Raw genomic sequence first — 139,938 nt, forward strand, 5'->3', positions numbered from 1 at the left:
AACTCCAGTTTTCAATGAGCTGGAGCGATTTTTCTGCAAGTTCAAGACCCCTCCCTTCGGGTTTCCAGTAGTTTCTCAGGTTGTGTGGCACCCCGCGGCGCCGTGGCCAACTACCCGGTAACTGTCAACGGGCCACCAACGAGCCGCTGGCGTGGAGGCGGCCGCCCACCCGCCAGCGACATGCGCAGTCATAGACAACACCAAAACCGCAGCCCGTTCAGGCCCCGCCCCCACACACCCCTCACCCCAGCCTCCCAATGGCTGTCGCTGTCACGCGTCACAGCTGACCAATGAGGGCGCCGGTGGGCGTGGCTGCAGGATGGGAGGGCAGGCGCGCCGGCGCGCGTCCATTGGTCGGCTCGGCGAGGGGAGGAGCTGCTGCCTCCGGGGTGCCCCCGCCGCCGCAGAGATGAGCTTCAGCCGCCTGTGCCGCCTGCTGAAGCCAGCACTTCTGTGTGGTGCTCTTGCCGTGCCCGGCGTGGCCAGCACCATGGTGAGTGCGGTGCCGGCGGCCGGGCCGGCGGGCCGTTAGGGCGGGCGCGCGGCCTCCACCGTGGCGCGCAGGGCCACGGCGACCTTGGGTGGGAGCTCGCTGGCGGGGCGCAGGCGGGCGGCCGTGGGGACCGTGGGTAGCGCGCGGGCTAGGGTACAGGCAGGGTCATGGCTGGGGGTCTTGGCCAGATGTGAAGGGCTGAGCGGTCGGGGCCTTCGGGCCGCTGCGTCGAGACAGCGGGGGGCCTCTAGGCCACTGGCCCCAGGCTGGGGCCCGGAGAGTGGGGGAGCCCCCTTGGCTGGTTAATCCGGGGTCACGCGCCTCGGGGCGACACCGCCCCTCCCCCTCCCTGTACGCCCCGGGACACTGCGCGGTGGCGTCACAGAGGGGCGGCCGGAGTCCTAGCTACCGGCCCTTTGTCCCCGGATGCCGCACTTGGTGGGCACAGGAGCGTCCGAAGGGCTGGCATGGGCCGCGCAGCCGCCGGCTCCCGGGGTCGCTGCAGGCAGCGGCGCCGGTTGCCGAGCAGGCGGCGGCAAAGACGGCGGCGGCGGCGGCGCGCCCTCGGGCGTCGGAAGGCTCCAGCTTGCGATCGCAGGAGGACGCGCCCCCGGCAGAAGGAGCCCCGTTCCTGGAAGAGTAGCAGTTGTGACCTGTATCCAGATCCGGTGCGCGCGGGGGGCCCCCCCACACAAGGTGGTGGTGTCCCCTGCCCGCTGGGGCACTTGGTGCGATCCCCAACCCTCCCTGCGCCCTGGAGTCTGCAGTTAAATGTGCCCTGCGCGCGCAGGTTGCCTGCACCTTTGAGGAGGAGGAGCTCTTGCCTTTTTCTTGCCCCAGGGTCCAGTGTCAGCAGGGATCCACCTGGGATCTCCTGCGGTGGGGACCTGGTGGGGACCTGGTTGGACGAGTTGGCCGGGGCCTTCGGGCCTCGAGGTGCCCCAGCCGCTCAGCTGCTCCCGGGTCTGTGTCTTGCAGTGCGCCTCCCGTGATGACTGGCGCTGTGCTCAGTCAATGCACGATTTCTCAGCCAAGGACATCGACGGGCGCACGGTTAACCTGGACAAGTACCGGTGGGTACCTACCTGCCTGGTGGGGGAGGCAGAGGGAAGGTCACCAACTCTGACCACCCCATCCCACCTCCAGGGGCTTCGTGTGCATCGTCACCAACGTGGCCTCACAATGAGGCAAAACAGACGTAAACTACACTCAGCTTGTCGACCTGCACGCCCGATATGCTGAGTGCGGTTTACGGATCCTGGCTTTCCCTTGCAACCAGTTCGGGAGGCAGGTGCGTGGGGAGAAGGTCTGCCCGTGGAAGGGAGGACTAAAATGGGATACACGCTCCCCCTCTCCCCTTCCCCGCCCCCCCCCCCCCCCCCCACACACACACACTGACCCGGGTACCTTTCTTTACTTGCCACAGGAGCCAGGGACTAATGCAGAGATCAAAGAGTTCGCTGCTGGCTATAATGTCAAATTCGATATGTATAGCAAGATCTGTGTGAACGGAGATGATGCCCACCCTCTGTGGAAGTGGATGAAAGCCCAGCCCAAGGGGAGGGGCATCCTGGGAAAGTAAGTGGGGGGAGGAGAGGGCAGGGCAGGATGGTTCCCCAGGGGCTGAGGAGGGGAGGCTGCAGTTTCCATGGGGTTTCCTCATGACTTCTTGCTTTTTTTTAGTGCCATCAAATGGAACTTCACCAAGGTAAGGAAGGGTTTTGGGGGACAGAATAGGCCAGGACTATCCCTATCCCAAGAGGCCTTAAGCCTGACCCTAATGGGGCAGCAGGTGGGGGCTGCTGGCTTGCCCCCAGCCCTCTGGCAGGGGCCCCACGGGGGCCTCCTCTGCTAAAACCCCGTGTCTCGGCAGTTCCTCATTGACAAGAACGGTTGTGTGGTGAAGCGGTATGGTCCCATGGAAGAGCCCCAGGTAGGTGCCTTTCCAGGGAGCCTGCTGGGAGTGGTGCCTTGGGAAGAGATGTTCTGACCCTGCCTCTCCCACAGGTCATAGAGAAGGACCTGCCCTGCTACCTTTAGCTCCACAAGTGTGCACCCCCACATCTGAGCCCACCGCCTGCGCCCCGAGCCTTCCACCCGGCACTCATGACAGTCTGTCTAAAAACCAGCCTGCTGGTGGGGCAGACCCGAGAACCCGGCGTGCACCTCTGCCGGAGGAAGGCCCCTGGGCCCGGCCTGGCTCGCAGCTCCGCACTCCACCCCTGGCTGCCTTGTGGGAATAAAACATACAAATTGGCTGGCTTGGTGCTTCTGTCTCCCTGGGAGGTCATGGGGTGGAGTTCCCTTGAGGTTCGGATGACTGCATTCACCCTGCAGCCCTGCTTCTAATCTTGACAGCCCCACCCTTAGGCACTGGCAGAGCTGATAATTCTTAACTGGTGCTAGTCCTGGCCCAGAGCCATGTCTGAGGTCTCTCTTAAGGCCTGCCCAGGGCAGTGGTCTTCTCAAGTGGGCCAAGGTGGGGGGGTGCGGGAGGCAGGCACCTGGAGCACAACATCCGCCAAGTTACTCCTGGCTCAGAGTCACGCTGGGCAGGGCCTGCTCAACAGTCTGGCCTCGTTGTATGGACCCTGAACCAGGGCACCCAAGTCTGCTCATGGTCCTCATTTGGTGTAATCTGGGAGTAGTCCACAGTCGTCCTCGCTAAAATGGGGAATAATTTGAGGCCAGCTGGTGTGGAGTAGTATTGCTGGACAGTGACTGGGCCCCCATCTTCCGATAGCTTCGGAAGGCCTGCAGTAGGTGGGGACCTGCAGAAGGAGGTGCTTTCTGCCCCTTGTCAGCTTCTTGGCTGGGGGCAGTCCCCTGCCCCTGGACCAGAAGCTTGATGTGCTCCCCACAGCTCCAAGGAGGGGCCTGGCATCCATTCCTGCCTTCAAGACCAGTCCCAGCTCCTGAGGCCTCGTGTCTCTGGGCTGCCCTGCCTGCTGGAAGGAAACCCTGGGGGAAAGGGCCAAAGCCTTGGGAACTGGTATCGCCACTATGAGGGTCCCAGTGGGCTTCATCTCTAGTGGGCAGGAGGCAGTGTCTGGTCCGAGACATCACGAGCCTGGCTCAGCTGGTCCAAAGGCAGCTGACTTGCGCTGGCGCCGGACCACAGTGGGCAGCGGCCCTGGTGCGTGGGTGTATTTCTCCTGCCTGGCTTGTCATCCACAAGGCCAGTGAGTGGGATGAGCCCTTGTGACTGAAAGCAATGACCCAGTGGGGAGTGTCTGGGCAAAGAACAGTCCAGTTCCACACAAACTCTGCCTCGCAGATGGTAGCCATCCCTGAACTCATTGCCCAAAGTGGGACCAGGCACCCCCCCCCCCCCGACCCCCACCTTCCCTCCTTACCACCCTGTGGGCCAGAGGAGCAGACAGCCTAGGAAGTAGTGAAAAGGCACATATATTTTAAAAAAGATATTTTTACATATATACACTGAATTATAAATACACATAGAAACGAGGGGCTGCCCACCCCTCCAGCTCCCAGAAAGATTCTGAGGTCTGGCAGAGGCACTGGGCAATAATTTAGGGAGCAGAGAGCAGGTAGGGGGGGAATTGCATATATTAATGGGGGGTCTGCCTCCCACAACCTCCCAGAGACAAGGCCCTGAGAACTGGGGGTTTCCTGAGTTTCCAGCTCTTAGGGGCCACCCAGTTTTGTGTATTTCAGGGGTTCCGGCGTTACTAGGCCTGAAAAGGGGGGCTGGGGAGGGGAGCCCCACCCAGGCCTGGAGGGCAGGATGGGAGAGGCACATAGAGGGCAGCTCCACCCCCAGGCCCTGCCCGAGCCCTGAGTGGGACATACACACCTGCTGCCGCATTGGGCAGGGTGGCAGCATCTCGGATCTGCCCAGGCACCGACCAGGAAGGCACTGCAGTGGAGGCCTTGTTTAGCTGGATGAGGGGCACCCGAGCCCCCCTTCCTTTCAGTAGTTGGCAGGACCGGAGCCCTGCTCACCACCCACTTTGGTACTAGACCGTATCTGTGTAGATGTGGTGTATTACAGAGAAGTTTCATCCAGGAAGAACACCTGGCTGGGGCACAGCTCAGGCCTAGGAATTGGGAAAGGGGGGGCTGAACTGGATGACGCTTTGCCGCTCGGGCCCCCCCACACCCCCTGGCACCCCTGCACCGCCTCCCAGGGGGCCAGGGGGCTCTGGGGGCGGCACAGCATTGAGAGAACGCAGCATGTCCTCTAGCACCTCCTTGAAGTTGATGTCGCAGCCCTCGTGCACGAGGGTAGCAGGGTCAGCTGGAGCATCCGGGGTACCCAGGAGCAGAGTGGGCGCAGGGTCCTGGGGCAGTGGAAAGGCGAAGGGCGAGGGTGGTGGGAAGACCTGGGCTGGTGGGCTGTACGTGAGGTCCAGGACCTCTCCAGGACCACAGGGCAGTGCCAGTGGGCACAGGGCGGGTGACGGCACAGGGAAGCCCTGGCCATGCGCTTTCTTGCGCTTCACGTCTGCGTCCATGTGTTGCAGCTCCTGAAGCACACGGGGCACACAGCCCTCTGGGATCTTGATGCCTGCAGGGCGTATGGGGACGGCAGGTCAGGCCTCTGGTGCAGAGACCACCAATCCCCATAATCCCCTTTTCCACTGGCTCGCCCACTCACTCACCAACTTGCTTCTTCTTGTCCTTGGTCTTGAGGCGAACAATCTGCAGGTAGCTGCTGCTGGTGACATCAGCCATGACAGCAGCGATGCGGCCCCACACGCGCAACAGTGCCCCGCACAGCATGTAGTGGTGCCGCAGCCTCAGGCCCTGCACACAGTCCCTGCCTTCCTGCACCAGCCGGCATTGCCGGTTCCTGTGTGGCAGGCAGGCAGGGCAGCTCAGACACTCAGTGCCCTCCACACCTACCCATGATAACCTGCAGGCTCCTCCCCCATTCTAGCTCAGCTCGTTTCTGTAAATGCCAACTCTTGGGGGTCCTTGGATGCCCCACATGCCCAAAGGGCCCCTTCCCCTGTGTGGTGTGTGGGACCATCCCTAGCAGAGCTGCCCCGAGAAAATGGGGCAGGACTGTCTAATGCAGTGTGCCCCCTCCCACTCAGTCCAACCCGGGTCCTCACCACGAAGTGTGGCTGCAGTGCTTCAGTGACAGGGTGTAGTTACTCTCCCAGAGCTCCCTGGCCTCCTCCGCCGTCACCTAGGGGGACAGTCGTGAGAGACCCGTCCACACTTCTAGTTCACAATAATGCTGGGGAAAATGAAGCTTGGAGCACCCCAGGCTGGCCCATCTCAAGTCTGGCAGCCCCCTCCTGTGGCCAGCTGGGCTGCGCACAGAGGGCAGGCCTGGGGCTGCAGAAGCCCCAGCAGGGAAGGGTCACAGCGGGACACAATAGGGACACATAAGCCCAGGGACATGCGCATCCTGGGGCCTTCCTGCCTGCCTCCTCCCCCGTCCCCATCCCTACCCGGTGGAACTTCCGGCACAGGCTGTCGAAGGACTCCAGCTGACTCTGCCGGCCGATGTTGGGCTTATACAAGGTGAAGAGATTGCTGTGGTTGTGCTCAGCCAGGAGGCAGCTGGGTTTGTTGCCACGAGCCTGGGCGGGGGGGTCTTGTGAGGTTGGGGGCAAACAGGCACACGGCCCAGGTGGGGGTTCCCATGGTGGGTGTGCTGGGGAGGGGATGAGGCTGGAAGCTGCCCCCCCCAACCCCCGCCGTACCCTGCTTCTAGCACTGTCCCCCTTTCCCCAAGCCTGGGGTGCTGCCCCCAGGTCTGCCCACCTTGTAGGAGAGATAGAAGCCATCATGGGGGCCTGTCAGCTCCAGTGACCTGGTGTATGCCTCCTCCCACTTCAGGCCACGGTCCACAGTGATCTGCCAGGCACGTGGGTGTTAAGGATGGGGGCAGGGGCGCGGGCCGGGGGCAGGGGCGGCGGTGTCTGCTCACCTTGTAGAAGATGACCTGCCCGTCCTGCGGGTGTCCGGGGGCCAGGAACACCTGCTGGCTCTCCTCGTAGATCTCCTCGATGCCTGGGGCCAGGTCTGGGGGGAGGACACCAGGTGAGACGGCGCCCCCGGGAGGGCGGGGCCTCGTGCTGCTCAGCTGGCTCTGGCTCTGGGCTTTGGGGGGCACCAACCCCAAGTTCTCAGGTGCCCCGCAGAGGGAGAGGTTCCCCAGCAGAGTCAGCCTGGCCCAATGAACCCCTCAGGACCCCTCCCTGCACAGCTGTTCTGGGGGCAGTTAAGGAAAGCAGGGGTCTGTGCTCTCTGTAAATGTTATGAATAGAAGCATTATTGGTACGAGGCTCCCTTGGCCCTTGGTGTTCTTGGCGAGGGCCTGGTGCGTGGGGTGCTGGCTGTCGGTTCCTTTAGGCCCTTCCCTCTCCCCTGGTGACACTCACCCAGGATGCCCATGTCGTATTTTCCCTCCTTCTTGTCCACCTCAATGAGGTGGTCGAAGGTGTCGGAGAAGTACTGGAACAGCGCGTTCTGCTTGTGCACCTCCAGCCCCAGGATGCGGTTGAGGAACTTGGTGATGGAGCAGTCTGCGGGGGCAGGAGGACCTCAGGCCGCCGCGTCAACGCCACCCACTCGCTGCCCAGCCCCTGGAAGTGCGGGGCACTCACCCTTCTCCACATCCAGGCAGCCGGACCTGGACTCCCGCCCACCGATGCCAACCGACAGCAGGCCTTGCTTCATGTCTGCAGAAAGGGAGGGCTTTCACACGTGCCTCTTGCCCTAGCCCGCCCCAGGTCCCTCTGCCACTAGTGTCCCTTTGGTGTGTGTCAAAGGGATATTTGGACACACATTCAGTCTACCAATCCCGGTGCCCCCCGCCTCTGTGCCACACCCCAGCTCACCCCGGAAGAAGGCAGTGTCCCCTCCTGGGTAGCTCTGGGGCAGGGGCACCTTGTTCTCCATCTGGCTCAGGATGGTGCTGAGGACGCAGCTGAGAGCCCGGGCGCCGTACTGAGCAGAGAGGCCAGGTCAGAGTGGTGCTTAGGTCCCAGGAACCCCTCCTCTCCAAGCACCAACCTCCCGGGTACCTTGTTCTCAAAGTTGTACTTGCTCAGGTCTCGGGACTCAGTGGCGCGGCGGTCCCCATGCGTCAGAGCCCCCTGCCAGGGAGGGGGAGCTGTCACACCCTTCCTCACTCCCCTCCTGGGGGAGCTCCCCCAACAGCCCCCCCACCAGCTCTCGCCCAGCTCACTCTGGTCCAGCCTACCACTCACCAGGCTCTCTAGGCGCTTGGCAACGATGGAGGCGAACCTGCGCTCCCCAGCCAGCTCTGAGATGAGGAAGATGTATTCTGGTGCAGAGACCTGGTTGGATCGATGGGTCCGGCCTGGAGACAGACAGAGGGGCTCTCAGGGGCTGCCCCAGCGGGGCAGGACCAAGGCGAGGGCTGGCCTGGGGCAGGGAAAAGGAAGAGGCTGGGCATCCTGGGCAGGGGCAGGGCTCACCAAACTGCTGGATGGCACGGTCTGCACTCCAGGGCAGCTCCAGTGTCATGTGGACCCGGCGCCGCTGGTTCTGGACCCGACGGTCAGCTTGGAGGGAGACTCCAGAACTGGAGGCCTCTGAGATGATGGCCACAAGCTGGGGGGGTCGCAGACGGGTCAGGTTGGCGTGATGGGTGGCAGTCTTCCCTTAACTCTCCCACGCACCTATGCCCTGGGTCACCCTGATGTACTGAGGGTGACCCACACAGCAAGTTGAGGTACCTTCCATCTGGGGGCTGGGGAGGTGGCCACATGGGCTTAGAATGGAGTGTGGACCATCCCTGGGTCACTCCTGGAGGAAATGGCTGCCCACCGATGCCCACTTTCCCTGTTTCCTCAGGCGGCTTCCACCAGGACCGAAGGCAGGACGGGGTGAGAGGCAGCTTCTATGCACCCCCCACACACACTCAGGCACACATGCACACTCACATGCGCACAACCATAACAGGGACAGGGTGGTTAGTGGTCCAGAGGTAGCCCCTTAGGACTCAAAACTGTGCCTCCCCTGCCCGGGGCCTCTCTTAAGCTTTTCCTCCCTGCCCATGGGCACTGGCACACGGGTACCCTGCCCCCAAGCCCCCATGCCCCCTCACCTTTTCCCCTTTCATGAAGCGCTCCTTTTCCCTGAGGTTCACGTGGTCGATGGAGAGGCCCTGCTCTGCCCGAGACTCGAAGGCAATAGTCCCGTCAGGCCTGGACACCACACGGCCCTTCCTACCCGTCATCTGTGCAGGGCAGGGGCAAGGAACGGTGTGAGTGAGGGGAGGGGCCAGCACACCGTCTCTGCCGAGACCAACCACCTGGGGCTACAGGATGTGAGGAGGCACCAGAGGCACAGCCCAGGAAAGAGCACAGTTAGTGTGGGTGGGGAGGGAGGACATGCAGGGAAAACTGGAGGTGGGGGTCCAGCCTGGGGCCCGAGGACTGCGCCCAGAACTCACAGGCCTAGGGGCACACAAGGTGTCGTGGGAGATGGGCACTTTCTGCCCCCCACCCCATGCTGGACCCTGTAGTTGCCCCCAACCTCAGTGTTGGCAGGGACTTGGAGTGGCCACCAGGGGGCACCAAAACCTCAGTCAGGGTGGGGGGCCCAGAGCTCACCTCCGCCACGTGCTCAGGGCCCCCCAGTTGGTCTATGATCTTATCCAGGGTGTTGACTGGCAGCTCCCGGCCCAGCACATGCACCTTGGCTAGCAGGTCCTGTTTCAGCCGCTCCACCTGCTCTTGGATGCCGGGGCCGTGGGGGTCCCGCTGTGAGGGGCACAGAGGGCCTGTGGGGCCACAGAGTCAGGAGGGACTGGCTAGGTGACCTGCCCACAACCCCACTCACAGGGCTCAGCCTACTCAAAGGGGGGGTCCCCGCCAGCCTTGGGGATAGCCAGGTGCAGGGTCGTGTGGGGGCCCAGACATTCTCCCTAACCCCAGACTGTCTGTATGAACCCAGCTTTGCTGCTGACCAGTTGGGGTGCTGACTTCCCCTCTCTGCACTATTCCCCGCATATAAAGAAGGGAAATGTGGGTCACAGGTCTCACCGCGGTCGTCAGCAGGAAGCCCAATGGTATCCACGATGACCACGTCATCGTCCACCAGGGATTCGGGGGAGGAGTGGAAGTCACTGTCCAGGCCAGCATCCGACTCGGTACTGCTGTCATCGCTGATTCGGATCACACCGGCTGCCTCGTATGCTGGCCTGCACGCCTTGGCCCCGCGGCCCCTCCGCCGCCCTGCAGGGGAGGAGCCAGGGTCACCTCGGCCCAGCCCTGCTTCTCCATCCTGTGGGGTTCTGGCTGGGGCCCAGGACGTGACAACTCATGAGCAGGCAGTGTGGCTAGAGGCTGCCCCCACCTGGGAACCTGCGGTCGGGGCACTCTGCTCACTGCCCGCCCTGCGGTTTGCCTGTGATCTCACTCTTCCTAGTCCACCTTTGCAGGCGGATGTGGGGAGGGCACCCTGTGCAGCGGAGGGAGCAGTAGGAGTGGCCAGCTGACCTGGGATGATGCTCAGAAAGGAAGGGCTGGAGAGAGGCAGCAGGAGGGCCACAAGCCAAAGCTGCAGGCAGGGTGGGTGCTTACGTTTCCTCTTGGCCCCTCTGTCTCGCTTTCTTTTGGTTGAAGGAAAGTGCTTCTGAATTAGTGACAGAAAGACGCCCCTGAAAGGAGAAGCCGTTTATTCTCACTATGAAGATGAACATGCTGTCCCGTCTGCCGAGTGCGATTGGGTCCAGAGGACAGCGGGGCGCCTCAAGGGGCAGTTTTGCCACGACTGGGAGGGGGGCTGGTGGTCTGGGTGGAGCTGACTACCTCTGAGGGACGAGGGGGTGCACACATCTGATAACCCCCAAGATGAGGGTAGGTGGGCTGGGTCTGTGGGGCTGGGAGCTCCTGGAGAAAGGAGGGAATGCTGGGCCAGGGGATAAGCCAGAATGAGGGGGGCGCACACTGGAACCCATGCTTACTAAGGGCTGGGAAGAGAGGCTTGGGGGACCCTGAAGGCCAGTCCCTAAATTTTGAGGAGTGGGGGGACTGGCTCCTGGAAGCTTCATTCTGAAATCTTGGGACCCTCCACCAGACCCTCTGACCCCCAAGTCACCACAGCTAACCTTTGTGGCTTTAAAACTAAGCTGCGCCTGAGGCCCGAGGACAGGGATCAGCACGTGGAGTCCTGGGGCAGGGCCAGGCCACAGGTCACTGCTGGGGAGGCCCAGCGCGCCCGGGAGGGGTTCCCTGGGTGTGGCCACCCTGCCCGCCCCGCTTGCATCACTCACTCGGCGGCTGAGACGAAGCAGTCAAGCTGCCCATCCCTTTCATCCAGCACCTCCCGCGTCCGGGCCTCGCCTGTGGACTGCAGCCCAATGACCACGCACTGTGGGGGATGAGGTGGGGGTGAGCCCGCTTGGAACCCCCTGAAGTCAGACACCCAGCCTGCCTCAGTTTCTTCTTCCTGCCTCCCTTTGGGTCCCGTTGGCTGCCAGGGCCTCACACACTCAGACCCATGAAGGAACTCTGCACCGCAGCTAACATCTGACCTCAGCTCTCCAGACCTCCTCATTACTCTGTGTCTTATTTCTTCCGGGGACCCACCAGTTCTGGACACGGAGAGTCCAGGGCAAGGCCACTCCGGCCCCCTGCTGCAGGGAGCTGGGGTCAGGCAAGACCAGAACCTCTTGGACCTCAGCTCACCCTTGTCTTCCTGGACTCAGTCCAGCTACATTTGAGCGTGTCTGTGACTGTGAGATGGATATTGGTGCCTGTTCCACCACCTCACTCCCTCAGGCACCAGTGTAAGCATCTGGGGTGCAGCCATGAGGCCCAGCTACCACTGCCACCAACTCACCTTGTCCCGGGCCAGTTCCTCCCGGGCCAGTTCCACCAGCCGGTGCACCTTGGCTGCGACGCACAGATACTTGAAGAAGCGCTGGTGAGCCGACCAGAACTGGCCCCACAGGGACTTGCGGGACTCCAGGCCGATCCAGTCGGCTGCCCGCTGGAACACGCTCAGGGCCTCGGCCCACTGCAACGACAGCACACGCGGCCCAACTCACTACTGTCCGATTCCCCCGGCCCCGCCCTCTGGAATGTGGGGCCAGGGTGGGGAGGCTTGTACACAGAGCAACACAAAGGCTCTGCCAATACCTGAACAGGCAGAAACGTTAAAAAAACAAACACGTGGTGCCATCGGTGATTTCAGGAAGGGGAGGGACACTCCTTCGGCAATTACCATACTCTGGATACTTTAGACCAGGGGCCCTCACCCTGGGCGATCCTGCTCCCAGGGGGCACTGGGCATCTGTAGTTGTCATGACTGGGAGCGGGGGGCAGGGGGGGTCTCCTGGCATCGGGTGGGTGGGAGCCAGTAATGCTGCTCAGCACCCAGGATGGACCCCACATAGGATGACCTGGTGCTGTCAGCAGTGCTGAGCGGGAGACCCTGTCTTGGTTTGAGGCAAGGATACAGCACGGGCAGAGCCAATGCTCAGGGCTTGTCTCATGGAGGTGTGACAGTGAGGACACAGGAGCCCACCGCACATGGAGAAGGTGGTGAAGATGAGGGCCAGGCCACAGTGTACAGAGATGTGGACACTGGAAACAGCTTAGAGACAAAGTACTCATGACATCATGGGGAGGTTGGTGGGGCCCAGCCCTGTGCCCACATCACTACAGTCACATAAGAATCCCGCCTTGGCCGAAACCAGTTTGGCTCAGTGGATAGAGCATTGGCCTGCGGACTGAGGGTCCCGGGTTCGATTCCAGTCAAGGGCATGTACCTTGATTGCTGGCAAATCCCCAGTAGGGGGTGTGCAAGAGACAGCTGATGATGTTTCTCTCTCATTAATGTTTCTAACTCTCTATCCCTCTCTCTTCCTCTATGTAAAAAATCAAGAAAACATATATTTAAAAAAAAAAAAAAAAAAACCCGCCTTGAACAGAACTGAGTTGCTAGGCTCCAGCCAAAGACCTTGGCAGGTGGGCTGGCTGCTTCCGCCTTTCTGTAACCTGACAAATCCCTGTAGTGTTTTTAAAGACAGACGCTGAAGGTGACAGGGATGTAATTCCAAGAGGAAAGGCATGATGTGTCCTTGCAGTTAGAGAGCCCGGGCACCTGCTCACCAGTAGGGCTGCACGGTTATAGACCCGCTCGAAGGTCGGGTCCAGCGGGATCTCCTCAATTCGAAAAGTCACACCACTGAAGCTGAGCTGGCGCGCAATGTACATGCCGCTGACCTTCATGTCCATGGCCACGATCTCCATGGCACCCACGCCCCTGTGGACGGAGACAAAGTTGCCTGACCACATGCTGAGTCCCATCAAGTGATGGAGCTGTGGAAGGGCTAAGCCCTGGAGCTGAGCCCTGGAGGACAAGGAAGGGACAGGCGCACAGGGACTTTGCTCCCATCTGCCTGACCCCCCAGGGCTGAGGTGGGTGGTGGTGCGGGAAAGGCAGGGAGGGGCTCTTCCTCCTAGAACGATGGAAAGTGCAGACAGAGAAAGGGCAGGATCTGTGTGTTAAGTTCACTTTGGCTGCTGGAGGTGTGGGCCCGGATGTGGACTGGGCACACTGATGCCAGGCCTCTGCATGTGATGAGCCCCCTTGTGGACCTCTCAGCGGCCCCTGTCACAGGCAGGGAGGGCACTCACCTCTTCTCGATGGCATGCAGAAAGTCATCAAAGGTCCGGAAGGGTGTGCCCTCACCCCAGATGCCCAGGCGGCTCATGTAGATCATGTTTCGGGGCTCAGAGGCGCCTGGGGAGTTGGAGGTGGTAGTTACCATCAGCTTGTCCAATCCAGCAAGGTTTGCGGGGGAGAAGGGGATGAGGGACATGACACTGGAAATGCCCCAAGGACCAGGTCCAGGGACCTGAAGGTCCCAAGAAAGCACCCACAGCCAAGGAACTGGAGCCAGTTGGCAGAGGGGAGTCCCTGATAGGGGTTGGCATCCACAAAGATATGGAAGTTACCTTTGGCCCAGGGAGAGTGAGTGCCACCTTTGGGCCAGGTTTCGAGGTCAATGAATGGATGGCACCTGTGATACCCCACTCTGGCTACACCAGGCCAGACAGCACGGAGTGTGTACGTGATCAGGCTTCCTCCTTGCCCCTGGCAGCTGCCCCCTCACCTGTGGCACTGGCATAGACCACCCTGGCCAGGGGCAGCTTGTTCTGCAGGTCCAGCACGGCCTTGCCCATCTTGGTGGAGCTGGCATTCTTGGCTTTGTGGCACTCATCAAACACGATCGTTGGTAGGTGTGAGTTAAGGGCTGTTCTGGAAGGTGACCGCCCCAGCCTGCCCCTTCCTGGTTCAGGGAGCTCAGCGAGGTGCCCAGGGTATGTGTGTGTCTGACCACAGGTGGGGCCTTGGGGGGTGTGAAGCCGTCAGAATGAGTGAGAAACAGCCTGTGGGCCCCACACAGCTGCGGGTGGGAATGAGTGTGACAGCCTTTTGAAGAGCTTACAGGCGACACTGACACATATGGGCACCGATGTGGGGACAGGAGCTTCTGGAAGAGAGAGGTGGGCCGTGACTTCCCACCGGGAGCTGGGGTCTCTCTCTGTGACTCCTCACAAATCTACACTGATCACATTTAAAAAATATACTGAAGAAACTGCCGAAACCGGTTTGGCTCAGGGGTAGAACGTCGGTCTGCAGACTGAAGGGTCCTGGGTTCGATTCCGGTCGGGGGCATGTGCCTTGGTTGTGGGCACGTCCCCAGTGGGGGGTGTGCAAGAGGCAGCCGGTCGATGATTCTCTCTCATTGATGTTTCTGGCTCTCTATCCCTCTCCCTTCCTCTCTGCAAAAAAATCAATAAAATATACAAAAAATATACTGAAGAAACAGACTGTCATACGATGTAGCAGGTTCTCAATAGTTTAAGGGGGAAGAGTTACAGGCAGGCCCTCTCCCTCTCAGGAGCATGCCCTCACCTCCCTTCCCGCCGCCCTCTTCTCCCCCCGGGCACATCACCTTCGCCTCTCCCTCTCCTGAGTGCTAAGGGCCCTTCTTTTGCTTCTGTCACCTCTTCCTTGAGCCTATGCATTCCAGCTGGCTCACTTCTATTACCTCTGTAACTTTCTACACTTTCACTTATAATATAAGAACCAAAGTTACAGACACGTATGCCTATACTGAGCCTATTTTAAAAACAAGGTCTACATGCGTGCACATGTACAATGATGTGCATGTAAAGGGTGGACAGAGGATTTGTGAAATCCAAATGGAAAGGTGAGTCTGGGGCAGAGCATGCAGCCCCTGGGGTTGAACATCTTTTTACGCCATCCTTCTCCTCAGCTGTGCAAGGTGTCATCGGGTGCCCAGGATGCACCAATAACCTTGTTGCTTCTTTGGGCACCCAGCTGTTGTGCATTACTTAACCAGTAAAGCCATACACTTGCCCACGTGACCAGAAAGGACACACAGGGCCCACATCCCTCTTCTCATATCTGACTGGGACCAGGAGCACCAGAGCTGGTCACCCCACTCTGGAATGACCCAAGGCACAATGAGAAGGGGGATGGGGCTCACACAGGGCTGTATATAACACAGAAGCTGGAAACCCCCAAAACGCCCCTGTGATAGCGAAATGGCTGAGCAAGGACAGACAGAGCAGCATGCTGCACAGTGACAAGCAAACCGGCTCAGGTGGGGAGGTCAGCGACAGGAGATGGCATACGGAGGACAACCGGGGGAGGTGGCACACAGGAGGATGAGCACCCACAGGCTGCCCATAGCATCGAGCCAGCCCAGGGCTGCACAGAGGGGACATAGGAAGCGGCCTCCATGCCAGGGCCAGATCCTGTGTACAGGGTAGTCGGGGGAGGGGGTTTGCACAATTCTCCAGAAGCTGAGGGCCTCCCACCTGGTGCCCCACTTACGGGGTGAGCCTGGGGGATTGGTGTTTGCAGAAGTTAACAAAGACATGTTAAGCTGATTGTGCTCTTGTGGCCACTCTCTGATTCTTTGCTCTTCTAGTTGGGTAGGAGTGGAAGACAAAGTTAACCGAGTATCCAAGTTTTGAGAGCGAAGGAGGGAAAGTTAGAGACCCCCAAATCTTGGGGTGGGGACAGGAGGAGGAAGAGGCCCGCACTCCACACCTCTGCCCAGGTGGCACCTTTCCACTACCGACCGCCACCCAGAGCCTGCGGTGACAGTCCTGCGGGCTGGAACCAGGAGGCCTCGCCAGACTGTGAGGGGCAGACAGCAGTGGTCACAGCGGGAGCCTCCCCTGGGGCGAGCCTCCTAAGCACAGGGTCCTCTCACAGGCATTCCAGTCCCACCCTCTGTACCCATTCCCCCCCCACTCCTTTGACCACTCCAGTTCCCCCCTCCTCCCACCCTCCGGTGCCCACTCCGCCCCTCCTTCCTCCCACCCCTCAGTGAGCTAGGATACCACGCCATCGAAGGCTGCCCCACACCATTCCAGGATCTGCCTGATTCGAGTGCGATGTTGCCCTCCAGCCTGGCTCTCGCCAATCAGGGCGGAGTAGGTAGCGAACAGGACACCCTCTGAGGTAGTGTTGTCACCATACTTGATCTGGGGAGAGGAGTGGGTATAGGCACGTCTGCAGGGTCACCAGGATCCACCCCTCACCAGGAGACGGGGGAGAGGGCCGCCCACCCACCTTGCTCAGCGCGTGCACCGCAATGTCAGGGGCATTGATGTCACGCAGGTCACGTTCGGCATCGTACTTGAGGTCGTTGGAGACGCTGAACCTGGAGGGTGCAGGCTGGTGGGTGTCAGCTATCCCCCACGTCCCCCGGCCCCTCCCACCCCATGTGCAGGGGGACACTCACCACAGGGACTTCTTGCGGCCCCGCAGGTAGTTCTCGAGGATGATGCCGGCCACAGTGCGCCCTTTGCCCACGCCAGCACCGTCGCCAATGAGGAAGCCCGCACGCTGCCCACTGGGGAGCAGGACCTCGTGTTGCTGTGGGTGTGTGGTGCAATGATCAGGACCCCCATGCAGGATGGGGTCAGGTGGGCCCCGAGACACCCTGCCATATGGGATGGGTTGGGTGGGCACCAAAAAACCCCCATGGGGTACAGAGTCAGCTGGGGCATTGAGACCCTCCAACTAGGGATGGGGTTGGTGGGAGACTCCGGGTCACCTGGCAGGCGTAGGTGATGGCCTCCAGCTGCAAGGCAGACAGGACCCCGCTGTCCGAGGAAGGCAAGGCAAGGGTGTAGGTGATGTCCGGTGGTGGGACGCTGGATAGGGTGCTGGTCTCCACAACACGGTCTGGATGCTGCTTCCCGACCTTGGCTGGAGGGGTGTGGTCAGGGTCTTACTGGGCTGGACCAGTATGTGGGAGGGACCAGGATGGGGGCCAGCAGAGCAGGGTTAGGGGAAGGGACCCATCAGAGTTTTGCACTGAGGAGAGGGGGCAGACCCATAACACCCTGGCTGGGCAGGGAGGATGCTGGGCTGGGAGGAGATGGGCTTATGTTCCATTGCAACCTCTGAGCCACCTCAGGTTTGGGCAAGGTTCAGATTACAATTATAGAGCCACCCCTCCTTAACAGGCCCACCTTCGCTGCTTGAGGGACCCTGGAACCGGGCACCTCCCTGCAGGACCCCTGTGGTGCCTGCTGGGGTGTCCGCCAGGGGTCTCCTCCCACATCTCAGGGGCTAGGGGAGGCTGTGCACTCACACTTAGATGGCACATAGTCTGCATAGATCTCCGTGTGGCCCAGCTCCTCTGCATCCTCCTCCTCCGGCTCCTCCTCCTCTTCTGGCTGACTCTGAGACTGAAGGCCGGTGTCGTCATAGTGGGGACAGTCCTGTCGCCCAGCACGGCCAGTCTCCCCAAGGGGCTGGGGCCTGGTCCATCAGCCAGACCAGGGACAGGGGTGGTGGGGAGCGAGCCCACCTGTCCCCTGCCCCAACACGGCACCTCCCAGGACCTCCCACCTGTAAAATGGGCAGACCGTGCTTCTAAGCCAGCCCAGGGTCTGACACATAGAAGGTGCCTGAGTGTGAATGGCCCTCCCTAGTCCCAGGAGGGGTGGGCAGGGTTGGGGAAGGGCCCAGCTCACCTGGTAGCTGACGAGAAGTGGGGTGCTGGAGAGGGAGGACACAGGGTCCTCAAGGCCGGTAAATGGCCCAGTGGGCAGAAACTGGAGGCGGGATGAAGAGGAGAGTGACCATGAAATTGTAGGCTGGATGTGCCAAGGAAGCACCTCGATAGGACCCCTGGCCTAGACTCAGGTTTCCCATGCCCTCCTCATGGCCTCTGCCTAGGACCTGCTGTCTGCCTCCTTCCTGCTGCCTGCCAGCTAGTTCTGGTGGCCAAGACCTACTATGTGGCTACAAAACAAGCTTCATGGAAGTAATTTGTGGCCATTCTCCTCAGCCCCACACAGACCCCCACTATCTCAAGACCAATGACTGTGAGTGCTGGATGTCCTGGACCACGAGTGACAAGGATCACCAGGGGATTCAGTAATGTGATAAATGAATTTATGACTCCAGTTTTTTTCAAAGCTAAGACCATGGCCAATGTTTTCTCATATATATATCACAAACACACACACACACACCAAATAACATAGAAACATCAATGAGAGAGAATCATTGATTGGCTGCCTCCTGCAAGCACCCTACTGAGAATTGAGCCCACAACCCAGGCATGTGCCCTTGAGCAGAAACGAACCCGGGACCCTTCTGTTCTCAGGCCAATGCTCTATCCACTGAGCCAAACCAGCTAGGGCCAAAGTTTTCATTTTAAGAAACTAAAATGCCCTGGCTCAATTGGTGGGAGTGTGGTCCTGTGCACTGAAAGGCTTTGGTTGCAGGTTTGATTCCTGGCCCTGGTTGGGGGACATTTAGGAGACAGCCGGCCCATGTTTCTCCCTCGCATTAATGTTTATCTCTCTCTCTTCCTCCCACTCCCTTTCCCTTCATTTGTCTAAAGATCAGTGAAAGTGCCTTCAGGGAAGTCAGAAACCTATACTCAAGTCCCTCTCCATTTTTTTTTTAAACTAACAAAAACAAATAGCCTCAGCCAGGTTCCCAGAAGGCTGAGTCAGGGTTCCGGGAGGGTGGGCTGGCTCGCTGCATGCTGTGCGTGTTGGGTTTCGGCTGCCCTCACACCCTCTTCCCGGGAGCTGGAAGCCACCCAGGGGCCCTGGAAGGCATGAGTAATGCCCCTGTCCTGCTGGGCCCTTTCACCCAGACACTGAGATGGACCTGGATTGTCTACCAAAGCTGCCAAAGACAGGGACCTCCTTGGGCTGCCCTGGGCACTCCCTGTCCCCCCGCAGGCTCCATGCTTGGTGCCCCTACTGCCTGGTCCTGGGCATATGGTGGAGCCTGGGCCTGGCATACTTGGGGACCTTGCTCACCTGTGAAAGCTCTGGGTTGGCCTCATCTCCCGGTTCCCACCTGGCCAGGCACAGGGCCCACTACTGACCTTGGGGTCCATCAAGCTAGTTCCTATCACAGGGTCTGTTTTTAAAAAATATAAATCTAGCCAGGACCGGTTTGGCTCAGTGGATAGAGCGTTGGCCTGCGGACTGAAGGGTCCCGGGTTCGATTCCGGGCAAGAGCATGTACCTGGTTGTGGGCACATCCCCAGTGGGGGCAGCTGATCGATGATTCTCTCTCATCGATGTTTCTAACTCTCTATCCCTCTCTCTTCCTCTCTGTAAAAAATCAATAAAATATGTTTAAAAATATATATATATAAATCTAGCCGAAACCGGTTTGGCTCAGTGGATAGAGCGTCGGCCTATGGACTGAAAGTCCCGGATTCGATTCCGGCCAAGGGCATGTATCTTGGTTGCAGGCACATCCCCAGTAGGGGGTGTGCAAGAGGCAGCTGATCAATGATTCTCTCTCATTGATGTTTTTAACTCTCCCTCACTCTTCCTCTGTAAAAAATCAATAAAATATACTAAAAAAAATATAAATATAAATATAAATCTATAACAATATAAGTATAATATGCAAATCGACTGAACAGCCGAACAGCAGAATGACTGTCCAGACTATCATGCTATGACACACATTGGCACCAGGCCAGCAGGGCAATCAACTGGGGGGCTCCACGATTGACCCAAAGAGGGAGGCCCATGCCACTGGCCAGGGGGTGATCAATTGGGGCAGAGTGGGGGGGCTCTGCAGAACCAGGGAACTAGGGACGTGTGGTGCCGCATACGGGTAGCACCAGGCCAAGGCGGGTGCAGGCAGGGGATGGAGCCGTGGGGCCATGAGGCAGCCAGGGCTGCAAAGGCCTATCCTTGCACGAATTTTGTACACTGGGCCTTTAGTGTGTATGTGTGTATATAAATATATATATATAGATAGATAGATAGATAGATAGATATCTACCCTGTTTCTCCGAAAATAAGACAGTGTCTTATATTAATTTTTTCTCACAAAATTGCGCTTATTTTCAGGGGATGTCTTATCTTTCCATGTGCTAGGTCTTATTTTTGGAGGATGCCTTATTTTCGGGGAAACACGGTATCTATCTATCTATAGATATAGATATATATTTCACTGAGAAGGGGAGAGGGGGAGAGAGGTAGAAACATCAATGATGAGAATCACTGATTGACTGGCTGCCTCCTGCACACCCCCTAATGGGGACCTAGCCAGAAAACTGGGCATGTGCCCTGCCCGGGAATTAAACCATGACCTCCTGGTTCATAGGTCGACACTCAACCACTGAGCAACACTGGCTGGGCATCACAGGGTCCTTGCACGAGCTGCTCCTGCCACCTCTCCTGGCCAATGATTGCTCCAGCCCTCAGCCCTAAATGGCCTCTCCAGAGGGATTCCCGCCACCTTTCCATCCCGTCACGTGACTTGATGTTTAGCAAGCCCAGGATCTTTCCCCCTCAGCACAGCTGAGGTTGGGGCTGAGTCATTTTCTGTAGGGGGCTGCCCCAAGTACTGTGGAGGAGAGAGCAGCATCCCTGGCCCCCACCCTCTCGGTGCCAGGAGCACCCCCAGTTGTGACAACAACAGATGTCCGCAGACATGGCCCAGTATTCCCTGGGGTCAGGACCATCCTGGGTAAGAACCAGGAGAAATGACATTTTGCTCATATCCTGGGGACCCCTATCTCCCCAGCAGGCCCAACACAGAGCAGAGCATAGAGACTGGGCACTGGAGGCACAGGAGGGGTGGTGCCTGGCTATGACAGCACTTACACAGGAGGGGCAAGGCCCCCAACATAGTAGCTTCCTCCGCAAACCCTTGCATTGTCTGGGCTGTACAGGAAACGTGAGGACCCTGGACCAGCAGGCTTGTCAGTGTCTGAACAGCCCTGACCCACCTGCTGGCATGGAGGCCTCAGGGTGAACTGACCTTGTCTTGGGCGGAGGAGCCGGTGCTCACGTCCCAGATGGTGGGCACCTGGCTGAGGCTGTCGGCGGGCAGGAAGTCAGGGGTATCCGCGATGTCCGAGAGGGAGTCCACAGATGAGGAGAAGATGGAGGCGTTGGAGAGTTCATCGAGGTACGAGGATTCCTGGAAGACAGGCTGGGTGAGGGCACAGCCAGGGCGGCACCATGACAGGTGCAGGAGGGTTAGCCAAGGTGCAGATGCTGTTCAGCCATGAGAGGAACAAGGCTCTGACACTGGCTACAGCATGGATGACTGCTGAAAACAAGACACTTATGAGAGAAGCCAGACCCCATGAGCTGTGCACTGACCCCACTGGGTGACACTAGAAGGTGACACCTGCTTCATGCCTTCCCTGGCCCATTCTTTTTTTCTCTTTTTTTTTTCTTTTTTTTCTTCTTAAATATATTTTGATATTTCACAGAGAGGAGGAAGGGAGAGAGACAGAGAGTTAGAAACGTTGATGAGAGAGAAACATCGACCAGCTGCCCCTTGCACACCCCCTACTGGGGATGTGCCCGCAACCAATGTACATGCCCTTGACCAGAATCGAACCTGGGACTTTTCAGTCCACAGACCAATGCTCTACCACTGAGCCAAACCGGCTTCGGCTTAAATATATGTTTTATTGATTTTTTTACAGAGAGGAAGAGAGAGGGATAGGGAGTTAGAAACATCGATGAGAGAGAATCATCGACCATCTGCCTCTTGCACGCCCCCTACCGGGGATGTGTCCCTGGCCCATACTTGTGTGGGTGACACTATTTTTTTTATTTAAATATATTTTATTGATTTTATACAGAGAGGAAGGGAGAGAGACAGAGAGTTAGAAACATCGATCAGAGAGAGTCATCGATCAGCTGCCTCTTGCACACTCCCTACTGGGGATATGCCCACAACCAATGTACATGCCCTTGACCAGAATCGAACCCGGGACCTTTCAGTCCCCAAGCCGATGCTCTATCCACTGAGCCAAACCGGTTTCGGCAGGGGCCCCACATCTTTGGGAGAAGCCTGCTGCATGGAGTTTACACACAGTTCATAAATCTAAATTTAAAGAAAATCAGAGCCAAAACCAGTTTGGCTCAGTGGTAGAGCGTTGGTCTGTGGACTGAAAGGTCCCAGGTTCGATTCCGGTCAAGGGCATGTACATTGTTTGCGGGCACATCCCCAGTAGGGGGTGTGCAAGAGGCAGCTGGTCGATGTTTCTCTCTCATTGATGTTTCTAGCTCTCTATCCCTCTCTCCTCCTCTCTGTAAAAAAATCAATAAAATATATATATTTTTAAAATCAGAAACATCAGGTATTCGTGCCACCACCACCCCTCCCTCAGTCAGAGGCACCGAGTGCCTGGCTTGCACTGGACATCGGGACACGTGGAGACCAGCCCCTGGTCTCCTGGACAGGCGGGAGCAAGCTCCCAGTCAGAGTTCCCTGCAGTGAGTGTCCGTTTTGCAGATGGACCTGGAAGTCCGGGAGCTGGGGGGGCTGCAGGCGAGCAGTCCTCAGCCAACACTACCAAGAGAAAGCCCCACAAGAACCTCCCAGATGAGCACCTCCCCCAGCCTGCTCAGCCGAAGCCACAGAGGGCCAGTCACACTGACTCCAGGCCCTAAGCATTCCCAAGCAGGCAGGGCTGCCCTCCTGGAGCCCCACGCCCTGTGCACCACTCACACCCCGGAGGCACTGAAGAGCCAGGCCAGGTGTGCTGGGATACACGAGTGTCCTGCCAACCAGTGGGTGAAGACAAGAAGAATGGCTGATGAGAGGGGGCCTCTGGCTCAGTGTGATGGACTCCAGGGAGGAAGGGGACCTCGGAACCTCCCCTGATGCACCTGTAATGCCACCATTAACTGGCCTGGGTCTCAGCCAGGCCCAGGCCTAACCCATGCCCCTCTGAGGCCCTTCCCTGGCTCCCCTCCCAGCAATCTGAATCAGATTCCTATTCCGGGGGGGTGGGAGGGATCGGGGGTTGGGAGGATATGCAGGCAACCTCATCAGCTTCCCAGAAGTTCTGACTCTGATACTGGTGCATATACAGCCCCAGAAAGAGGCAGCTCCAAGGGAATGGGTGGGAGGAGATGGAACTGGGTTCCACCCAGCGGCCTCCCCTGAGATGGCTGGATGCAAGAGCCTCAGTCTTGCCCATCTGCTGGACACGACCAGTCCTGGTGCCAACGAGGAGTCAGGGGGCCTGGAATGAGCCTCCTGCTACCCTCCAGAGCCCTGGCCAGCTGTGCACACAGGGAGCCACAGGGGCCAGCCACACACTCCCGTGTGTGCAAGGAGAGCTCAGACCACCAACCAGGCCTTTCCTCACCCCTGCCTGCCCCCCAGCTGCAAGCAGCCTGGATCCACGTGGGGGTGGGAGCAGGAGGCAGTGCAGACCCAGGCCCCCCCCCTCCAGCTGGCAGGACTATGACCTGGACAGTCAGGGGAAGAGGCGGGGCCTTCGGCTGCCCCATAGAAGGCAGGACCTGCTCAGACACCAGACACAGATGGTGGTGTAGATAGGTTATTAAAGCTCCATGTTCCAGGACAGAGGCAGGAACCGAAGGGGGCGCACTTTGAGACTCCTGGGGTGCCTAGCACACACATGCCAAGAGCCCAGCAACTACAGAGCAGCGCAGCTGTCTCAGGGGAAACTGAGACAACTATGGGGGAGCCTGGCCCTGCCACCCCCAGGCTGGAGCTCCCTTCGGCTCTGCCCTCCCAGGTCAGAGGCAGTCAGAGGTGGACGATGCCAAGGAAAGCCAGGCTGTAAGTGACTCCCTGGTCCCTATAAGTGACAGGGCCAGAGACCCCAGCAGGCTGGGCAGGATGGGGTCTGGGTGCAGGTGGAGGTGGTCAGATATCTTGGCTGAAATCCCTCTGGGGCCACATCTGAGCAGGTCCGTGATGGGTACTGCCTGAGTCTGGTCGGAGTGATGCTGGCTCCTGAGACCCTGAGAGGTGGCCCTGCCTTCTGGAGGCAAATGGCCCCTGAGCGGTGGGCAAGGCTGGGGGTCAGAGAAAGAAGACTGGTCCGGCAAAAGGTGGGTGTGCAGAGATACCCCTCCTGAGGACAGTGGAAGGGGAGAGGTCTTCCCAGTGGAGAAGGCTGATTAGCGCCCCCGCCAGGAGATGAGGATCAATGTTAGCCATGAGGAGCCATGGGGACACGGGAACCCTGATGTGACAAATGAGTAGGGATGTCCCTCAGTGCAAACATGAGAAAGATGCCAGAAAACCCTGACGGGGGACATCCTGTAGGACACACAGCCCAGGGCACCCACATAGGAAAGAGGAGAAACCGACTCAGTTAGGTGGGGGTGGGGGGCAGGGGCTGAGGGGAAGTGATGATTGAGTATCACAGGGGATCCTGATGGGGTCCTGGGGCAGGGAGAGGCCATCAGGGGAAACTAAGAAAATCTAGTAAATACAGACTTTGGTTATTAATGATGACTCAGTCCTGGCTCATTAGCTGTGACAAAGGTACTGCAGTGACATCAGGTGTAGGCAGGGGGACTGGGCAGGGCACACTGGAATATATACCATCCGTCATAATGCTGTAAATCTAAAATTGTTTTTAAAATATCATGTTAAGTGGGTACTTTTGCCCCACTCTGTGGTCACTACCTCCAGATGCCCAGATGAACAGCTAGCAATGTGGGGGTTTGTGGATTCTCGGGCAAGTGAAGAGGGGCCTCATGTGGATCACCACAGGTCAGGGGGAGGTAAGGCCTCCAGGGTCCCCCCAGCTCCACTCCCTGTGCAGGGTGGGCAGCTGAATGGGGGTGAGAAAGGACCTCTCCCTGGTTGGCTGCCTGCCCACCAGCTTGTGCGGGAACCTGATTCCCAGCAGCCACCAGCAGAACCCCAAGACCACTCACACCCAGAGCCGCCCTCCCTGGGTCCCCACCTGGAACACCTGCTTCCCAGACCCCAGACTGCTCTTCCTGCTGCAGCCCCTGAATGCGGAGGGAACGGCTGGTTACCCAAGAGAGTATGGGATCATTTGCTGTGGTAACCATATCTGCAGCATTTTGGGGATCCCCTGGATCAGATGAAGAGCTGCCCAGACAGTTACCCTCCTCTCAGTCCAGCTGGATGGGACAGGATGGACGTCCTCCAGGAGGGCTACGACTGCTCAGACCCCAGAAATTATCTTCAAATGGGTTCTTTCACTGCCTCCCCCTGCCCCCACCCCACCAGGGGCTAACCACTTGCCTGGGTCTCGGGGAGAGGAGGAGTTAGACGCATTCCCACCTGTCCAGTCACACCCAATCCTGGCAGAGGCTCTGATGACTGCCCCAGGACATCCCAGAGCCCAGGAAACTCTCCAGGTCCAGCGCCAGGGACACCCAGATCAGAGCAGGCACACAGACACAGCCCCTCCCACCTCCCCCGCTGGCCGCAAGCACTTTCATTTTGCAGCGCCTCCCCGGCCCCTCCCCTCACCCCGGCCCCAGGTTCTCAGAAAACTCCTGCAGATTCACTGTCCCTGCCAAAAAAAAGCCAGCGTGAGCCAGGAGGACCAGGAGGAAGGGGACACCCCGGGCCTGGTGGGTCCAGTCAGTCCTCTCAGTGGCCTGACCTGCCTGCCAGGTGGGAGGGGGACGATTGAACCCCGAGGCAAAGCGGGAGGGTTACCTTGTTGAGTGCTGCCAACTGCAGCCAGAACTGCAGCTGGGACATGGCTTGGCCACCGGTGGGTCCCCTGGAAGGAGCACTCCCTCATGACCTTGGTGCTGGGCTGGGCCGGCGGACGGCTCCGCTCTCAGCCCTCAGCCCAGCTGCATTTGCATGTGGGTTTAGTCACCACCAGCGCCTACTTCCCCTAAGGCCCGCTGACTTTCAGGAAATGATGCCTGCCTGGTAAGTCAGGGCGATTACTGGCAGTGCAGGGACAATTACTGTACAGGGCGGAATCTAGCCACAGACGCTGACAACAATGCACCAGCCCGCCAGGTTGCACCCTGCTGGTCCCGGGTGCCCCGTCCACGGTGGCCAGGCTCCTCTGCAGGCACTCAGGGTTCAGATGAGATGTTGAGGGGGGCGGGGGGGATGGCGCACAGCTGAGATGCCCAGGCAGACCCTCCCCATTCTGCCTCAGTTTTCACAGACTGGTGGTGTACTGGGTTCTGTTCTACCTGGCCTCCTCCCCTTGACAGTTGGGCCTGGTAGGGACCCTCTGCTGCCCCTGAGATGCCCACAGCAGTGATCCTAAGGGGCATAAGCCCCCAGAACACGGGGAGGAGACAGGTCCGTCCCACTCTTACATATCCTCCCACACCCTCCCAGGCCCAGCACACCAGCTCCTCAGCCAGGCCCACCCTGCTCCTTACCCTCCAGCCTTGCCTAGGGCTCTGCCTGCCCCTGAAGCTCCATTCCTCCCCATGCCCCCTGCCTCCCTCAGTGCAGCACAGGAGTAGGACCAGGAAGGGCTGGTGGGCAGGGTATGCAAAACCATCATACCCTGTGGGCCGAGAGCCTAGGCACAGATACCCACCCAGTGGGAATGACTGTTCAGATCACTCCTCACGGCTGAGAAGAGGGACCCTGGGCCTCCCACCGAGTCGGGGAGAATGAACAGTCACGGAGTCCAACCCTGCAGTCCAATGAGGCCCCATAGCAGCCCCTATCCTGTCTCCCCATACAGCCAGAGGGCAACACAGACCCCAACAACAGAGCAAGTTGTGGGATACCCACCAGGCCCTGGCTGCCATGGGTGGGAGGAAAGTGTACATATGGCAATAAGTTCATGAAAAGATACTCAACACCACAGGCAACAGGGGGTCACAAGTGAGACGAGATACACGGCACATCCAAGGGACTGTGAAGCTCAAACAACAGAGATAAGTGCTGGTGAGACGCAGAAGAGTCGGAACTTCCGACAAACTGGTGAGAACGTGCAATAAGCGTCTCTCTGTAAAACAGTGCCCAGTTCCTCCAAAGATCACAGTCACATGACCCTGCAATGCCACTGCTAGGTGTCCATCCAAAAAAGCATGCCAACAGAAACCTGTACACACATCCACTGAGGCCAGAGTCACAACAGCCACAAGCTGGAAACAACCCAAATGTCTAGCCACAGATGAATGTGATCCAATCACACACTGCGATATTACTCAGCCGTGAAAAGGAGTAAAGTGCCTGGTTGGTGTGTCTTAGCTGGCTGTTGTCCCACACACCAAAAGGTGGCAAGTTTGATTCCCGGTTTAAGGCACATACTCATGTTGTGGGTTCAATTCCCGGTTGGGTTGTATGCAGAAGGCAACCAATCCGTGTTTCTCTCTCAAATGGACATTCCTCTCTCCCTCTTACCTTTCCTTTCTCTTTAAAATCAATTGAAAGAACAAAAGAGGAAAGCACTGACACTTGCTACAACTTCGACTGGACCTTGAAAAAACGGTGCTCAGTGAGAGAAGCCAGACAAAGTGTGACTCCATTTATGTGAAATGCCCAGGACAGGCACATCCGCGGGAACAGAAAGTGGATTAGTGGTTGTTTGGAGCTGAGGGAGGTGATGGGGGTGACTGCTAAGGGGGTGAGGCTTCTTTTTCAGGTGAAGAAATGTTCTAGAACAAGAGCGGTGATGGGCCTGCCATTGTGGCTCAGTGGTTGAGTGTCAACCTATGAACCAGGAAGTCACAGTTTGATTACTGGTCAGGGTATATGCCTGGGTGTACAAGAGGCAGCTAAGCAATAATTCTCTCTCATTATTGATGTTCTATCTCTCTCTCTCCCTCTCCCTTCCTCTCTGAAATCAATAAAAATATATTTACATTAAAAAAGAGAGGTGATAGTTGCACAAACTTTGTAAATATACTTTAAAAGGATAAGTTTGTGTGTTTTTTTTAAAAGGTAAGTTTTAAGGTATGTGAATTCTGGCTCAATTTTAAACAGAATTTCTTCTAATCTGTAATGAAAGGAAAACATAATAGTAAAAAATAGAAAAAATTAAAAAACACCGAACTTTTTATTACTAGGTTTAATAGGCATAAAATTTGTCAAGTTGCTAGCAGAGTTTTTTTGTTTTTTAAAAACACATTTTATTGATTTTTCACAGAGAGGAAGGGAGAGGGATAGACAGCTAGAAACATCGATGAGAGAGAATCACCTACCAGCTGCCTCCTACACCCCCCCCCACACACACACAGGGGATGCGCCCGCAACCAATGTACATACCCTTGACCGGAATCGAACCTGGGACCTTTCAGTCCACAGACCGACACTCGTCCACTGAACCAAACCCGTTTCAGCGCTAGCGAAGTTTATAACCTCTGTCTCTCATTATCTCATCACCAGATGGCTTACTACCTGGCAGAGGTGACCTGAAGGAGACAGGGAAGCCCAACGTGTGGCTGGGTCCCAGGACAAGGAAGGGCCCTTGTCTAGGGAAATGATCATCCACTGGGCTCCTGCCCACCTCACACACCCCAAGTCTGGCCTGCCAATGGCCCTGCCACCCTGGCCACCACGGGCTGTGGGTCTTGGATGGGACTGGAAAGGGGCATGAGGAGGGGGGGGGGACTGAGTCAGGTCAGAGCAGAGGTCCTGGTGAAGGTGAAACGTGTGACCTGGGTGCCAGCCATGCTCAAGGACATGGATGGCCATGGATCCAGCCCCATGAGTGTGGCTGGTTCCTGTCTGGTGTCTCTCTGAGCTGTGGGGTTGCCCAGCTAGTGGTCCCTAGGTTGACCCTCCATCATGTGGCTGAGTACAGAAGGGTAGGCGTGGCCCAACTGCCCCAGGTTTCCTGAGAATCCCCCAGCCCCCATCTGTTTTTTCTGGTCTCACTCCTTACCTTCTCCACCTATCCCACCAGTTTCTTTACACACACTCAAGTGCTCGGGCAACCACATAACTGGGGCGACCATATAACTGGGCCACAGATGGCCTGTCTGTCCCCGAGTTACAGTGAGTTCAGTTGAGGCTGGCGAGTGAGCAGCACAGCTCAATGCCAGAATATTCCAGTTGAGGGCTCAATTGTGTCCCCCCAAATGACAGGTTTGAGTCCTAACCTAAGAACTGGTCCTTACTGGAAACAGGGTCTTTGCAGATGTCATTAGGTAAATGGGGTCACACTGGATTAAGGTGACCCTAATGCAAAGACTTACAAGAATAGGGAAATCTGGACACAGACACACAGGGAGAGGCAACATGAAGACAGAAGAGACACTACCATGATGCAACCGCAAGCCCAGGATGCCTGCAGCCCCCAGAAGCTGGGAGAGGCGGAAGGACCCTTTTCTGAAGCCTCAGCGGGGAAGGTAGCCCTGCAACACCTTGATCTCAGACATCTGGCCCCAGAAATGGGAAGGTGTAAGTCTCTATGGTTTTAAGCTGCCAGGTTTGTGGTACTTTGGTGGGGTAGCCCAGGAAACTCACTCCTACAGCCCTCAAGAAAGCTCTGCTCTGTCAGCCCATCAAAGGGATGGCTGCCTGATGTGGGTCCAATCGCCTCACCAGCACACCACCCCTGACCTCTTTCCACAGTGCAGCCAAGAGGAGCTGGACCCGCTAAGGACCTGTGGGACAGCCCCTGAACTCCCAAACCTCCCTCACTTCCTTTTCCCTGGTGTCTGGGAGCCCGGACTTCCACAGAGACCCTCTGGAGATACCACGCTCCGGCTCCCACAGGTCCTGGTCCTCAGCACGGACCTTGGAGGGGTAAACCCACAGGCTCCGATGGGAAGAAACCCACACTCTCTTTCTGCCAATGCTGGTAACTGCTAAGAACACGCTATAAGCCAGGACCTCTGATCCCATGAAATCCATTTGCCAATCAGTTGAGGCCACTCGCCCCTCCCCAAATAGGGAGCTGCCGAGAGTTTTCGAAGTACTTTTCTGAGCCGTGACCTCATCTTGGCTTCCCAGAAGCCCTGAAATGCAATGCTTCCTGTGTGTGTGTGTGTGTGTGTGTGTGTGTGTGTGTGTTCAGCATGTGGGAAAGAGCCGTCTCTAGAGCCTGGCCAAGGTCCAGGTGGTCTTGGGAGGAGATGCCTGGGCAGCACCGACTCCAGAAAATGAGCATGTGGGACGGCAGGGGGATGGAACTCCATCCAAGTCTCTCACCCCCAACCCATTTCTGACATGTCCCCAGATATCACCCCCAATTAGATTCAGCTACATCTGGAACACATGTCCACACAAAGGCCTGTACACGACGTTCACAGCAGCAGGATTCACAACAGCCAAAAGGTAGACACAGCTCAAATGGTCACCAATGGATGAACAGATAAACACAACGTGGTCCATTCACAAGTAAAATATTAGCCAGCCATGCAAAGGAGTGAAGTGCTGACACTGCCTACATGGAAGAACACTGAAAACATGAAGCTCAGTGAGAGAAGCCAGACACAAAGGCTACGCAGTGTGATTCCATTTGTGTGACATGTCCAGAACAGGCACATCCAGGAAGTGGATTTGAGGCTGTCAGGGGCTAGGGGATGGGAATGGGGAGATGACTGCTGATGGGGACGGGGTCTCTTTTTGTGGTGATGGAGTGTTCTGATAGAAGTCAGAGGTAATGGGTGCACAACACAATGAGTGTACTAAAAGCCACTGAATCGTATGATATGCAAATTGTATCTCAATTTAAAAATAGCCTGGCTGGCGTGGCTCAGTGATTAAGCTTCAAACCTATGAACAAGGAGGTCAAGGTTCGATTCTGGTCAGGGCACATGCCCAGCTTTCAGGCTGGATCCCCAGTGGGGGGTGGGCAAGAGGCAGCCAACCAATGATTCTCTTTCATCATTGATGTTTCTATTTTTCTCTCCCTCTTCCTCCCTCTCTGAAATCAATAAAAATAAATAAATAAGTAAGTAAGTAAATAAATAAGACGAAAGAAAAGCTGCATGTTCACATCCCAGAGTCCTCAGCACACCCCGATGTGAGACCTTATGTGGGGCCCCTTGAGCTGTTCAGGTCACCCACCAGGGACGTGGGGCCTGTGTGGCTTCATTCCAACAGGAGCTGGAAGGACAGGAGGCCCTTCCTCTGGGAGGGGGGTGATACAAGGGCCAAGGCAGGGAAGACCCAGCATGAGCCTGGGCCAGCCTGAGTGGCTACAAGGGAGGAAGTGCTCCAATGGGGACACAGAGGGATACAGGAAATCCTGAGCAGACACTCCTGATCAGAGCCCACAATGATATAAGTGAATGAATAAATGAATGAATAGCTAAGGGGAGGGGGCGGCTGTCCCTACAGAAGCCAGCTATCATAGCAGGGAAGAAAACAATCTGTTAGATCGACACCACGGTTACAATTGCTGTAGCCAACAACTCCCGACAGATCACAAGGTCATTCCCACCCCCACCACAAGGGACCAGGATACTGGCACGGCCTTGTGTGTCTCTCACAGGATGAGGGACAAGTAGCAGCCTGACAGAGGGCAGCGGAGGGACCTGGTAGAGGCTGCCCCAACAGGGGTCAAGGTCAATACCACTGGCAATGAGATGCATCAGTACCAGGGTCTCAGAGACGAAGCATTGAGGAGGACACAGCGTCTCATCTGTGGGACCCCTGCCATAAGCACAGAGCCCCCGTCTCAGCAAGAGGCCCCCAGGCAAACTCTTCAGAGGCCTGTGTCCACCTGGCACTCGAGTCTGTCACCAGCACTGAATCAAGCTCATTTCTGCTCTGTGACACATGGGCCAAGGTTATACAGGATGATGACATACATGCACAGAAGCTAGGTGAATAAGGGTGGCCAGGAATTTTCAGTACTGTTCTTGCAACTTTTCTGTAAATATAAAATACTTTTAAGATTTGTTTTGTCGTGCCAGCACCGGTTTGGCTCAGTGGATAGAGCGTCAGCCTGCGGACTGAAAGGTCCCGGGTTCGATTCCGGTGAAGGGCATGTACCTTGGTTGCGGGCATATCCCCGGTAGAGGATGTTCAGGAGGCAGCTGGTCGATGATTCTCTCTCGTCGATGTTTCTAACTCTCTATCCCTCTCTCTTCCTCTCTGTGAAAAATCAATAAAATATATTAAAAAAATAAATTAAAAAAAAGATTTGTTTTGTCGTGAAAACATTAAAAAAAAAAAAAAAAGGTGTCAGAGCTTACACCTTGTGGGCAGGACAAGGAAGGGTGATGGGGGACCACACCCACCACAGCTACCTCCGAGAGGCTTGTGAACTGCAGAATCCCCCGGGCTGGAGGACCCTGGCATCTGTGAAGTGGAGGCCCACAGAGGCATGACCGACCTGCCCCCAGTGTTCCTGGGCCTGGATTGGCTCCTGTTCAGAATCAAGGGAGGGACCCAATACCCCTGGGATTCCATGCCAGGAGACAAGAGAAGAGCAAAGACCTCAGACAGCAAAGCCAGGCCGAGGCCAACCACAGGCTGCAGAACCACAGGCTGGAGAACCACAGGCTGCACGCATTCCCTGTGGAGGTGCGGGCAGAGTGCTGGCCCCGGGGGAATTGCTCTGTGCCCAAAGGGAAAGTGGAAGAAGCTTTCTCCTTGGAGGTAACAGGAGTCACACAGTTCACCTTGCTCTTTTTGCTTTGGCTGCCAGGAAACTTGGGAATTAAGTTTAGTTACTAGGAAGGCACATGGGTTTATATTCACTCTTCACCCCCAATTCCCCCTCTAGGTCTCCCATTCCAATTCCTCTGACTTATACAACAGTGGGGAACATTTCTCGAGTGTGCCATGGGCCACAGGAGAGCTTTGCATGGTGTATCAGTTTCCTTTCACTGCTGTAATACATTACCACAAACTTCCTAGCTTAAAACAACACAAGTTTATTACCTTATGGTTCTAGAGATCGAGAGTTCGACATGGATATAAAAACATGCTCAAAGTCACTAATTATCCAAGAGATGCAAATCAAAACAACAATGCAGTGCCACCTCACATCTGTCAGAATGGCAATCATCAACAAATCAAGCACTGTCATATGTGCTGGCGAGGATGTGGAGAAAAAGGAACCCTCGTGCACTGCTGGTGGGAATGTAGACTGGTGCAGCCACTGTGGACAACAGTATGGAGTGTCCTCAAAAAACTAAAAATGGAACTCCTATTTGACCCAGTAATCCCACTTCTAGGAATATATCCCAAGAAATCAGAAACTCCAATCAGAAAGGATATACGCACCCCTGTGTTCATAGCAGCACAATTTACAATAGCTGAGATTTGGAAACAGCCTAAATGCCCATCCGCAGATGAGTGGATTAGAAAACCGTGGTACATCTACACAATGGAATACTATAAAAAAGGAGGAATTCTTACCATTTGCAGCATGGATGGACCTGGAGAGCATTGTTAAGTGAAATAAGCCAGGCAATGAAATAAAAATACCACAAGATCTCACTTATTTATGGAAAATAAAGAACATTATAACCTGATGAACAAAAAGATAGATACAAAGGCAGTAAAGCACCGAACAGACTGTCAAATTACAGCAGGAAGGCTGGGGAGTGTTGGGGAAGGGGGAAAGAGATCAACCAAAGGACTTGTATGCATGCATATAAGCACAACCAATGGACACAAGACACTGGGGGTGGGGGTGGGATGAGGGCTAGTGACAGGGGATAGGGGAGATTGGGGGAAGGTAAATGGTACTACTATATGTAATACTTTAAACAAAACAAAAATTTTAAAAAAGATTACCTGAAAAAAAAGAAAAAAAAAAAGAGTACGACATGTAACTCATGAATCTAAACACAAGTGTGGGCAGAGCTGGTCCTTCTGGAAGCTCAGGAGAGAATTCTTTCTAGCCCCTTCCTCCATCTTCACAGCCAGCAGCCCAGCCTCTTCCATCTCTGACTCTGACCCTCTTATGAGGACCCTATAAGGACACTGGGTCCTATGGGGAATTCAGGGTTGTCTCCATCTCAGGGTCCTAGACTTAATCCCAGCTGTAAAGTAATATCCACAGGTGCAGGGACCAGGATGGGGACATCTTTGGGGCTGTATTCTAATACACCCACTCAGTGAAATGCATTCTTTCTTTCAGGCTCCCCCCCAGATCCCTTAAACAAACTGTATAAAAGGGTTTTAGAGGCCAGGTGTCTGCCCTGCCATTGTTGCTCAGTTGGTTGGGGGTCATCCCATGCACCAAAAGACTGCCAGTTCAATTTCCTGTCAGGGCTCAATCCTTAGTATGGGCACACAGGAGGCATCGGATCGATGTTTTGCTTTCATATTGATGTTTCTCTTTCTCTCTCCCTAAAAACCAATTCAATTTCAAAATATTAAAAAAAAAAAAAAGAGAGAGAGAGAGAGAGAGAGCGCGAGCGTGCGCGCATGAGAGCTGAGTGTCAGAGGGTCCGAAGGGTCTAAGGAGCCCTTGGCTTGGCCAGGGGACAAACACAGAGAAGCTTTCCAGCACTAAGCTTCCTCCAGGGGCCCAGACAGAGGTCCAGGTACCTCAGAAGGGAGGGTCCTGGGCCCCTTGGGTAACCCAGGCTCAATCCTATGTCAGGATCCTTGACTTAATCTCATCTGCAAAGTCCCTCTGCCATATGAGGAGACATGTCCACAGTCCCAGGACCAGGATTGGGACATCTTTGGAGCTGTCTCCAAGCCAGCCACTACTCTGATGTCACAGTCTGGATCAGGAGCAGAGGTGCTTTGGTGGGCTATAAAGGGCTTTGAATACTAGGCTCCGTCTGGACTTCTTCCTGGCCCGGATCACAGGCCTGGGGATCATGGGGGTCATGTGGGAGGTACAGGAGGCTGACCAACAGGGCTCAGGACCCCTTACCCCGAGCAAACTCTGATTTCATGTTTGTATGATCCAACACTCGGCACTGGGGTAAGATTTTGTTGGAGGAAGGGTCTGCTTTCCTTATTTATTCATTTAAATCCTCACCCAAGGATCTGGTGTTTGTTATTTTTTAAAATACATATATATTTAATATTTTTTTACTGATTTCAGAGAAGAAGGGAGAGGGAGAGAGAAAGAAACAACAATGATGAGAGAGAAACATGGATCAGCTGCTTCCTGCAAGCCCCCTGCCGGGGATTGAGCCCGAAACCCTCCTGGTTCATAGGTCAACGCTCAACCACTAAGCCACCATGCTGGCTGGGTGATATGGTGTTTTTTGTTAGTTTGTTTTGGTGTTGGTGTTTTTTTTTGATTTTAGAGACAGGAAGGGAGAGAAATAGAGAGAGACAGAAACATTGATGTGAGAAACACTGATTGGTTTCCTCCCATGATCAGTTGCCTCCTGTACCCACTCCAATCGGGGAATCTGCAACCCGGGTATGTGCCCTGACCAGGAATCAAACACGCAATCTTTTGGTGCACTGGACGATGCTCCAAGCAACTGCCAGGGCAGTTCTGCTGCTTTAAAATGGAGAACTGGGTCCAAGGTGCCCTAACAAGGAGACTGGAGGGGGGACAGGGTGCCATGTGTTCAGCAGGCGCTCAATAAACATGTGTGGGATGGCTACATGACCTCTGAGTGCTAGGAAAGGCGGCTGTGGTGTCCCGAGGGGTTCTAGGCTGAGAATCCGCGCTGTTTCTTGGCAGAGCAGGGGAGGTGGTGGGAGCTGAGTGCATTAGAGAGATGGGGGAGTAAGGCCCGGTGGGTGGCCACAAGGGTTGGGAGGCTTCCAAGGGCCGTGGACTCTGCACACCCCATGCCTCAGTTTCCTCCTTCACATGTCAGGTGATGCCCCAAATGGGGAAACAGCATCAGGAAATAACTAGTCTGGATATGGAGTCATGTCCGAGACAAATGGAGAGGAACTTAATCAGAGTTCTGAGAAGGTCACCAGCTCTGGAGGACAAGCCAACATGCAGAGATGCAGAAAATGGGGGAGGGTCTTGAGCTGACAGCCAGAGCACCCTGAGAGGTTGAACCCACTGGACAATGGCACCTCCCAAGGTTGTGCAATGGCACCTGCTAAACTGGAGGCCCAGGGTGTCCTCATGCTCCAGAGTTGAAGGAAGAAACTTCGAACCCACCTGGAAAGATTGGAGGGCCATGTCCAGAGGGCCTCTCATCTCTGTCATCACGGCCTCTATCCTGGGACACTTGGGGGCTCAAATTTCCTCCGCAGGCCCCGAGGGGCAGGTAAGCCCTGTGCTCCCATCTCCATGAGGCCCAGCCTCATCTTTTCCTGGGTGGCTACAAGGATCACCAAAAAGAACAGACACTTTCTCTAGCTGGTTTGGCTGTGGACAGAGCGTCAGCCTGCGGACTAAAGGGTCCCAGATTCAGTTCCAATCAAGGGCACATGCCTGGGTTGTGGGCTCGGTCCCCAGTAGTGGGCCTGCAGGAGGCAGCCAATCAATGATTCTCTCATCATTGATGTTTCTATTTCTCCTACTCCCTTCCTCTCTGAAATCAATAAAAATATATATTTAAAGAATAAAAAAAGAAGAAAAAAAAAGAGCAGACACTTGCTCCTACAGCCGTGGAGGAGGGTCCCTCCCGCCTCTCCTACTCCCGGTGTCCTTGGCTCTGGCCACATGGTCCAGTCTCTGCCTCTGTGGTCACATGCTTTTGTCCTCTGTGTCTCCTCTTCTAAGGACTAGCTGGGTTTAGGGCCGGCTGAGATAGCTAGCATCCTCTCAGTTCCACTTTCAGCTAATTACTCCTACAAAGACCTAGTTCCAAAGAAGGACCCATTTTGAGGATCCAGGTGGATGTGGATTTGAGGGGGGGACACTGGTTATCACAGTACAGACCACCACCCTCCTCCCCTGGTCCAGCTCTCTGCCCCGTCCTGCTGAAGCCTTGGCGCCAGTGGGTGCAAGCCGGATAAATGGCCTGCCTGGATCCAAGCAAGTCCAGTGGGTTTTAACTGACTGATTTATGCTACATCCCTCCACAGCCTGTCCTCGCATCCCCCACTTCACAGGGGGAGACTGAGGCTGGGAGCTGAGCGGCTGCTGCCCCCTCCCTCCCTGATTGGCCTCAGCACCCTCACACCTGTGGTTCCCAAACCATATGCCACAAAGAACAGGTTCAGGGAGCATTTGAAGTTTCCCAGGGAAATGCAGTGCCAAGGCCTCGGTGGTCCCAGGTAATCAGGTTCGAGCAAAGGTGCCAGCATTAGACCGAGGGTGGGCTTCTTCCCGAGAATCATCTCCATGGAGCTGTTTTCCAGAGCTGCCATGAAGAGATGGGACGCTATGCAAAAATCCTGATGGTGAGGGCAGGGAGGCAGGATTCCTTGGGAGCTGAGCTGCCCCATGTCCCCCAAGAGAATAAATCAAACGTTATCTTCCTTCGACTGGTGTGTCATGTTCTCAAAAGGCCGCTAGGTTTGAGGACACAGACACTCACTGTGGTGTTTGCACCTGATGGGCACCGCTCTTGCCTGGGGGCAGAGGGATGGAGGATCCTCCCCAGACACTCAGGTGAACACAGGGCCTACGCCAGGAGAAGGAAGAAGGCTCCGAGGTTTGGGGAAAGCAAATCAGGAGCTCTAAAAGGCGGCCCCATCACCCATACACGGGAGGTGAGCAAAGGAGAGATGGGGACAGCCCCATCCTCCGTTACATGACCTCTGACCCAGCTCTCTACTGTGATGAAACTGCTCTGCCAGACAGAACAGTGGGGCTGGCAGGGCTAAGGCGCATTGTTATTCCCCCAAATAAGCTATATTTCCACATGGCGCGTGGCTCAGGAGCGGTGGTTGGCGCCGACCTGAGATGGAGCAGGGATCCCGTGGGTAGGCACTGGGCCACTGAGGGCTTCAGGGGCTGCTTGAACTTGAGTCTCCTACCTGAGGAAAGTCACTCTTTGGCAGGAAGCTGGGGGTGGCGGCCATGGGGCTGTAGCTGGTGTCTGTGCAGGATTGGCCCACAACGTTCATATAAGGGCTGGAGAGAGACAGGAAAGAAGGTGAGCTGTCAGGTGTGGTAGGGGCACTGTCCTCCCCACTTTGAGTGCAGAACCCGAGTGGGGCCACCCACCAACAGGAAGAACTCTGGTCTCTCAGAAACTCAGCTCAGAGGAGGGGTCCAAGCATCCATGTCCCAGAAAAAGAGGGTCCAGCTACATATGCCTCGAGGCTTTGGCATCCCGCCATTCCTTGGCCTGCTTCCAGGCATGCTCCCCTGCAAACCCCTATTTGTCCTACAAAACCCAGCTCCTGTTGCCCTCTGGAAGAAGATGCATGCCTGGTTCTTTTTGCTCCCAAAGTTTCTCACCCTCCCCACCTGTTGTCCTTCCCTGGCTTATCCCCACTACCTCTGCCCTTTTCCCTGGTGGGTTCTCACTAAGACAAAGCATAGCTGGTTGATCTCAACTGCTTCTAAGCAGCCAAGACCAGATCCATAGCCCACTTGGCAGGAGGTTGAAGTCCTCCAGCTACGAGTTCTAGTTTTGTTTAATTCTTGACTATGGAACAGGAAGGCAGAGGGAAGCCCCTGACGGAGATGTGGTTATGGAATGAGACCCGGGCTGTGGCACTTACTGGCTTTCACTGGAGAAGACTGGATATTGGGTGTTCCACCACGGGTAGTGTAGCATGGTGCTCTGCAAAAGAACAAATGCATCATAAGGGGATCAGAAGGGATGGGAGAAGAGGAACCTGCCTCACTCACTGGGTAGGGTTCCAGTGGTCCAAAGGCAGGGGCTTCAAGGTCAGGGTACGAGCCAACCCTTGGCCCCTAGCTGGGTCACCCGGGACTCACTTAACCGCTGTGTGTCTCAGTTTCCCCACATGCATGGGAGAACCCATTGAGATGATTGCAGCAAAGATGAAGGTATTGATCAATACACATACAGGACCAGGTGGGGATGGGTGGGTGTGGTCCCAGAATCCCAGAAGCCTGAGGAGCCAAGACTGCCAGCTGCCCAAGATCTGACACCCAGGCCTGGGCTTAGGAAACTGTATTTAACAACTTGTGAGTTGGTGATCCAACACCCTGCTTGGAGGCTCCCTATCCCCATTCTACAAAGTGAAGGATAAGGCCAGATGCAAAGCGAGATAGATCAAGTCCCTGCAGGGCCAGGCCCCACGGGGAAGATGTGTGGCCTACCCAGCGAGATAGGACTTCTCAGAGGGGTGGGGGCCGAGGCCAGGGCAAGGGGCTCCCACCAGCACCATGAACTGGCCCCTGCCATAGCAAGACCCTCATGGTCAAACCTCTCTTAGTCAAGTTGAGGGGGTCACACTTCTCAGAACTCCTCAGAGCTCCCATGGGCCAAGGGAGCTACCAGCATCAGCCAACTCTGCCTGTTCCAAGAGCGTATGAGTAGGGGTTCCAAGGAACCTGCTTTGGGAACCAGCAGTGAGGAAGCGCGAGCCTGAGGTCGTCAATGGGTATATAAGAGGCCTTGCAACTGGGACTTGAAAGGACTAGCTTGAAAGCGTGGGACCGTGAAAACGCCAGCCCCTCTGTACAATGGAAGTGGCATGTCCTACGCTGACACACAGGTCAACTGGGCAGGAGTCCCCTCCCCTAAAGCAAGTCACAGCTTCACCAGCAATGAAGCCCAATAGGACCCCATCAGGAAGGCTGTCCCCTGGGGAGAGGCACATGGCTGCAGTCAGGGTCTCCAGTGGTCCCAGGTGGCCCAGCCGAATGGAAAGTCCAAGGCAGGAGCCCAGCAGACGGCAGCCTCCCACCACCTGGCCCACACAGGTCCTGGTCCTTGGTAAAGTGACTGAATGCAACTCCCTAGGCCACTGTGCCCTCCCTCTCTGAGACCTTGACCCAAATCTTGCCCAGAACCAGCCCAGAAGTCTGAAACCACCACAGCGCTATTCTCCTGTGCCTCCTTCATGCCAAGGCGGGAGCCAGCCATGAATTCCCATCACTATGCCCCACCCCTGATCCCTGAAGGGGCCTTCCAGTGTCCAGTCCCAGAAAATCAATGCAAGGAAGAAGGGAGAGAGGCACGTTGAGACATTACTGATTGGCAGAGGCCCTGGTTGGCCTGCCCGATCTCAGTTTTTGCACAGGCTGCAAAATAAAAATAAATGAAAAATTTGGGGAAAAAGAAACACAAGGCCTGTCCCCAGCATGAATACCAGCAGTACAAACACTCTTACAGTGAATCCGCTATGGAAGGAAGCCATGTTGTGGCCTGGAGAGGACGGGGTCCCCCAGGAACCCCACTTCTCCCTAGGGCCTTGGTCCAGAGTCACTTAACCCCTGTGGTCCTATTGGAAGAGAAATCCAGCTCCAGGGGGACATGAACTTCCCAAGGTCACAGGCACTTCTTGAACATTCTACTCCAGACCAGGCTCAGCCTCCTTAGATGAACCAGCCTAAACAGTCTCGGGCGTGTGCACAGACAGCACCTCAGCCAGGCCAGGCCAGGGGGCGGGTGCCTATACTATGGGCTCACAAGGGGCACAGCTGGCCGGGGGCTGTGGGTGTCTGGGGTGGGGGGGGGCCGAGGGGGTTGTTCATTCCTCAATCTGCTCTGCCTACAGCTAGATCAGGCCTGGGGAGCCTGGTAGAGGGGGCCCCTAGGTTCCTGGACCAGGGGCCCCTAGGTTCTCGAGGTACTCAAGGCCTCAGCAGGGAAGGCAGGATGATGGGGGTCATTCCTGGTTTTGTCTACCCAGCAACCCCCATCTCTTCCCCGGTACTCAGCTCTAGTAAGGCTTCCAATCAAGAGCAACCCAGTTTGGCCCAGGTCGGGTGGCTCAGTTGATTGGAATGTCGTCCCACACACCAAAAGGTTGGGGACTCGATTCCCCATCAGGGCACATACCTAGGTTGCAGGTTCAATCCCCCCAATCAGGACACATATGGGAGGCAACCAATTGATGTTTCTGTCTCATGTGGATGTTTCTCTCCTTCTCTAAAAAAAACAATTAAAGAACATGCAAAACTGCCCTGGCTGGTTTGCTCAGTGGTTGGAGCGGTGGCCCTTGGACCAAAGGGTCTCTGGTTCCATTCCTAGTCAGGGGCATGCACCTTGGCTGCAAGTTCCCCAGTCCAGGTAGGGACCCATGTAAGAGGCAACCAATCGATGTGTCTCTCTCTCACAATTTCTCTCCTCTCCTCTCCTCTCCTCTCCTCTCCTCTCCTCTCCTCTCCTCTCCTCTCTCCTCTCTCTCTCCTCCCTCACCCCTTCCTTCCACTCTCTCTACAAATAAATGGAAAAAATATCCTCAGGTGAGGATTAAGAATAAACAAACAAACAAACAAATAAATAAAAGGGGGGACCACCCAGTTTCAAACCCTTACCCCAGAGGTGGCACCACAAATCAACCAATCAGAGTCTTCCTTGGGATTTCCCAGTGCAGCCAGAAATGGTGGCTCTGCCTCCTAGGGCAGACTTGGGATGTGACTGGTCCAGAGTCAGGCACCTGACTCAGCCATTCAGAGCCTGCCCGGGGATTCTCCATCTGTGGACAGGCCAGCCCTCTCCTGGGGAGGGGCAGGCCCTGGGTCATTAGCCCTAGCTGCCCAGGCCATCTGTAAGGACTAGGAAGATACAACTCCTGCCAGGAAGGCAGATAAAATACAGGACATCTAGTAAAACTGGAATTTCTGACAAGCAACAAGGAAGTGATTTTGAGTGTGAAGTATTACATGAGACACACACAATAAAAATTATGTGTTTATGTGAAACATAAATTTCACTGGACAGATGTGTTTGTTTTTGTTTGTTTGTTTTGTTTGTTTTAAATATGTTTTAATGATTTTTTACAGAGAGGAAGAGAGAGGGATAGAGAGTTAGAAACATCGATGAGAGAGATGTTTCCTGCACACCCCCTTCTGGGGATGTGCCCACAACCAAGGTACATGCCCCTGACCGGAATCGAACCTGGGACCCCTCAGTCCACAAGCCGACGCTCTATCCACTGAGCCAAAACTGTTTCGGCTGTGTTTTTATTTGCTAAATCTGGCTACTTTAGTGACACTGAATATCCTGGGGCCAGCTCCACCTCTCACCTGGTCCACTCTGCTTCCTCTTCCTGAGCTTGGTTCCTCCCAGCTAGGAGGCAGAAGTAAGAAGCATGTCGCCCGCTCTGACTCTCGCAAACTCGAAGGCTGCACAGGCTACAGGGGGTGCCAGTAGCTCCCTGGCCAGACCAGATGTGGCCCGAGGGGCGACCCCCACAACTGGTGGCCCCAGAGAAACAGGCTGAGTGCACAGCCTGGGGAGGAGTGGTCCAGCCTTGGTCAGACACATCTGACTGCCCAGAGGGGAGCCCAGACCCAAAGCCAGGGTTCAACTGGTACCTTCCATGCAGCACGGTCCTTATAGCTGCCCTACATGCCAGTGTCTGAACCCCTCAGGTCCTCACAGGCTGTTCAGGCAAAGCTCACATCCTGGCCTTCTGCTGGCTTCCTGAGTCACCATAAAGGGAACGTGGCAAGAACCCACATTTCTGTCCTCAGCTACCCAGTCAGTACACATTCTGACCCAGAAATTGTATTCCAGAAACAGCGGTGGGACAAGTTGAAGAGGGGAAGGAAAACACAGGGCGCTACATATACTAACAGAAAATTGGAACCGCTTCAAAGGCCCAACGGAAATAATTAAGCAAATTATGAGGCACTGAGAAGGAAGAATCCTGTGTTGGAAGAACAGCAATCTGTGCTCTGAGCCTAAGAAACAGGCACCATGGAACCCCAGAAACAGACACAATGCCACTCATGGGGCGGCACGAAGGGACAGTGAAGGGGATCAAAGGAGGAATGGGCCCGAGACCTGTTTGGCTCAGTGGATAGAGCGTCAGCCTGCGGACTGAAAGGTCCCAGGTTTGATTCCGGTCAAGGGCATGTACCTTGGTTGCGGGCACATCCCCAATAGGAGGTGTGCAAGAGGCAGCTGATCAATGTTTCTCTCTCATCAATGTTTCTAACTCTTATCTCTCTCCCTTCCTCTCTGTAAAACAATCAATAAAATTATTTAAAAAAAAAAAAAAAAAAAAAAAGGAGGAACGGGAAGTTATCAGCTATGACAACATGAGCAGAGGCTCAGGAGGGTCAGGAGACATGTGGACACAGCTTCAGTAGGAAGGAGAGAGGAGGCTAAACCAGCTCATGGCGCGACCTGGACCCTAGAGAGCCCCTGCTGGACCTCAGCTAGGCTTTGAGCTGCAAGTGGCAACTCGCTGCCTGCCCAAGGTTCAAGGCCAAGTCTGAGTAAGTTCAGATTCCATGCCCTGTCATGTTAAGACATCATGTGAGCACAGCTGAGCTTGGAGGAAATTCAGGGTCCGAGTCCTCCCAGCCCTTCCGATGCTCAGGATATGGGCCTGATGCCTCCCAGTGGTTTCAGCACTGGAACCTGAGCTCCATCTGATCTGTGGCCCATTTCCTGGCTCCTCTTAATCTTAAGGTTGAATCTTACTCCCTCTGCCCACCTAGCCTTCTGCCCATCCCTGCTGCTTCTCAGGCTGTTCTCTGCCACTCAACACCACACCTGTTCTCCTCACCAGTCTCCCCACTGAGAAATGCAGCTTTGTTATTGATGATGTTTTTAAAATTCATTTTTATTGATTTCAGAGAGGAAGGGGAGGGAGAGATAGGAAAATCTATGAGAAAGAACCATTGATCAGCTGCCTCCTGCACACCCCCCATTGGGGATCATGCCCTTGACCGGAATCGCACCTGGGATCCTTCAGTCTACAGGCTGACACTCTATCCACTGAGCCAAACCAGCGAGGGCGAAGAATGCAGTTCTTCTTTCTACAGTGGAAGAGGAGCTCTGCTTCCACCCAGGAAAGGAGATGCCGGGCCTGACTTGCTGGAGAATTCTAGACCCTTCTCCTGGGGCCACTTGTGCCTCTGTGACATGAGAGCCCAACACCTGTGATGGTTTTGTTACTTAGACTGGCACCTGTAGTGGTTTTGTTGCTTAAGTTACTTACTAGAGGCCTGGTGCATGAATTCATGCATGGGTGGGATCTCCCTTGGGGTGGCCCACGGAAATTGTACCCCAGCTTGTGCCTTCAGCCTCCCAGCCCCGCCTGGCACCAGCTGTGGCCTGGTGCCGCCCGCTCAACTGCTCCATCATCCCACCTGCAGGGCAGTTGATCTGGGTCCAAGCCCGGCCCCCCACCCCCACACATGGCTCCTTCAGCACCTAGGAGCTGGGCCCGCCTGCTGCTGGTGGTTGCCATTTGTGCGGCAATCGGCAAGGCAATCGAGCCCCTGTTTGCACCCGCCTTGCCTGGCACTGCCCACTCACCTGCTCTACCATCCCACCGCAGTCCCGCTCTTGTCAGGGCCCATTGGGACTGGCAGCACCTCCACTGGGGCCCACCGCCAGCACCACATCACCTGTCAGGTTTCACGCCACCCCATGGTGGTCAGCGCACGTCATAGCGGGAGGTAGAATTCCCATTAAACTCCCGGTCAAACAATTTGCCTATTAGGCTTTTATATATATAGATTGCAGTTGTTAAAAGCTTTCTGTGCAATTTTCCTATAAATCTAAAACCACTTAAAAAATAAAGTCTAGCCCTGACTGGTTTGGCTCAGTGGATAGAGCCTGAAGGGACCCAGGTTCGATTCTGTTCAAGGGCACATGCCCAGGTCTCAGGCTCAATCCCCAGCAGGGGGCATGCAGGAGGCAGCGGATCAATGATTCTCTCTTATCACTGATATTTCTCTCTCTCCCCCTCTCTTTCTCTCTGAAATCAATAAAAATATTTCTTTAAAAATAAGGTCTATTGAATTACAAAGAATAAATATTGAAGAAAAATAAACAACCATGAGCCACTGCAGTGGTCCCAGTCCCACAAGTGCAGGTGGCTCCCAGAGGGGTGTCATGATTTTTGCAGAAGAAACCTAGTGGCTCACAGTGAGGAACTTGGTGGCAGGCAGGATTCCCCCTGAAGGCAGTGTCCCACGCCAGGGCCAGTCCTGGGGGTACGGGCTCACCTGGACGCTGGGTCCACACCGTGGGCTGTGCAGAGCTGACAGGCTGCATATCATGTTGCCAGCTGGCTGGGCTTCATGCTGTGGGAACTCCCTGTCCATGGTGGACCCCACTGCCAGCATCAGGCAGCTCCTCGACCTGGGCCACGGGGGCGTCTATCTGGGCTTCTTGATCCAAGGTGGAGGCATCATTACCTGGGGAGAGACACGACATGTCCTGAGATCAGCCTCTAACCTCAGTGGGCAAAGACACCTTCCCTAGGGACAAGGGACAGTGGGAGAGGGACAGCTGGGCAGGGCTTACACAGAGGGATCAGCGCCTTCCCCAGGCTCGGCCTCAGCTGCAGAGCCCCATGGGCCAGGCACCACACCCTTTCCCAACCTGACCACCTCACCTCAATGGGAGGGCGTGAGCGGAGGCTCCCCAAACATAACAGCGCTGCCGGGGATGCCCCTCAGTTCCTGCCTCTCCCCGGCAGCTATCTGGGGAGGGGGTCCCTTAGAAGTCAGGGCAGAACCCCCCACTGGGCCTCCACGCTCAAAACCCAGAGGGAGCCCCACCCTGGGCCCCCTCCTGGGGTCCCTGGGTCTGGACCTCTGGGATGAGGGCAGCCTCTTCAGCATGGCCAGCTGACCTCGCTTCATTCCCTCCCTGCCGGTCACACCACCATCTCAGGCAGCCTGGCCCACAGAATAACAAACATGTGGGCCCTAAAGAGCTCTATCGATACCCACATGCAGAGCCATGAGCTCTGAGACCCCTGATATGAGGGGTGACCCCTGAGCACTTGGCTTTGTGACCGGCATGTCTGTCTGGGAGGCAGAGTCCAACCAGCTGGCACCCATGGGCCCCCTGCCCCCCTGGAGCCGGGAGCGGCTTCCCAGAGGATCTCTGGGGAGTCCGGGCCGAGCTGAGCCAGGAAGAGTTCCCCAGACTGGTTCGGGATGAGGACACACAGTGTTCCCACTAAGAATGTCCCCATTCTTTAGGGCAGGCATACCGGCCAGGAAAAGACATAGAGGTGACCCTAGAGCCCCATGACTTCCCCGCCCTGTGACTGAGCACCCCCACCCTGGGCCCCACCCCTCACTATGAGCAGGGGGCCTCAGCGGGCCAGCATGCTCCTCAGGAAAGAGGCCACCTCAGGACATTAATCACCCAGGGAGGCAGGCAGGAAGGGGAGGCAGCCACCACTCCCAGCCAAGCCCTGAGTGAAGAAATCCTAAGGACTTCCAGTAATCACAGTCGAAAGAGCAGCTTGTGCAATCCTAGTGAGGGGGGGCAGTTGTTCTGCACCCTGCTGGCCGTGCACCCCTCATCCTTCGGCCCTGCTCCAGCCTCCGCCCTCAGGCTCAGGCTCATGTCTGCTGGCAGGATAACCTTTCCCATGCCCCCCCGAGGCCTGGACCCTGGGAGATGCCAGTCACCTCCTGAACCCACCCTCCAGGCTCCCGCACACCAGATCTGGTGGGACACAGCCTTGGACGCTGCCAGTGGGAAGCCCTGGGATTGCCTGTGATGAACACACACCGACTCTGACTGTGGCCTTGGCTGGTATTTATAAAAGTTCTGGGGTCAGGCAGACAAGTTGAAGACTTGAATGGTTGGATAATTGGGCACCTCAGGGCACCCCGGCTCTTGAAGCCTCCACTTGCTTGTCTGGAGAATGGGTTGGTTGGCCAGGGCTCTGTGGACAAGGCTCATCATGCCCTTAGCAGAGCCAGAGGCTTCTGAAACCAGTGGCCCCAGGAATTGCTTCGGGAGACATATCTTAAGGAAAGTGTGCTCCCAGCACCTGGGACAGCAGGCGGATAGAAACCGCCTCTACCCAACATAGAAAGCTCACAAAGCTGGCCTCAGGCACTGGCTGGCTCACTCTTGTCCCTTCTCTGCAGCCAAGACTCAGTACAGGACATGTCCCTCGACCAAGACCCTCCCCACCACGGCTCCCCCTTACACATCCCCGAACAAAGCAGGCCCTAACCAGGGGTCCTCAAACTTTTTAAAGTGGGGGCCAGATTACGGTCCCTCAGAGAGCTGGAGGGCCGGACTATATGAACTACTAATTCCTACTGTAACACCTCGGCTGTGCTCACTGCCCAAAAAACCTGGCGGGCCGGATCAGACTCCTCTGCAGGCCGCATGTGGCCCGCGGGCCGTAGTTTGAAGACGCCTGCGCGTAATCGATACAGGATGCTTCTGGGCTCTGTGACCACAGGGCTCGGCTGCTTCCTTGGAAAGCACTGTCCACAGCAGCCAACGAGCATGTGGGTGGGGGTGTCACCATGGATGGCCCTCAGGTTGCACTGTGCCCAATGGAGTCCCACCTGCGACATATCCTCCCCCACGCTCACCCCTCATCCTGGCCTGCATGGCCCCTCCTGCCCCCTCCAGAGCCCCAGAAGCCCTTGTCCCAGGAACCAGAATCAGTCAATCGTGTCCAGAAACCCCCCATGGAACCTGTTTGGCAGCCTTGGAGGCTCAAGCACTATGTCCTCCTTCGCCCATGGTCCAGCCATCACACTCCTTCAGAGAAGGAGGTTGGTCAGCAGTGTGGAGGGCTCCAGGCTCCACTGGGAGCCAGGACCCAAGGGCGGAGACCCAGGGGGCTAAGGCCCTGGGAACATGTGCATCCTCTGCTTTCGCAGACAGAGCGAGGGGCCCATGGAACACACAGCAGGCATACCCTGCTGAGACATCAGCAGTTCCCCAAACAGTTACACCTCGTCGCCACAGATTAAGCAATTGTGTTCCCAGGTGTCCACCCAGGAGAAAGGAAGACTCATGTCCATAGTGACATGATTCACAACAGCCAAAAAGTCCATCAGCTAATAAACAGACAAACACACTAGAACACCGATTTTCAACTGCTATACCACAAGGTTTTTTTTAAAACATGCAATACCTAACTGTTGAGTCAGGGGCACCGACCTCTTTTCCCTCAGAATGTCAAATAAAGCTTGACTGGTTTTGCTCAGTGGATAGAGCGTCGACCTGTGGACTGACTGAAGGGTCCCAGTTTCGATTTTGGTCAAGGGCATGTACATTGGTTGCGGGCACATCCCCAGTAGGGGGTGTGCAAGAGGCAGCTGATTGATGTTTCTCTCTCATTAATGTTTCTAACCCTCTATCCCTCTCCCTTCTTCTCTGTAAAAAATCAATAAAATATATTTTAAAAAAACAACAACTAAAGAATGTCAAATAAAAATAATTACAACAGCCAACACAACAGCAGCCATCCGATGTGAATCAAGAGTATAATTAATTTTTTTGTCAGATTGGCAAGAAATAGATTTTTTCGTGTGCCACAGAATTTTAGCAATTAGTTTATATGTGTCATGAGATGAAAAAGGGCAAAAATGGCTGCACTAGGATATTACTCAGCCACAGAAAGGAGTGAAGCACTGACACTCTAACGCAGATGAACCTGGAACATGAGTTGGTAAGAGAACAGACACAAAAGGCTAGAGTGTGTGGTTCCACTTATGAGAAATGTCCAGAACAGGGAGACCCACAGAGACAGGAAGTGGGTGAGTGGGTGCCAGGTTTGGGAGAGGAGGCTGGGAAGGAAGGAGGGTCACTGTGCCCACTACCATCCACAAGCCCCCAGAAGCCATCGTATGGTGCCCCTTCCTCCAGCGCCCAGGTCCAACATCACCTCTAGTGCCCCGCTGCCTCCACAGCTTCAGGCTTCCTGCTCCCCTGTCCCCCCAAACACAGGCTGTACCATCCCCCCTTTCTGGCCTCTGCTGACCACCACTGCCCCACTCCTTAGTCCTGAGCTCCGGACCCTGCCCCCAGCCCGAGTGCGGACATGTCACCTATTGGAGGGCATCCACCCCAGGGGGCACGAAGATCAGAGCCAGTGTGCAGTGGGCCTGCTGAGTATTTTTAGATGCAAGTCTCATTACAGAAGCGTCAGTGCTCTCGGCAGGTAGAGGCCTGCAGTTGCCATCAAAATTTATGTTCACAGGATTTCCTTTTGAGATCAAGTTTTCATGAGTCATCACAGAAGACAAAGATCAAGGAATCAGTGGCCTGGACAGGACCATCGGAGGTGGAAGGTTTGGGAAAGCCTGAGCCCCGGACAGGCCAAGGATCTCACCCCATACTGAGCTGTTGGTTCAGCCCCCGAACACACCCCATCTGCCCAGACTCTCCACCTGGTGCCTGGACCCTGCTGGCCACCCGTTACCTATTCTGTGTCCTCCCAGGCCAGGGCGAGGCTGTCCCCCTGGAACAACATCTGTAGCTGGCAGGGACATGCTGGACACAGGACAGTAGCCATTCCGACCATCCCTCCCCCAGGCTCCAGGTGAGGGCCCTGAGATCCAGACAGAGCGGAGCAGGGGCAGCCATGGCTCCATGAGGCTCCGCTACTAGGACAGAGGCCCAGTGGTTCCTGAGGCCTGGCTAGGCCTCACTTGGCAGACCAGGACTGTCTGGGGGGAGGGCCGTCAATGAAGTTGACAGGGCTGGGTATAAGCCCTCTCCTTGCCTCACTGTGCAGGCCCAGTCTGAGGTCAGTCCCTAATGAAAGACCCAGAAAGGAAAAAGAGTGGAGCATCCTGAAGAGGTTGCTCTGCTCCTAGATGGAGGTGGTGGGCCGACGAGATAGGGCATGCTGGAGTCAGGGGCAGAAATGGGCAGCTGCAGGCAGAGGGGCCAAGCCAGAAGAGGTCAACGTGGGGTGAGACCCAGCAGCCTGACTTGGAGGCACCAGCTCTGTACTAAGGTCCTGCTGGGCTCAGCTCAGCTCTTCCAGACTGCTCAAGTAGGTGTCAAAGGACCAATGGGGCACTCCCGCCTGGACAGCCACCTCCATGGATGGGCTGGACCCAACGACAAATGGAGATTTGTGGGGGAGGGTCCTGAAGGATGGGACAGCTGTGGCTCTTTCCTTACCAAAAATCTTGGGAGCCCATTCCTTAGCTACAGACCACTGAGGAATACCTGGGTCAGATGCATGGGGACAAGGCAGCAAAAGGGGGACACAAGACCAGGGTGAGACCCCAGGGCTCAAGGGCCAACAGAGGGACGGACGCCAGCTGAGAACAAAGGGGGACTGGGGGCTTGGGAAGAGAAGTGGTTCAGGAGGAAGTGTGGGGGAGGGGCAGAGGAGGTGTACTGGGACAATCAGTGTCCATCAAACTCACATCCACTGGGAACCTGTGAATGGACCCTTATTAGGAAATTGGGTCTTTGTAGATGAAATTAGTTAAGATGGGGTCGTGCTGGATCACAGTGAGCCTAATACAAACTGGCATCTTGCCCCCATTCCCCAGATTTGGACAGACACATGGAAGTAAAGCCATGTCAAGATGGAGCAACAAGCTAAGTGACACGGGAGCACCCAGAAGCTGGAAGAGGCAGGAAAGACTTTCTCTTAAGGCCTTAGAGCGACACGGCTCTGTGGCACCTAGGTCTTGGGCTTCTGTCCTCTAGAACTGGGAGAGCGCAAAGCTCTGTGGTCTCAGCCACCCAACGTGTGGTCAGTAAATCTGTACTAGGACACTTGGACAGGAACAGGAGGCAAACCGCAGCTGGAGCCATCCTGACCCTCGGCCCCAATCCCTGTAATGCCTGGGGACCAGGAGCTCCACTGACTGGGGCCAGGTTGGCACCAAGCATATGACCTCAAATTTCTACAAAGCCCCCAAGAGGCGTCTGGAACATGGCAGCCATGGAATGCCAAAGATGGCGGGGGCCCCAGCCCCATGCACATGCTGGGCAGGTGGGAGTGGGGAGCCCATCCACCTGGGACAAAAAGAACAAGGTGGGCCACAAGGAAGCCCCGTCTGAGAGCGCAGGAGGACAGGCTGAACTTCCAGTTCTGCACTCAATGCAGTGAAAGGTGGGTGCCCGAGGGGAGTCCTGAAGAGGTGTATGTGTGTGTGGGGAGGGGGGGCACCAACACCATGTGCTTTGCCAGTTGGGTCAGTCCTTAGGCATGTACCTGTCCACTGTCCCAGGCTCCTATGCCAATAGCATTGTCCCTGGCATGGTGTGTGGAGTCACCGTGAATGTTCCCCCTTGCTTGTCCCAGCTGGCCCCTGTGATGGTCCCATGCAGGGCGAGGCGGAATGATGATGATCTGACAGCTGTTTGGTGAGGTGGGTGCTTTATAAAGCAACTTAGATTCCAGGGAAGCCTCTGGGGTGGTAGGGACGCAGCAGAGTTGTGCAGCCTTCAGGAGGCCTAGCATCTTCGTGCGGTCATCCTCTTCTGGTAAGTGCCTACTCAGGTCTTGTAGGTGTATGTGTGTGTGTGGGGGGGGGAGCACCAACACCTCTGAGCCCACAGACTTGTGGTCTTTAGACAGTTTTAGACACACTGAGCTTGTGGTCTCCTCTAACCCCAGGTCTTCTTCCCCTGAATGTTAAGCCAGGTCCCCCTGGTTCAGACTTCCTGGTCCTTTGACACCTACTTGAGCAGTCTTCTGGAGTCTATGCAGAGTGGACTGTCCCTTCTGGGACTTGCTGCTGTCCCTATTTGATGTTAGGCATCCCTCGGGCTGGCCAGCATGCCAGGTCTTTCTACCCAATTCCTCAGAGAGCCCCGAGCAGCTACTAGTCACACTCATCCTAGGTGAGGGGTCTGAGCAGTCAGCACTCTCCTTGGGCTCCTTCTGTCCAGCTTGGTACCAGGAACGCCATAAGGGGCCTCTGTCCCAGCCTGAAGGGCATCGGTGTCCCACAAGAGAGGGAGGCCCTTCCTGGCTTTGGGCTGGACTAGACCCTGTTCCCTCTCTGGGAAAAGGCAGAGGCCTCCAAATCACAGTAGCAAGAATCCCAAGACCTATCAACGGAACCTAGACCCATTTTTCTCTCTCTCCTTTTTCATCCTTACGCAAGGATATTTTTCCATTGATTTTGTTTGTTTCTTTGTTTATCCTCACCTGAGGATATCTTTCCATTGATTTTTAAGGAGAGGGAAAGACAGAGAGAAATATCGATGTGAGAGAAACACATCGACTGCTTGCCTGCTGCAGGAGCTCCGGCCAGGGCTCAGGCCAGGGAGGAGCCTGCAACCGAGTTACGTGCCCTTAACTGGAACCAAATGCAGGACCCTTTGGTACGCAGGCCGACACTCTATCCACTGAGCCAAACTGGCTAGGGCTGGATCCGTTACTCTTGCCATGACGAGTGACCACAAACTTGGCAGCTTAAAATGGCATAGTGGGCCCTCCCACGGCTCTGTGGGCTGAGAGTCCAGGCCAGACCGCCACCTCAGCCCTGGGGCGCCCAGGCCAGGCTCTATGCTGCGTCCTCTGGGGAAAAGCTGTTTCTGAGCTCACGTAGCTGCCAGCAGGGCTAGGTCTTGGCTTTGGAAGGCAACTGCCCATACTCCCTCCCCACCACGTTCTGCCCCCATTTTCACAGCCAGGAGCAGCACTCATGTCCCCTCAAGCTTCAAGTCTCACTTCTCTTCAGCCTCCAGTGGAGAAAGTTCTCCGCTTATGAGGACCCTATTATAACACTGGGCCTCCCGGGAATCCACAATCACCCCCATCTCAGGATCTTCAACTTAATTCCATCTGCAAAACACCTCTGCCACACGAGGTGACATGTGCACAGTTCCCAGGACCAGGATGGGGACAGCTGTGGGTGTTACAGAGATAGGACACAGCTCAAGAGCAGACCAGCAGGCAGCAAGCACCACACACACACACAAACACACACACATGCACACACACACACACACACACACACGCACAGGGACAGGTTCTGGAGATGAAGGTCTTGGTCCCCAAAGATGCAAAGCCCACGTGGCCCCCTCTCCCGGAAGCCTCCCAGGGCACTCGGAGGGGCCGGGCAGCGGGGGGCTGGCTGGCGCAGGAATGTGGTCCAGGCTTCCAGAAGGGCTGGTTTTTCAAGAGAAGCGGCAAGCCTGGATTTGGAGGTGGCAGCCCGATTTCTCAAAAGTGGAAGTCCAGCCATCACACCCACCCCTCCCTGCGGGGCACCTTCCTCAAGTTCCCACGGCGCTGGCAGCGGAGCTTCCCCCCAGGGCTGTCCCTCACAGCCCCCATACCTGCCTGGGCCTCATTCACCCGAGTCCCCCAGAATTAGTGGGCGGAATCTAATGAACACTGCCCCCAAGCCCCCCTCCCCCCGGCCAGCTCACATATACGCTGGGCCACCAGCACCCACTCTGGACCATGTGGGGGCAGGAAGGGGCCCTATACCCCCACTTCACAGCCTCCAGGGCACCTCCCGAAACACCAAGACCACCCCAGACCCTGGAGCAGCCCGCTGAGCTCTGGCCACAGGAGAGCCAGGGGCATGAGGGAGCTGAGAGCAGCTTCCCCCCCCCTCCCAGGCCTGTGCCGGCCCAGTGCCTGGGAAGGAGCCTTTCCTCGGTTTACCTCGGTTTACCTTCTCAGGGTGGCAGACTCAGCCCTGGCCGCAGTGACAGCGGTGGCGGCAGACACTCCCAGTGCCTGTGGGCCATCTCTGCTGTGGATGAGTCAGGGCCATAAAAGTTTACTGCCCGCTAGGACCCCGCTCCTCCTTCCCACCATGGAAGCTTCCTGTGTCGGCGACCTTTCACCCTCAGGGTGGACTCCCAGGAAATGGGGGACAGACAGCTTTCCTGGTGGGCGTGGACACACTGCTTCCAAGACCTTGGAGCAAAAGGATCGAGGCCTCTTTCAGTTTCACTTGGTATTTATCCTAAGAGGACAAGGCCAATCTGCCGGGAAAGGTTCTGCCCTACACGCCCACTGAGAAAGGCACAATGTGGCTAGAGGTTGGCCCCAGCATGCTCTGGAAGTTAAGGGAACTCTGTGCCTAGAGCACAGCCTGGAAAGGTTTCCTGCTGCCGGGGACATGCTCAGAGGAGGTGCCAGGACATCAACCTCGCTGCCTCTGGGCTGTGTCCCTGCCATCTACACCTTCGGCCCTGGGTGTAGCAGAGGAAGAGATCCTCTTTCCCAGCAACCGACTCAGGAAGAGTTACATGTAAATGGGTGACTTGGGGAGGGAGGGGCGCTCAGCACTGACTCTCTGGGACCATTCTCCTCCCTGCTGTCACCTGGCCTCAGTGGGGGGGTGGGGAGGGACGGGACGGGGAGGGGGTTCCAGGGAAACCTACAGGAGGCCCACAGAAGTGCCAGCCCTCAACCCACCATCTCCCACTGAGCAGCCTTCAGGGAGGAGCTGCTCTCTGGGCCCCCCACCCCACCACTCGCATCCCACCCAACGCCCCTGTACCAGGAATCCAGATCCCCTAGGACCACCTCTTGCAGATGCACTGGTTTGGGATAGAGTAGGGGCTTAGTGAGGGGCCCCTGGGGAGCCTCATTCACCTTCCACAGAACAGATAGCACCTCCTCGGCCATCCCGAGTGGGGCAAACCATCCAGTAGCCATGTATGAGCTGGCAGCGGAAGGCATGCTCTGCCCACTCATGTATACATGCGCCCACCCCCAGGCCACATCATGTGGGCATTGGAGAGGGAAGGACAGACCGGCCTTTCTTTCTTTTCCTTTTTTAACACTTTGTTTTGTAGGGACACAATTCACATGCCACATACTTCATTATAATGCACATCTCAGTGGTTTCTAGTACATTCACAGGGTTGTGCAACCAGTATCACTATGTAGTTCCAGAACATTCCATCACCCTAAAAGAAGCCTCATCCCCATCAACAGTCACCTCCATCCCCTTCCCAGTCCCTGAATACCACAAGCTCACTCCCTAAATCTGTGGATTTGCCTGTTCTCGACATTTTACATAAACAGGATCACACACTGTGTGGCCTTTGTGTCTGGCTTATCAATAAACATAATTTTGAAGGTTCGTCTACGTTTTAGAATACAAACAACAGGTCTTGTCAAGCCCAGAGCAGCAGGTGATGGAGCCCCAGCATCAGAAACCACAGTTCAGGCCCTCAGTTGAGTCACCCACCTGCTGGCAGGGCAGCCAAACCTCCCAGTGAGAGAAGCAGGAGGCCTCAGGGCAGCTGTCACCATCGGCAGGACGATAAAGGAAGTTTGCTTTCTGTCTCAGCCCTGCTCAGGCCACTCATGTGGGACTGACCTGCCAGTGGCAGGAGAAGGGAGAGGGTAGTTCCAGAGGACAAGGCCTGGGGATTCCACTCAGGGGAGAAGTGACTACACTTGCCAGGCACTCAGGGACACCAGCACTTGAGGCCAAAACTGGGTGAGTAGTATGCAAGCCTTCTATGCCCAGCCTCCCTGCAGCCTGACCACGCTGCCCTGTGCTGGGGGGAAAGTGGTGGAGATGCGTCAAACCTGTCCACAATAAACTGCACACACATACACCCATAAGTGCACACATATGTTCACCGTCATGTATGACACATGTGCTTGCGTTCAATCTCAAGTATACACATGCAACACCCAAACCTGCACACTCATACATTCGAGAGCCCACCAACAGACATGGACACAAACATGTATTTACTCAGCACAAAACATACACATGCCCACATACAACATGCACAGTGTGGCACACATTTTCATATGAAACCTGCACTTGCATACACATTCAGACCCTGGGACTGTATTGGCGCCATGAGAAGCTGCCATCCTAACTAAACCATGTCAGCTTCATGCTGTTTACACTCTGAGATTACGTTAACCCCTCATGCTGGCAGTAAAGGCAGAGGCCATCCTGGGGGGTGGCCGCCTCGGGGGACCTGGACACAGTTGCCTCTTTATTCCCGATCAAACTCGCTCATGCGGCCAGAGTCCTGAGCTGGGTCAGCAGTTCTAGCCAGGAGCATCCGAGACAAATAAAACAGAGCTGGGCCTGCCCGGATTGGTCAAACCCCTGGGGTGGGACAGGGGTATGAGCTGCAGAGGCCTGGCTGTGGTTTTGCCCAGGTGGGGCAGTGACTGGCCCAAGATCACACAGCCTGGAGAGCACGAATCCTGGGCTCCCCACCTGCAGCCTGCTCTGCCAGCCCCAACTTGAAAACCAATGGTCTTCCCTGGAAACCCAGACCCGTGTCTGACTCTAGGACTTCCCACCCCTGTGAGAACATAGATATCTCTTCCCCCCACCACACACACACACACACACACATACTGGGCGGGTCCTCACTCCAGACAGGTGTGAGCAGTTGTCTGCGAAGACACTCAGTTAAACAAAAGCACCTCACGTCTTCTGAAATTCCGGAGCATCTTCCCCCAGGTACCAGCACTGCTTTTACCCTGCGGACAGCACTCACAGGGCTCCTCAGGGTCTGATGGGCACCTGCAGGTGTCTCCCCCACCATGGACAGCCCTGGGGCCCCCTCCCCATCCTGCCCTTCCCTGGCCTCACCCACCCACCAGCCCAGATTGCAGTGTTTTCCACAAGGACTCAGGGCAAATGGCACTACGAAGCCACAGGCCCCAACCAGACAGCAACTACCACCCACTTCTGGGGCCTCCCCTGGGAAAATCCAGGGTGCTTGGAAGAAAGGACACAAATCGGCTGACCAATGAGGTCCCAGGTCTCAGCCTCAAAGAAAACGCCACTCCTCCACTCACAGGGTCTGTGGTGCCTGGCCCCTTGGCATGCTGCCCCCCAGCAGGGAAAAGCCGCGGCAGGGTACTGCCTGGCCTGGAGGAAGGGCCAGCCTCCAGCCCGTCTCTGGGACTTCAATGCCTGGGACAGGCAGCCTTCCTTCCCTCCAGGGTCTGTGGTGCCTGAACCTTTCTGAGGGGTCGGTCTCCTGGGACAGACTCACCACACCCTGCAGCAGATAAGCAGGTTCCCAGGTAAACTCAGTCCAACACCAGCTCCCTTGTTACACCCTGAAACACTCACCACCACCCCAAACTGCCAGCAAACTTCATCACCGTCAGCTTCCAACCAGGCAAACAGATGGCACTAAACCCAGCCTGGGAGGCCAGTGGACAGGTAGAAAGGACATCAGGGCAGGTGGGTCCAAGGCAAATTCAGGGAAGCAGAAGCCGGGTTTGCCCTAGACACACCTTTTACTCAATTCTTTTTCCCTTTGTAGAATCTTAATAATGTTATGCAGGGAGACACCCCACCGCCTCCCTGGCTCCTGCCTGGCTGGCAGTCCACGCCCAGTCCCTCCAGGCCCCATCAGCCTCCTGCTCTGGGTTCTGAGTTGCTGGGAAGCTCTGGTGGGCAGGACCTGCCTGGCAGCCTTGCCTTCCCCATCCACCCACACAGGCTGCTCCTCCGCTCACCTGCGGGGTGGGGGCCATCTGTGCATCCCCCACCCCACCCCCTGGCCTGTCCTTGTCTGCCGGGTTTCATTACCAACTCTGGCGACACTCCCACCCCAACATGCTCTGCCAGGTCAGCTGATACAAGCACGGCCCTATCCCAAAGCTGAGGGTGTCTGCCCTTCTGGGAGCACTGGAGAGGTCCCGGGAAACTCCAAGGGGTCTGGGGCCAGGAGTCACCAAGACGGGAGATCGGGGCCTCACAGAAAGGGAGGGGCTGGGTCACGGAGGTTGAGGGTCACAAGGAGGGAGGGGTCATGGAGTCGCGGAGGAGAGATTAGGAAGTGAGGATCACAAGGTTCTGGAAATGTCACCGAGATGTATGGACTTAGAAGTCACCAAAAAAGTAAAGTTCGGGGTCAGCAAAAAGCTCGGGACAGGAGGTCACCAAGAAGGTAGGCATCGGGGAACCACCGCTCAGCTGGGAAGGGGCTCGCCGCTCCGGCGCGTCGGACCGGGGTCAGAGAGCAGCGCAGGGTCGGGGGTCGCGGGAAAGGGCGGGGACAAGCCGCCGCGCTCCCCCCGCCCGCGGCTCCCGGAACCCCGGAACCCCCGGCCCGGGGAGCCCCGGGCCAACGCGGGCCGGGAAGCGAGACTCGGGCCAAGGAGGGGCGGCGGGGTAGGGCCGGGGGTCGGGCTGGACTCACCTCACCTCACAGCCGGGTCCGGCCGCCTCCGATTCTGAGCTTCGCCGCGGACGCGATCACTTCCTGGTTCCGGGGAGCCATCTTGGAGGCTCGCGCACTTCCGGCCATGCCGCGGGGGCGGGGCCTGGGTGGGCGGGGCGCGGGCGTGGTGCGGACGCGGCTCCGGAGCGGGCTGAGGGGCTGGAACGCTCCGTAGGCTCAGAAATTGAATTTCGACCCCGCCACCTACTGTTGAGACCCTAGCACGTAGCTTACCCTTGCGAACCTGTTTCCTCCTCTGTGACATGGGTATGGAACCAGCCACTCCGACTTCCAGGCCATTTGTGCGGACCTTGCCCTCCCCTCGGGCACTCTCACCCCTGACCTTAAGCCACTGGGGTTCTTGTACAACCCAGATCTTGCCTCCAAAGCCCCCTCCTCAGAGACTTCCTTGCAACTATCTGAATGGCCCCTGACCACCCAGACATGCTCTCTCCCTTGATTGCCTCCCCAACAACATTAATCTGTTGCCCCATCCAAATAGAAGTTCTAGGACCCTGCCCCCACACACACCCCCCAACACTGAGCCTGTCACTTGGGTAACTGTGTTGGGGGGAGGGGGTGTCTGGTAAGTCTCAGGGGTCCCCGGAGAGAGAGCAGAATCCTCTCGCGCAGGGTGCAGGGCCAGCGGGTTCTGAGTGGCTCCCATCCCATTAGGGCTCCCAGGGGCCTGGCACATGAGATTTGGGGCACTGCCAAGAAGATGGGGCCAGACTTCGGCACAGAAAGCAGTTTTCCTGTGACTTGAGCCCACTGGACTCACTCCGGGGTGGGCTGGCTGGTTCAGGCATATCCAGTGCAGGAGGCACAACTCCCTCCCCAGTGAGGTTATCAGCAATGACGGTGCTACAACTCTTTCCCAGGACCCACCTTACCACCAGCCAGTGCCTCTTGAACCCATTCTAACCCCTGACATTACAGGTCACCTCTTCATATATTTGTTTATTCGTTCAGTGAACTCTTAATGGATGCTACTTTGTGCCCCCAGAGAGAACTCAGTTCTCAGCCCTGGCCTCAGGCAGCCCCCAGTCTAGGGGAGACAGAGCCAGACACACTTATCTGCAAGATCAGGTCTTGGGCCCAGGAAGGTGTGATGTCTCTGCCTAAGGCATCATGGAGGGCTGCAGGGAGGAGGGAATATTGGTGCTAGGACTTTGAAGTTTAAGTAGGAGTTTGTTAGACACACAAGAATAGGAAGGGTAGTACAACCAATGGACACAAAACTCTGGGGAGGGAGGGTATGTATGGGGGGGGCAATGTTAAAATATGTACACAGATAATAATTTAATAAAAGTATTAAAAAAAAAAAAAAAGAATAGGAAGGGTAGTCCAGGCAAAGTATAAAAGCACTTCAAATGACTGGTCTGGTAAGGGAGAAGAGTATGTTTAAAACCTGTTTGCCCTACAAAATTGAGGCCAAAGACACCCTGTGTCTAAGCCCACAAGCTCAAGAGAGCAGATGGGAAAACTGAGACCCAGACAGAAGTGATTTATCCAGAGTGAGTATTGCTTTGGCAGTCTGGGTGCTAACCCTGACTTTGGAACTATTTTTCAGAACTAATAAAAAGTAAATCCAATTGAGCAACAGACACTAAAGATTCAAAAGGGTGAACAAGCTGATTTGGGGGGTGGAGGGTGCCCAGCTGCGTTTCCCCAGTTCCTCCTACACAACACCAACCACACCATCTTCAGGGGCCAATGAGGAATGACAATGTGGGGCCTCTTGTTTCAAAAGGGCTCAGGATTTTAAGGCGGTGGCTGCAGAGAGCAAACTGAACCAAGGCTCCTGACCCCTGAATGAGGGCCTGGGTAAAACTCAAGTCCCTCAGAGTCAGGGACTGGTGTTACCTACATATTGCTAGCAGGCAAACTGGAGCGCAGAACTGAGGTCACCAAGAGTGGCAGGCAGACGTGCACTTGAACTCTGCCACGTCCACCTTGGGAAACCATGAGGTCTTTACGGGTAATTTTGCCTGAAGTGGGGGCAGTTTGCTCAAGCAAGGGTGGGTCCAGCCATCTCAGCATGGAGAAATCTGCCAAGCCTGGGGATGTCTAGGGAATTAGTCAGATTCGGGGATTTCCAGGGATCGCATGAGACAGCCTGGGCGAGCAGAAAGGACACAGTTCTGGAGCTCCAGCCCCAGCCCTGGTGCAGCTGGGTTCTCATGCTATGTGGCCCTCAAAGTTACTTAATCTCTCGGCTTCTGTTTCCCTTCAGGTAAAGTGGGGATGGTGAGGATCATAGTAGTTGCCTTTTAAGTTGATTAAGCAGCTAAGTGAGCAGTGCCTAGTATTTAGCCGTTAGAGTGTCTGCATGTGAGGCCTCTGGACCACAGGGTCACCTAAGTGAATATTCACAGGTCACAGGTGCCCAGGGCCCCGTCAGCAGGGGGGACAGTGCGCACACCACACACACACACACACACACACACACACACACACACGCACACGGCCAGAGGTGCCCCCAGGCACTGTGACCAGGCTCGTGGACATAAGGTTGCCAAATAAAACATAAGATGCCCAGTTACATTTGAATTGCAGCTGCACAAAGAATACTTTTTCTTTTCAGAATGTCTAGAAGTGCCTCTGGCAGGAGCCCATGGGAGCCGTGCTCGCTCCTCCTGGGACGAGGCTTCTAGGCTGCTCTGGGCCACAAGCGAAACCTGGAAGGCCCCGGGCGGCCACCAGGAATTAGGATGGACCAGGAACACTTCTGTAGTGTAAGCATGTCCCAGGCAATGTTTGGAGCATACTTACATTAAAGAAGTAGCCTTTGTGTATCTAAAATTCGCATCGACCCAGGAGTGCTGTATTTTTATCGGTGAAATTGGGAGACCCAATGTGGGGAGATCACAGGCAGAAATGGGGTCCCAGAGCCTGTGTTACCCTTGCTAAAGGGACATAGAAGACACCACACACAGACAGGAGAGGATGTGCAGTGAGCTTGCAGTGCAGGTCAGCTGTTTTAATTACTTCCGACAGCAGAAAACTTCAGCCCGAAGGTCAGATCCCCTGGGGCTTCCCTGTGAACCCACAAAATTCAGCTGAACAAAGAATACTTTTTTTCCCCCTAAGTTTTCCCATTTGGAGTGCCACCAATTAAACCCCCAGCCTCAGTTTCCCTTCTGAGAAGTGCCACCCTGAAGCTCCTCCCTCTCCCAGCCTCAGTTTCTCTTCTGGGGAGCACTCTGGGGCTATGCCCATTTTGCAGTTAAGGAGACAGAGGCAAACTGAGGGCCCATCTAGGGAGGCGAGACTCTCAGACCTGGGCAGGTGAGGCAGGGCAGGTGGGCCTGGCCTAACTGGGGGAGGGGACAAAGCCACTTCCTGTTTCTCCACATTCTGGAAAGCCCCAAGCCTTCCTGAGTGGCGGGAGCACCTCCCTCCCAGCCGCTCCCAGGCCTGGTTCCCTCACCACTTCTCCTTTCCACACCCACTTCCCCTCACTGCCACCCCCTTACCCAGGCCAGTGGCTCCATTCCTGCCCCCTCTTCCCAGTCCTTCTTCTCCCCTCCTTTCCAGTCTCTCCTCCCATGCCCCTCTTTTTTCTTCTTCTCTAGCCTTAATCACACCCTCGCATGGTGCAGAAGAGAGGACTGAGGCCAGAGCTGCAGGGCCTGCCCAAGTCACGCCAGCTTTTCTATGTCCCCTGACCTCACTTTTCCAGTCACTTTCCTTTTTTTTTCTTCCCACCTCTTTCTCTCTCACCATCTGTTTGTCAGTTTGTTCAAACCTCCATCTCGGTCTTGGCTATCACCCTCCCCCGCCCAAACCAAGCCTGCCCACCTGCTTCAGCCACCACACTGTCCCTGTACCCTGGCCCACCTGCCACGTGCCCCAAGAGGTCTTCAGGTGGCTCTGGCTGGCACGCTGCAGCTCCCTTGGCACCATTCTGGCCTGGCCTGAGCCCCTAGCAGGATCCTGCCAGGCCCTGCCAAGGCTGCCTCTGAGCCAGGGCAACTTCAGGGAACAGCTAACCCGTCCAACGGGTTTGGGTTTGAGATCCACCCCAGACAGGCCTTACTGCCTCTGCCTGAGGCTGGGACACTCAGGCTGCAGGAGGGCAAATGTGACACCTGAACAGAGCACCCCACCAGGCTGGGCCAGGGCTGGGCCCCGAGGGTGGGGAGCAGGTGGGAAAGAAGAAAGATCAGCAGTCCACCAGTCAAGCCCAGAGGAGAGGAGACTGTTAAGAATAGGGCACAGCCGAGGCCAGTTTGGCTCAGTGGATGGAGCGTTGGCCTGTGGCCTGAGGGGTACCAGGGTTTGATTCCAGTCGATGGTTCTCTCTCATCGATGTTTCTGGCTCTCTGTCCCTCTCTCTTCCTCTCTGTGAAGAATCAATAAAATATATTTAAAAAAAAAAAAAAAAAAAAAGAGAGAGAGAGAGAGAGAAAGAAAGAAAGAGAACAGGGCACAGTACTGGTAACGGCCCTCGAGGGGAAATGCATCAGGGAGCAGGGCATTAAGGCTGGCAAGGAAGTAGTGGGATCATGGGGGCCCCCAGAGAACTAGGAGGCCTTTATCCTTAGGGCAGTAGGGAGCCATGGAAGGTTATGGAGCAATGGAGTGGTATGGTCAGGATGGGCTTGGAGGTCACTGGATCTTCCCACATGGCTGGGCTGGATAGGACTGATGGGCCACCTCTCTGAAGCTCATCCGATGGCAAGACTGAGGCCATGGAAGTTGACCTGCTGCCTGAAGCCAAGAGAAGCGCTCAGACTTTGGATTTCTTTCTATCAAGGGCCCACTGTGAACCAGGCTGGAGCTGAAGAGTTGAGGTGGGGGAGGAGGGAGGACCCTCAGGATGACCCCTCACCCCCAACCCCACTCCAGAGAGGCTTGGCTTTGGACCTGAATAATGGGAGTTATGGGGGGATTTAGAGCACCAGGGGAGATGGAGGTAGGGTGTGTGTGTGTGTGGGGGAGTTCAGGTGATCACAGGAGGAGGTGGGTCAAAAGTAGGGGAGGACACACACCCATCTGAGAAGCATTTACTGGGTGCCTTTTTCTAAAAAAAAAATTATTAATTTTTTACAGAGAGGAAGAGAGAGGGATACAGAGTTAGAAACATCAATGAGAGTGAACCATCCATCAGCTGCCTCTTGCACACCCCCTACTGGGGATGTGCCCGCAGCCAAGGTACATGCCCTTGACTGGAATCGAACCTGGGACCTTTCAGTCCGCAGGCCCACGCTCTACCCACTGAGCCAAACCGGTTTCGGCACTGGGTGCCTTTTGAGGCTAAGTCCCAGGAACACAACGGAGAGCAGAGCCTGCCCCATGATGTTCCCGGCCCACAGGGAGTGCAACAGCCCCGCAGGACAGGACACTGATATGCTGGCCCTTCCTGGTCCTTCCATTGATATGTTGGCCAGTCCCTGCAACATGAGTACCAGGTGAGGATCTGAGAAGGTGAAGGGAGCCTCCTGTGTCGCGCCCCCCCCCCCCCCGATTTACCCCGCCCCCACCCTTCTCCCTGAGCACTGACGTCACCTGCACTGGGACTTCCTGAACCTTCACCTTGGATCTGCCCGCCCCACGGGAAATTCCAGGGCAGCCAGGCTGGGTGACTCACATCAGGTCCCAGTGGCCTGAAAGCCAGACTCCCAGTCCCGGTTAGGGCGTCCCCATCACAATCTGCAGAGCAAAGGCCAGAATCTGGGTTCCATCAGGGTGGAGATATTGGGGATGAGTATTGGAGCTGGTTTACAATGCTTTTCCTCCCCTGTTGGTCATCTCTGTGGCCCCAGGGCTGCAAGTGTGGTCTGCAGAGTGGAGCTTCAGCAGCAGAGTACCAGGGTTAAGACTTGGAGGGTTCGCAGAAACCGGTTTGGCTCAGTGGATAGAGCGTCGGACTGCGGACTGAAAGGTCCCGGGTTCGATTCCGGTCAAGGGCATGTACCTTGGTTGTGGGCATGTCCCAGTGGGAGGTGTGCAAGAGGCAGCTGGTTGATGTTTCTCTCTCATCAACGTTTCTAACTCTCTATTCCTCTCTGTTTAAAATCAATAAAAAATATATTTAAAAAAAAAAAAAAGACTTGGAGGGTTCAAAATCCAGCTCTGCCACCCAGTAGCTGTGTGACCCCCCGGTAAGTTACTTAACCTCTCTGTGCCTCAGTTTCCCCATCTATATAATGAGGGTTTAAAAAATATGTATGTATATGTTTTACTGATTTCAGAGAGGAAAGGAAGAGAAAGATAGAAATAATTATGAGAGAGAATCATTGATCAGCTGCCTCCTGTATGCTCCATAGTAGGGATTGAGCCCACAACCCAGGCATGTGCCCTGATTGGGAATCAAATCGTGACCTCCTGGGTCATAGGTCAATGATCAGCCACTGTACCATACTGGCTGGGCTCTCTTGGAGAGTTTTTGTGAGAATCTGGTGAGGACCAGTTTGTGTTAAGTGTTTGGAGCGAGACTTGGGATGTGGTGAGGACTTCATGGTAAGATATTTAAAGAGACAAATTCATAGCAACAGTACTCAAAACAGTCAAGAAGTGCCAACAACCCAAATGTACCTCAGCAGGTGAACAGAAAAACACAATGTGCCTACCGCACAATGGAATATTACTAGACCATGAAAAGTAGCAAAGCACTGACTTACTACAATGTGATGGACCTTGAACACAGGGCGCTCAGTGAGAGGAGCCAGACACAAAGTCCATTTATGTGGAGTGCCCAGAACAGCCACATCCATAAAGAGACAGGTTAGTGGTCGTCAGGGCCTGGGGGAGGGGAAAGGGAATGACCTCTGATGGGGAAGGGGCTTCTTTTTGGGGTGGTGGAATGTTCTGGAACTAGAGGGAGGTGGCGGCTGCACAACATTGTGAATGTACTAACTGCCACTGAACTGTACACTTTCAAATGGTTAATTGTATGTGAATTTCATCAAAATAAAAAAATAAGGTAATCAACCCTGGCCATTAAAGGAGTGATAAATGTCACAGCTAGCTCTCCTGACACTAATACTAATGCTGCAGACATGCTAATGATCAGGTTAGGGTTCTGGTTCTGATCAACAGCCCCCACACCAGAGAGGTTCCGTGGCCTTCGATTGTGATCAGCTGTGTGACCAGCAGGGACCCTTGATCTGATGGAATGAGAAAAAGTCTTGCCCTCAAAACCCATCACTTTGTCTAACTAACCCTGAGACAAACACCATGCAAACCCCAAGCAAAGAAAAATTCTATAAACTACCCAACCAGTCCTCAAGTCTGTCCAGATCACCAAAAACAAGGAAAGTCTGCCCAAACAGGTTTGGCTCAGTGGATAGAACGTAGGCCTGCGTACAGAAAGGTCCCAAGTTTGATTCCTGTCAAGGGCATGATCCCCAGTAGGGGGCGTGCAGGAGGCAGCTGATGGATGTTTCTAATCCATGTTTCTAACTCTCTCCCTTCTCTGTAAAAAAAATAAATAAATAAAATAAATAAATTATATATATATATATATATATATATATATATATATATATATATATATATAATCAAACAAACAAACAAACAAAACAAGGAAAGTCTGAGGAACCATCACACCCAAGAGGGGCCTAAGGCAACATGACAACTAATGTCAGGTGGGGTTCTGGGTCAGAAATGGGACATTAAGAGAAAACTAAAGAAATTTGAAAAACAGCTTGGCCAGCATGGCTCAGTGGTTCAGCATCGACCAGGAGGTCCCGGTTAGGGCACATGCCCATATTGGGGGCTCAGTCCCCAGTAGTGGGCTTGCATGAGGCAGCAATGATTCTCTCTCATCACTGATGTTTCTACCTCTCTCTCCCTCTCCCTTCCTTTCTGAAATCAATAAAAATATATTTCACACACACACACACACACACACACACACACACACACACACACTGAGGACTTTAGGTAACAATAATAATGTATAAATGACAGATATCCCACACTAACATGAGATGGTAACAAAGCAAAGTAGGTACCAGGCATTTCTCCATATTTTTTGCAACTTTTCTATAAATCTAAAACTAAGCCTGTGTTAAAAAATAATCGAAGTATTGGCCTGACCCATGCCCTTCCACCTGGTTATTGATCCCAACGAGGATGCTCTGCGTATGGAGGTGAAGCCCCAGGCCAGCCATCTGCAGCTTCCATCTCCAGAAGCCCTGCATGTATGTCTTACCTCCCAACGTGGCTAGAATCTGTTGTTGCATCTCACAGAAACTGAAACTGTATTGTTGTTTTTTCCTTTAATGGGAATTTTTTGCTCATGGAACTGAAAGGTCCAGGGATAGATATAAATCAGGGGTTTTCCCCTCAGCGTGGCTGACATTTGTAATCAGGTGTTTCTTTCTTTCTTTCTTTTTTTTAATATGTTTTTATTTTAGAGAGAGAGAGAAGGTGAGAGGGATAAAGGGATAGATACATTGATGAGAGAAACATCAATTGGCGGCTGTCTACATGCACCCTGCTGGGGATTGAGCCTGCAACCTGGGCATGTGCCCTGACTAAGAATTGAACCAGAGATCTCTTGGCTTATGGGTTGATGCTCATCCACTGAGTCACACTAGCTGGGCAGGATCATATTTTTCTTTGTGTTGAGCAGCACCCCTGGCCCACACCCACTCAATGCCAGGAGAACCCCCAGTCATGGTAACCACAAATGTCCCCAGACATTCCCAGTGTTCCCTGGGGGGTAGAATCACCCCTGGCTGAGACACACTGGCCGGCTAGTTTCAGGCTTGACTGGATCCAGGACCTTCAAACAGTGCAGGAAGATTCATCCATCTCTCCATTCTCTTGGCTCTGTCATCCTCTCTCTTGACTTTTTACCTCAACAGTCTCACTTCTTGTGAGATGGTGCCAGCAGTTCCATCTGCTTAACAGCCCCAGCAGGTCAACACTTCTTCCCAAAAAGAGGTAGCAAAAATTCAAGGGAAGGTTTTGATTGGCTCAACCTTGGTCACATGTCCTTGTTCAATCAATTGTTGTGACCAAGCAATGGAAAACTCTGATTGGCTAAGGTGGGGGTCACACAGTTATATGGACTTACCCTATGACGTAAGTCAATGCGGAGTATGCAGTTAGCCGTTAGGGTGAGAACCCTCTGGACTGGATTGGAAGCATGGGAGTAACCCTGGGCAGAAAATTCCGGGTGCTTAAAATGTTAAGTATAGAATCACCATATAGTTGAAACCGGTTTGGCTCAGTGGATAGAGCGACAGCTTGGGGACTGAAGGGTCCCGGGTTCGATTCCAGTCAAGGGCATGTACTTTGGTTGCGGGCATATCCCCAGTAGGGGGTGTGCAAGAGGCAGCTCTCTCATCAGTGTTTCTAACTCTCTATCTCTCTCCCTTCCTCTCTGTACAAAATCAATAAAATATGTTTTTAAAAAATCACCATATAATCCAACAACTCCACTCCTTTCAAATTCAGAGAACTGAAAGCAGGGACTTGAACAGATACTTACCTGTACATGACTATTCACAGCATCCTGATTCACAAAACCTAAAGGTGTATCCACGGACAAATGAATGAACAAAGAAAACATGATCCATCCATACAGTGGAATATTAGTCAGCCTTCAAAAGGAAGTACGGTCCAGCCAGGGTGGCTCAGTGGTTGAGCATTGACCTCTGAACCAGAATGTCATCATTCGATTCTGGTTAGGGCACATGCCCGGGTTACAGGCTTGATCCCCGGTGGGGGGCATGCAGGAGGCTGCCAATCTATGATTCTCTCCTATTATCAATGTTTCTATCCCTTTCCCTTCCTCTCTAAAATCAATAAAAATTAAATTAAAAAATAATAAATCCTATATAATAAGAGTAATATGCAAATTAACCACCAGCAGTGACACAGGCACAGGAGCACTTTGCAGGTGGTGGGTAGGGGTTGTGGGGAGTAGTCTGAAGCTCAGTCAGTTGGGACTATAAGAGATGGTTACAGAGATGCAGGGAAGTGACCAAACTGCAGAACTGTTTAAGAGGCTGCCTGGGCCCTGGTCAGGTAGCTCAGTTGGTTAATTAGAGCATTGTCTCAATACACCAAGGTTGCAGGTATGATCCTCAATCAGGGCATAACAAGAATCAACCAATGAATGGATAAATAAGTGGAACAGCCCTAGCTAGTTTGGCTCAATGGATAGCATCGGCCTGCGGACCAAAGGGTCCTGGGTTCAATTCTGGTGAAGGGAACATACCTTGGTTACAGGCTCCTCCCCAGCCTCGGCCCTGGTTAGGGAGCATGCAGAAAGCAACTAATCAATGTGTTTATCTCATATCCATATTTCTCTTTGTCTTTCCCTCTCTCTTCCACTTTCCCTAAAAATCAATGGAAAAATATCCTCAGGTGAGGACTGACAAAAATCAATCAAACAATAAAAGTGGAACAACAAATTGATGTCTCTCTTTCTCCCCTTTCTCTCTAAAATAAAAATAAAGATATATTTATATATTTAAAACAATAAAAAAGATGCTGCCTGGGTTCAAACCCTGTGACCACAGCGTCTCTGGGCCTCAGTTTTTCAGTGAGAAGGCAGGAATGGAGTGTTTAGGGCTCCGGGCCTGATGTGCAGAGAGTTGGAAAAGGGAAGTCACATTAGTCTGGAGGCCAGTGCTCGTGGGGAGGACCCAGGCAGGCAGAAGATGCAGCTGCCTTCCAGGGGCCTCAATCCCAGGTCAGAGCAGAGTTACCCGCACAGCTTCCGGGGTGTAAGGGACAGCACACTGCTGGAACCACATTTGGGTCCCCAGAACTGCAAAGCCTCTGCATGGTGAGCGCCCCCATCAGGATCCTGGGGGACCTCCAGCTTATGGGGACGTGAAGTGAGCTCCTGAAAGAGAAGAGGCAGCTAGGCATGCGGTGAAATGGGGACTATCAGGGTTCTCTCCTGAGTCCTCACCCACCCACATCCATGGCTATGAGACTGCTGGCTGTGCCTCTCGGAGCCTCAGTTTACCCATCTGTGACATGGGGACAATAAAAACCCACTGCAACATCTCTAAAGATTGAACGATTTTTTAAAAATACCTAAAGCACTTCCAACAGCGCCAGGAAAATTAGTTCCTTCCCCCCCAGCAAGGAAGGGGGCTTTTCTGCGGCAGTGACAGGTGAGGAAATTGAGGTAGGAGAGTGAAAAGGCGAGGCTACAGACCTGGAGGGCTCTCGGCGGCTATGCCCAGTTTGCCAGCAGGCGCTGGAGGTTCAGCGCGGAGCGGGGAGTCCGCCTTCTGCTTCCCCGCCGCTAGAGGCCACTGGAGTCCTCGCGCAGGCTGCTCCCGGCTCCGGGCGGGTCCTCCACGCCACGCCCCCGCCGTCACCGACACACCCCCGGCCCAGAAGGCCCTGCAGGGACCAACCCTTCGCCTCGGCAGCAGTCAGGGTTCCCCGTCCGCCTGCAAAATGAGCGCCCCAGCCGCGACCCCCATCTTCGCGCCCGGAGAGAACTGCCGGCCTGCGTGGCTGGCGGCGCCCGCGTCCTACGACGCGTCGGACATGCACCTGCAGATCCTGGGCAAGCCGGTGATGGAGCGCTGGGAGACACCCTACATGCACGCGCTGGCGGCCGCCGCCGCCTCCAGAGGTAGCTCCGCGTCCTGCCGGAGGGTGACCAGACTCATGCCAGCCAGGTCTCTGGCTGATGCACGTCCGAGCCTCTCCTTGCCTCTTTCCTAGCCTGGAGAATGGGGCTGCTAACTGGGGACAATGGGGGACTAAAAGGGGTGCCACAGGCACGGGGCATGAACCCAGTAGGCGCCCCCTAAGTATTGAGAACTTCCTCTCCAGGAGAAATGAGGTGCCCCCTCCCCCTGAGATCGGGAACAAGGGGCCTGGCGGAGGTCGCTGCCCAGAGGCACGTGCGGAGTGTCCCTGCGCCAGACACCCCACCCGCCCCAGCTAAGAATAGCTCTGGGAAGGCCGAGGCTGGGCGACAGCTGTGACTGGTGGCCCTGCCCTCTGGTGTCAGGGCCCTGAGTGCTCAGGTCCCCCAGGGGCTGGGCTCGTGGCCTGAGGCCTCTGGTTGTAGTGCAGTGGGCACCACCCCCACCTCCACCCCAACTGTTCCAGGCCCTGGCCTGGAATCCCGGCCCTCCCTTGCTCTTCTTTTGTGAACTTCATTGTGGGGACGGTGGGAGGGGGAGAAAAGTAACCAAAAGATAAGCTGCACTGGAGGAATGCCATCAGTGCCACTGGTGTACAGAGTCAGGCTCAAAGTCCAGGTTTGGACCCCTCCCCCCGCCCCCTCAAATACCCGACCCACAAGCTGCTCCGCTGCCTCCCTGGCAGGTCATCCCTTTTTGGCCGCTGGCCAGGGTCCACACTGTTCCTTCCCAGGGCCACTGTGTCCCCATGTCCGCTGTGCCCTCCTGTCCTCGTTTCTCTGCCAAGGCGCTGCCCCTGAGCCGCCTCCTCCAGGCAGTCTCCCCAGCCCCCGCCTCTTGTGTGCCCAGGGGGCCGGGTCCTGGAGGTGGGCTTTGGCATGGCCATCGCAGCAACCAAGGTGCAGGAAGCGGCCATCGATGAGCACTGGATCATTGAGTGCAACGACGGTGTCTTCCAGCGGCTCCAGGACTGGGCCCAGCGGCAGCCACACAAGGTGCTACTCCTGGGCAGTCTCCGACATGGGATGGGGGCGGCGGGGGTGGGGGGGGAAGGGGAGGGAGGTATCCTCCCTTGGGAGTTCCTCTGCCCTCCTCCTTACAGTGCAGAAGTCCTGGGCATCCCTCTGACCCTCAGCCTTCTTTTTCTCCCGCCTCAAGGTGGTTCCCTTGAAAGGCCTGTGGGAAGAGGTGGCACCCACCCTACCAGATGGTCACTTTGATGGTGAGGGGACTGGGCACTGGGCGAGGGGGAACCTCTGCCTGAATTTCCTCATTTGCTGAGGGACCTTTTAAAGAACATATGGGCTGACATGACTGGGCCAACTGAGTCTGGGAAGGGGGCACGGATACACAGGAGACCAGACTCCCAGCAGGATACCTAAAGGAATCACTGAATTGCACATCACCTAGAGGTGGTGGCAGCATAGTGAGCTTGGGGTATGGCTTCTGGGGTTCCCGGGCCATGTTCAAGTTCCACCTTCATGTGGAGCCACTGTCCTGGTGCGGCTGGCCCTGGCCCTGGCCCTGACCATGTGACTTCCATCCTCCCATGCAGGGATCCTGTACGACACGTATCCACTGTCTGAGGAAACCTGGCACACGCACCAGTTCAATTTCATCAGGGTAGGACCTCACGGAGGGACAGGGTCTGCAGCCCAGCAGGGAGGGCATCTGCCACCCACAGGGCGCCCCTCCTTCCACCTGGTTCTCTGATCTCCCTCCCCCACCTCTGTCCCCTCTCAGGGCCACGCTTTTCGCCTGCTGAAGCCTGGGGGCATCCTCACCTACTGCAACCTCACCTCCTGGGGGGAGCTGATGAAGTCCAAGTACTCCGACATCAGTACCATGTTTGAGGTGCAACAGCCTAGCTCCCTGGGCCTCCCTCCCCCACCCACCCTGGGCAGGTTGGGGAGGCAGCTGCAGTCACCTTGGACCCGGGGAGGTTCCTTGCTTCCAGACTGCTCTTGGGTGGATTGTGCGCTGTGTGTGGAAATCAGGCGAGGTACTTCCCAGTGCCCTTGGGACATAGGACTCACCCAAGCTCTCCGCCTGGCTGACAGGCCCCATACTCCTCCCTAGGCCTTCCTTTCCCAGGGTGCCCGTTAGTTCAGGGCCTTTGACCAAACTCTGCCTGCAGGGGCAGCAGTTGGGCAGCCAGATGCTGCCAGAGGCTACCGCAGCCCTGGGGGCCTTGGCATTAACAATGCTGTGCCAGGAAGGGTAGGCACCGGGTGTGTGTGAGGCCTGGACATAACCTGGCACTTCCCCGTCACAGGAGACACAGGTGCCGGCGCTGCTGGAGTCGGGCTTCCGCCGGGAGAACATCCGCACCCAGGTGATGGAGCTGGTCCCGCCGGCTGACTGCCGCTACTACGCCTTCTCCCAGATGATCACTCCCCTGGTCACCAAGCACTGAGTCTGTGCGCCGCCTCGGAGTGCCTTCGTGGCCAGGAGCTCAGGCTCTGGCTTCCGCCCAGGTTCCAGCTGAAGCAGCACCAGCTGTAAGACCCACTACCGTCCCTAACCTCTGCAAGAGCGCCAGTCAGCCTCCTTCTGGGGTCCCGGGGATGAAATGAACGCTGACACTAGGCTGGCATCAGCACACATTGCAAAAGTGCTCCCACTTACTCCCCCAAAAAGAAAAAGGAATTTGTTGCAGGCTTGTGCCAGTCAGTTGGTTGAGTGTCCCATGCACCAAGATTCCTGGTCAGGGCACATGCCTGGGTTGTGGGCTCGAACCCCAGTAGGGGGTGTGCAAGAGGCAGCGGAGGGGTGTTTCTCTCTCATCAGTGTTTCTATTTCTCTCTCTCTCTCATCAATAAAAATATATTTTTAAAAAAACAATGTTATTGGAATTTCAGGGATCCAGTGGGCAAGCTATATATATGCTCCATTGTGTAAGTCGGTGAATCCAATCCTGCCCAGGGGAGACATCCACCGATCACTCACCTATACAGTCCTGTCCCTCAGCCGTCCAGGGCGGCTGGCCCTCCCTCCCGTGTTTGGCACTCGGTGTCTAGGGGGTGCAGAACTAGGTCGGCCTGCAAGGAGGGTAGCAGCTCTAGGCCCAAGTCCTCAGGCTACTGAGGAGGATTGTCTGGTCCCACCGAGTCAGGCTGCACTTCAGAATAAAGCAGAGTTTTACATCTGGACTCTCACACGACCCTCAGCCACTCGTGAAGTGCAGGGTCACTTGCTGAGGCCGGACACTCTCCCACTTTCTTGTTTCCTCTGACTCAATGTGCCCTTCAGTCTCAGTGCAGGGGCAGCCCAGCCCCCACCTGGCTCCAGGGGTGCTCTGGGCTCTCCTCCTTCATGGTGGGGCCTTGGGAGACCAGGTGCAGGGTCCCTAGGAGGGGCTGATGTGGACCGAGCCACCTGCCTGCAGGGCCTCAGCATCTCTAAGGACTGACCCTGACCAAGGAAGCCCTTGCCCACCTACACCCAGCACAAGGGCACCTCTCCACTTCCCAGGACCCCCTGCCCATACACCCTGAGGGCAGGCTTCCGTGCCAGTGCGTTTCTCAGGTTTATTGACCATCTCTCAGGATGAGGAAGAGGATACGGGGTGGCAGTCGGTGGCACTACCTTCGGTACCAGATCTTGATTCTCTTCTCTCGCTTGATTTTCTTCTGCAGCTGCAGGATGCCATAGAGCAGGGCCTCGGCGGTAGGTGGGCAGCCTGGGGGCGGGACCTCGCCTCAGTGTCTGCCCATGGGGAGGGGGCCCACAGCTCTGGCTCTGCCAGGAGCCCTTGACCAGTGACTGGATCTGGGCCCTACTGGAGCACCACCCCTCTCTCTGCTGCCTGGCACAGGGCACATGAAACAGATGGATGGTCAAAAGGTCCGGCTGTGGGCAGCAACTACAGGCCACATGGAGCACAAAGGCCTGGGCTACCCAGGGCCCTAGGAAGAGTGACCTGGGAGCTGCAGGTGGGCTGAGGGCTGCTTGACCCCTTCCCATGGTGGGAGGGCTGAGAAGGACCCTCACCCCAGCATCCAAAGAATACACAAAGGGGGTGGGCAGTTTGGCCCATCACTGGAAGTAGCCAGCAAGGTGGGCAGGGCGGGGAGGCTCACTCACTGAGAAGGAAATTCCCAGAGTCTCCAACCCGAGTATCTCAGGTGGAAGAAGCAGAAAAACACTTCGCCACCTTAAGGACGGCCAGGACCTGACAGGCCTGCCACCTCGGGAGGCTGGATAAAGAACTGTCAGTCATTTACTTCCAGCTGACTCTGGGGTGCTCAGTGCCTGACAGGATTATCACAATGGCCATTTGGTAGATGGGGAAACTGAGGCATGGAGAGATCTGCCTGAGGTCACAGGTCAAACAAGCAGTGACTGACTAAGGGTCTGGCTCCTGGTTAAGGTTAACAAGCCTGCAGGGTAGACTTCTATGCATCTTTCAAAGTCCTACACAATGGGGGGGGGGGGGACGTCAGTGTCAGGCTCCATCCCCCCAACCTGGGGGTTCCCCAAGGGCTGGTCCGGTGATGGGGCCTTTCTAGGGCCCAGTGCTGCCCAAGCCAGGCCCAGGCCTAGAAAATGCACTCAATATCTGCAGCCCAGCTATTCCGGCTCAGTGGTTGAGCATCAACCTGTGAACCAGTTCGATTTCCAGTCAGGCAAATATCCCAGGTTACGGGCTCGATCTTCAGTGTAGGGCATGCTGGAGGCAGCCGACCAATGATTCTTTCTCATCATTGATGTTTCTCTCTCTCTCTCCCTTTCCCTTCTTCTGTGAAATCAATAAAAATATATTTAAATAAAAAGAAAATAGCCGAGACCGGTTTGGCTCAATGGATAGAGCGTCAGCTTGGCGACTGAAAGGTCCCGGGTTCGATTCCGGTCAAGGGCATGTACCTTGGTTGCGGGCATATCCCCAGTAGGGGGTGTGCAAGAGGTGGCTGATCAATGACTCTCTCATCGATGTTTCTGGCTCTCTATCTCTCTCCCTTCCTCTCTGTACAAAATCAATAAAATATATTTTAAAAAAAGAAAAAGAAAAGAATCTGCCAAAACCAGTTTAGCTGAGTGGATAGAGCATCGGCCTGCAGACTGAAGGGTCCCAGGTTCGATTCTGGTCAAGGGCATGTACCTTGGTTGCGGGCACATCCTCGGTGGGGGGTGTGCAGGAGGCAGCTGGTTGATGTTTCTCTCTAATCAATGTTTCCAGCTCTCTATCCCTCTCCCTTCCTCTCTGTAAAAAAATCAATAAAATATATTTAAAGAAGAAAAGAATCTGATGTTCAAGATTAAAAATCAATCAATCCATAAATAAATATTTGCAGAATGCTAAATTAATCAATGTTATTTTCCAGTGAGGTCTAATGTGGAAACCTGTTTCTCTGCCTTTGGGAGGTGCCAGTACATGCCCAGGAGGCCACCCCCTGCTCATTGGCTCAGTGAGGAGGCGAGGGAGTTGTGCAGGACGGTCCGATAAAATAAAGACACCCAGTTACATGTAAACTTCAGACAAACCACTGATACTTTTTTTTAGTATTACTATATCCCAAATGTCATAGGATATATTTATAATGAAAAAGATTATTATTCATTGTTTCTCTGACATTCAAATTTAACTGGGTCCCTGCATTTGTATTTGCCAAACCTGGACACCCTAGTTATCTAAGCAGGGTGGGTCTCACCACCCATCATGAGTATGAGACCTCGCAGACACTGTTCATGTCCTCCAGGAACTTTTTCCTATTTTTTAATTGCATTTATTTGGATTGGTTTCTATTAGGTGGAATCATATAAAACTGAGCTTAAAAATGGCCAAATATCAGCATTTTGTACAGCTCAACCTTTTTCTTTTTCTTTTTAATACATTCTTATTGATTTTTTACAGAGTAAAGGAGAGAGCGAGAGAGCTAGAAACATTGGCCAGCTGTCTCCTGCACACTCTCCATCGGGGAAGTGCCCGCAACCACTGTACATGCCCTTGACCGGAATCGAACCTGGGACCCTTCAGTCCGCAGGCCGACACTCTATCCACTGAGCCAAACCGGTTTTGGCTCAGCCTAACCCTTTTGATGTTGGCCTGGTCCAACATCTGGATGAAACTGGGGAGCTCATGAAGAAAGGACAAAAGGGAAAGACTGGTGTCACTCTTCTTAGACCCAAATCTGCTCTCTTTTTTCCCCCAAAAAAATATATATTTTTATTTATTTCAGAGAGGAAAGGAGGAGAGAGAGAGAGAAACATCAATGAGAATCATTGATTGGCTGCCTCCTACATGCCCTGACTGGAATCGAACTGTGACCTCCTGGTTCATAGGTCAATGCTCAACTCTGAGTCACGTCGGCCAGGCCAAATCTGCTCATTCCTAAAACGGAGGCCCGCCATGTCTATGGGGCGCGGGGACTCCTTTGGGGGCCTGCAGGCCCGGGCGCCGGAGACGAGGCGGCGACTTACCGGGGACGTAGATGTCCACGGGCACGATGCGGTCGCAGCCCCTCACCACGGAGTACGAGTAGTGGTAGTAGCCCCCTCCGTTGGCGCAGCTGCAGTGGGAGGAGCGCTGTGAGGGCCTCGGCCATCCTGTCCTTGCTCCCTCCTCGGCCCTTCCCCCCCCCACACCCCCTTCAACTGCAGGCAGGTGCCGAGGCTGCCAAAAAGGACAAGAGGGAGGTGAAGTCTAGGAAAGACAGCAGTCACCTGAGACCAGGAAGAGCAGAAATGAATGGATGGGCCTTGGAAACATGTTGCTCAGTGAGGAGCCAGGCACAAAGGCCACACAGCGTGTGATTCCCTTTATATGAAACGTCCAGAACAGGCACGGGACAGGAAACGGGTGCATGGCTGCCAGGGGCTGGCGAAGAGGGTGGGAGTGAGTGCTGATGGGTGGACGGGGCTTATTGTGGGGATAATGGGGTAATCTGGAACTAGACAGATGGGATGGTTTTGTACATTGTGAATGCATTAAAGCCCACTAACTGCACACTTTAAAAGGGTGAACTTCCTGTTATGTGAATTCTATCTCAACAACAACAAAAAAGTGATTAAACAGGTTTTAACAAAGTAGAGAATGACTACAAGTTAAAAAGGCAAGGAGAATGTGAACTGTCTACAGAGGGTGATATCATTTATGTATGCATAAAGAAACGGACAAATCAGATGGGGGAGCAATAATAATCCAGAGGAAGGGACATTCTGGGGAGGGGAAGTGCACACAGCAGAGTGTCAGTCACTATTCGGCTTCCTGTAGGTGTGGGATTTTACTGAGTATAAATTATACCTCCATGACCTTGGTCAGACAGAAGCCCAGATAAAACACAAGTGTCACAGGTATGTCTCGTCCCTGAAGCCAGATTATGGCCCCAGCCCCCCCGGAACTCACCTCCCCATGGACACAACATAGCGCGGCTCTGGCATCTGGTCATAGACCTGGAAGAGATGACAGGGTCTCCGTCAGCTCAGTCCTGGGCGGGGGAGGGGTGGGCGTGGGGCCGGGCCTACCTTGCGGAGTGCGGGGGCCATCTTGTTGGTGAGTGTCCCGGCCACAATCATGACATCTGACTGGCGTGGGCTGGCTCGGAAGACCACGCCAAAGCGGTCCATGTCATAGCGGGGTGCTGCCATATGCATCATCTCCACTGCACAGCAGGCCAGGCCGAAGGTCATAGGCCACAGGGAACTCTGAGAGGGCCGGAGTGGTCAACCCGTGAGTGGACAGTGGACCATCATGTTTAAAGAAACTGGGCAATTTCACATAGAAAAACAGGTTTCTAGCCTTTCTTGAAGAACGACACATCAGCTATTCCCCACCCTCTTACCCGTACAGCAACCATGTGACCGCCAGGTCCCTCAGACCTAGCCTGAGCTTGCTGCTTGCCCCAGCGCAGGGCTGCCCAATGAGAGGGTAAGTAGGCTAGGCCTGTGGGTCAGCACTTGCCAATAGCCACATTACAAAAAAAAAAAAGGGGGGGGGGGGTCCTGGCCAGTGTGGACAGTTTGTTGAGCATCATCCCGTGCATGGAAAGGCAGCTGGTTCGTGCCTGAGTTGCGGGCTTGGTCCCAGTAGGGGACATGCAGGAGGCAGCTGATAGATGTTCAGCTCTTGCATCAATGTTTCTCTTTCTCTCTCCTTCTCCCTTCCTCCCTCTAAAAACATAAAAACAGCCCTAGCCAGTTTGGCTCAGTGGATAGAGCGCCAGTCTGAGGACTGAATGGGCCCAGGTTCAATTCTGGCCAAGGGCACACGCCTGGGTTGTGGTCTCAATCCCCAGTAGGGGGCGTGCTGGAGGCAGCCAATCAATGATTCTTTCTCATCATTGATGTTTCTCTCTCCCCCTCTCCCTTCCTCTCTGAAATCAATAAAATATTTAAAAAATAAATAAATTTTTTAAAAAGATAAAATTAGTTTTAATACCACTGATGTAACCTAGTACATCCTAAACCCCATCCTTCCAACGTGGGCACTTGCTGCTCTGAGTGCCTGGCAACCACATGTGGCGTAGGCCTAACCCTGAGGATCTTGTTCTGGACACCCCCTGGTGTCCAAGAACTCCAAATGCCGATTCCTCCAGGAAGTCCTTCTGGATGGCCTTAAGCGCCCTGACTCCTTTATCTGACTGGTGTCTGATTTTCCCAAGGCTGTGCTCCTTGGCTGGAGCTATCTCTGCTCCTCTGCTTAGAATCTGGGACTATGAAGTGGCCCCCACTGCCCTACTGATGTGCTAGTGGGGTGACAGTACAAGGGTTGCCCAACATGGCTAGGCCACCTGAATGACCGAGCACCTGAGCCTCCCGGCCCTGACCTCGTCTCTGGGTGTTCACAGTCATAAACAGGCTACAGTGGACATCTCTGTCCTGGAGCTGGAGTTCTAGCAGGATGTGTGCTGTGGTGCTGGGTGTGACACAGACACACGAAAGACTGAGCGAGTGCAGAGCCATCAATGAGGGGTTGTTAACGGGGCCTCCAGCCCAGCACCCCCTGGGCACTGAAAGGAGCCTCTGTCTTGGGAGACAGGACACGTCCGAAGGGAGACATGTCATGCACACGACCTTTGGGAATGGATACAAGACAAAAACTGTTTCATGGCCGATGGTAGGGGCAGGGCAGGCTTTTAAATGTTTTTGGCAGGAAGGAGTTACTGTTTTCAGCCCACATTACTTTTCTAGCCAAGAAGATTACTTTTACATTAAGAGACAAAAGAGGCATGAACAGAAGACAACTGTAGAAGGGAAGTGGGCAATCTTCACTGAGGGTTGAGGGAGAGACAAGGGGATGGGACAGAGACACTGAGGGGATGTCAGAGCCAGGAGCTGGCGGGGTAGGGGGTGCAGAGGATGAATCCTGACATAATCACGAGCCTCTTGGGCTCCCTGAACCCCGGGGGCAGTGAGAGTGCGTGCTGTACATGTGCACAGTGTGCAAGCAAAGAGCAGAGGGTGGAGATTGAGGAGGGGTGGGGCTCACCCGGCGGGCCCAGTTGATGAGGTCGTCCAGCTTGGTCACCACATACTCGCCCCGGCTGCTGGGAAGCGAGCTGGGTTTGGGGACCACGGCTCCAGTCTTGGACAAGACAGGCTGTGTGCTGGAATGGGACACGGCACAGGGAGGTGTCAGTCAGGCAGGAGTCCCAGGAAAGAAACACTGGCTACCCCACAGCCTCCACCCTGCAACCTAACAGAGAGCGGCTCTCAGAGCGCAGGTCAGAGCCATGTCACAGCTGGTCCTGAGGCGGTAATGGGAGCAGCCATGGGGCCAGGGATTACTGTACCCAGAGGCCATAGCACCTCAGCACCCAGGTCTGGGTCTGCTGAACAAAGGAATGAAAGATGGCAAGGATGTGCCTCAGGCTGCCTTGCTATGGCTCCACGAGGCCCCTATTTTCCAGGAACTCAATGTCCTCATGTGGAAAACGGGGGCGAACTGACACTCTTCAGCAAAGGCCCTTCTGGACTGGGATGTGCAGCCACTGGTCCGGACAGAGCTCCCAGGCAGGGACCTCAGAGCTCCGCTGCATGTGGGAGGGCCCTGCAGTTACCACGGGTACGACTGTGCTTGGGGGGGGCTTCAGGGTGTTCGGGCCACGGGGAAGCTGGCCTCACCTGCTTGGGCTGTCAGCAGCCAAACTGGCATGGACACATCGTACCTGAGCAGCCGCGCCCACGCCGGAGCTGCAGAGAGAGAGAGCACACGTGAAGAGAAGCCTGGGACATCCTGAGATGCTGCTTCAGGGGCTACACTGTAGCAGGGATAGGGCTAGTGGCCAAATTTGGCCCTCCGCCTATTTTTGTTAATTCTCACCCAAGGATATTTTTCCACTGATTTTTAGAGAGTGGAAGAAAGAGGGAGAGACAGAGATAGAAGCATCGATGTGGCACCATCAATTGATTGCCTCCCACATGTGCCCTGACCAGGGCTGGGGGTTGAACCTGCGACCAAGGTATGTGCCCTTTGTCCGGAATCGAATCCAGGACCCTTTGGTCCCCAGGCCAACATGCTATCCATTGACCCAAACTGGCCAGGGCCACCTATATTTGTAAATAAATTTTACTGACACTCAGTAACACTCATCTGTCCCTGTGCTGTCTGCAGCTGTTTTCACAAAGGCACAGCTAAGCAGTCTCCACAGAGGTCATCTGGCTTGTACAGCCAAAGACTTTTACCATCTGACCCTTCACGGACAAAGTGCCTAGTTTTCATTCGACACTTCTTTCTTTTTCCCCCTTTCCCTTCATTTTACAGTGAATAAGTATTTTACCTCTGGGGAAAAGACTTTATCAAACCAAACCGCATTCAGCCCAAATCTGTGCCCACCTCCAAGCCCCCCGACTTCTCTCCACGAGGAAAACCCTCTCCTTAGGTCTGCCATGCCCCGGATCCTATGACCTGGGCTTGATTCCCAGGCTCTGTCCATAACGAGGCCCAGTGGCTGCCTGCCTTCCTGTCCTGAAGAGGCCTGCATGGCGTTGTCACCTGAGCAAACGCACTGATTACTTTTGGTAGAAGTGAGTCCCAAGGGCACTAGGACAGGTGGACAAGGGTCCGAACCCAGGCTCTGCCACAACATGGACAGAGGAGCCAGCACACCACCTGCTGGAGGGCAGCTGCCAGTCCCAGTGCTGCCCGACTCCTGTGTGACCTTCAGCAGACAGGACCCCGTCTGTAGTTGCTCAGCCCTTCCCAGTTCAGAGGTATTCTGATCCCATCCCCCCTCCCAGTCTAAGCCCTCCCTTCAAGGGCCTCTGGATGGAGACCAGGGCCAGAGACGGAGACACAGGCACTCACCGCAGAGCAAGGACTGGGCGGAGCAGGCCGGGAGCTGCAGAAAGAACCACAGGGTGCGGGCAGTGAGTGTTGGATAGCACCAGAGGCCTCACACTCAGGGGCCTGGACCAGCAAGGTCTTTGCCCATCAGACCTCCTGCCTAGTCACCTTCCCTCTACCCTCGGTCTATCTAAATTCTACTTTAACCAACGTTTGGTAAAGAGGGGTCTTTCAGAATATGAACGGGGTAGTGCCAATCCCCTGATTAAAACCCCACCAGCCCTGGGGGAAAGCCAGGCTCCACACCAGGGCCATCGTCCCGGCCTCACAGTTCGGAGCTGCCTTCGTGCTATTCTGTCTGCGTGGAGCCGGCCCCACAGGCACACAGGCCAGCCCCTCTCAGGGGCAGGTCTCACTTCTCAGGGAGTCTGCAGCAGCGCCCCGCCCCCCGGGGGTCCCTCTCAATCCTGGCACCCTGCCCCATCACCACCTGTTCCTATTGGGGTGGTGCCTGCCTCCTCAGCACTGGTAGGGCCTCCTGGTTCCTGACAGCCTCAGCCTTGGGTGGTGTGTGTTGAGCATGGAAGACAGGCTAACTGCCCAGCCCCAGACTCCTGTTCGAGCTGCCCCTTTCTGAGCCTCAGTTGCCCCATCTGAAAATGTAGGACTTTGCATAAATTTCCAGCTCAGTAAATGTCCGGTGAACGTGCACAGGAAAGAATACCCTCCTTGTCACCATCTTACTGGAAACTGGCCTTTCTTTCAATTCTGCGTCACCAACCAATCCCAGGACCGCTACTGGCAGGACCCATGGTTTTCGCCAGCAGAAATCACGGACGTTTCCCAATGGTGTCACCAGGGCTGCAGACACCTTCACCCATCCTCCTAAACCAGTGTTTCCCCAACTTTTGACATATGTGTACCCCTTCTATAATTTTCATAACGCTGAGTACCCCTCGTACTCATGAAAACGTGGAATTAGGCGCAGCGAAGCACGGTGCAGTGCATATCCCCACCAAACTCCGGTGCAACGCGTACCCCCACCAAACTCTTCCCGTACCCCTGGGGTACGCGTACCACACTTTGGGAAACACTGCTCTAAACCACAGTAATCGGACCTGCCGCTGGATTTCGGCGTTAATTCCCAAGCACAATGAACGAGGAACTCATCAACCCGGTTTAGAGACAGAATCCTGACAACTGTCTCGGGATAACTGCTTTCTTTTGCAACCCTGCGGGTTTCATCTACGCGTTTAATCACTAATCTGGGGACGCAGGTTCGGGAGCGGGCAAGGCGGGACGCCGGCAGTTCTGGCGCCCCTCCCGGCCTCAGTTCCCCGCCGGTCCGGGTGGCAATCTCAGGACCCCTCTCTCTCGGGAACTTCCAGGGCAGCTCCCCGGGGCCCTCCCGAGGCTGGGGTTCCTGCGTCGCTACCCGGACCTCAGTTCCCCCAGGCGGCCCTGACCTAGGCGCCCCGACCCGCTCACCAGCCAACGCAGCCATCTTGGCCTCGGCCTTCAGACAACCTCTGCAGTCCGTCCGTTTTAGCGCTCCGAGTCCCGGGGGCCGTCACCCAAAGCGGTTCGACTGCTGAGGGAAAACGGAACCCAGGCTCAGAAGGTTCCGCCTCTGTGGACGTCCCCGACACAGTGCGCCCCCAAACCCTCACGAGGGATAAAAGGACAGGAGAATCCGCCTCCCAATAAGCAGGCGCCCGCACAATTTTTTCCTTACTAGGAAAGCAAAAATAAGGTTGCGTCCCTGGGTGGGCTCGAACCACCAACCTTTCGGTTAACAGCCGAACGCGCTAACCGATTGCGCCACAGAGACCGAGTTGCATTTTTGCTTCAGACGCGACCTTACAAAGCGTGTGCGGTCGGTAAACACAGGACGAAACACGCCTGCGCGCCGGCTAAATGGGTAAAATGGACTATAGGGACCTTTCCACTCACCGGAACAAGCTTATTTGGAAAAGCGCTGGATTGCAAATTTAAAGATCCCCGGTTCAATCCCGAGTCTCGGGGAGCGTTTCAGCGCCCCTGAGCATGGTGGGGTTGTTTTTTGTTTGTTTGTTTTTATTTTTTGGGCTTTTTAACAATATATTTTTATTTCAGAGAGGAAGGAGAGGGAGAGAGAGATAGTAACATCAATGATGAGAGAATCATTGATCGGCTGCCTCCCGCACGGCTCCACACTGTCGATCGAGCCCGCAACCCGGGCGGGCGTATGGCCGGACTGGGAATAGAACCGTAACCTCCTGCCTGGTTCATAGATCGGAGCTCAGTCACTGAGCCACGCCAGCCGGCGGCCCGGGAGCATCTTTATCCTTTTTCGCAGCGGGTGCAGTTTCTCCTTTCACCAGAACGTGTCCTCATTCTGCAAATGAAGAGCAGGGCTGCCACTCATGCCAACGTGGGGAGGACAGAGCAGGAACTCAAATCCCGCATTCAAACCCCCTTGTCCCCACCTCCGAGACTATGATTCCAACCTAAACGTTCCCTTTCATCAATCCGATTTTTTAAAAAGCAATGATTAGGTGTTTTGTTTTTTAATATTGTTATTGATTTTTAGAGAGGGAGAGGGAAACATCCATGTGAGAGATTGAAAACATCAATTGGCTGCCTCCTGCAGGCCCCCTACCGGGGATTGAGCCTGATGTGCCTTGGCATGTGCCCTCAGCAGGGATCCGAAACCTGGGTGCAGGAGCTGATTATGCTCAACCAACTGGCTACACTGGCCAGGGCAACCCGATTTAAAAAAAACAAAAAAAAAACACACATATTTTTATTTATTTCAGGGAGGAAGGAAGAGGGAGAGATAGAAACATCCATGATGAGAGAGAATCATTGATTGGCTGCCTTCTGCAAGCCCTCCACTGGGACTGGGGATCGAGCCCAGAACCCAGGCATGTGTCCTTGACTGGAATCGAACCTGGGGACACTCTATCCACTGAGCCAAACCAGCTAGGGCACAACCCAATTTTTTTTTAAAGTGATAGCATTAGAACCAGTGTTAATTGTAAAACGGAACACTACTGAACATCAAAACTGGCAAAACAGGTTTCAAGAACACTTATCGAAACACTTCCCATTGTATATCATTTCTTTTTGACAATCCTGCTAGGTAACCGTTCTGTCCATTTTATGTATGGGGAAACTGAGACCCAAACAGGCAAAAAGACAGGTGAGTGACAACTGGTCTCCTGGCAGGACCACTCCCTGCTCTGTGCTGGTACTGAGCAAAGCAAGGCCTGGTCCCTGTTCTTTTTTTTGTTTTGTTTTGTTTTTTAATATATTTTTATTGATTTTTTACAGAGAGGAAGAGAGAGAGTTAGAAACATCGAGAGAGAGACATCGATCAGCTGTGCCCGCAACCAACCTGAGACTTTTCAGTCTGCAGGCTGACGCTCTATCCATTGAGCCAAACCAGTTCCAGCATGGTCCCTGTTCTTAAGGAGCTCAAGGTCCCTTGAGAATGAGAGGTGGGGGGTGGGCCTTAGGCCAAAACCCTGTAGCTAAAGGGATGGCACACAGGTGGGAAAGAGATGAAGAGCAGCCAGACCAACTGGGTAGTTCAGCTGGATAGAGCATTGTTCTGACACATTAAGGTTGTGAAGTCTGATCCCTGATCAGGGCACATACAAGGCTCAACCAATGAATACATAAATAAGTGGGACAAATCAATTGTTTTTGTCATAAATTTTATTTTTTAAATATATTTTATTGATTTTTTTACAGAGAGGAAGGGAGAAGGATAGAGAGCTACAAACATCGATGAGAGAGAAACATCGATTGCCTCCTGCACACCCCTCACTGGGGATGTGCCCACAACCAACGTACATGCCCTTGATCAGAATCGAACCAGAGACCCTTCAGTCCACAGGCTGACGCTCTATCCACTGAGCCAAACTAGTTTCAGCTCTTAAATTTTAAAAATTAATAATAGTAATAATAATAAAAGGGTGGCACTCTGACAGGACTATAAAATTCTGGCAGATGCACAAATAACCTTTCCCTGTAGTTCCCACAACTGGGTATATTGTGCAGTTGGATTTTTATATTTATTTGTTTTTGTTGTTGTTTTATCCTCACCTGAGAATATATATATTTTTTTGTTTTTAAGAGAGAGTTGAAGGGAAAAGAGGGAGAGAGAGTAAAATCAATATAAGAGGCACATTGCTTGGTTGTCTCTTGCACACACCCTGACCAGGGCCAGAGATCAAACCACGACCAAGGTATAAGCCTTTGGCCAGTAATCAAACCCATGACCCTTCAGTCCTTGGGCCAACACTCTAACCACTGAGCAAAACTGAGTCACTGCCTCCTGAGTAAAACTGGCCAGGGCTGGGTTTTTATATTTAAATTAACTTTGTGTCTTAGACACATCAAGGTTTTGATTTATAGAAAAGTTACAAAGATATTATAGTTTCAACTAGAGGCCTAGTGCATGAAATTTGAAATTTGTGCATTGGCAGGGGTGAGAAGTGGTCCTCAGCCCAGCCTGCACCCTCTTGCAGTCCAGGATGTCCGACTGACGGCTTAAGTGCGATCCCTGGGAGAGCAGGCCTAAGTCGGCAGTCAGAATCCTTAATGCTGCCATGGAGGTGGGAGAGGCTCCCACCACCACCACTGTGCTCACCAGCCATGAGCTGGCTTCTGGCTGAGTTGACCACCAGGGGGCAACTCCTGTGTTGAGCATCTGTCCTCTGGTGGTCAGTGTGTGTTATAGCGACCAGTTATCTCCCCCCCACACACACACTTCTGTCAATTTGCATACTAGCCTTTTATTATATAGGAGGATGTACCCCATACCTGTGGTTAACATGTTACACTGATATGATGTATTATCACAACTCCTGAACCAATATGGATACATTAAGGACACCCTCCTTTATTGGGTTTCCTTTCCCCTAAAGTTCCCACCCTGTGAGCATGGCATCCTGGGAACTGAGCCCCCAACCTTTGCTCACATCTGACTGAGAGCGACCTCAGGGAACCACAGAGCCTCCCCACCAAGCTGCTCCTGAATTTCTAACCCACAGAAATCAGAATGTTGTTTCCAACTCCTGGGTATCTGGTGCAATTTGTTATACAGCAATAAATAGGGGAAGAGCGAGCCTGTCTCAGAACCGGGGTCTTTGGGTAAAGGGGAGAGGGGAGAGGGAAGGGAGGAGAGGGGAGAGGAAAGGGAGATGGGACAGGGAGAGGAGAGAGGGGGCACAGGAAATGTGGGGCAGTAGAAGCTGTGAATCTGGTGCTGAGTGACCCACGTTCACTGTGCAGACAGGCTTCTCTGTGGCTTGAGATTCTTACCTTGTGAATATGCTACTTTTAAAAAATAATTTTTAAAGATCAACTTGCCAACACTATGCAATGAAATGCCCTTCCCAGGAAGTGGTTCTATAGAAAATGGCTACTTCCCTGAGGGTGAGTTTGACTGCTCTGCTGTAGAGGTTGGTGCTGGGAGTCAACTGACCATAGGGAAGGCATCTGTGTAGTTTCAGGGTCCCAGGGTCTGGGTGAGGTTCTGGGCGGGGGGCTGGGTTGGGGAAGGCTGGGCTGGAGGAAAGTGTCTCAGGATGTCCTGGGGAGGACAAGGGGGCATCAGAGAAAACTCAGAAAGGTGCTGGCAGCTTAGAGCAACTAGTTAGACAAGCCCATGGGGAAAGGGTGAAGGAGGAAGGCAGGAGTCACTGCCTCCACAGGTACGGTGACAGGGAAAGGTAGCAAGATCCCCATCAGTCATGGGGGTGCTCCTGGCAAGCAGTAGGGGCCAGGAATGCTGCTCAAAACCTTCCTCCAGTGCCCAGAATGTTCCCCACCCCGGCCCCAAGTCAACAGTGCAGAGGGGAAAGCCTGCTACAAGAGAAATACAGGCTCAGCTGCCAGAACAATGGGGGGAAGCCATTGAGAATGGTGGGTGCAGGAGGGTGTGGGTGGGTGGGGTGCCCCAGCTACAGCCCCACCTTGTGCTGGGTGAAGTCCATCTTCTAAATACTTGAGAAGCAGCTGAGTGGCACTGGCTTCCCCAAGGGCAGTGACCACCTCTCAGGCCTTCTAGGACATTTCTCACTTGGCAGCTAAGCTGGTTGTGACTTCAACAACTACCACCACCCAGACCTCTACCCACCCCACGAGCCACCACTGCCATCTTGCCTACGGCCAAAGTTTGAAAACAAACACCCTTAGTGTCTACAAAACACAGCAAGCACTGAACGCACCCCGTTGGGACAAGGGACCAGAATGTGGTTAGAAGCCTCCCCAGATGGGGCTGGTGCTGGACCCCACAAGCTCCAAACCCTGAGGGAGACCGCATGCAGAGCCCAGGAAAGCAGTCAGAGCTCCAAAATGGTGTTTACTTCCTGTCTGAACAGTTCCAGTCTACAAGCACAGCCTTGAAACACAGTGAGGATTAGCAGAGAAACAGATTTAAAAATACTTCACAATAATGGAATAGGCCCAGGTGGACCTCAGGGTTTCCATGGGGCCTCATGGACATTTATCCAACAAGTACAGCCAGTGTATTTGTTCACTGTCAATGCCATCAAACTTTTGGAAGGGAGCCAGGCCCGTTTTGGCAGTGCTGCTGGGGCCCTCCAGTGTGGGGGAGAAAGGACTCAGTCCAGGAAGTGACCTGTGCAGGGCCAAGCTACTAGGCATCAGGAGCCTTCCCCATGAGATGCAGACCCCACCGTGGTCTTAGCTTTGGGCCACCAGTCCTTCTCTCCCAGGCCTGGCCCTACACTGTCACCCCTCTGGCCAGCTTGGGAGGGATGACAGCAGATCTGTTAGAGCCACATGTAACAACTTCCTGCTGTTGATTTGAGCAAAATAAACTGAGACAAAGATCGCTGGCAGGGTTCTGGACCCCCAACATCTCATGCCATCTGCCCACCAAGCACATCCCGTTAACCAACCAAAAGTGGTTGTGCAGCGCCTTCCTGTTCACCATCTCAGGGCACCAGGGCACCTACTCTCACACGTGCCAGGAGAATCTCCTTCGGACTGTCCTCCAGAGTAATTCCTGCCGGCTAAGGGGGACATCAGGAGAGAGGGCACTGTCATCATGGGTGACAATGAAGCCAGGGTAATGATAGGGCAGGACCTTGAAGTTAACATCACCAACGTTGACTACAACAATGTTGACTACAACAGCTTAGAATTGGTGTGTGGCTCTAACTGGTATGTGTTCAAGGCCTGGCCAAGTAAAAATGGGGCGTGGGTTTATATACAGCTAGAATTCCAAGCCAGGGGCCCTGGGACCCGTCTCATGCTTTGGACAGGAACAAACTCAATCCTATGGCTCCCAGACCAAGAGCTGGGTACAAGGCATGTACACAATGACCTTAGTTGTCCATGTGGGATCATCACAGCTACCCATGTAGATTACTGAGACAATAGGGCTGGCGGGGCTGTGACAATGCTCAGCGCTGAGACATGCACGGAAATCCACAGAGGACAGGCAGCCTCAACATCCATCTGGAGCGGAGACTCACCCGGCAGGAGTCCGAGCAGAAAGAGGCTATGGAAAGATTTATGTCTGTCTCTTGTCCTACATGAGCAACATAGCAAATGCTAAAGCACAAGAAAGCAGCTGGTCTTTGTTTCTGCCTTTTACAAATACTGATTTTCTTAAAAAATGTATAAGGAGGCACAGCAAACGGAGGAATCATCTTAAGAGGAAGCCACACAAAGGAGGGGGGAAATGGAAAAATACATGATTACCTCTGGAGGTATACATTCATATCAGAATCTTTAAAAAACAACAACTCCTGTTTAATATCGGATACAATGCTTTTTAACATAAAAAGACAAATGTGTACCTTTATTAAACTATTCTGTACAGTTGCAAGTAATGAAATAAAGCAAAATGAATCAGTTTTGTCCTTTCAAAAACCTTTCAGGAACTGTTCCCTGAAAAGACAGATCTGATGTACACACTCTCCAGTTCCGTCTTCAGAAAGCGTGCACCATGGCCCAGGGACCTCTGCCAACTCTCACCCCACATCAGCATCGCTGGTTCATTTCTTCTAAGAGCTGGTTGTCAAATATTTCTTTTTCCCTTCAGAAGAAAAAAAGTGACAACTTCATTTTAGTAATTGTGTTTTTAAAAGCATGAAACAGAGGAGTGGGTGTATGATGGGGGCAGTTTCAGTTTGGAAAGTCCTGGATGATGGTGGGGATGACTGCATGACAATGTGAATGTGTTTAATGCTGCTGAATCGTCCACTGAAAAATGGTTAAGATGGTCCTGGCCAGACAGTCCAGTTGGTGAGAGCCTTGTCCGGATACTCAAATTAATCCTCACCCGACCAGCATGGCTCAGTGGTTGAGCATCAACCTATGAATCAGGAGGTCACGGTTTGATTCCTGGTCAGGGTACATACCTGGGTTGCAGGCTCGATCCCCAGTGGGAGGCAGGCAGGAGGCAGCCAATCAATGATTTTTTCTCATCATTGATGTTTCTACCTCTCTCTTCCTCTTTGAAATCAATACGATATATTTTAACAAATAATTAATCCTCACCCAAGGATTATTTTTTCCACTGATTTCTAGAAGGGAGGAGGAAGGGGGAGAGAAACACACTGATTGATTGCCTCCCACAGGCACTCCTACCAAGGCTGGGGAACCTGCATCCAAGGTATGTGCCTTTGACAGGAATCAAACCCATGACCCTTGGGTCTGAAGGCCAACCCTTTAACCACTGAACAATCCAGCCAGGGCAAAATAATTTTTAAAAGTATAAAATATTTGCCAAAACCGGTTGGCTCAGTGGATAGAGCGTCGTCCTGAGGACTGAAAGGTCCCAGGTTTGATTCCGGTCAAGGACATGTACTTGGTTCTAGGCACATCCCCAGGGGATGTGCAAAAGGCAGCTGATCTATTGTATGTCTCTCTCTAATCGATGTTTCTAACTCTCTATCCCTCTCACTTCCTCTCTGTAAAAAAATCAATAAAATGTATTTAAAAACAAAAATAAAAAAAATAAAAGTATGAAATATCAAATTGTCGTTTTTTGGGTGTGGGGGTTTTAACCCTCACCTGAAGAGTTTTCCATTGATCCCTAGGGAAAATGGAAGAAAATGACAGAGAGAAATATGGATGTGAGAGAAACACATGGATTGATTGCCTCCTGCACATCAGGGGCTGAGCTGGGGAGGAGCCTGCAACCAAGGTATTTGCCCTTGACCAGAATCGAACCCGGGATGTTGGGTCTGAGCCAAACCTCCAAGACTCAAATTGTCCTTTTTAAGTGACTCTCAGTTAAGAAAAACTGTGTCAACAATCACTTGGCTGGCCAATGCATTCAGGATATAAATAAACACATTAATTCTGAGGTGGCTCAGCTAACCACAGGAACATTGGAGAGGTAAGTGTGCACATGTCAGTTCAAAACAAGAAACACAAGCAGCCTGAAAATGAGCACAACAGAAACAGCACACACACCTTTGCAATGCACAATATAGTCAGTCTGTGCACAACCTCTTAACTTATAAGACAAGAGGAACACCGGTACATGGATCCCGCGACAGACAGACCACGTGGCTGAAAATTGGGGCGAAAGGACAGAAACAGAGGCTAATCACTAATTGTGTTCCTTAGATCACGTCCCTGAGGAATAAAATGGGGCCAGAGTTTTCACCCTAATTCAGTCATGTCAGCCAGTGAACCTCATTTCCAGGGGGCATTTGACATGTTCATGGCAGGCAGAGGCTGTAAAGAACTAACACACTTAGTGCTGGCAACCCAGCAGAGGGAAGAGTGTGGAGATGGAGACAGGATCACAGGAGCGGAAGTTTGAGCTCCCAGATGTAGCTACTCTGCCCTCCTTCTCCCAAGACCACTATCTTGATTTGTGTATGGATCCTGCCAGGCCTGAGCTCCAAGAACAGAGATGCCAAATTTGTTTCCAACGGCCCTTCCTGTCCTGTTAAGTGAGCTGCCTGCAGAGCCAATTGACTCTTCTGTGGGCAGCTGCACAGGAGGCCTGTTATCCCCGGAGGCTGGCGGGCAGCCCTCCTCCCCTTCCTGCACAGGCTGGGCCCTTCCTGGGAAGGATGCCGAGCATCTTCACCGGAGTGTCCTGTGACAGAGCCCAGTCAGCCCTGGAGGGAGCCCCTAGCCTGTGACTCTAGTTGAGTCTTCAGCCTGTCACTGGCACGCAGCCGCGCCCGTTTCCAGCAAGACCTGGCAACATGCCCGGAAGGGATTAGGGGCTCCGGGGCCAGAACTCCAAGGGCAGCCAGCCACCCCAATGTGAGAGAAACATCTTGATCAGAGCCTTCTCTGACTGGTGAAAACCCATCAGGACGAATGCTTCCTGTTCTCAAACAGCCAGACCATTGCAGCACAGGGGAGAGTTGAAAATACAATATCAGCCAAAACCATAAATATTGGCTCAGTGGATAGAGTGTCGGTCTGCGGACTGAAAGATCCCAGGTTCAAGGGCATGTACATTGGTTGTGGGCACATCCTCTGTAGGGGGTGTGCAGGAGGCAGCTGGTCAATGTTTCTCTCTCATCGATGTTTCTAGCTCTCTATCCTCCCTTCCTCTCTGTAAAAAATCAATAAATTAGAAAAAGAAAAGAAAATACGCCGAAACCGGTTTGGCTCAGTGAATAGAGCGTCGGCCTGCGGACTGAAGGGTCCTGGGTTTGATTCCGGTCAAGGGCATGTACCTTGGTTGCGGGCGCAACCCCAGTAGGGGATGTGCAAGAGGCAGCTGATCCATGACTCTCTCTCATCGATGTTTCTAACTCTCTGTCCCTCTCTCTTTCTCTCTGTAAAAAAATCAATAAAATATATTTTAAAAAAGAAAGAAAAGAAAATACAACATCAGCTCTCAGCAATCAGAGATTAGGCAGAGAGATCCGAGTACACATCCAGAGGTCACCCTGGCTGCCCCGATAGGGTGCTACATGGGTCCTCGGTATGTATCCACTATAGGGCCCAGGGCCCATGGCCCCAAACTCAACAGAGGACAAGAACGTCCACTGATGGCTTCACCAGGTCTGTCTGGCATTTAAACTGCCAAGTGCTAATGTATATTTTCAAGTTTATGTGACTCATTTACCAAAGTGCATCTAGTCCAGCGTATCAAGAAGAGGGCCTCAGTCCCAGCTACTAACCGTTAGTAACTAACGTGTGCAAATACAAGCCTTGGAAGACACGTTGTAAAACGGTTGGGGCAAGGCCCTGAGCAGCCTACCGGTAGCTCAGCAAAGGTCCTCTGATGTACTTCTCCTCAGCCGTCTTGTAATCTACCGCATCCACCGCAGAAATCGCGCAGATGATGGCCTGCAAGAGAGGAACAGGCCAACACCGGTCAGGCCACTCTCGGCGCCGAGCTCTGAAGAATTAGCAAGGGGACAGTTTGACCACATCTGGCCTCTAGACTGGTCCCCACTTATGGCTTAAAACATATGCATGGAACTCTGCTAGTAATCAAGTTTATGAATTAAATCAGTAACATTATTTTCTGGACTAAAGAGGAAAGTTCCTGTCACTAAAAGCATATAGTAACAACAGGCAGCACCCAAACCAACAAGTGCATTTTTGAAAAATTTTGAGTTTACTATTAAAAAATAAAAAGGCACAATAGTGATCATTTGAATACATAATAGATGCCCGATATCAAGGAATCGCTGTCAATATTTTTAGGTGAAATAACTAGTACTTTTTGTCTTGCTTACATCAAGAGACATGGGAACAGTATCTTGGCCCCACCGCCTTGCTGCCAGGAACACCCCTACAGTGACAACCCCAGATGTTCCCAGGAAGCAGGATCATCCCATTTAGAGATACACAGGCAGTATTTATGAATAAAAAATATTTAGGCCCTGGCCAAGTAGCTCAGTTGGTTATAGCACCCAATGCGCCAAGATTGCAGGTTCAATCCCCAGTCAGGGTACATGTAAGAATCAACCAATAAATGCATAAATAGTTGGAACACAAGTTGATGTTTTTCTCTCTTTCCCCTTTTCTCTCTCTAAACTCAATTTAAAAAAGTAAAAAAAATATATATATAAAAAAAAATTTTATATGGCTGGCATCTCCACCCTTCCCTCCTGCCCCCCCGCCCAAAAAAACTAATTTGGGGGAAGGACCGCAGGCACATATGGACTGAGGTCACCATTCCAGCCAGGTGATGAACACATAGGGTTCACAATATTCTTTTTTCAATATATATATATATATACACACACACACACACACACACACACACACACACACACACAGTGTGTATGTATGTATATGTATATACACACCCAGCAGCCCATTCTGAATTTCACAGTAACCGAGGACCTGTGTCTGCTCCTTGCTCCTGGCCCCAGTACTGAGGAAAGTTAAAATTCCCATTTTCAGAGTAAATTCTGGAACAGTCACTACCAGCGCTGCAGATAAAGCCTGCATCTTATTCCCCCAGGGCTGGAGATGAGATCAGAACACCCTAGCCCTATGCCACTGCCCACAGAATGGCCAGGAGGGGTGGGACCCCATGAAGTAGGGGCCTCCAGGCAGATTTTGGAAGGGTGACATTCCAGCGCCGTGCCTGGTACAGCCCATGCCAGGACAAGAGTGGGCTGGGTCTATAGTTGGGCCCACACCACAGGCCCCCACCACCTTCATGCACAGGGTTTCTTGCTGGCCACTCACTTCAGGCAGAAGGACGTCCAGAATGAAGCGGATGCTGTCACCGTTGATCTGCGTCAGCATCCTGCTGCCTGTCTCCTGGTAGACCTCTTGCAAGTACTTCACCACCAGGTCCAGCTGTTCCTCATCTTCCAGGTACGTCTCTACACACGTCACATACTGTCCCGAGTTCAGAAACGTCGTCAGCCACCTGGATGGCTTCTTGTTCTTCAAGATGGCCCGCAGGTGGTCCTCAGCGCCCCTTGCCTTCACAATGTACTCCACCAGCCTCTGGTTGGCCCGGTCCCGGGCAGCTCGTGATCGATCAGGCAAGACTTTCCTGCAGGGCTGCCTCTTGCCCCAGGGACTCCCGGCCATAGGCATCTCAGGATCCTCATGGCAGAGCCGAGGGAACCGAGTCCCCAAGACATCCTGCTGGATGGACTTGCGGACAGGATAGCCTGTAGAGGAGGCGAGGCATGCGTCTGTGGGACTGCGGCCAGGTGGGGTCCCTTCACTACCACCTGGGGTGTGGTCCCTTCACTACGCCATGGGGACACTGGGGCAGCCACATTCCTAAAGGGTTCTTCCTCCAGGAGGTCCTCCTCACTCCCCCAACTCTGCCCTTTAGCCAAGTTTAACCTGAAAGAGCAGAGCCCCTCAAGCCCCCAAAAGAAGCATTAATTCATCTATCTCCCTCTTTAAGGAGGGGAGGAATGGGACAGTGTATATGTGTGACTGTCACTAAATGAAAACAGAACCAAGGAAGGAAGACAAAAAGCACTGCTCGTATATTTTAATGTTTGGGTGTTATCACTCACAGGGTAGCTTTAGAAGTGGACCTGTGTCTAGGCCCCTATGGCAGGGAGGGAGAGGAGACCTGGGGGAGCCCAGGGGATGCCGGGCTAAATGGTCCCACAATCCAGGAGAAGACTTAGAGACCTGTTACTTTTAGACTAAACAGCAGACCACACTTTTCAAGGAGCTGGTGGACTTACTTATATTGGCTGCATAATATTCCAGGAAAGAGCCAGAGAAGGAACCACAGCCTGCAGAGGAGCGAGAAGGGGAGAAAGCGCACATGAGATACGCTCTGGAAACCTTTTCAGGTTGTAGGGTCTAGGTGCTCCGATTACACATCAGCCCCTCCCTTTTGGCAGAAGGGCTGGTACAGCATGGAGACTGAGGCCACAAAGAAGCCAGGAGTTTCTGCTAACAAGCCTGATTCAGATCCCCAATTCCCAACAGCCCAACTTGGGATGGACAGAAACCAGCTCTGGTTCAAAGGAGGCCCCATCTTTTGTCCATGTCCAACATCACCACCTCTTCCTGGGCGTCTGCTTATCCACCTGTACTGGGCACACAGCTGTCAAGGACGAGGCCAGACTACCATGGGGAATGGCTGCGCTCTGCCTTACTACCAGAGGGTCTACAAAGGAAGCCCCCTGCTGCTGCCCACACCCGCTCCCTTAGTCCAAGGCCGTGAGGGCCCGCGTACCGAGTCGGACCCTGTAGTCAGTGATCAGGGAGACGCACCAGCCAATAGCCTGGTCGAAGTCCTCCTTAGCCTCATTCTGCAACGAGAGAGAGAGAGCACGTGTCAATAGGAGTCTGCTGGGACTCCTCCTCTGGCTGCTCAGTACCCTTATCTAGGAAGGCACCCAGCAGGTGCCCTCAGGCAGGCTCCCAAGGCTGGCAGGGAATGCCTGGCAAGACCCAGCTCTGGGGCCAGGCTGCTCCCTTGTGATCCTGGCTCTGGGCCCGAGACCTGAAGACTCAAAGAGAAAGGTGGCTAAACACCCCAATTGTAGTTGCCATGACCATCATAGGGAGAGGACCTTAAAGTGTGAAATAAATCCTTTTAAGAGACATATTTGTACCGAAACCGGTTTGGCTCAGAAGATACAGCATGGGCCTGTGGACTGAAAGGTCCCGGGTTCGATTCCGGTCAAGGGTATGTACCTTGGTTGCGGGCACATCCCCAGTAGGGGGTGTGCAAGAGGCAGCTGATCAATGTCTCTCTCTCATGGATGTTTCTTTCTATCCCTCTCTCTTCCTCTCTGTAAAAAAAAAAAAAAAAAAAAAAATATATATATATATATATATATATATATATATATACACATACACATACACACACACACACATAAATAAGAGAGAGAGACATTTTTGTGCCCAGCACTTAAGAGAGGGGCACTAAGCCTAAAGGGGGTGACATTTGGCCACCACCAAACTAAGTACAATATAACCGGCAAGGCTCCCTGAGCTGGGAAGAGTTCCCAGGAAATGTCCAGACTCAAGACGAGCCCACATCCTGCGTTACTGCTGCCTTGGCCTGGCCACCCTCCTGTGGTCACCACATGAAGCAGGCAAGGGAATGCAAGCATAACAAGCAGCTCCAGCGGGAAAAGGCCAAACTAACTGGCAGACAGTGCAGCACCAGGGAAGGAGACACACAGGAGCCTACAGATGCCACAAAGCAGTGATAGTCACCCAAGGGCCAGCAGAGGCCGTGAGAGCCAATCCATCACCCTCTAGGACAGGCGACACATCCACCCCGTGGAAGTGCTGCTCACTGCTACTCAGAGGACCCAGCACCCGTGCTCCCTCCACACCCATCTCACGGGGGAATAGGAAGCTGGCCACAGATGCCCTCCAGGAATCTAGACCACAAGCGGCACACACACCATCTTCTCATACAGATCCTAAAGCAAGATTCCTACTCTGCTTTCTGCACCATGGCAATCCCTTCTCCTACCCATGGGAAAGCTACCAGGACCCTAAGAAGGCACAGAGCACTTAGAGGAGTCACGTAGCTCCTGGCCTGGACGGCTGGGTGAGTAGCTCCTTGAACTTACAGATTGGCATTCAGGGAGCATAGAACCCTGTAAGACTAGAACCAGGCCCCACTGACACGCACTCTGATGGGGATCAGGAACCCAGCACTGGTTGTGGGTTAGACATAGCAGACAAAACAGACGTAGCAAGGCTCATGCTGTGGAGACTGGAAAATCGGGGGAAAGGGAAGGGAGAGTCTGGTATGGGAGCCCATCTTCCAAACGCCCACCTGCCCCTGCAACCTGAAGCCTGCTGTCCTCGGGAGACACCGGAGTGGCAGCGGGCTTCCCAGATCGCAGCACTCTTGAGGACACAGCTCAGACAGAGACTGCCTCCCACCCTGAAAACTCAGGAAACCCTGGCCAGCCACGGGAACCCTGAAGGGGGGTGCAGGCAGAAGCCTCAACTCCCTGTCCAGTTCCGTTTTTTTTGAAAGCTGGAACAACATAGAGCAGTGTTTCAAAGCTGGACAGGGTTTTGAAGGAGCACACCTCATGGTTCATGGATGCATGTATAACAAAGCTGATCATAGAATTGTGGGGACTCAGTCACTGGAAGCAGAAAAGGTAGCCTGGGGAGTGTCCTAATCCCAATTCATGCTGTCGTGCTCAGGTACCGGGTGGGCAAAGGAAGGCCTCAGAAGGAGCCAGAGGGAATAGGCCTCATGTCCAGCCTCTCTGCCACCTGCGCCCCTAACCGGGGACAAACGGTTCGCCTGCCACAGCCTGGTTCCACCCCTGAACCACAAGGCAGACAGGGGGCATGCTCCTGGGTAGTTGAGGGCCCCTGCAGGAACCCCTGAGGACGGTGGCCAAAGCAGACAGGGCATGTGCTAGAAGTACCCTCCAACAGTGGTTCCAAAGGCTATCAAAGAACACTGTCGCCAGTCATGAGGGAGCTGTTTAGTGAAGCACAGATAACAAGCCACCTACCAGAAGCTCCTGCTTCTCTTTACAGTCGAAGTGCTTCAGCCTCTTGAGAGGGACTGTGATGCTGCAGAAAGCAGAGGCAAGGTAACAGACATAAGGCAACACGTGAACAGACATTCTCTTCCTCTGACCGTTAGGAGGGGCCTCTGCCAGACCAGGTCACCCAAGACAACTGCTGTGCCAGCTGCCCAAGGAAGCCCCTTGGAGCCATGTCCTGGAGTGACAGGTACCCTTGACTGGGTCCCTAAAGGGACACAGCTGGGATCACTGTACAGATGCCAGGGCCCAATCTCTACCCTGCTGGTGACCAAAGGAGGGTGGCAGCACTGAAGTGCCAGAGGATCAGTGAGGACCAGCCCTACAGTAGTGTGGTGCCTGCTGAGCTCGCTGGGATCAGTGACACATTGTGTATATGCTCATCCCAGGAAGAAGAGCGAATAGAGAAAGACCGACAACAACCCACATGACAAAACTCAGACTGAAGGAGGGTCCCTCTTCACAACCTGCATGGAGGGAGCCACTTCTGCTAGATTCTGGGAAGTGGGGGTCTAGTGCATGTGTAGCTGGATGGCCTTTCAAAGCCCGCAGGAACAGCTGGGAAACTGAGCTGTGTGACCTTGCAGGCCCCGGGTGCCTGCCCCCACTCCTATTCCGGGAAATGTCCGTGAAGAGCCAGGGATGATGGGCTCACCCTCGCCCTTTCGGGTCCATGTGTCCTTCAATGAAAAGCACACTCGCTTTCTTTTCTCTCCGCTTGACATTCTTGACCTACGGGCAAAGCCAAGAAAACAAAGCATCAAGAATCCAGGAAAAGCCAGGAGTTTTAAATCCTTTATTGACACCATCTCATTGAGCGAGAGGGAACCCTCTGACACCTGTGACAGGGAATGCCGCTGGCTGGGGGACTGAAGTGAAGTCCACATGGTGACGTGCTTAGAACTGCCCAATTTTTTGCTGCACACGTGGCTCTAAGGGGTTTGACAACTGAGCAGAATCACACAGGGTTTTCTTAAAATATTAAATAAAAGCAACTACTTCTGCTGTTAGCAGTCATCTCTCTGTAATCGCCATGGCTGGCTGAACTGTGGCCAAGCAGGGCTAGTTCAGGACCAGCCAAGGGCTCGAGACAGAGGCAGAGCCTGACTCAAAGACACGTCCTTGGACGAAAGGGCCAAGGAGCCCCTTTCTGTACTGCCTCACAGGCTGCACAAAGGGCTCACTGACAAGGGTGGGAGTGGACATCCATGCCCCAAGAATGTCATGTTGTCATGTTGGTGACCTGTTAACCAGCAGGGCTCCCAGGGAACTGTTGGAAATGAGGGAAGGGCTGAAAGGGCGACAAAAGGGTGCCTACGATAAGCAGGCTGTGGTATATCTTAGGAAGGGGGTACTGGAGGGGGGAGGGGGCCCCGATAAAGGCTACCACAATTGTCCTGGGGCTTTCTGAACACCCAGCTCACCAGGTGTGTGTGCAAGCTACAAATTCTATCCACAAACATGTCAGGGTCTGGTTCTGCCCTTCCAGAAGCCATGCTGCCACTCTGTGCAAGGAGGCCCGTCTGACTGCAGGTCAGACTCACCCAGACAACACAGCTCCTCCTGACTACGACTAATACCTTTCCAACTTAAAGGCCACTGTCTCTCACTAAAAATTAAAGAACTCTGGCTAGAATTATGCAGACCCTGTCTCAGCTGAAGGAGGATAAAGAGTAGCCAAGACAGTGCCTTTGCCTAAACAATAAACTGACTGTTTGCAACATCCAGCTTAAAAGCAAATCCTCAAACTTGGCTATATTTAAGCTTATTCACTACAGTGAGGCACTGGGCAGGATCTCAAATGCCTGTTTTTATTTTTTATTTATTGATTTGATTCATTTTAGACAGAGAGGAAGGAGGAAAGAGAGAGGAAAAACCCCCACAAAACATTGATTTATTTTTCCACTATTTATGCATTATTGGTTGATACTTTTATGTGCCCTGATCGGGGATTGAACCTGTAACCTTGGCATTATCAGGTTGATGCAAATGAGCTCCTTAGCCAGGAGCTCAAATCCCATTTTTCATATGCACAATGGCTTCCTACCCCAAAATCTAAGATTAAAAAGCTCCTACACCCGAAACCAGTTTGGCTCAGTGGATAGAGCGTAGGCCTGCGGACTGAAGGGTCCCGGGTTCGATTCCGGTCAAGGGCATGTGCCTTGGTTGCGGGCACATCCCTGGTAGGGGGTGTGCAAGAGGCAGCTGATCCATGTTTCTCTCTCATCGATGTTTCTAACTCTCTATCCCTCTCCCTTCCTCTCTGTAAAAAATCAATAAAATATATTTTTTTAAAAAAGCTCCTACAAGGCAAATCTCTGAAATACACATTTAAAATTAACAAATTGTGGATTTTTTTTTTCCAAGCAGGTTTTTCTAAGCCTGGTTGGTAAAAATCTGACCTGTAAACTTTATCAATGGTGACACAATGACTAAACCCCCTTTATTTAGGTACATGTGCCTTAAGAAATCCTGCTTATAAGCCCATCACTTTTCCTAGTAATAATGTGAAAACATTTGCCCGCTCTGGGGAGGGAGGGCACGTATGGGGGGGGGGGGGGGAGAATGGTGTATGTATAGAGATAATAATTTAATAAAAAATTAAAAACAAACATTTGCCCGGGTTCAACTGTTGAGGGATCAAGTAACTGCCCTTAGGAGCTAGAGCTGTGCTTACCACTGCGGGCCAGAAGGGGTACTTTTGGTATTTAAGCCAGACCAGCATTCCTACTTCAAACGAACTTGGTTCTAAAATTAAAAAGAAAGAAAAACAAAAAGTCAGAACAGATAAGTCAGATCCATGGCAAGCACCAAATGCATCAGCTTGAGAAAACAGTTACTGTGATGATGTTTAAATATGATGTTCCCACAGTTCACTTAAAAGATCACAAGGACTGCCCTCGCTGTTTGGCTCAGTGGATAGACTGTCGGCCCAAGAAGTGAAGGGTGATGGGTTCGATTTTGGACAAGCACACTGAGCAGTTAAGAGTGAGACACCATGTTAGTTTCCAAATGGTGACAACATGCCATAGTCACATAGTGTTTGTGAAACAGGAGAAGCTGGTAGCAAAGACTCTGCACCATGTTAACGTCTCTGTAAATTTCAAATTACTCCAAAATAAACTTTTTTAAAAAAGTGTTGATAGAGCCCAGCCAGCTTGGCTCAGTGGATAGAGCATCAGCCTGCGGACTGAAGGGTCCCAGGTTCGATTCCAGCCAAGGGCACATGCCCTTGAATAGGGGATGTGCAGGAGGCAGCCAATCAATGATCTCTCATTGATGTTTCTATCTCTCTCTCCTTCTCTCTTGCTCTCTGAAATCAATAAAGAAATATATATTTTTTAAAAAGTGTTGATAGAACACAGAAAGGAGCCAATAGCACACAATGAAGACCCACATGAGAACTCAGTTTCTGAGAAGCTCATCTGTCTGAGGAACTGGACACTTTAAGGGGAAAGAAGGAGAATTATTTAAATAATCATCAGAACTATAAAATTATTTCTAAACAAAATTAAACTATTTTCCACCAAAAACTCCCAAATGAGTAAATAATTCAAATGTTTAAAAAATCGGGTAACAGCCGGCACCGGTTTGGCTCAGTGGATAGAGCGTTGGCCTGCAAACTGAAAGGTCCCAGGTTCGATTCCGGTCAAGGGCATGTACCTTGGTTGTGGGCACATCCCCAGTAGGGGGTGTGCAAGAGGCAGCTGGTCAATGATTCTCTCTCATCGACGTTTCTAACTCTCTATGCCTCTCTCTTCCTCTCTGTGAAAAATCAATAAAATATATTATATAAAAAAAAAATCGGGTAACAAAACCTTGAAGACAGGCTGGTATTTGACAAAGAGCCAAGATCCTCTGTCTGACACTACTGTAGGAGAAGGGAGGCGTGCTGTCCAACCATCTAACAGTTAAAAGTTTACAGAGTGAACTGAAGCAAGTTTCCCTCAGTGGTAGAACGTCGGTCTGCGGACTGAAGGGTCCCAGGTTCGATTCCGGTCAAGGGCATGTACCTTGGTTGCAGGCACATCCCCGGTGGGGGGTGTGCAGGAGGCAGCTGGTCAATGTTTCTCCCTCATCGACATTTCTGGCTATCTCTCTCTCTTCCTCTCTTTAAAAAATCAATAAAATATTTAGCCGAAACCGGTTTGGCTCAATGGATAGAGCGTTGGCTTGGGGACTGAAAGGTCCCGGGTTCGATTCCGGTCAAGGGCATGTACCTTGGTTGCGGGCATATCCCCAGTAGGGAGTGTGCAAGAGGCAGCTGATCGATGACTCTCTCTCATCGATGTTTCTAACTCTATATCTCTCTCCCTTCCTCTCTGTACAAAATCAATAAAATCTATTTTTTTTTAAATCGATAAAATATTTAAAAAACGTTTACAGAGTGAGAAGCAAGACCAAGGGAGGACAGAGGCCAACTGCGAACCGCCTTCCACAGGTCTGTCTTCCTGTGAACAGCCTCCCTTTCTCAGAGGACAATGGGTCAGGGCGCAGATGGCCAATTAAGGGATCAATAGTGAACATCTAGACAGAGGATCATGGTGACTGGGAATACCCACACCAAATGGAAGCAGAAACCAGGAGAAAAAGCAAATACCCACATTTGGGGGCCAAAGCAACCTAACCCCCGGCTGGCGGCTGTGGGGATGGAAATGCTCCCTGGAAGAAGGCAGTGTCCCTTTTGTGGCCCAGGGAGCTCTGCTCCAGGAGCTGATGTTACAGAGTTATTCACAGACAGTGTAGGCCCAGAGCTGTGGGGCTATCTAGACACCAATGGTGGTGAAGGCTCGGTATGTGATCACCCATCACTCCTAGTAAATAGTAACTATTTCCACTGAGAATAATCAGAAGACCACGTGGAAATGTAAAAAAATGGACACATTATGCCCTGGCCAGTGCTCAGTGGTTAGGGTGTTGGCCTACAGAACAAAGGGTCGAGATTCGATTCCTGGTCACAGGCACATACCTCAGTTGCAGGTTTCCTAACCCCAGCTGAGGAATGTGCAGGAGGCAACCAATCAATGTTTCTCTCTCCCCCTTCCATTTTCTCTAGAAATCAATGGAAAAAATATCCTCAGAGGAAGATTAATAAAAAAGTCTGAATTATCAAGTAAAAATAAGGAAAATGCAAACTTTTAAGTACAGTGACTGAGAGAAAAGCACTTGGCGATTTCTGGGAAAAGACGGTATGACAAGGCAATATAGGCGGCATGGGAGACATGGAACACCCTGGGGCTGTACCATGTGGCTTCCTTGTCCTGCAAGCTGTTGCCATTGGAAGGCTAGGGCACAGGTCTCCATCCTGCCCTGTGCCAGTTCTCCAACATCCTGTGAATCTACAATTCTTTCAAAATCAAAAGGTTTAAAAAAAAAAAAAAAAAGAGGTGCCAGGCCATATTCCAAATGTGGCTGGGAGCTCACCTGTTTGACTGACTGTCCTGTTCCCACAAGGGACAAGGAAAGACAGCCCTGTGCTGACAAAGAGTCCCTCCTTCCTTTGTGTGGCTAAGCTTAAGGCAGGGAACCAAAAATGAGGCACTTTTCAAGGTCTTGGCTCAGTAGGAGAAGAATGAAAGAGCAATAGACATTCAGGCAAAGGTGGTCCAGGAATGCATATTTCCTTCCAGAGGATTGAGACATCTAAGAGTGTTCCTCCCATCCCTGGGTCTTACCGTGATATAAAAGGATTCTTGGGGGTTCCTCCTCCTCCTCTTCCTCCTCCAGGATGGAATTAACAGGCTCATACTCCATTGACTCTTCAGAAGACTGATGGTCTGCCAAAAATGTCAAGTTAGACTTTCATGGTGAATGACTCATCCCCAAAAAAACACTTGTGATCTGTGACCATAAGTGAAAACAGATCCATGTTACACAGACCTCCACAGTGCCCGATTCAAGTGGGGTATATTTCCATTAGAGGGCATTTAAAAGACAAATACATGAGACAGAGAGGGGATGTTGAGTCTGGAAGACAAAAAAGCAATGGAAGTCACAAGAGATTGACTGGATTCTGGGCAAGATCCCTTTTGGGTATGAAGCACGTCAGCAGATATGCAGGAATAGTGATACAACTGGGAGACAAGGCAGGGCTGTAGTCAGGGAACAGGGAGGTGCATATCAGTTCCCTGCAGCTTGCAAATATGCCAGGTAGGGGCCTCATTAGGGAAGTTTGGACTCAGGGCAGAACCCTGGGCAGTAGGTGGGTAGTGAGAACTTGAGACACCCCAGCAAGCAGAAATGAAGATTTCTCAATTAGCGTTTCGAAAATAAGTGGGATGTTATGATGTGAAATGGAAAAAAAATCATTGAGCCTGACTGCAGCTGCATAGAAATGTGTCTACAGGGGAAGTTATGAGCCTCTATAGTGAGTTCATCTCTTGGAGAGTCCCATGTTCTCACTTCTGCAACGGTTTAAGAAAAAAGCAGTCAATCCTAGAAGGCAGCACTCTCATAACTACAGTGCCTCCCACAGCGGGTCTGCAGGCACGCTGCACCAGGCCCACCCCAACTCCTCCCTCCCCTTCAAAACAAAAACAGCAACACAAACATGGGGAGAAGTGGAGTAATTAAGACCAGTTCAAGAGTCAGACAAAAAAGGAATTGGGAAATCTTTGTTCTGGATCAATTCTAGTACTGATCTCATTAAGATCTGTTTAAAAACATATGAGATGGGCCAAAACCGGTTTGGCTCAGTGGATAGAGCGTCGGTCTGTGGATGAAGGGTCCCAGGTTCGATTCCGGTCAAGGGCATGTGCCTTGGTTGTGGGCACATAACCAGTGGGGAGTGTGCAGGAAGCAGCTGATTGATGTTCCTCTCTCACCGATGTTTCTAATTTTCTATCCCTCTCCCTTCCTCTCTGTAAAAAATCAATAAAATGTATATATACATACATACACACACACACACACACACACACACATATATGTGTGTGTGTGTGTGTGTGTGTGTGTGTGTATATACATATATATATATATATAGGATGGGGCCTGGCTCTGGATCTGGCTGAGGGAAGATCAGAACCCCACCCTGTCCCAGCACTAGAACAGACCTACCTTCCTCCAGGACATGAAGACTTGTGTTATCTGAGGGAGTGAGGATAGAAGGGCCAAGCCTACTGGCACTTCCCAGAATCATGTAACCCCTTAGCCCAGACCTCTGCTGCCATCACAACACAGCTGCTTACCAGGTGGGTCTTGAACATCCGGGTAGGTTGGGTGCACAGTAGGGCTGCCTGATGGCAAAACTGAGTGGCGACCTTTGGCACACAGACCCTGCTCCATAGCTGCAGAAGGCGAGTTCAGGACTGCAGGGCTGTCCGTCTCTTCCTCACTCTCTTTCTTCTCACCTCCCACTGAAAGTGAAGAGCCATTCAGACACCTGCTGGGTTCCTGTGCCAGATTCCTGCCGCTTTTACTCAGGGTCGTCCCATTTTCGAGGTGTATTCTTGATTTACTCTGGTCCTGAGAGTCACCTCCAGCTGACACCGCCCGAGTAAGTGGGCTTTCACTTTCCCCAATCCCCTTCTTGTGGTCCACTTGGCACTTGATCTCATTTTCACTAGTGGACGAGCCTGACAGCTCCTGGTGTACACGTTCCCTCCGCTCAGGTCCGGAACTGCCCAGCACCCCCTCATGGAGAAGAGATGAAGCGCTGCGATCACAGAGTGAGGATGACCGTTCCCTGTGCTTCTCTCCTGCAGACACAGCAGTTCTTTCTTCCCTTGAAGAGTTTTCTTGATGAGAATGTGTTTCCTCATTCAAAATATCCAGAGCCACTCTAAGCGACCGTCTGTAGGTCAACTCCTCCACAGGTCTGGCTGAAACCTTGTTCTGTGAGGCTGAAGGATGTAAACAAACAAAGCCTGGTGACGTCCAGGTGCCGGGCACTGCCATCAGAGCATCACTTTACAGGCTCGGTCTCATTCTATAGCTAGTTTTCCACCTACAGGGAGAACTGACACTTCTCCCCTCTGTCTTCCCCAAAGAGGGGCAGGGCTGCAAAACCATAACTGGCTATGGTTTGCATTCAGGGCTGCGGGGCTCCGTTTTTTAAAAGAACAAACTGAGCCGAAGCCAGTTTGGCTCAGTGGTAGAGCATCAGTCTGCGGACTGAAAGGTCCAGGGTTCGATTTCAGTCAAGGGTATGTACCTTGGTTGCGGGCACCTCCCCAGTGGAGGGTGTGCAAGAGGCAGCTGGTCGATGTTTCTCTCTCATCGACGTTTCTAGCTCTCTATCTCTCTCTCTTTCTCTCTGTAAAAAATCAATAAAATGTATTTAAAAAAAAAAAAAAAGAACAAATTGAGCCGAGACTGGTTTGGCTCAGTGGATAGAGTGTCGGTCTGCGGACTGAAAGGTCCCGGGTTCGATTCATTGGTTGCAGACACATCCCCAGTAGGGGATGTGCAAGAGGCAGCTGATGGATGATTCTCTCTCATCGATGTTTCTAACTCTCATCCTTCTCTCTTCCTCTCTGTAAAAAATCAATAAAATATATATTTTTAAAAACACACAAAAAAACTTGTGCACTTACTTTAAAAAAAAAACAAAGAACAAATTGAGTAACCTTAATCTGATTGAGTGACAAAAATAAATTCCTCCAGATTACAAAATAATCTTGCCAGCAAAACATACTCAGATGTTTCACAAATCCTCTTGTAGTCTGACAAGTTCCAATTCAATCAAGGTCGATGAGAACCCATTCCAAGGACATAAAGGATTGGGAGGGCCCAGCTGGCGTGGCTCAGGGGTGGAGCGTCAACCTATGAATGGTTCTATTCCTGGTCAGGGCACAAGCATGATTGCCAGTGGGGGGCGTGCAGGAGGCAGCCGATCGATGATTCTCTCCCATCACTGATGTTTCTTTTTAAACTCCAATTCTTTTTTTTTTTTTTAACATATATTTTATTGATTTTTTACATAGAGGAAGTAATAGAGTTAGAAACATCGATCAGCTGCCTCCTGCACACTCCCCACTGGGGATATGCCCACAACCAAGGTACATGCCCATGACCAGAATCGAAACTGGGACCCTTCAGTCCATAGGCTGACGCTCTATCCACTAGCCAACCCCGGTTAGGGCTCCCACCACCAATGTTTCTATCTCGCTCTCTCGCTTCCTCTCTGTAATCAATAAAAATATATTAAAAGGAGAACTTGAGAGGAATGCATTCTGAGGTGGAGGGTAGAGTGGGAAATAACCGACTGAAAGAACTCCTTGTTGGCAGGTCAATTTTCCATACTTTTTTGCAAGGGCATCTCTACGGCAGGAAAGAGATTGAAAGAACTCGGGCATTGAGTTCAGCCTGGCCTTCCTGCTGAAACAGCGTCATTTATTCATTCCAGCACACACCTGATGCTTTTCATGGGAACTAGTGACAAATGCAATCTCCCAGCTCAGTGGGTGTAACCTCCATCAACACAGGACTTCCTGCATTTCATATAAAAGCACCCTCAAACAACTGGCCTCCAACACAACCTGAGCAAACAGATGGTGGCAAAGGAGAGGTGATGGCTGACATGCCCAGGGTGTGCAAGGGTGAAACCTGCTTGGAAAATAAACAGCTGCTTTTCCAAAGACACAGGCATACAGACCCTATTTTATAAACACCGTGGTAAGGAACTGTGGATGACAAGACTAACTGGTAAGTCCCTACATGTCCTTATTACCCAATAAGGCAGCGATGTCCTCGATGTGGGACTTCCTCAGAATCTTGGCTTCTGTGCTTTTCACCCTCACCCTGCAGGGAGAGAAATGACTGTTATATACTACCTGCTACCCACCAAGGCCATTGGAGACATTTTCAAGCATGTTTTCTTCAGATTACAAAAGAATTAGGCTTGTTTTCTTCTCAGCTTTTCATTTAAACCAAGTTACAGCCAACTAGGAACCCATGTGCTTGAGGTCTGAGTCAGCAAGGACCCTAGTGAATTTTTTTTTTTCCCTAGTGAATGTTTTATGTGGTATTTTCCCCCCTTTTAAAGAGACAGAAAAGGTTGGCTGGATTTAAGAGTACAAATGAATTCAAACTGTGACTTTTATAAGGCAAATCCTACTTTCAACTGCACAAATAATTCCTTCAATTCAATTTTCAGAGAATAATGTCACTAATAGATGTTTACAGCCCAGCAGGCGTGTTCTAGTCTAAAAGGATATGCTTTCCTTTCAAATTCCAGTATTCAATTACCTCCCCAGCCGCTGGGAAAGTGTAAGCTGGGGACTAAACAAGCTTAGGAGGAGGCTCTGAAGAAAGAGGGGTGGGGAGATGCAAAGGAAGCCCACTGGGTTTTAATTCTCTATTTAGAATTGGGAATTCTTCCATCAGACACACAATGCCAGTCCTACTTGATCTGAGTATTTTTATCTTCACTCTAGATAATCTTATGTCCTAACATTCCAGGTAATCAGAACCGTCTTGTGCTGCCAGAATCATGGGTGTGCCTTCCGAGTTCTAAATAATAGTGTATTAGAGGGATTGACTCAAAATCAAGTATTTCAAAACTAATGAGTCTATTACACAAATTTCTGGAGGGGAGAGGGAGACACAAATAAACCAGTGGGCAGAAAATACCCCTATTTGAACACCAATGATGAGAGTTTACCCTAGTGTAATTTTATATTTATTCCATTTTTGTACTGGTCTCCCTGAAGATCACACACTGCCTTGTGTAGATCTTCAATTTCCAAACTGACATAAAATTAAAATCAGCTACTTCTTAAGATTATGATGAGCACTAATCAGTTACAATAACTGAAGTTATACTAACTGAAAAATTAATTTAATAAGCCTTTAGGCATGGACTTCACTATTTTGGTGGGGGCATGGTAATGAGAAATCCCATCCTATCCTATATAATAAAAGGCTAATATTGCAAATAGACCGTGAACAGTGGAACAAGATCGCTATGATGTGTGCTGACCACCAGGGGGCATGTGTGGAACATGGAGTGTGTTGGCTGCGGTGGGATGGTGGAGGTGAGCAGGGGGGTGCTAGACCAAAGCAGGGTGCCAGTGGCTTTCATCGGGGCAAGCCTCTGATGGTTACTGAAGACTCTTTGCTCCCACATGACATGGTCCTGTCCAGCACTTGTACCCACTACCGGTGCCTCAGTGGGTACAAGCGGTGGCTGCCAGCCCTGACTGCCCCCCAGGGCTTCTCTACGCCCCCCTGTTCCTGAGGGGCAACTGAGGCCGGCAGCTGCAGATCATACCCACTGACCCACTGATGGCACCAGCCCCACTTGCACCCACTGCGGGTGCTGGCCCCAATCGCTCCATGCTGTCAGTGGAGTGGTAGTGACAGGAAAGGCCAGGTGTGGGGGGGCAGAGGATGGCCAAGACCTGCCCCTGTGCCCACCGCAGTCTTGCAGCCCACAGTTCAAGGTGTACAAATTCGTGCACTAGGCCCCTAGTAAGGAAATAAAATCTTGAAAAAACTGTCACACTTAACTTTTTGTCTAAGGAGAGTATTTGAACATTTAGAAAAAATCCCTTTTTTTTCTTAGTTGTTGACATCTCGGTTCTGGTCAAAACCTACGTTTAAAAAAAAAAAATCCTTGTTATTAAGACACAACAAGCAACTGACACAGAGTAAGAAGCAGTGAAAACAGGTACAAATGTAGCAGGTAATTTCTTGCACTTTTAACTTTTTACTATGTTTTTCCTTTTGCTTACACAACCCCAACCATACTAATTTCCTTCCTGTTTTATTAACATAATAGTCCCATTTCTTCACTAGGATCTTTTTTTTTGTCTAAAGTTTTGAACATGTCTCCTTTTTCCCCAATTGACACCCCCTCACGCATTCCCACACCAGGCAAGCCCCCACCACCTGTGGTCTGTATCCACTGGTCATGCTAATATGCATGCATACACTGCACCAGGATCTTAGCAGCTGTTCCTTCTGCTAGAATTCTTGCCCACATACTGGCTTGGCTAGAGTTCAGTTTTTGTTCTAACCTCTCCTTGATGATCCTAGTTTCCCCACTCTCCCATTTACTAAAACAATCCACCACAATCCCCTTACTTGTTCTATTTTTCTTTTTCCAAAACATAGTTACATATCCATCTTTTTGTTTCTATTATGGATTTTTTTCTTATTGATTAAAGTATTACGTGTGTGTGTCCTTTTTCCGATTGACCCCTACCAACACCACTCCCACCCCCCAGGACAAACCCTTACCCCCCAGTGTCTTTTCCTTTAGTTATGCTAATACGCATGCATACAAGTCCTTTGGTTGATCTTTTACCACCTCCCCTTCCCCTGCCTTCCCTCTGAGGTTGAGGGTCTGATCAGTGTTTGCCTCTGGACCTATTTTTGTTCATCAGTTTATGTTGTAGCAGTATAAACATAGAACTTCGAAGATATTCTGTCTAATCTTCCTGATATTGAAGTGGGAAAACAGGCACAAGAGGTCGGTGGCAGACCCTGACTAGGATGAGTTTCTACATTGGGTTTGATTCTCTTCCTCAGCTTTGGCTGGAAAGTCTCCCCAGATCCTCTCATTATTTACTATCACAGGGCTCCCTGCCAGAAATTTCCTTGAGTTACTGCCATAGATGCCTTTTAGAGCTGTTATTTATTTTTTTTTTTTCAGTGTGAAAAAACACCACATTTCCAGCAGCTTAACCTTGTAAGTACTCCACCAAAATCCCATTAAATGGGGAATGAGATCTGGTGCCAACAGAAACAGCAGCCAACTGTTCAGGCTCAATTATTCCACTGAAGCAACTCCTAAGTCCCTCTTGATAAATATTTTACTTGTCACCCAAAAGTCATTTCTATTCCTGAAATTAGAAAATAATGCTGTCACCTTTGCAGGCCATAATCGCTCTTTCCATCTGCACAGGACATACTTGGCGTCCGTCATGATTTGGGCTCATGGGGCAAGAGGTCAAGATTAGACACGAAGTGCCTGAAGGTCCGGTGCACAGGGCCCTGCAACAAAATTTTCAAGGCGGTTTCCCACGTGTCTTGCTGGTGATTTTTACGCCAACCCAACCCTTCAGGCCCACTTTATGGGGGCTTAGCCTCATGTGCAGCCCTGCACGTTACTGCACAGAGATACTTGATACCAAAACGAGATGACTGGCCCTGGAACCCAGGAGAGCACCTGTTGTTTATTTTCATAAATAAACTAGCCAAACTCCCACCCCAAAGGCTGTGTCTAGATTGTTTTTTAAAGGGCTCCTAAGAAAATCACCTCTATGTTGAAGGCTGCCTCGGGACTTCAGCAGGGGAAGCACTTTAAACAAAATCCATAACCCTCCCCCATTTAGGGCGCAGAGCAAAAAAAATAAAATCGGAGGGAAAGGCCTGCTCTATTCGCCGCCATGTCCCTGAAGGATGGGACAGCTGCAGACGCTCCTTCCATCAATGGGAAAGCTGGCTGGGCTGTCAGCACAAACGGAAAGGGGGCAAGGGGGCATCGTCTGTGCAAAGGAGGGGTTCACCACAGCAGCGAGGGGAGGCCAGACGGCAAAGGCGGGGGTTCAGCGGAGAAGGAGCTTAAGGCAGCAGAAAAGCGGTTTGCACAGCAGAAGGAATTCAGGCAGTAAAGGAGTGGGTCGAGCAGCAGAGGAGGGGTACAAGCGACAGAGGAAGGGACTTGGGGGCAGCCACGGAAGGGCTGCAGGCAGCAGAGTGGGGGGGGTGCCGGTCAGCAGAGAGGGGGGCTCACGCAGCAGGAGTTCAGGCAGCAGGGGAGGTCCGGCTGCAGAAGGGGAGGGGAGGGCAATCGGGGAGGTTAGTCGTGAACAGAGGAGCAGCTCAGGTAGCAGGGGAAGGGGGTTCCCGCGGCAGCGCGGGGTCAACGCCCCGAGAAACCTCTTTCGGGGTTCGCTCCTTCCCCACCAGGCACGGCCGCCTCAATCCCCGGTCCCTGCCGATCCGAAAGGTACAGCCCGACGGGGGCTCACCGGACCCCTGGCCTCGCGAGCGCGGCGTCTCCAAGCCCGGCGTGGGGAGCTAGAAGGCCGCGGCGGCCCAACGGCGGTCGCACCCGCGCCGCCCAAGCCGCCGCCGCGGCCGCGGCCCACGCCTGCGCTCACCACCTCCGCACACCGCGCCGCCGCCGCCGCCGCCGCCGTCTTGCCCACATACTGGCTTGCGTTTCCCCGCCAACGGACCAATGACCCGCGTGCACCCGCGCCTTTGCCCCGCCCCTTCCGCCGGGCCGCTGGCGAGGCTGGTTGACTGACAGGTGGGCGCGGGGCTGGCGGGCGCGGAGTAAGTGAGTGACGGGCGCGGGTGGGCAGGAATGCACGGGACTGACTTGGCGGGCGGGCGGTCTCCATCTTCCCGGCCACTTCTCCGCCACAGTTTGTAAGGGGTTTGGGCCTCCAAGATTTTTTGTAAACCCGCCTTGGGGCGCCCGTAGCCTCCTGAGGGAACCTTCCAGAATCTGGATATAAGTACAATCAATGGACACAAAACTCTGGGGAGGGAGGGTATGGATGGGAGGGGGGGTAATGTTAAAGTATGTACAGATAATAATTTAATAAAAAATAAAAAAGATTAAAAAAAATAATCTGGGAGAGCCTTATTCCTGAAGATCCTCTGCTGAAACAGTTCATGTTCAGCACCGACCCCCACCTCCCAGCCCCTACCCCCGCGCACACCCACCCAGGGGGCCGCGCATGTTGCAAATAACCTGCTTACTCAGTCCAGTGCCTGGGGAAGGAGGCTCCTGGAAGGCCCGCGCTCTGCAGTCCGTCCAAAGGGCCCCCGCCTCTCTCTCTATGATGATGGTGTTGTTGTTTCTTCTTTCTTTTTTTAAATATATTTTATTGATTTTGTACAGAGAGGAAGGGAGAGAGATAGAGAGTTAGAAACATCGATGGGAGAGAGTCATCAATTAGCTGCCTCCTGCACATCCCCTACTGGGGATATGCCCGCAACCAAGGTACATGCCTTTGCCCGGAATTGAACCCGGGACCCTTCAGTCCCCAAGCCGACGCTCTATCCATTGAGCCAAACCAGTTTCAGCTGATGTTGGTGTTTTTTTCAATTGAAGTAATGTCTTAGAACACGATAATCTCCCCTTGTCCGTGCCCCTCCTCACCCTTGGCATCTTGGCCAAGACCCCCCCCACTGAGGCCTGAAGCCGTGGGAGTGCCCAGCCCTCTACACAGATATCCTACCCCCCAACCCCGTGCGGGGGGTGGGGGTGGGGTTTGAGGTGTGCAGACCCTGTACCACGATTCCTATACCTTTATCCCCACCCCCAGCCCTTAAGGGAATCGAACCAGTGCGCTCGCCAGCGCTCTAACCATGGAGCCACGCTGGCCAGGGCTCCTTCCTACCTTTTGGCTCCACCTTTGGCCCTTTAAATCTGTGGATTCAACAACCGGGGTTGGGACTGAAGCGGACCAAAACTTGCCACCTGAAGCTGCCTTTTGGGCTATTAATTTGAAGCTGGTTAAGAAACAAGTCTCAGACCCTCCCACTTCCTGCCCCAGAGATTTCAGAGGCAAAGACCAGCTCCAGGAGGGAAATCTTAGGATGTTGCCTTAGCAGCCTAATTTGCATTGACTATGTTGGGTGGGAAGGTGTCAAATGGGGACCTGTTTGCTACCCTCTGTTCCATAGTTTCTGGGCTGCTTAGTAAGAATTATCTACCTTGCTAAAACCGGTTTGGCTCAGTGGATAGAGCATCAGCCAGCCGACTGAAAGGTCCCAGGTTTGATTCAGGTCAAGGACATGAACCTTGGTTGCGGGCACATCCCCAGTAGGGGATGTGCAAGAGGCAGCTGATCGATTCCTCTCTATTCCTCTCTCTTCCTCTCTAAAAAAATCAATAAAATATATTTTTTTTTAAAAAGAATTATGTACCTTATGTTCTGCTCTTCCTCAGTTACTTCTAAAATCTAATTCCCTTTCCCCCCCAACTTTTTCTCCTTTGTCCAAAATATCACATACCCAATGCTGCCTCACTGCCTGGAATTTTCATGCTTATGTGAATTCCCCACATGTGTGTATTAAAATTTAATTTTCTCTGCCCCTGTTAATTTGATTTCTATAACAGCTGAAAGCATTAACATGGTGAGAGGAGAAATATTTTTGTCCTCATAGTTTGGGCAGGCTGGCTAGAAAAGAATAAAAAAACCTGCAGTGGGGAATGTGGAAATACTGGTTTCAATCTGCAGTTAGCTGAACTCGCCAGTGTGAAATCCGTGAAGGCCAAGTGTATTTATTGAAAAAAATCCATGAGTAAATGGACCTGTGCAATCCAACTGATGTTCAAGATGTGAGAATAAACAAGTAATCTTTTCTGTCAAAGAACAGTTTAGACCAAGCGTGTCAGACTTTCGGCTGGTGGGCAGCATGCAGAAGTGTGACCTGCTTGCTTTAGACAGCCACCATTTTGGACCCATAACTTGCATCTCCCCTAATGGCCACCATCTTTAAATGGCAAAGGCCAACCTCTCCCTTTGAATTAGCCAATCATGAAAGACTATGAGCCTGTGCTCCCATCAAGCATAAGGGGCAGGTTACCTTTGTAAGGATTAAAAAGCTGAGCCACGTGCCCCCTCTTGCAGAAGTGCAGACATTTGCCTTGCTGCCTGGCATGTCTTGAGTGTGTTTTGTGTTCCACCAGGATCCCTGAATTTGGGGGCTCACTTTATTCCTTACAAAGATCAGCAGTACATGAAGTTTAAATTATAAATTAGGTACAGTAAGATCATTCCAACTCACCCTCAGGTGGGAACGTATGCACAGGTGACTGGGGTCCCTCAGCCAGAGAACTGGACTTATACGGGTTTGCCCACAGTACTTAATTAAGATTGACCAAGCATAAACTAAACACATATTAAGATGACAAATATTGCCAAAACCGGTTTGGCTCAGCGGTAGAGTGTCGGTCTGCGGACTGAAAGGTCCCAGGTTTGATTCTGGCCAGAAGCATGTACATTGGTTGTGGGCACATCCCCAATAGGGGGTATGCAAGAGGCAGCTGGTTGATGTTTCTCTCTCATTGATGTTTCTAGCTCTCTATCTCTCTCCCTTCCTCTCTGTAAGAAAATCAATAAAATATACAGTGGTGCCTCGCATAAAGAACGCCTCGCACAGCGAACGCTGCACACAACGAACTTCATTTCATGATTCATACAACGAACTTCGTTTCACACAACGAAGTCGCCCGAGCTTCCACGACTGCTTCGCCCGAGCTTCCACGATCGCTGCCGATGTATTGCATCCTTCCGCGCAGGCACTGCAGGCAGTCGTTAGTCACTGCGCTTAACTTAAGCACGTATCCCGGCAATCGTTCTTCATTACGAATTAAATCACACACGTATCACGGCAGTCGTCCTTTTAAGTTAAACTCAATATTTTTTTTATATCATGGCTTCTAAAAAAAGCAGGAAGGTGATTTCTGTTGAAATGAAACAGGACAATGCTCAAAGGGAAGCGTCATCTGATAACGAGGAGCAACAATCAAACAATCAACCAATCCCAACTGCTGACATCAAGAACATCCTGGTCAAATGGAAAGCAGTTCAGGAGTTTACCAATGCCCACTATCCGGATTCAGCTGAAGCAAACAGGATCAACGATCTTTACTCCGATACTCTTGTCCGTTATTTCCGGCAGATGTTGGAGAAAAGAGAAAAACAAATGACTTTGGACAGGTTTTTCATGAAACCATCGGCCAAAAAGCAGAAAATGGATGAAGATGTGCAAGATTCGGTAGACTCTACTTAGTCTGTCTTAAAATTAAAAAAATGTGTGTGTTTTTTTTTTAAAAATTATGTTTTTAGATGTATCTAAATAAAAATAATAACAAAAAATTTATCTTTTTTTATGTCATCTTAGCATATTTTATGCTACAGAACGAATTATTTTTTTAACATGTATTGTTATGGGAAAACGCGTTTCACATAACAAATTTTTCGCATAACAAACTTGCTCCTGGAACGAATTAAGTTCGTTGTGTGAGGCACCACTGTATTTAAAAAAAAAAAAAAAGGAAACCAATGGGTCTTCAGTGTGTCTTATTGGGGGTCTCACAAGTGCTTTTTGCCTCGGTTTCCAACTTTCCAGATAAACACATGTTAGGGCGTTCACACAGTCGGGGCTCCGAGTCACTTTAAAACTTAAGTTTTACAAAATCGATTTAAGTCACACTGAGTGGAGTTACTTATACTAAGCCTAGAACACATTTCAAATAATTTCTTTTACTTAAACTAAAATCAGAATAAGAACAGAAATACAATTCACACTTAAACTATGAATCACTCATAAAAATAAATGCTTTCACTCCTATTTTAAATCACACAAACAATTATTCTCACACTGTTTGAAATCCTTAAAATATAAATCAAACATCACACTAGTATAACTATAACAAAGAGACTAGCAATGAAATGTTATAATGATAACGATAGGCTGTAATAAAAGTTAGGTGAGAGCCATTGTGGCTATTAAGTAAAATAAGAGTGACTTGAACACAATCCAACTGAGTCCCTCTGACAGCCAAGGAGGCGGCTAAGTGACCGGGTGGAGCGTGTGCAGAGCAACGTGATGCTTCACCTGGAGGGGATGGTGGGGATGGAGCAGGAGAAAATTCATCCTGCTGCTTAAACGGTGCACAATTTAAAACTTACGAATTGTTTATTTCTGGAATTTTCTATGTAATATTTTTAGACCGTACTTGTCCTTGGGTAACAAACCACTCATAAGGGGGGACTATTGTATATTAGTGTCAGGTGTACACCATAATGATGTAATACATGGATGTATTTTCTGTCACTTCTTGACATATTTCAATCCTGTGCTAATAAGGGCCCAGCATGGAAGTGTTATGTCAGGTGGAAAATGGAAATTGGTGAGTGGAGGTTCAGTTTACATCTTTTTGGGGTTTAGGGACTTTCAGGTCCTAATGTGGCCCCCAGGGCTGCATTGTGGGGTGAGTGGGAAGGAGGGAAGGAGCTGTATCCCAGGGCCTGAGCCCTAAGGCCTTTGCCCGCCCACCATCCTCCTGCGGTGGCACACCTGCCCCTTGCTTTTCGAATTTCTGGTGTTAAACCTGGTTTAAAGGGGACTGTCTTCATCACATATAAAGCTCCCTCAGGGCTTTGGCTGCTGATTGGATTATAGTCAGTGTTAACAAGGTCGGGCATGGTCAAGGTTTCTGGTGTGGTCCCCTTATCACCGAATTAGGTACTTGAATGGGTGAGTCTCAGTTCAGAGGCTATTTTGATGTTCCATTTCATTCATTTTAGAATATAGATCCAGTTCTGGTTCAGGCTGGCTCACTAGGTGTGCATGGATGAGTAGGTTTTAATCTTTGATTCAGTTCATGGTTCAATAACAGATTTATACATTTTCACCCACCATCAAATTAACAAAGAGGAAAGGAATAATCACAGCTAGCCCTAACACAGGGTTAGGTGGGCCTTTGTAACACAGGGCAATGTGAATTGGTAACTTTTTGAAAAGCAACTTATCTGTCAAATGCCTGTAAAATGTTTCAGATTCACCGAAACCAGTTTGGCTCAGTGGATATAGTGTCAGCTTGGGGACTGAAAGGTCCTGGGTTCGAATCCGGTCAAGGGCGTTTATCTTGGTTGTGGGCACATCCCCAGTAGGGGTTGTGCAAGAGGCAGCTGATTGATGATTTTCTCTCATCGATGTTTCTAACTATCTCTCTCTTCCTCTCTGTATAAAATCAATAAAATATATTTTTTAAAAATTAAATAAAATGTTTCAGACTTTCCAGCCTTGCCATTTCCACTTCCAGTGATTTATAAGGAGACAAACATGCCCAAAAATGTGTAGGCAGCAGGTTTTCTGCACATGATTTACATTGTGTAAAAAATCAGAAGTCACCTGAACATCCAACAATAGAGGTGTGCTAAAGGCTCCAATGGCTCACTTTTCTTCCCTTGGGTGTGGATAGAACCTGTGATGTGCTGGGGATTGCACTCCTGATTATATGATACTAGAGGCCTGGTACACAGATTTGTGTGTTGGTGAGGTCCCTAAGCCTGGCCTGCAGGGATCAGGTCAAAACCAGCTCTCCAACATCCCCCAAGAGATCCCGGGTTTCAGAGGGCACAGGGATCCCACTGGTGCATGATTGGTGCCAGGGAGGGAATATGGGAGGGCTCTAAGGCGTGTCTGGCCCATCTTGTCCAATCCCCGGTTAGCTGGACCCCAGCAACAAGCTAACCTGATTGGAGCATCTGCCCCCTATTGGTCAGTGCACATCATAGCAACTGGTCGAACAGTCAAATGAACAGACACAACATATTAGGCTTTTATTATATAGGATTACATAGCAAAGGCAAAGGGACTTTGCAGATGGAATTAAAGTCCCTGATGAATGCACCTTTAGTTAATCAAAAGTGGGTTTGGCCTAATCAGGGGAACCCACCTGGGGAAAGAAATAGATTTACAAGTCTAAGAAGCCTGCAGAACCCCAAACAAAAGGAATCCAAGGAGGACCACACCAAGACACATCATAATTAAAATTCCAAGATCAAAAGACAGAGAGAGAATATTAAAAGCAGCAAGAGAAAAGCAGGTAGTTACCTATAAAGGAGCATCCATATGATTGTCAGCTGATTTCTCAACAGAAACCATGCAGGCCAGACAGGAATGGCAAGAAATATTCAAGGTGATGAATAGCAAGAACCTACAGCCAAAAATACTCTCCCCAGCAAAGCTATCACTCAGAATCAAAGGCCAGATAAAGAGCTTCACAAATAAAAAAGAGCTTATGGAGTTCATCACCACCAAACCAGAATTATATGAATTGCTGAAGGGGGTTATTTAGGAAGAGGAAGAAGATAAAGATAAAAATTATGAACAACAAATATGTAACTATCAACAAGTGAATCTAAAAACGAAGGAAATTAAAAAAAAATCTGATGAACAATATTAACTGGTGAATGTAATAGAATCAGAGGTATGGAAGGGGAGTGGACTGACGATTCTCAGGGAAAAGGGGAGTGGGAGGTGCGGGAAGAGACTGAACAAAAACTGTGCACCTATGGATGAGGACAATAGGGGGTGGGGAAAAGGCAGAGGGTGGGGTGGGAACCTGGTGGAGGGGAGCAATTGAGGGCGGTGGGGAAGAGGAACACATTTGTAATAATCTGAACAATAAAGATTTATTTTAAAAAAATGAACAGACAAATGAAACATGGTCCCATCCACATAAAGAAATATTATTTAACCCTGAAAAGGAAGGACATTCTGACACCTGCTACAACATGGGCGAACCTTGAAGACACTATGCTCGGTGAAATAAGCCAGACACGGAAAGATAAACACTGTGTGATTCCACACACAGGAGGTCCCTAAATGTCCCGACCCTCGGGACAACAACAGGGGTATGCAGGAACCACCTAAGAGAATGAAACAAACAAGGAACGTGGAAGAATGGAGGCAAGACAAGGTTCTGATCAAGCCTCAACTTTATTCTTTGAAATGGCTATATATACACAGCAGAAACAAAGGGGAGCAGGGTTGCCTATGCAGAGGGGTCTTTGGCAGTGTACAATTGGTTTAGGCACTGAGTGGCAAGGTGGTAAGGTATCTGGCAACACAGGATTGGCTAACTGCCAGGGCGGCGTAACATTCCAAGGTGTAACATTCCAAGGCTGGGCTATCTATGGGGGAGGATCAGGAAGGGGAAGTTGCAATGTTAAGCGGCAGGTTAATCTTATCTTCTGGCCAAACCCTCAGGGCACCACATAACTTCTGCTAGAAGGAACTTAATTCTATTTTCTTAAGACTGAGTTGCTTGTCCCAACTCTGATGGCTCCCAACACCTAAAGGAGTCAGATTCATAGAGATAGGAAGTAGCTGGTAGGAACTGAAAGATGAGACAGCACCAAAAACCAGGACTACAGGCTTTTTTAGAGGGAAGGACCCCTGCCGGGCTGCCCCCGTAAGGGGGGTAGCAACACATGTAGAGGGGAACACGCCTTTTAGGGAACACGCCTTTTGAGGGGAGGAACGGGAAGGGAGGGGGCTTAGGGTACTCAGCATGTGCTAATTGGTGGTTTCATATGAGGCACATGATTAGGCACTTAGATGCTTGGGAATCAGGGGCTTAGGATATTGGGCAGGTGCTGATTGGTGGTTTCATATAAGGCACATGATTAGGCACTTAGGGACTTAGGAATGGGGGGCTTAGGGTATTGGGCAGGTGCTGATTGGTGGTTCAGTGTACAGTCCATATAAGGCGCCCGGTTAGGTGCTCAGGAATGTCTGGGCTGCAGGTGCAGGTTACGTCATACTCCGTCCATCAGTTGGGGAAGGAGGATCTATCAGGAACCAGGGACTGAGGGAGGGGAAGGGGGATTCATGTTTAATGAGGATGGAGTTTTAGTTTGAAAAGATGAGGAAGTTCTGGAGACTGATGGTGGTGACAGCTGCATAACAATGTGAATGTGCTTAATTCCACTGAACAGCACACTTCAAAATGGTAACAAATGGTTAAGTTTTTACGTTGTACTTATTTTGACACATTAAAAATTGTTTTACACCCCATTCATACAAGCAAACGTTTCGCATACCATGTGCGATGTTTCCCAAGGTGTTCACCGTTCAGATCAGAGAGTGACAGACAGCCTGCCAGGACTGTGACCCCACCAGGAACACCCCCTCTCCTCCCTCCCCCCTTCCCCCCCCCTCCCTTTCCAAATTGTTTTCCTATCTCTGTCCTCCCCAACCAGAAAAGGGCAAGCCTTGCGGAGTCTCTTCAGCGGAGGCAAGGATCAGGCCCATTGAGTTTCCGTCCTGTTTGCCTTTGATTTTTTAAAGCAAGCCTTTCATTTCAACTATTAGGCATTTCAGGGCGAGCTACACAACGCCATCTGCATTTCAAAAAAGCGCCTCACAGGGATTTATTTTCTTCCTTTCCTTCCTTCCCCCAGACTGAGGGTAATCTACAACCATCTTTTATTTGTTTTCTTCAAGGTCCTCTGTCATATTACCTCACATTGTTCCCGGGCATAAATTTCCTCTTTGTCTGAAACGCTTACACATGGACACAGCAGACAACCCCCACACAACCACCCCTCCCAGTCCCCCACCAGCATACAGGCCAGCACCTGTCCCCCCTCCCCCACCTCACCAACCCCTCTCTTCCCCTCCCTCCCCCTGCATCAAGAACTTGAATTTCTCAGGGTCACTATAACCCTGTTCCGGTTTCACCTAAAACACACTGGGTGGAAGTAAGGATTTGGCTTTGTTAAGTCCCCGAGAACCCGGGCACCCACGCCAGAGCACTGAGGGTATACGCTCCCAGTCCAGCTTTTTCCTGCACACTGGACCCCAGACAGGACAAATCACCTGGACCTTAATCCTACTGACCAACACCTTCATCCCACCCTGATTGATGATTCTCTCTCATCGATGTTTCTAACTATCTCAGCTCAGCAGTTTGGATTTGAAATGAATTCCTATCTCATTCTTACAGAGGGGCAGTTTTTAAAATTGTGGTAAAATACACGTATTATAAAATTGACTATTTTAACTAGGTATTTCTTTTGATCATCACCAGAGGATATGTTTTTATTTATTTTTGTTTGTTTGTTTTTAGAGAGAAAGGGAAAGAGAGAGAAACATTGATGTGAAAGAGAAGCATTGATTGTCCCTAGACGCCTGTATACCCACTGGGAATCGAACCAACCATTTGGTGTACAGGACGCCAATCATCTGAGCCACCTGACCAGGGCCCATCTTAACCATTTTTAAAATATATATTTACTGATTTCAGAAAGGAAGGGAGAGAGAGATAAAAACATCAGTGATGAAAGAGAATCATTGATCGGCTGCCTCCTGCACGTCCAAAACTGGGGATCAAGCCCAAAACGTGGTCATGTGCCCCAACCCAGAATCAAACTGGTGACCTCTTGGTTCATGGGTCAATGCTCAATCACTGAGCCATACCAGCCAGGCCATCTTAACCATTTTTCAGGGCACAGCTCAGTGGTATTAAGTACATTCACATTGTTGTGCAGCCATGTCCACCATCATCTCTAGGACTTCCTCATCATCCCAAACTAAACTCTGACCCATTAAACACTGACTCCCCTTCCCACCCCCAGATGTAGGATAGTTTTGAAAGTTGAGTTATACTTTCTGTGTTCTCCCATGTCTGTCATATGGACAGAGCAGTCCCATCACAGATTTGGGTAAGAAATTTCTCTTATTTATTTGTTTATTTATTTAGCTCAGTGGATAGAGCATTGGCCTGCGGACTGAAAGGTCCCCGGTTTGATTCCTGTCAAGGGCATGTACCTTGGTTACGGGCACATCCCCAGTAGGGGGTGTGCAAGAGGCAGCTGATCAATGATTCTCTCTCATCGATGTTTCTAACTCTATCCCTCTCTCTTCCTCTCTGTAGAAAAAAAAAAAATCAGTAAAATATATTTTTAAAAAATAGCATGTGCCGCCAAAATGGGTTTGGCTCAGTGGTAGAGCATCGGTCTGTGGACTGAAAGGTCCCGGGTTCGATTCCGGTCAGGGGCATGTACGTTGGTTGCGGGCACATCCCCGGTGGGGGGTGTGCAAGAGGCAGCTGGTCGATGTTTCTCTCTCATCAACGTTTCTAACTCTCTCTTTCTCTCCCTTCCTCTCTGTAAAAAAATCAATAAAATATATTTAAAAAAATAATAAATAAATAAATAGCATGTATCTGGGCTTTAAAAAAAAAAAAAAGATAAATAAATACCCCACAGTACACTGTGTTTCTGTAAACTCTTCCCCTGCGTGAGAGACAGACATCCTGTGTCTGTTAGAATGAAGGAGAGTGCTAATATTCCACGGCATAAGCAAAAGTTTCAGAAGGATTGGGAAAACATGGACACAATGGATCCCATAGGTTCCCCAGGCTGGAGTGAGGCCACCGCTGTGCCCGGGGGGAAGGGAGGTGGTGCAGTGGCTTAAAATAAAGTTCCCAATAAGTGGCAGAACCCCAGGGGCCCTAGGGCCCCATGGCTGCCGCATACCCCTGTTCATTTGGGGGCGCCTGGGAATTGCAAAGCAATGGGCCTGTGGGGGCTCCTAAAAGAGACTGTCCCATTGTCTCCCTCAGCCAGGGAACAGGCAGCCACTCCATGCTGCTCCCCCAAAGATGGAAGGCCCACGGGTCCCCAGGCCAGGGCAGGACGGTAACCTCGAAATCCAAAAACGAAACACATGGAGACTAAACAGCACACTATTAAACAAGGACTGGGTTACCAGAGAAATCAAGGAAGAAATTAAAAACATCCTGGAAACAAATGACAATGAAAACACAACAATCCAAAATCTATGGGACACAGCAAAAGCAGTCTTGAGAGGGAAGTTCATATCCTTACAAGCCTATTGCAAAAAACTAGAAAAAAGGGTAACAGATGATCTAACTCTACAACTCAAAGAGTTAGAAAAGGAGCAACAAGAAAAGCCCAGTGTAAGCAGAAGGAAGGAAATAACAAAAATCAGAGCACAGATAAACGACATAGAGACCAAAAAAACAATACATAAGATCAACAAAACCAAGAGCTGGTTCTTTGAAAGAATAAACAAGATAGATGAACCTCTAGCCAGGCTAACTAAGAAACAAAGAGAGAGGACCCAAATAAACAAAATCAGAAATGAAAGAGGTGAAATAACAACAGACCCCAACGAAATACAACGGATTGTTACAAAATACTATGAACAACTCTATTCCAACAAACTGAACAACCTGGAGGAAATGGACATATTCCTAGAAAAATACAAACTTCCAAAACTCGATCAGGAAGAATCTAAAAATCTCAATAGACCAGTGACTTGGGAAGAAATTGAAACAGTCATCAGAAAGCTTCCAGCAAACAAAAGCCCAGGGCCAGATGGCTTCACAGGAGAGTTTTACCAAACATTCAAGGAAGAACTAAAACCTATCCTCCTCAGACTTTTCCAAAAAATTCAAGAGGAAGGAACACTTCCAAACTCCTTCTATGAAGCCAGCATCACCCTAATACCAAAACCAGATAAAGACAACTCAATGAAAGAGAATTACAGGCCAATATCCCTCATGAACATAGATGCCAAAATCCTCAACAAAATCCTAGCAAATCGGCTCCAGCAGAGCATCACAAAGATCATACACCATGACCAAGTAGGATTTATTCCAGGAATGCAAGGATGGTACAATATCCGCAAATCAATAAACGTGATACATCACATAAACAAATTGAAAGATAAAAATCATATAGTCATATCAATTGATGCAGAAAAAGCATTCGATAAAATCCAACACCCTTTCCTGATAAAAACTCTTAACAAGGTGGGAGTACAAGGATCATACCTCAACATAATAAAAGCTATATATGATAAACCCACAGCCAACATTATACTCAATGGGCAAAAACTAAAACCATTCCCTCTAAGAACAGGAACAAGACAGGGATGCCCACTTTCGCCACTCCTGTTTGACATAGTACTGGAAGTACTAGCCATTGCAATTAGACAAGAGGAGGAAATAAAAGGCATCCAAATTGGAAAAGAAGAAGTAAAGTTATCCTTATTTGCAGATGACATGATATTGTACATAAAGAACCCAAAAGACTCCATTAAGAAACTAATTGACTTAATAAATGAATTTAGCAATGTAGCAGGTTACAAAATTAACGCCAAGAAATCCATGGCATTTCTATACACCAACAGTGAAACTACAGAAACAGAGACTAAAAAAGCAATTCCATTTACCATCGCACCAAAAAAATTAAGATACCTAGGAATAAATTTAACTAAGGAAGTAAAGGATCTATATGCAGAAAATTACACGACATTGAAAAAAGAGATAGAGGATGATGTAAGGAGATGGAAGAACATACCATGTTCATGGATTGGTAGAATCAACATCATCAAAATGTCCATACTTCCTAAAGCAATCTATAGGTTCAATGTACTCCCCATTAAAATACCAAGGGCATATTTCACTGACCTAGAAAGAACTCTCCAACAGTTCATTTGGAACAATAAAAGACCCCGAATAGCCACAGCAATCCTGAGAAAGAAGGGTAAAGTAGGAGGGATCTCAATACCGGACTTCAAACTGTATTACAAAGCCACTGTTCTCAAAACAGCCTGGTACTGGCACAAGAACAGATATATAGATCAATGGAATAGAATCGAGAACCCAGATATCAACCCAAATCAATATGCTCAATTAATATTTGACAAAGGAGGCACGAATATACAATGGAGTCAAGACAGTTTCTTCAATAAATGGTGTTGGGAAAATTGGGTAGACACATGCAAAAGAATGAAACTAGATCACCAACTTACACCATACACAAAAATAAACTCAAAATGGATACAGGACTTAAACATCAGACGGGAAACCATAAAAATACTAGAAGCATCCTCAGGCAGCAAAATCTCAGACGTATGCCAAAAGAACTTCTTCACTGATACTGCCCCTAGGGCAATGGAAGCTAAAGAGAAAATAAACAAATGGGACTACATCAAAATAAAAAGCTTTTTTACAGCAAAAGAAACCATCAACAAAACAACAAGAAAGCCCACGGTGTGGGAGAACATATTTGCAAATAACACCACTGATAAAGGTTTAATCTCTAACATCTACAGACAGCTGATACAACTAAATAAAAGGAAGATGAATGATCCTATTAAGAAATGGGCAAGGGACCTAAAAAGAATATTTTCAAAAGAAGACAGAAGGAAGGCCAAAAGGCACATGAAAACATGCTCAAAGTCACTAATTATACAAGAGATGCAAATCAAAACAACAATGCGGTACCATCTCACACCTGTCAGAATGGCCAACATCAACAAATCGACAAACGACAAGTGTTGGCGAGGTTGCGGAGAAAAAGGAACCCTCGTGCACTGCTGGTGGGAATGCAGACTGGTGCAACCACTGTGGAGAACAGTGTGGAGTTTCCTCAAAAAACTGAAAATGGAACTCCCATTTGACCCAGTAATCCCACTCCTAGGAATATATCCCAAGAAACTAGAAACACCAATCAGAAAGGATATATGCACCCCTATGTTCATAGCAGCACAATCTACAATAGCCAGAATTTGGAAACAGCCTAGGTGCCCGTCAGCAGATGATTGGATCCCAAAACTATGGTACATCTACACAATGGAATACTATGCTGCCATAAAGAAGAAGGAATTCTCATCATTTGCAGCAACCTGGATGGAATTGGAGAACATCATGCTGAGTGAAATAAGCCAATCAATGAAAGAGAAACACCACATGACCTCACTCATTTGTGGATAATAAAGAGCATTATAAACTGATGAACCAAAAGATAGATATAGAGACAGTAAAGCAACAAGCAGATTGTCAAATTACAGCGGGGAGGGGAGGAGGATCTGGGGGAGATAATAGATCAACCGAAGGACTTGTATACATGCATATAAGTACAACCAATGGACATAAAACTATGGGGAGGGAGGGGATATGGGGAAGGGAGGAAGGGGGGCAAAAAAAATCATTAAAATATGTAAAAATAAATAAATTAAAAAAAAAAGAAGAAAAGTCCTGCAACAGCATGAGCTACCGTAAAAAAAAAAAAAAAAAAAAAAAAAAAAAGAAATCCAAAAACGCTTTCCAGCTCGGAAAACAGTGCCAGTCCCCAGGATGAAGGGGATGAGTTGAAAGGAAGCTTTTAAGCTCTGTGCCTGCCTCCTGAAGCAAATGGCCCCTGGGAGGATAGGACTAGAATTCCAATGACCTTGACAAGTATCAGTGCACCACCTTGGCAGCAGGGACTCCTCTGCACAAAGAGAAGGCGGGCTCAGGGCTTGAATTGTGACCTCCAATTCTCCCGTGGGAGCCCCAGCCCCCAGGACCTTAGAATGTGACCTGATTTGGAAACAGTGTTATTTACTCAGATAAGGTCATACTGGAGCTGGGTAGCCCCTAATCCAATGTGATAGTGTCCCTGCTTAAATAATAATAAAAAAAAAAAGCCCTAGCTGGTTTGGCTAAGTGGATAGGGCGTCAGCCTTCGATTGAAGGATCCCAGGTTCAGTTCTAGCCAAGGACAAATGCTGAGTTGCAGCTTGATCCCCAGTGGGGGTTGTGCAGGAGGCAGTCAATCAATGATTCTCTCTTATCATTGATGTTTCTATCTCTCCCTCTCCCTTCCTCTCTGAAATCAATAAAATTATTTTTTTAAATTTTTATAAATATGTTTTATTGATTTTTTACAGAGAGGAAGAGAGAGGGATAGAGAGCTAGAAACGTTGATGAGAAAGAAACATCAACCAGCAGCCTCTTGCACACCCCCTACTGGGGATCTGTCTGCAACCCAGGTACATGCCCTTGACCGGAATCGAACCTAGGACCTTTAGTCCGCAGACCGATGCTCTACCACTGAGCCAAACCGGTTTCGGATATATATATATATTAATAATTATTTCCTTCTGAGATCAAGAAAAGGGCACACATTTTTAAAAAAATATATTTTACTGATTTTTTTTTTTACAGAGAGGAAGAGAGAGGGATAGAGAGTTAGAAACATTGATGAGCCGAAACCGGTTAGGCTCAGTGGATAGAACGGCCTGCGGACTGGGGGTCCCAGGTTCGGTTCCGGTCAAGGGCGTGTACCTTGGTTGCGGGCATGTCCCCGGTGCGGGGTGTGCAAGAGGCAGCTGATTGATATTTCTAACTCTCTGTCCCTCTCTCTTCCTCTCTGTAGAAAATCAATAAAATATATTTAAAAAAAGAAACATTGATGAAAGAAAAGAAAAGAAAAAGAAACATTGATGAAAGAGAATCATCGATCAACTAACTCTTGCACACCCCCTACTGGGGATGTGCCCGCAACCAAGGTACATGCCCTTGACCAGAATCGAACACAGGACCTTTCAGTCCGCAGGCCAACGCTCTATCCATTGAGCCAAACCGGTTTCTGCCACCTTTTTTTTTTTTTTTTTAATGTAAACAGCCAAACATTTGAGTATTTAAAAAAACAAACAAACAAAAAAAACACTCAAAACTGTTTTTTGTTTTTAGATTCTGGGAGCTGAGTTGTTTTCCCCCCCAGAGTATGATTCCTTTACTTAAAAGTTTAAAAGCAAGAAAAATAGACATTACAGAACATGTAGTATAACTGTGAATACCCACGTCCTGCATGGTTCAGGGTTTGAGCTCTGGAAGTGGGGCTGCATTCAAATCAAAGAGACGAGACAAGAAATAATAATTTGGAAATATTTGGGGACCAGGCGGGAGCCCAGCGGAAGAGGAAGGACTCCACTTGGGCCCCGGTCTCCCGCCCTTTTATTCACCTTCGGATACACCCATAGCCTTAGGCAGGCGATTTCCAGTACAGACTGACTATCTTATCGGTGAGGATTTACAAGGCTGTCTGTGGGGAAGTTGCTTCGGCTGTTCTTATCTGGACTAAACAGTGGGCGGACTGCCCTGACCTCTGCCAGAGCTCAGGGGTCACCAGCCTCTGGGTTCCTCTCCACACCTCTCTGCTAGTGAAGGCAATCGGCAGCTTCCACATATAACTTAATTTTTAAAGGTCATAAAATGAGTAAAACACACAAAACCCCAAAAACTGAATAATTTTTAGAAGACGGAACAGCCGGGTTATGGGTGACGGGGAATATGCGGGAGGTGCTGGTGGGTCCTGAGATCTCCCCCCAGGACCTGAGTCCAAACGAGCAGGATGAGTGACCCCACGAGTTCACGGAAGAACCCCCAGAAGCGGCCTGGACTGGGGCTCCTCCCTGAAACCCCACCCGTCTGACCATGACACACACCTGTGGCTCTGAGGGGTGGTCCTGCGCTGGCTGAGGACCCAAAGCCCCTCTCGCACCTGGGCACTAGCAGGCCAAGTGGCTGCTCGCCTCCCACCCCTCAGCCCCTCTCTAGCTGGGTTACGCCTGCACTGTCCTCAGTCGCCTGGCCTTGAGGGGCACCCCGTGTCCCCACAGGGAGAGGCACACCAGTCACAGTGCAGAATGCCCCTGGTGAGGAGGAGGCGGTCACCGGAGAGCCTGCAGTGGGAGAGCGGGGTGAGCAGGGGGTGTGGGCCCCGTTCCTCAAGTGCCCAGATGGCTTAGGGTCTGGCCGTGACGCCGTCAGCCGAAAGCCATCGCCCGCCTTGTCCAGAGGGTAAAGAGGAAAGTACCCCCCATTGTCTCTCCAAAGGGACGCACTAAATAGTGACAAAGACAGCCTTTCTGCAAGTGCTGTCAGCCCCCAATCTGCACAGCGGCCCTGGGACAGCAGAAAACTCACATGACAGGAGCATTGTGTGTCCATGCCTGGCCCACCAGAGGCCTCGGCCTCCTGCAGCCGTGACCAACGGGCTCCCCGGAGAGCGCTCAGCTGGCCTGCTGAGCCCCTGCCCCCCCCCCATGGCCCATTCCAGCCCCCCCAGGACTCCTTGGCACAGCTGGGACAGGGTCAGAGATGGGAAGGCAGGTTGGGGTGCTGAGAGTGACCCCACAGCGAGTGTCCGGGATCCAATGTGGAGGCCTCGGCCTTCCCCATTTGTCACACCACCAGCTTCAGGGGGTCCCCCCAGCAGGTCATTCCGCCCCACCCTCCAGACCTCAGCCCCTCTCCCCTCAGGGCCTCCCTCCAAGCAGCACCCGGATGGGGAAGGCTCTGTCTGCTTCCTGTGGGTTAGTGTGTGGACGGCAGCAGGCCCTCCGGGAGGGGCAAATAGGCAACATCAGTGCCCCAGAGGGGTCTGCCCACGCGAGAAGTCACAGTGAATGACCACGGCCCCGCCTAGCAGGACAGGGGCGGCTCCACAGACTCTGTCCCAGAAGAATCCACACAGGAAGAGGGCCGTGTAGTAACACACTGTCGAGTGATAACAGGTCACAAATCAACGAGCAAAAGCAAGAACAGATCAGCGCACATATGTGCCAGAACACACACGTGTGTTTGAGGTTTGGAGATGTGCCTCTTGGTGCCGGAGAGGATTCAGGGCGAGGATTCCGGGGTTTGTTTGGGTGCTGCTCTGTGTCTTCCACGTGTTCTGTGTGCCGTGTCCTGTCTCACAGCCAGCCAGAAGCTATTGGTCTCCAAAACCAGAGAAAAGGCCTTTGCGCTCAGGGGAATGCTCTGCTTTTGGATGCTGATGGTCACTTCCACTTGCCCATTGCATTTCTTCCCTGATAGCTGCATTTTTACCGACATGGCCCATTTTTCTACTGGGTCATTGGTCTTTGTTGACTAGTGGCAAATGTTTTTATATGAAGGATATTAATTATCCGAGCTTTTACACAATGCAGTTTTTAAAAAAACTTTTCAGAGGTCCAATCTGTGCAGGTTTTCTTTTAGTTTCTGAGATTTGAGAGTGTGTTTAGATAGGATTTCCTCACCTCAAGACTTAAAAAATATATTTATCTAGAATTTCTTCTAGGACTTTATGGGTCTATGAATGACACTAAAACATATGTACGTTTTTTTAATCCTCACCCGCGGATATGCTCACTGATTTTATGCGGTGTAAGTTTCATCTCAATGACAAAGTTACCGTCCTAATTTCCTTCTTTATATTGCAAAAGTCAGGCGAGGTCACCGTTCACCAAAGCAATCATAAAAGACAGTGGCCTGCAATGTGGAATGCACCGTTCAAAGTCTCCTTCAGAGAGCGAGGTCTGTGGGGACAATGTTGTTTTGTGCAACTCCCGAGGGAAGCAATGACAGCCAAGGAGGCCGGTCCTCCTGATAGGAACGTGCCTCCATCACATCCGTCCCCTGCTACAAAGCTTGCCGTGGCTCCCCAGTACCTTTGGGGTGAACCACACTTCTCCCTCCACTTCCCCCTGCTCCAGCCAGGCCTGCCGCCCGGAGGCTGCATCCCACTCCAGGGCCTTTGCACTTGCTGTTTCTTTTGCCCAGACGTTCATCTTCACCAAGAACATGGCTTCTTCTCTCCCTTCCGGTTTCAGCTCAAATGACATCTCTCCTCTGTCTCCCACCTGCTGCATGACCTCTGGCCTTCCTGTGTCTGCTCTGGACCCATGGCCTTTCTGTCCAAGGCTGTTTCTGCTCCGTCTCAGAACTTCTTCAGGAAAAGAATGGGATGGAACCATTTCAGGGGTGGGCAAAGGCTCACTGAGAAACGGAGGGGACATGGGTCATTAGGGCCCAGGGAGGGTCGGGCCTCCCCAGGCATCCCCGGGCAGAGCAGGGCAGCTTCCAAGGAGCAACATTGTACCTGCCACCTGCCTCCACGCCCCCCGGTGCCCCAGATGTATTGGACGGGGACCTGCGCTTTGCTTTGGGCTTCAGTGGGCGTTACACTTGTGTGAGGGTTTAATGCCCAACAGGAGGTCCGAAGAAAGGTTTTCTCCTAGAATCGGTCCCCTCATAAACCCCAAAAGAGGGGGAACAACCAATGGCCTCTCCATGGAGGATGGACACACACAACGTCCTTCCACACTGCAGAATGTTACTCAGCCAGGAGAAGGCGTGAAGCTCTGACACTTGTACAGCACGGATGGTACGTGAACACACGACAGTCAGTGAGAGAAGCCGGCACAAAAGGCCACGCAGTGGTTCCGTTTATGTGAGATGTCCAGGACAAGCTCATCCACAGGAGCAGGAAGTGGGCTCGTGGTTGCCGGGGCGGGAAAGGTGAGGTTCGACAGCTGTTGGGGACAGAGTTTCTTTTGAGGAGGCTGAAAACAGTCCAGAGTCGAGGGTATTGGTGGACACATAACTTTGTGAATACACTAAGACAAATGAATTGTACACTTTAAATGAACAAACTGTAAGGTATGCAAATAGTTCAAATTAAGCTGTTTAAAAACATGACGGTCCCTCTGGCCTATGTCAGTTTTCCTCCCCGATTTTGGAATTCCACACCCAGAAAAGCTGTAATTTCACACCCAAGGAAGCCTTGTCTGGAAGCCAAGAGAGTGAGCTTCCCATCTCCAGAGGCATGCCAGCAGTGAGCTTCCAGCCACGGGTGAGAAATGGCCTCTGACTCCCAGTCACAGTTCTGGAAATCCAGAAACTTTATATATATATATAATTTTAATTGATTTTTACAGAGAGGAAGGGAGATGGATAGAGAATTAGAAACATAGATGAGAGAGAAACATCAATCAGCTGCCTTCTACACACCTCCTACTGGGGATGTGCCCGCAACCAAGGGCTTCTTGACAAGAATCGAACCTGGGACCCTTCCGTCAGCAGATCGACGCTCTATCCACTGAGCCAAACCAATCAGGGCCAGAAACTTTTTAAAAACTGAAACACTGATTTGTGGTTCCACTTAGTTATGTGTGCATTCATTGGTTGATTCCTGTGTTGCCCTGACAGAGGACCAAACCCGCTTGGTGTATTGGGATGGCCCTCTAGCCAACTGAGCTCCCGAGCCAGGGCCAGAAACCTTTTTGCTGATAAAACATCCTGGTATCTCAGACTCTCCTGCCGGAGACGGCACCTTGTGGCCGGAGCCTCGGGACCTGTGTGCCCTCAGCCTCGCCAGAGCCCTGCACACACACGCACGCTCACACGCACCTGTATAGCTGTTTGGGGATTCCCCGCCTTCTTTTCTTCAAGTCCCGGGGCCTGTCATGGTCCTGGGCACTGGTGACGCTGCTGATTTCACGGCACTTTTATCATCGCCAGCGAGGCACACAGAGGCCCTCGGAGCCCTTTGCTCTGCGTCCTCTGTGTGGAAGCCTCTTCATCTCCTATTAACTTCAAAAGTCCCGGTCCTGCTCCGGCGGGGACAGAGAGACAATGGCCTTCTTCCCAGCCCGGGCTGGCGCTGTGCCCGCCAGTCTCTGTCTCTGGCCATGGCCCTCCCCAGCTCGCTGCCAGCCCAGAAGCAACAGTAGAGTCTCTGAGCCACCAGAAAGGGCCGCTGGACGGGAATGCCAGGCAGGCAGTGGGGTCTGGTCATCGGGGGTCTGGCATCCCTTCACGTGGCTGCAAACAGCACTCACCGAGCCCCATCTTACCTCTCAGCCCTAGAGCCTACGTTTCCTTACCCAGAAAGTGTCCTGCTCTGCCCACGTCCCCGCTCTCCTGTCTCCTGTCCCTGGGAGAAGGAGCACCCATGTCTTCGTCCTTCTAAGACTCTTCCAGCCTCATCATGCAGCCCACAGAGAGGTCTGGCCACGCCGGGATTCCTACTCACCTTGAGGGTGATGGGGAGCCACAGGGGTGGGTACGGGTCTCATTTTGGTTTTGAACTTTTCCCTCAGGAAGGAGGGAGCATGGGGCAGTGAACCAGGCCTGGCCCAGAGCACAGGCTGGGTGAAGGGAGTGGGCAGAGGCCATGTATGTTGTGCAGGGTGGGGGCAGATGGGGAATCAGGAAGAAGGTGGATCCCATACGGGAAAGTGGCCAGAGGTATGGTCCATGGGCAGAGTGGGACAGCTGGCCCAGAGGGACATGTGTGAACATTGCCAGCTGCCTACAGGCAATGTTCACATGTGTCTCCTCAGGACCCTGATGCTGGCCCTGACCAATACGGAGAAAAGAACAGGAAAAACAAACAAACAGCTGAAACCGGTTTGGCTCAGTGGATAGAGTGTCAGCCTATGGACTGAAAGGTCCCAGGTTCGATTCCAGTCAAGGGCATGTACCTTGGTTGCGGGCACATCCCCAGTAGGGGGTGTGCAGGAGGCGGCTGATCGATGATTCTCTCTCATCGATGTTTCTAACTCTCTGTCCCTCTCTCTTCCTCTCTGTAAAAAATCAATAAAATACCTTTTTTTAAAAAAAGTGGAAACAGTGGAGTATTACTCAGCCATGAAAAAGAGGGAAGCACTGACACTCACTACAACATGAATGAACCCTGAACACATGATGCTCAGTGAGGGAAGACGACACAAAACTACAGTTTCCATTTGCGTGAAATGCTCAGAACAGTAGATTCGTGGCTGACATGGGGTTAGGGAGGAGGATAGGGAGTGGCTGCTGATGGAGATGGGATTTCTTTTGGGGTGATGGAATGTTCTAGAGTTAGATAGTAGTTGCATGACTCTGCAAAGGTACTAAAAACCACGGAACTGTAGACTTTAAGTGGGTGAACTTCATGGTATTTGAATTATATCTGGAGGGAAAAATAAAAATAAAAGCCCACTGCTCTCTGGGTAATTTATTCTATTCGTGTAGGCTCCATCTTTTTAGGACATTTGTCTCCTGTCCTCAATTGTGGCTTTCCAGAGGGAAGGGACTGCGCCTCGCTCACTAAGGTGCACAATACCTGACCCATTTGTGATAGACATTGTTGAACTGAAAATAAAAATCTGTATTAGCCAAAGCCGGTTTGGTTCAGTGGATAGAGCGTTGGCCTGTGGACTGAAGGGTCCCAGGTTCGATTCCGGTCAAGGGCATATACCGTGGTTGTGGGCACGTCCCCGGTGGGGGGTGTGCAAGAGGCAACTGATCGATGATTCTCTCTCATTGATGTTTCTTTTTCTTTTTTTAATATATTTTATTGATTTTTTTACAGAGAGGAAGGGAGTGAGGGATAGAGAGCTAGAAACAACAATGAGAGAGAAACATCGACCAGCTGCCTCTTGCACACCCCCTACCGGGGATGTGCCCGCAACCAACGTACATGCCCTTCTCCGGAATCGAACCTGGGACCTTTCAGCCCGCAGACCGACGCTCTATCCACGGAGCCAAACTGGCTTCGGCTCATCGATGTTTCTAACTCTCTATTTCTCTCCCTTCCTCTCTGTAAAAAATCAATAAAATATATATTTTTTAAAAATCTGTATCAGCAGGTGAGGGGGTGCGTGGTCACAGGTGGGCAGCAGGTGGCGGTGCTGCTCTTGGCCTGGCTGATCAAAGGAGAAGAAAACGGTCTGTGCACAAGCCCTGCAGCAAGAACAAGACTGGTTTGTTTCCAAAAGCACAGGCGGCTGGGTGTAGGGAGCTAGTGGAGAGATGCAGGGCCGGATTAGTGACTCTTGGTGCCTTGAACCCCAATGGGGAAAGACCTCCAAACTCTTTTGATAAGCCTAGCATTATTCTAATTCCAAAACCAGATAAAGACGCTAGAAACTTACAAGCCAATATCCTTGATGAACATAGGTGCTAAAATCCTCAACCAAATATTAGCAGACCAGATCCAGCAATACATTCAAAAGATCATACACCAGGAGCAGGTGGAATTTATTTTGGGGCTGCAAGGCTTGTACTATATTCACAAATCAATAAACGTAAGTAAAATAAAAATTTTAAAAATCACATGAGCTTGTCAACAGACTCAGAAAAAGCATTCAACAAAATCTAGCACCTATTTATGATAAAAACTCTCAGCAAAGTGGGAATAGAGGAATCATACCTTAATATAACAAAGACCATATGTGACAAACCTGTAGCCAACATCATACTCAATGGGCAAAAACTAAAGCTTCTCCTTTAAGATCAGAAATAAGACAGGGAGGTCCCCTTTCACCACTCTTATTCAGCATAGTCCTGGAAGTCCTAGCCACAGTGATCAGAGAAGAAAAAATAAAAGTCATCCATTGAAAAGGAGGAAATAAAACTCATTGTTCACAGATGACATGATATTGTACATAGAAAATCCTAAAGACTCCACCCAAAAAAACCTGCTAGATTTAATAAATGAATTTGGTAAAGTAGTAGTATGCAAAATAATATCTAGAAATTGATGGCATTTTTAAAAATTTTACTTTATAGGTGATAGAATTTCTTAAAAAATCCTCTCCTGAGGATATTTTTCCAGTGATATTTAGAGAGAGGTAAAGACAGATGTGATGTGAGAGAAACACATCAGTTGGTTGCCTCCTGCATGAGCCCTGACCAGGGCCCAGGCCAGGGAGGAGCCTGCAATCGAGGTACATGCCCTTGACTGGAATCAAACCTGGGACCCCTCGGTCCACAGGCTGATGCTCTTTACACTGAGCCAAACTGGCCAGGGCTCAATGGCATTTTTATACACCAATAATAAACTCTTAGAAAAACAAAACAAACAAAAAAAATCCCTTTTACCACTGAAACCGGTTTGGTTCAGTGGGTAGAGCATCTGCCTGGGGACTGAAAGGTCCCAGGTTCGATTCCGGTCAAGGGCATGTACCTTGGTTTCGGACACATCCCCAGTAGGGGTATGTATAATAAGAGGCAGCTGATCAATGATTCTCTCTCGTCGATGTTTCTAACTCTCTATCCCTCTCTCTTCCTCTCTGTAAAAAATCAATAAAATATATATTTTTAAAATCCCTTTTACCATTGCAACAACAACAAAAAATACTTAGGAATAAACTTATCCAAGGAGATAAAAAACAAACAAACAAACAAACATCTGTACTCGGAAAAAAAAACTTGTATAGGACATAGAAAAAAGAAACAGGAACACACAAAACAAGTGCAAGTGTGTAGGGAGCAGTTATAGGGTTAAGCCTTGGACTGACCTGTTGGTAAAGCCAAAAACAAGTCCCAGCTTAGAGGGCACAGCCCTCTTAGCATAATTAAGCTTGACCTTATGACACTCCCTAGATCCTTCCTGAGTAGCTAATGGGCTGTGGGAGGTGCAGCAAGTGCTACCAGAACAAATGAAAGTCACAAGAACATTGTAAATATGGTGACTACTACCTTGTTTACCTCTGACGATAAAATAAAGCATCAGCTTGCAGTCTGGATCTGTTCTGTGGCCTCAGCCAGGCACAGAAGATCCACCTAGACCCAGCTTATTCTCTTCGTCTGTCTTTTCTTCATCCTTCGCCGGCCCTCCCTCAGGCTCCCCGAACTCTTGGCTGTGCTGGCGTGGCACACAAGCATATACCATGTTCATGGATTGGAGGAATTAACATCATTAAAACGTCCATTCTACCCAACAATATACAGATTCAATGCAATCCCTATTAAAATACCAATGGTATATTTCAAGATCTAGAATAATTTTTCCAAAATTTAGACCACAAATATACTCAGCAATCTTGAGAAAGAACGAAGTTGAAGGCATCACAATACCAGATATCAAACTACATTACAAAGCCATTGTAATAAAAATAGCCTGGTACTGGCAGAAGAACAGGCATATAAACCAATGGAACAGAACAAAGACCCAGAAATCAACCCATGTCATTCTAGCCAATTAATGTTTGATAAAGGAGGCAAGAGCATATAATGGAGTAAAGACAGTCCCTTCAAAAAATGGTGTTGGAGAGTTTGTTATAGGTCTGTGAAATATTCTGTTGTTATCTTAATGGGGATTGCACTGAATCTATAGATTGCTTTGGGTAGTATGGACATTTTAATTATGTTGATTCCACCAATGAACACGGTATATTCTTCCATTTGTTTATGGCTTCCTCTATCTCTTTTTTTCAATGTCCTGTAGTTTTCTGAGTACAGGTCTTTTATCTCCTCAGTTAAGTTTATTCCTAGATACCTTAATTTTTTTGGTGCAAAGGTAAATGGGATTGTTTTTGTAGTTTCTCTTTCTTTGAGTTCATTATTGGTGTATAATAAAGCCTTAGATTTCTGGGTGTTAATTTTGTAACCTGACACATTACCGAATTCATTTGTTAAGTCTAGTAGCTTTTTAATGGAGATTTGCTGAATATATAAATATATTTTTTGGGGGGAGGGGAGGGGGGGAATTGGACCAGCACATGCAAAAAAGAAACTAAACCAACAACTTACAAGAATAAATTAAAAATTGATAAAAGACTTAAATGTAAATCTCGAAACCATAACAATTCTAGAAGAAAACATAGGGAGTAAAATTTCATACATCTTATGTAGCAATATTTTTGCCAATACATCTCCTATGGCAAAAGAAACAAAGGAAAATATAAATAAATTGGACTACATGAAACAAGAGTTTCTGCACAGCAAAACATACACACACACAAAACCAACAACAAAATGAAAAGGGAACCCACTCTACGGGACAATATATTCACCACACAAACTGTCCCTTCTGTGCTCACCCCTGCCCAGCACTTCTCATACTTCAGATTTAAGCGGGGCCATTGCCTCCTCAGAGAAGCCCACCCGTCTCCCGTGTCATGGAGTCCTTGCCTGTGGGCGGGAGGTTATCCTCAGACTCAGAACTCTCCCTTAGCCTCAGCCGCACCCTAACTCAAAGGGTGCTCACAGCTCACACCCGCTGGCCGGGCATCCAGCCTCAGTTTCCCCAGCTGCCCATATGCCCAGCTGCCAGACTGTGGATAGGCATCAGGAGGTGGAGATTCTGAACTCCACATGGGCATGTTGGGGGTCAGAGGTTGGGGGCCAAGCTCACAGTTGTGTGCCGCTCAGGTGCTTTGGACACCAGCCTTTGGGCTCCTGGCTCACATCTGTCTGACCACAGCTGTGCTTCCCTCCGAGGGCCACTGTGTCGGGCAGGAGGCTCGCGCTTACCGGTGTCTGAGGCATCGACTCAGCAGTGGCCAGGAGACTCAGAGCCGGCTCTGCTTGTGCTGGGTCTCCACTGGCCTCCTCACTCCACCTAGTGGTGGCTGGAGCTGGGGGTGGGGGGCGGGGCAGAGAGACCCACTGAGCAAGCACACAGTGAGACTGAGGCCCAGAGAGGGTTTGGGGTGTAGGGACACTCAGTGGGGGTGGGGCCCAGAGAGGGTGCGGGGCACAGGGACTGGGAGAAGGGCTCAGGGCTCAGGGAGTACACAGCGGGGATCCGGACCCAGAAAAGGTACCGGAACACACGCTGGGTTGTGCCCAAGGAGGAGGCAAAGGGCCACAGGGTGCACAGCAGAATTCACACACCACACACACACACACACACACACACGCAAAGCACAGTGAGAGTTGGGGCCTGAATAGGGCTGTGGGGGTACACAGCAAGGCTGGGCCCAGAGAGAGTGTGAGGCACAGGGTGCTCCCAGCCATTACTGGTGAGGTCCATCCCTCCCCCCTGCTCACCTCGTCTGAGAGAGAAGGGTCTCCCACAGTCTCTTGTTACCGGCCAGGAATCTGAGGCTCAGAGGGGCAGGCCGCCCCGAGGTCACAGAGGGCAGGTGGTTCAAACCAAACTCCGGGCATCAGAACCTATAGGCGTCCTTCTCCTCACCCCGTGAAAATGGAGCAGGGCCTGAGTCACGGAGCGAAGTTGGGGGGAAACAGGGGCGTGTGGGTGGTGAGGGCAGTGGCTGAGGGTCTATTGCTAAGGAAGGGACCACTGTCTTGCTCAAAACCCAGGACCAGACCCCAGCTCTGCTGGGCACCTGCTCGGTGACCTTGACCAGCGACCTCCCCTCCTCGGCCTCCGTTTCCTGTCTGTAAGAGGAGTGTACCTATAGGGTAGTTGTAAGGTTCCGGGGAGATGAGGCAGGTAAAACCCACAGGTCAGTGTTTGGTACATAGCAGGCTCTAATAAATATTGAGAGTTAACGCTGAGCAATACTGTTACCCAGGCTCCCTACCCTCCACCCTGCTCCTTTCTCCTTTTCTGCTCCCACCACCCGGGCTCCTCCTGTTCCTCCACAGCATGGTGCTCCCTGCTGCCTCAGGGCCTTTGCACTGGCTCTGCCCCCTGCCAGGGCATTCCTTACCCTTACCCTATCAACTCGAACTCAGGTTTGTCTGCTTTGGTTCCCACTGAGTCCCTGGCATCCAACATAGGATTAGGCACCCAGCTGGCACTCAAGAAAAGTTAGAGGTTGGATGAAAACAGGTTGGCCCCAGACTTCCCTTCCTTACCTCCTCCTCCCATCCCTGAGGGAACAGGTCCAGAGAGGGGGAGCAGCAGTAGGCCCCTCCTGTTACCAGATGCAGGTCTCAGGACATGGTGGGGTCGGCTGCAGCTGTGAAAGCCACCGCCTCCCCCCAAGCCCCCAGCCCAGCCTCTAAGGGGCGCCCCGCTGCAGAGGCACAGAGCAGGCCAAATGGAATTGATCATGGGGAACAGCTCAGCAGGGTGGAACAGACACACGGCCTCCAGGGAGCCCAGAGCACCCAGGCGTGAGAACACGTCCCAGCCATTGAGGGAGAACATTTCATCTTCAGTGGAAGCTTCTAGCATCAGCCTCCACGGAGCTGGAAGGCAAGAGGTTAAGTCACCACAGCCAGCAGAAGTGAGAGCTCCTCCTCCCTCCAGCCCTCCCTTTACTCATCCCTTCATTCACTCACCCCTTTCTTCCTGGAGCATTTATCAGGCAATATCACTGGGTGCCAACCCTGATATTAATTGTCTTAGCAACTCCTCAGCTCGCCTGCTGGGTTGGTGGCAGCAGGTCTTGTGAATGGCGGCCCAAGCTCAGGGCCAGAACCAGGGCTGAAGCCCAGCACCATCCTGAGTTGCATGTATTAAGCGCCTGCTCTATGCCTGGCCCTGGGTTCAGCCTGCTTAATGGGGTCCTCATTTTATATATATATATATTTTTTTTCCCCCATATTTTTATTGATTTTTTTACAGAGAGGAAGAGAGAGGGATAGAGAGTTAGAAACATCAATCAGAGAGAAACATTTATCAGCTGCCTCCTGCACACCCTCTTCTGGAGATGTGCCCACAACCAAGGCAAATGCCCTTGACCGGAATCGAACCCGGGACCTTTCAGTCCGCAGGCCAATGCTCTATCCACCAAACCGGTTCGACTCATTTTATATTTGAAACAGCCTGGTGTTACCATCCTCCTTGTCCACTGGGAAGGCCCAGGGGAAAGATGGCTCCCCCAAGGGAGCGGGAGCTGAGATTTGAATTCAGCTCATGAAGCTCCGTGGTCAGAACTTTTACCACCATCTCCGTGGCCCTTGTCCAGGTCAGAGAAACCGTCTCAAAGACAGTGGGAGCTATGGAGGAGTCTGTAGCAGGGGAGGGCAGCCAGGTCAGAAAGCTGTTCCCCACGCTGCAGGCGAGGGGACCCCGGGCCCGTATCCCCTCGACGCCCCCCAGCGCAGAGGCGTGCAGGAGGCACAAAGCCGGCTGGAGGCAGACGCCCCGCGTGGCTGTGGGCTGCCTTCCAGGTCAGGCCGGCTCCCTCGGAGCTTCCTGTTCGGAGGCCCGGAGAGGGTGGCTCTGCCGGGGGCTGGCAGGCCCTAACTCCGCCCGAGCCTGGGCTTCCGTTTCCTCAGGGGCCTCTCCAGGGTGGGGACAGACACGTGGCCAGTGGGGCAGCTGTGTTCCCCCAAACCCCTGCACCCCGACCTGGAAGCCCCCCGCCTCTACGCCTGGGGCAGGGGCCATACCTCAGCCGCCTCTAAGGGCCCCTTCCCAGGGAGGGGCTTAACTGGGATCAGGGGACCGAGGTCAGGGGTTAACAGCCATGAGCAGATCCGTTCTCCCTGCCACAGCGAATTTCCTGGACAAAAGCTCAGCAGAAGGAATGGGCAGAGGACCAGCCAAGCTCCCCT

At 52.1% G+C, this 139,938-nt stretch overlaps 5 protein-coding genes, 1 long non-coding RNA gene and 2 other non-coding genes across 33 annotated transcripts; 3 read left to right on the top strand and 5 right to left on the bottom strand.

Annotated features, from left to right (window-relative positions):
- The first annotated feature begins 334 nt into the window (after nt 1-334).
- Nucleotides 335-2,750, top strand: GPX4 (glutathione peroxidase 4). Its single transcript, XM_036425182.1, has 7 exons — nt 335-493; nt 1,472-1,566; nt 1,640-1,784; nt 1,920-2,071; nt 2,177-2,201; nt 2,367-2,426; nt 2,501-2,750. The coding sequence occupies exons 1-7, from the start codon at nt 410-412 to the stop codon at nt 2,531-2,533; spliced, it is 594 nt and encodes a 197-aa protein (XP_036281075.1). The 5' UTR covers nt 335-409; the 3' UTR covers nt 2,534-2,750.
- Nucleotides 2,751-4,230: 1,480 nt separating this feature from the next.
- Nucleotides 4,231-57,570, bottom strand: SBNO2 (strawberry notch homolog 2). Of its 11 annotated transcripts, none has more exons than XM_045576742.1 (32): nt 57,429-57,570; nt 44,565-44,756; nt 38,177-38,238; nt 37,484-37,580; nt 20,768-20,929; nt 17,488-17,568; nt 17,103-17,199; nt 16,560-16,714; nt 16,245-16,378; nt 16,073-16,163; nt 15,842-15,984; nt 13,572-13,690; nt 13,093-13,198; nt 12,565-12,718; nt 11,291-11,467; nt 10,722-10,819; nt 10,030-10,106; nt 9,490-9,681; nt 9,058-9,227; nt 8,550-8,681; nt 7,918-8,053; nt 7,687-7,799; nt 7,501-7,572; nt 7,315-7,423; nt 7,081-7,155; nt 6,856-6,999; nt 6,402-6,496; nt 6,236-6,328; nt 5,920-6,051; nt 5,575-5,651; nt 5,119-5,309; nt 4,231-5,024 (listed from the first exon to the last, which is right to left on the bottom strand). In XM_045576742.1, the coding sequence occupies exons 2-32, from the start codon at nt 44,682-44,684 to the stop codon at nt 4,555-4,557; spliced, it is 4,074 nt and encodes a 1,357-aa protein (XP_045432698.1). In that variant the 5' UTR covers nt 44,685-44,756; nt 57,429-57,570; the 3' UTR covers nt 4,231-4,554. The 11 variants fall into 11 exon arrangements, 10 of the variants coding, with proteins under 10 accessions (XP_045432698.1, XP_045432696.1, XP_045432697.1 ...); XM_045576740.1 differs by having other exon boundaries at nt 6,402-6,574; XM_045576741.1 differs by having other exon boundaries at nt 17,488-17,610.
- A 2,460-nt stretch (nt 57,571-60,030) lies between these two features.
- Nucleotides 60,031-60,166, bottom strand: LOC118711958. The gene has a single exon (XR_004985906.1). It is a non-coding gene; the product is annotated as a small nucleolar RNA SNORA52 (small nucleolar RNA).
- Nucleotides 60,167-66,823: 6,657 nt separating this feature from the next.
- On the top strand, nt 66,824-73,794 carry LOC123651755. Its single transcript, XR_006740646.1, has 2 exons — nt 66,824-67,108; nt 73,671-73,794. It is a non-coding gene; the product is annotated as an uncharacterized LOC123651755 (long non-coding RNA).
- On the top strand, nt 68,755-71,779 carry GAMT (guanidinoacetate N-methyltransferase). Its single transcript, XM_036425180.2, has 6 exons — nt 68,755-69,010; nt 69,879-70,024; nt 70,188-70,251; nt 70,585-70,652; nt 70,773-70,883; nt 71,305-71,779. The coding sequence occupies exons 1-6, from the start codon at nt 68,830-68,832 to the stop codon at nt 71,443-71,445; spliced, it is 711 nt and encodes a 236-aa protein (XP_036281073.1). The 5' UTR covers nt 68,755-68,829; the 3' UTR covers nt 71,446-71,779.
- Nucleotides 72,549-81,858, bottom strand: NDUFS7 (NADH:ubiquinone oxidoreductase core subunit S7). The gene is made up of 8 exons (XM_036425183.2): nt 81,742-81,858; nt 80,275-80,308; nt 79,092-79,160; nt 78,457-78,574; nt 76,494-76,673; nt 76,375-76,421; nt 75,450-75,538; nt 72,549-72,711 (listed from the first exon to the last, which is right to left on the bottom strand). The coding sequence occupies exons 1-8, from the start codon at nt 81,755-81,757 to the stop codon at nt 72,614-72,616; spliced, it is 651 nt and encodes a 216-aa protein (XP_036281076.1). The 5' UTR covers nt 81,758-81,858; the 3' UTR covers nt 72,549-72,613.
- Nucleotides 81,859-82,010: 152 nt separating this feature from the next.
- On the bottom strand, nt 82,011-82,084 carry TRNAN-GUU. The gene has a single exon. It is a non-coding gene; the product is annotated as a tRNA-Asn (tRNA).
- A 5,923-nt stretch (nt 82,085-88,007) lies between these two features.
- On the bottom strand, nt 88,008-110,786 carry PWWP3A (PWWP domain containing 3A, DNA repair factor). Of its 16 annotated transcripts, none has more exons than XM_036425080.2 (14): nt 110,609-110,777; nt 109,504-109,628; nt 108,141-108,223; nt 106,360-106,430; nt 103,877-104,530; nt 102,365-102,466; nt 99,367-99,437; nt 97,345-97,421; nt 96,657-96,717; nt 94,385-94,460; nt 93,885-93,935; nt 92,911-93,347; nt 91,463-91,551; nt 88,008-88,315 (listed from the first exon to the last, which is right to left on the bottom strand). In XM_036425080.2, exons 2-14 carry the CDS (start codon nt 109,558-109,560, stop codon nt 88,261-88,263), a joined length of 1,884 nt encoding a protein of 627 aa, XP_036280973.1. In that variant the 5' UTR covers nt 109,561-109,628; nt 110,609-110,777; the 3' UTR covers nt 88,008-88,260. The 16 variants fall into 16 exon arrangements, 13 of the variants coding, with proteins under 13 accessions (XP_036280973.1, XP_036280974.1, XP_045432311.1 ...); XM_036425081.2 differs by having other exon boundaries at nt 110,614-110,776; XM_045576355.1 differs by having other exon boundaries at nt 110,741-110,760.
- Between the last annotated feature and the right edge of the window lie 29,152 nt (nt 110,787-139,938).

Source organism: Pipistrellus kuhlii, unplaced genomic scaffold (assembly GCF_014108245.1).
Source record: "Pipistrellus kuhlii isolate mPipKuh1 unplaced genomic scaffold, mPipKuh1.p scaffold_m20_p_8, whole genome shotgun sequence".
Lineage (NCBI taxonomy): Eukaryota > Metazoa > Chordata > Mammalia > Chiroptera > Vespertilionidae > Pipistrellus > Pipistrellus kuhlii.

Coding starts and splice junctions, on each gene's coding strand:
- SBNO2 (XM_045576738.1), bottom strand. CDS start 44,684: ATGCTGGCAGTGGGGTCCACCATGGACAGGGAGTTCCCACAGCATGAA. Junction 16,164..16,244: donor GGCCGCAAGAAGTCCCTGTG/GTGAGTGTCCCC, acceptor TGCACCCTCCAG/GTTCAGCGTCTCCAACGACC. Junction 5,310..5,574: donor CACTGCAGCCACACTTCGTG/GTGAGGACCCGG, acceptor CCTGCCACACAG/GAACCGGCAATGCCGGCTGG.
- GAMT (XM_036425180.2), top strand. CDS start 68,830: ATGAGCGCCCCAGCCGCGACCCCCATCTTCGCGCCCGGAGAGAACTGC. Junction 69,011..69,878: donor GGCCGCCGCCGCCTCCAGAG/GTAGCTCCGCGT, acceptor TTGTGTGCCCAG/GGGGCCGGGTCCTGGAGGTG. Junction 70,884..71,304: donor ACATCAGTACCATGTTTGAG/GTGCAACAGCCT, acceptor TCCCCGTCACAG/GAGACACAGGTGCCGGCGCT.
- NDUFS7 (XM_036425183.2), bottom strand. Junction 76,422..76,493: donor TGGCCCCCGCACTCCGCAAG/GTAGGCCCGGCC, acceptor CATCTCTTCCAG/GTCTATGACCAGATGCCAGA. Junction 72,712..75,449: donor CGTGGACATCTACGTCCCCG/GTAAGTCGCCGC, acceptor TCCCGCCCCCAG/GCTGCCCACCTACCGCCGAG.
- PWWP3A (XM_036425080.2), bottom strand. CDS start 109,560: ATGACGGACGCCAAGTATGTCCTGTGCAGATGGAAAGAGCGATTATGG. Junction 108,224..109,503: donor AGCGATTATGGCCTGCAAAG/GTGACAGCATTA, acceptor TTTTAAACGTAG/GTTTTGACCAGAACCGAGAT. Junction 104,531..106,359: donor GGACATCGCTGCCTTATTGG/GTAATAAGGACA, acceptor TACATCCTTCAG/CCTCACAGAACAAGGTTTCA.